Here is a 144,179-nt window from a genome sequence, read left to right on the forward strand (position 1 = left end):
TTGACTAACATATCCCAAATGCTACCAATGGGACATGAACAGTATATGCTAGGTTGTATGAGCTGTGAACTAGTGGAGAAACTTGCCCTGAGATGCTTTTTGGCAGTAATATAGTGTCGCAAGTACAGCATAGCGTATTCTGTATAACCGATTTATTTTAACAAGGACTATCGGAGCTGTCGTGCAATATAGAGATATGTAATGTGCTGTCACTTACTCAAGTGTTACTAGTGGGTGTGGTGGGTGTAGCTGTGAGATGCCAGAATTTATTGTCAAGTCAAGCGGAGATGACAGGGGCCAAATTCAGCATCTGTTGTGTTAACGTTTCTAAACATCATGCTCTGTCGAGCCTTTCACCACCTGTCCCCGCCCCAAGCTGTCAAAGCAACATGAAAAGTCAAAGCCTTGTTTGCTATGTTGATAAGTAACCACTGGATGCATTCTTTGGTAATCCCAGTGATTTGGTAGTAAAGTACATGCTATCAAAATGTCACCGCAAGCAAAGATTGTTTTCTCCCCAACTTTAATAAATAATACTGTTTTATGTTGATGTATTGTCAACACAATACACGATGGCATGGCATTTTGGAATGGATGTCAGCATAGTGATGTAAACAGTACCAAAGTACTGACAAACTTCATAACAAGTGATAGCATGCTTAGCTTGTGGAGATATGGAGAGGGAGAAACAGAGAGTAAAACAATATCTCATCCTTTGTAGGAAAACAGTTTACAAATCCTGACAAACCCCACACAGCTCACAGAGGTCAACATGATGCCCATATGCTGATAAATAACCTGCCTTGAATCTGTTTGCTGTGATGAAAAATACTCATTCTTTATGTGACCTGACACTGGTATTCATTAATGATAGACTTATTTCTTGTTTGGCAGAGAAGTGGAGGTAATGCCTCTGGCCTTGATAACTGATGCATGAGAAACCCTCTTAAACACGCTGAGCTGCAAAACGCTGCATAATGTAACACATTTTTACATTTACATTTTAGCCATTCAGCTTATTCAGAACAACTTACAGTACAGTGAGTATGGTATACCATATTGAGATAATTTTATTGGGAATACCGGACTTTCAAGGCTTGATGGATAAACTGATAGGTTTCATTCCAAAATGCTGTATGTGTATTTTTGGAAAACTTATTACGTGAAAGCCATCGCTCAATATTTCAAATGTATAGGTATCTCTGTCTTTGTAGAAATCAGCTCTGACAACATGCAGCGGAGGAACGGCTGGAAGGACTGAGGTGTTGAAAAGCAAAACATTGTAAGTAAGTTGCAGATTTGTAATTTTAAGGATTAAATTAATAGTCCTTTACTTTAGATAGAGGTGCCATCATTTAATTTAATCCATCAAATCCCTTGAGACAGCATGGACAAAAGCCCTTAGGAGATTCCCTCACACAGAGAAAAGAATAGTCCTTCAAGGGAACAGGAAAGGAGCCTGAGGAGTATAGACCTAGGCATTCAGTAACACATCCATGTTTTATTACCAGTGATGTAGCAGTTAATAAAAATATGACTAAACTTTGAAGTCTGGTTGGTGAGCATCCATACGCTCTTTCCCAGTGATGCTCCATTTTATATTCATCCAGTTACAAACGGGCACAGCTGGGAGTATCACCACAGTCTCCCACTCAGCAGCAATGGTAGTTGGTGGTTTAAGGTAAATTTCATCCTCGAATACTTGTATACTGTCATATATCATCAGTCTTTGATGTTCAGTATATTCAGTTAGAGCCACAACATTATTTATCCCAACAGGAAATTAAAAGGGCAGGCATTAGAGCATGAATGCAGGGGGTAATTTTACTTAAAACAGTACAACGGGAGTTGTTTGTGATAAAGTGATGTAAATTCATCTTTTTGATCTTCCTGCCAGCCATCAACCTGCTTTGTCTTTTTTCTTGAAAAGTCTTCTTGCTCAAGGGCTCCTCGGCAGGAATTGTGTTGGGGGAAAAGGTTGCCAGTGAAGTGCTTTCACTGCACAGTGCAGTTACATGCAGCACGAGTGTCAGTTGCATTGCTTTCTCTCAGTAAGTATAGCACAATTGTGAATACATTTAGATACTGTATATGCTTGTGTCACACTGACACTCAGTGTTGTCTAAATATTTGTTTATAGCATGACATGGAATTATAAAAAGACTAAGACCATGTAATGTTATATACACAAACACAAACCACGAGAGGTTACAACTCCAGTTTGTGTGGGCGAAGCACTGTGGGAATTTAGGTAAACTAAAGTAGAATGGACAGGAGCAGCTGAGCGAAGATGGGTTTGTGTCGATGTTCTCTATCCTCTCATAGACTTCTGTAGTCTGGAGACATGGTGGCCAATTTGTTCCACCTCACAGGCCTAACTATTAGTACTCCTGGAATGAACCAAGTACATTGTTTATTGTGAGCTGTACACTGCAAAAAATACCCGTCAGAATCACTGATTTCTTCTTGTAGTGAGTTCTATTGAGAGAAGTCCTGATTTTATTTAAAAGAAATGAAAAACGATGGATTAAGATACCAGCATTGTGGCAACATATTTGAACTGGTTTCCAGTGCAAGTCAACCTGATGGCATTGTCTTGATATCAGTGGAGTAATCTGCCTCTTTTCAAGACACTCTGACTTGTTTCAAGACATTTTTTGAGACAAATGAAACTGTACTGACAAGTGTAATTGTGTAAAATTGCACATTTTTCCCTTTGCATTAAGAAAAATAATAATGCAACTCTCAGTATAAGATTTAATCATTCTTAAAGACATTCAAGATATTTTTCCACTGCACTGTATGTCAAATGGCAGGGCAATGACCACTTCGTCCAGTGACAGAAAACTGTGGCATTCTTCTCCAGATCTTGTCTGGTTAGGCTTTGAATGGGTCATCCGGAACGGTAGTTCATTAACGTTGCTTTAATTGGAGGCTTATTCGCCTGTGACAGGGTTTGGAAACATTGGGGTTAAAGGCAAATTCCTGAGCAGCATCGCCATCCTCCCACCATTGAGGATGGTCAGTGAGGAAAACAATGAGTACTGGGAGCGGGAGGACCAGTTCCCCTGGAGATAGATAGATTTTTAAAAAATCAGATAGATATACAGAGACAGAGGTATACATAGTATCTTGATATGGATGAGTACCTAGATACATGGACACATACATACATTAATAGGCATATTGAAACACTGATACATTTCTCAGTATTTACAGTCTGTGTTGGCTTTATAATGAAGTCATACAGCCAGCGCCTTTTGCAGCCAAGGAATGTAATGAACTGCATATGTCACAAAGTATGGTATGGTGTAAACCAGTGAACCATGCATAGCTCTATTTTCTTCTCTCAAATTAGTCAAATAGGCATGCTAAGTGCCGCCAAGGCTTTCAGTCCATGGACATAAAACATGTGTATGTTATAGATTTTGCCCTTCACCAAAATGTTTGCACCCTCTAGTATATAGACAGTTCTTAGTATATAATCATTAGGACCTCATTCTCAATTTAGGGTACCCCCTTTGTTTCTATGCACTAACCATGTCTTGTTTACCAGAAGGTTTAAAAATCCTCAACAAGGCAGTTGCATCAAGCCCTGGCTAGGCTTGCTGCAACTGCCTGCCAGAAAGGATAAGGCACATCCCATCACCTTTTCCATTAAGACTGAGCAAATACCATAGCAATACAATCGTGCCCATTGTCTCAAATTAGTTGTGGAAAATGTCTGAAAGTTCAGTCATTGGTTTCAAGAACTTAAATTCAATGTGTGGGGACCACTAACAACTGCACTCTTGTTGACCAAGTTCAAGCTGGACGTCAGAGCAGAATTACATGGCCAAGCTGTCATCCTAAGACAACCTGAAATACATCCTAGGCTCCAGGAATGCTGTGGGAGACACACAAACCTGTGACTCCTTCACCTCTTCCATCAGTGAGTGGCTGCTTCAGGAACCCAACAGCAGTTTAATCCAAAGAGCAGATGGCACAGGGGATCGAGTATTTAGCATCATCAGGTAGTACAGCAAAACCAGCCATCCTCAAACACCCAATGATGTTGTAGCTTGTCCATAGTCAAGGCTGCTGTGTTGTTCATAGTGATTGTGAGAACAGGGCTACCTGAGAATCACAGGAATTCAGTCACACTTGCACACTTGTATTTACAATGTGGCCATGTGCATAAATGCATCAGTCTGAGGAATAAATTGTCGTCCTCAGTGTAACTAGATTCCCTTTATTCTCAGTTTCTCTGCATTTTCCATGCAACCCTAACCCTAACCAGGTGCAAATTGCAGTTATCCATGGCACCAAAATTGCAGTGCACCATCGCACTGAGATAACATACTCACTATTGCACCTCTCCTCCCACCATAGCACACTGTGTGCCACCAAAATACCAAGTCCACCCAGGCGAGGAGAAACCATCTCTGTACTTAACCAAAATGCACTAGTAACTGGCTGTGCTCTTTACAAAAAATAGGGCCTGTTTCCTTCACTTACCTTGCATGAGCTAAATGACTACTAACTTCAGGATCCCATCAGTTCCATGGTTCTGCAATTCACTGTCAGCAAGAGGCATCCCTCCAGACCAGAGCAGCCAGGTATTGACAGTGAGACCCCGGTCTTGTTTAAGCACTGGGAAAACCTCAGAGTTAAGGATGGTGTCCTGTACCAGGGGATGAAGAAGTCTATGAGCAAAATGGAAGAGGCTTTCAATGGTGCTGCCAGCAATTGTGAGGAACTGAGCCTTGGAAGGAGTTCACAGACTGGTGGGACACCAAGGCCATATCACAACTCTCCACTAGCAAGGTAATGGCTGCTCAAGACTGTCATATGAGTGACATGTGAAGGAGTATGTCTGGTGCAAGTTATGCACTTGCTAAGACCCCAGGGCCTCCTGCATGGACCCCATCAGAGGGTATAAAGACCTCAACTCCCATGGAACTCATCTGTATTGACCTCTGGTCAGCAGATGACAAGACCAAGAGCTCTGTTGACATACTTGTTGTGACTGATTACTTTGCAAAGATGGCCCATGCCTGCCCATTCAAGAAGCAGACAGATTGCCAGAAACCTGTGAGATTTTGTGCTCTGTGTCTGTGGTTGCCTTGAGAGTATTCATTCAGACTAGAGGAGCAGCTTTGAGAGTGAAATGGTGTCTCAGCTGCTGCAGCTGATCAAAGTTGCTGGATGTCATACCATTACCTACCACTCCACAGGCAATGTTGAGATGGAACATTTTGACTGAACCTTCAGCAATATGTTGAGAGCCCCTCTACATATTGTCAAACAAGAATGGGTTCAAATGATCCGGACTCTAATCTTTTCCTGTAGACCATTCAAACTGGCTGTGATTCATTCTATCTAATGTTTCACCATGTCTGCTGGCTTCTAGGCAAAATGGTGTTTAAGTTTCATCCTAACAATCCTTTACTGGCAAATTACAGCACTCCGGGGCTCTCCTTTCAAACCTATCTGAGGCTGCCAGAATTGCGTGGCAGCACACTGCCAAAGAACAAGAACACCAGACCAGTCAATACAAGAAAGTCAAGGGTGTCTCTCTGCATGCCAGGGATCGAGTGCTACTCTTTAACAAGGGAGAGCTGTTGGGAAAAATACTGGCTGACAAGTGTCAGCCTACAGTGAATACTGTAATTGAGAGCGACCCAAGAACTCACATCTGCAGGATCAGGGATGTGTTGACCCACAGGGAAGTTTGAACAATTCCTCTGATGTTGATACTCTAAGTGCCTCCATGGAGATTGATGAGCTCAGTCTTGGGAAAGAGTCCTGTGTGGAATGGATTTCCTTTTGTATGAATCCTAACTGACCCTGACCATGATGCTAATGGAGAGACTGTATTAGAGAAGCTTGATTTACATCTCACAGATGTGCCAGGTACCTGCTGAGATGCCTTGGATGGGATGGATACATGCTTCCCCTAGTCTACATACTGACACAGGTTCCATGCCAGTCGGTTTTCTTGGTGGCTCTGAATGGACTCAAACTATTTCACCCATCAGCTCTGACTTACCTCACACATCTGACCAACCACAGGTCACCTCACAGTCAGAGTTATCTAAACCTAACTTAGACAAGATTATTGTCCAGTGTAGAGTGCTCACCAGGGCAGGGAGGGTAGTCAAGTCAGTCAGCAGGCTTACTGAAACCATAGTCTAGAAAAGTCTTGTATAGCTGCTACAAGTGGACAGACGCGATGAGGAGACCCCCTCTCTGCCCACAATCACAGCAGCCCAGGTGTGTGGAGAGCTGAGGAGGCTTCGCCCCAGCAAAGCTGCAGGTCCAGATGGAGTATCCCCACGACTGCTGAAGGCCTGCGCATCAGAGCTGGGAGACCCTCTGCAGCACATCTTCAATCTGAGCCTGGAGCAGGGGAGGGTCCCACTGTGGTGGAAAACATCATGCATTGTCCCAGTCCCAAAGAAGCCACGTCCTGCAGAGCTGAACGACTTCAGGCCGGTCACCCTGACGTCACATGTGATGAAGACCATGGAGCGGCTGCTGCTACACCATCTGAGACCACAGGTGAGCCATGCCCTCGACCCTCTGCAGTTTGCGTATCAGGAGAAGGTGGGAGTGGAGGACGCCATCATCTACATGCTACACCGATCCCTCTCTCACCTAGACAGGGGCCGTGGTGCTGTGAGAATTACATTTCTGGATTTCTCCAGCGCCTTCAATACCATCCAGCCCCAGCTGCTTGGTCACAAACTGACTGTCATGGGAGTAGGCTCACACCTGACGGCATGGATCATGGACTATCTGACAGGCAGACCTCAGTATGTGCAACTGGGGGACTGCAGGTCAGACACTGTGATCAGCAGCACAGGAGCGCCGCAGGGGACTGTGCTCTCTCCAGTCCTGTTCACCCTGTACACGTCGGACTTCCAGTACAACTCGGAGTCCTGCCACGTGCAGAAGTTCGCGGACGACACGGCCATCGTGGGATGTATCAGCGGAGGACAGGAGGAGGAGTACAGGAAACTCATCCAGGACTTCGTAGCATGGTGCGGTTCCAACCACCTCCACCTGAACACCTCCAAGACAAAAGAAATGGTGGTGGACTTCAGGAGGATCAGGCCTCACCCGGAGCCCGTAAGCATCAACGGTGCCTGTGTGGAAATGGTGCAGACCTACAAATACCTGGGAGTGCAGCTGGATGACAGACTGGACTGGACGGCCAACACGGAGGCTCTGTGCAGGAAAGGACAGAGCCGACTGTACTTCCTCAGGAGGCTGGCGTCCTTCAACATCTGCAAAAAACTGCTGCTGATGTTCTACCAGTCTGTTGTGGCGAGCGCCCTCTTCTATGCGGTGGTGTGCTGGGGAGGCAGCATCAAGAAGAGGGACGCCTCACGACTGGACAAACTGGTGAGGAAAGCGGGCTCTGTTGTGGGCACACAACTTGAGAGCCTGACATCTGTGGCAGAGCAACGGGCGCTGAGCAGGCTCCTGTCAATCATGGACAATCCACTGCATCCACTGCACAGCACCATCACCAGGCAGAGGAGCAGCTTCAGTGACAGGCTGCTGTCACTGTCCTGCTCCACCGACAGACTGAGGAAATCATTCCTCCCCCACGCCATGCGGCTTTTTAACTCCACCTGGAGGAAATAACTCTTACTGTATGCACATTCTTCCTTCTACTCAGCACCTTAACTACCACCCCTGCAACATGCAAAGACTGGAGGGGAAGGGCTCAAGTCTGACAGTTCCTGAGTCCCAATACCGGGCGTCGGGTTCTATCACTTGGTCTCATGGTCTCGCACCAACCCTGAACCTCTGTCGGAGCGTGTTGTTCCTCAGGTGTAGGTTATCTCTGCTGTTTAAACTGTTTAAACTGTTCATATTTCTATTTTTTATATATTCCTTGTTTATAGTGTATATATTGCTTGCTGCTATTTATCATCTGTTTATACTGTGAATTTGGACATTGCCCACATCTATGCACATTGTATACATCGATGCACACTGGTTTTATTGTTTTTTATCATCTATTTATCATCTGGGTGCTATTTATTTATTTATCATCTGTTTATACTGTAAATTTGCATATTGCCCTCATCTATGCACATTGTATACATCGATGCACACTGGTTTTATTGGGTTTTTTTTGCACATTGTTCTTTTGCACATTGGTACTTAAATCTTTAGATCTCGAGGGTCATCTTTTATTCTTTATTTTTGATTTACTTATTCTTTATTTTTGATTTACTTAATCTTGTACTCTGTGGATACTGCTGAAAACTGTGAATTTCCTTCGGGATGAATAAAGTATCTATCTATCTATCTATCTATCTATTACCACTGTACAAGGCTTATACTGTATCTGAGGAAGCTTTGGAGTCACCTTTTTATGTGTTAATATGTGTTTTGATATGTGTAATGTAGGCTGCACCTTTTTGTTCTTGAAAGTTTGGAGGCCTGATCAACATTCCTGATACCTTTTAATTTGTTTGATGGGTAGTTTTTAAAAGAACACAATGAAATCATTCCCTTCATTATTCTTAATACATCTCCTTCCTGTGTGTTATTTGGGATTTCTGTGTGTTCATATGTTGACTCCCTCAGTGTAGCTACGTAGGCATGTGAGTCCTGGTCAAAGTTACTTCCTGTTGCTGATGAGGTAGGCTGCAATGTTGGTTGATATTTTACATGGCTAAACTGAGTTTTAAATTGTTTTTAATTTTCAGTTATTGTGAGACTTATTTATTTATTTATTTATTTTTAAATTGTATTATTTTATGCTGAGATACTAAAAGTCAGTGGCCATGTAGTTTCCAACCTGTCAAGCTATATTAGCTGTATAAGCTGAGTCTGCTCTGGTGATATAGTGTTACAACCCCACCCTCCTCCCACACACACACACACACACACACACACAAATAAATATAAATAAAATGAAGCACAAAAATTCCAGTATTTACAGTAACATTGTACTTTCTTACATTCCATTTAGTCATACTTACTGTGTGATTCATGTCATCTTATTTTATTCTATTTGATAATGTGGCCAGAAAAAGTTAATTGCTTGTTTGATTGATAGGCAAAAGTGATACACAGCCAACAGTTACAATTTCTGCTGCTGAGGAGGCAGTCCTTGTCTGCATGATACACACACAGAGCTAATATGTGGTATGGTTAACATTACCCCAGGGACAGTTTCATGTTGATTTCTAATACAAGGTGCATTTTGTTGTTGTTGTTTTGGATGACATCTCTATAGTTGTCCACTACAGAAACATATTTCTATGGGAAACAAATAATCACTGCTGGAACTTTGGCACTTAGCAACAATGGAAGCCCACAGATTTTGATTAGTTTGACAAGGAGCTGGCTGGCAATTGTCTGACAAACTATGGGAGCCTCATTAAGCATGCAAATTGTTCACCAATAAAAGCTTTCAAAACCTCAATTCGTGCCACACTATGTGCACCAGAAAGTAGATTGGAATTCTAAGACTATTCGATTCTGGTGAGCCTACTCTATCTATCTATCTATCTATCTATCTATCTATCTATCTATCTATCTATGTACACAGCATAGCCAGCGCAGAGAAAGAGAAAGAGAAAGTAGGAGGGGGTAGAGAGAGAGAGAGAGAGAGAGAGAGAGAGAGAGAGAGAGAGAGAGAGAGAGAGAGAGAGAGAGAGAGAGAGAGAGAGAGAGAGAGAGAGAGAGAGAGAGGAGTTGCAGCAGGGGGCGCAGCCGAGGTTGTTTTCTGTCCGTGTGTCCTTTCCAACTTTCTGTGTTTTTGTGTGTGAGCGCGGAGCACACAGCGCCGTGGAGCCACCAGGATGACCGCTGTCCGGACTCTCCATCGCGCTGCGACTTAACTGGAAACTCCGTGTGCGCATTTACTGCCGTGCCAACGAGGCTCTGGGGAGAGATCCACACATTCCCACCTGGAGTAATTTTGCAACTATGAGGATACCTGCGTTTCTGGATGAATCCGAGTAGACACTGTGTTGTAGAAAACTCCGGTGAGAAAACACACTGGAAAATAGCAAGTATTAATATTACATCATATCCTACGACATCAGTGGCCTAAAGGTGAGTAAGGCATGACGATAACGCAGGTCTTTCAATGATTATTATAATTCGGTGCGACAGCAACAAGAACAACACCAATGAGAATAATAATAATAACAACAATAATAATAATAATAATAGTTAACGTGTGGTAAAACAACGTAGTAGTAACATTTTGCTTGCTGATTTTTTTTTTTATCTTTCATCAGCCTAAAAGGTAAAATAGTCACTCCCTATAGGCTATTCAGTGTTCACTTTGTGGCTTTTCCATGTTTTTGACAAGGACTGGGTGCTAAACTAATCTGTCTTGATTTGTGCTATGCTCTTGACCCTCTTAGGGAGATTCGTTTAGAGGGGCAAAGTGTGGGTGAATTATAGGGTCGCGGTGTGGGGTGAAAGTGTTTCCCTAACTGGACCTGAGACCTGAGAGCCAGAGGGGGTTATAGTTTGTCAGCAGGGGAGCGTCGCTCGTTAGGAGCCAGGGCTCAGAGGTCAACTCACATGGCCAAGTGGGCAGCAGTCATTTACTTTTTTCCCTGACTCAGTGTCTCATGGTTAGTCAGACATGGTGATAAAATGGCAAATACAGAGGTGGCAGAATTACTACTGATTGATTGATTGATATTCTGTATTGCCATTACTGTACTTACCTGAAAGTTAGTGATCATGAAACAATGAACCATCAATAAAAACAAAAATTAATTATTTCTATAAAAACACTGATTTTTTTGGTTTTCATCTATTAAAAGTCTGTATTTTCATAAAATCCACATTGATGTATTATGGAATACTCCCTTTTCTCCTAAAACCTCATGTAATACCAATTTATGTCAAGCTGAAAAAAATGGTTAAACTGAGTTTTGACGACTTTGCACTCTTTGTTATATCCCCTGTCAGCCATGCTGATACCACTGGAGTGTGGTTGTACAAACAGCAATTGTGTTTAAAATGTCACTATACCACCCAGGTGTGTGTTAATACAAACATCTCTCCTTTCCCAGAGGCATCCAGTTTTCCTGGAGCTATGAGGGAAGCCTGTGTCTGGACTTTCAGGTATAAGATCAGAGCCATTGGTCAAATTAATGCCATCTAATGCCATGTGAACATATGATTTCTGCATTTTAATGCATTGCTGATTTTTTTTTTTTTTAATTACTTAGATTAAAATCTTTTTTTGTCTGACTCTTTCTATCCTTTGATCCAGTAACTTCATACAAAAAATTTAATAAAATTACACTGCCACCTCTTAACTCAAAAATGCGACATTTGCATAAAACTAGCAATACTATAATGGGGTCTGTCTGTTGTCTGCAGAGTGTCAGTGCTGCTCCTGCTTTGGTCAAATCCCCTGGATTGCCAGCATGCAACAGACCACAGGAAGGTGAGCTGTATAGTGGGAGAGAGGGTGCTGGTGCTGGGGGGACAAATTGAATCTGTGTTCTAACACGTGTGGTCTGTTTGACATTTGTGAGCTCATAACGGTGGACCTCCCGCGAATGTTTGCTAGCAAATGTTTTTTTTTCTGCTGTCTGTTTCAGCCCAGTGGTTGGTACAGGCTGGTGGAATGCAGATTTCCATAGATGGCATGCATAATCGTGTCTTAGTGTCTTGCTAGTGTAGGCAGATACCACCCTAAGTTCAAGCAATATCCTATCTGTCTTGTCCACTCTGGTCTGCTCTATAGGGTATCCAGCTACACCAGTACTGCTCAGCTATAGAGCAGTGCAGTCTAGCATCACAGTATGTATAAACATGCAATCAAGCAGTGGGAGTGCCCTGGTGGAACCTGACCTGGATGTTAATCTATTGACTCAAGAGTCATGACATGAGCAGGAGTGAAAAATTCTGTTGATCACAGTGGGATAGAATGAGTTTATGCTACCTGTCAGCAGACCACCCCTTGAACCTCAGGACAATGATGGAAGAAACTTAGAGGTGGGCTGAAGAGGCAGAGACAGGAACGATGAGCCAAGATTTATAACACAACTTGTAGATTAAGCTGACAGTCAGGTCAGACATCCAGTGGGGGGCATTCTGCCTGTGGGAGAGTTGGTGTGGGTTTGCCCCATGTGTTTCCACCAGAAGTCCAGCTGTGTGACCTATGACTGACCCTGGGGATGACAGTGGCATTGAGTTACAAAGGCTGAAGCAGGATAGGGGAGGTGGGGGGTCTGAGTTCTCTCTGAATAGCTGCACGCTGGTGATTGACAGGAGAGGAGCTGGCTGCCAGCTCTCCCTACTGCTTCTGTATTCTCTTTCTATCCAGTAAAAGTCAAAGGCAGCTGAGCTTTTACTACAGCCATGTGTTTGCCCAGAGAGGTCGCCGTGAATGAAGACAAAGTGCTCCTTAAAGAGCAGGATTTCCATGCGGCTCCGCGGGTAAAGCTGGCTTGGCACAGGGCTGATCCTGGCTGGGTCCTCAAACAGAGAGCGCAGTGATTGCCGCTAATACGTCCCTGGCAAAGTTGCACAGAGGGATAGAGTCAACAGTGGGAAATGCAGGTAGCCAATAGAGGATAGGCCATTAACAGACACCCATTAATCAGCCAAATCAGGGCTTTATAACCATGAACAGAAGTCTGTTTCATAAACAGTGAGGAGGGGAAGGATAGTCATGTTGATGAGATGAGGTCACTGACTTGAGGCTTTTCATGAGGCCATGATCTGGGTAGTTCAAGGCATTGCTGATGGACCTTTTCCATACATCCTTGGCATTCCCATTGTCTGTGTGGCATTCCCCAATTTCTGTGCGTGCTGTGGTGTAGCTAATTGTGGATGTCGGGTCTCCATGCAGGTTCCCCAGAGGGCAGAGCCTCAACAGGAGTTCAAGACAGCTCATGGTGGAGTTCAGGGCTCCTGGGGCGCCTGGGGGCCCTGGTCGACCTGTTCGCGGACCTGTGGAGGAGGGGTACAAGAGCAGACCAGACCCTGCCTGCCTGTCTACAATCCATCCCAACACCCCTCCAGAAGACCTGGAGCTCATCCCCAACACTCGGGACATGTCGTGTCAGCACTGCGGCCTACCGTTCCTCTGCATCATGGCACAGTAGTGCCCCCCAACTCAAATGACAGCAGCCGTGGAGAGCTACAGAATCCACACAGGGAGAGGGAAGTTTGGCCCGGTGGACGCAGGTACTCTATCAATCCAGGCAGGGTGATGGGTATGGCTCAGGACTGTGAAACAAATTGGAAAAGCGTTGAAATCACAATAGTGACATCTGGAAGATTAAACTTTTTCTCCCAGAAATGCTTTGCTTACATTCATAGATAGTGCACATTCACTTATGGGAGCTGCCCAGAATTACCACGCTTCTTCTCTTGACCTGTTCCAAGAGAACTGTTGGAGTTTGGTGCTTTGCTCAGTGGCATCTTGGCAGAGAGCATTACTTATTCGCTCACTACTCCTCCAAGAAGCTTCCTCACTTCTAATGTGATAAAGTGTTCACTGGCATTTAAACCTCTGTGGGTGATTCACATCTTAACACCATGTGAGCGTCATTGATGGCTGTTAAGGTCACATGACAGTCACGTGACAATCGTTAGAGTCACTTGAATGGAGGTGTAAACTGGTGTGAATGATGGACAATATTGTGTTTGGCTGATAAGTGGTTTTGCAGTCCCTTCTCTGTTAAGGATTGGCTGTTGAAGATGATCATAGATGGCTTCCTTTATTCCCCTTTTTAACCTTATTTTCAAAATGTCTCAACTGAGTTTTCCATCACATAATTATCGATATACCATGAGGTGGATGACTGAAATCCTTTATCGATGTATTTCCTCACTCACAGGAATATCTAGTCACCAGCCTGCCTCCTTAACTGCTGCCCTCCAAAAGGCAGGTTTTTGTGCAGAAGGAAAGGAGTGCAGCCAGCTCTCTAAACAAGTTACTTTGGTGCTGTGTAGGCTCCCTGACCTACAGATAAATTAGTCAGAGAAAATGCCATTTTATTTACATTGAGCAGTCTGTATGCAATAAAATATAAATTCCCCACTACACACATAAAAAGTAGGCATTTAAAATCATGCTATCAAAGCTGTGTCTATATCAATTGCAGTACATATTGCTACCATAATATTAACTGAAAAATGTATAATTTTTTCAGCATTGCAGTGCTAGACTTTGTTGGCATCTACATGCCCTTAAAGAGCCTGCACGGCTGTGCTGCATGCTGAGCAGCCTGTTCTAAAAGTGACTCTTTGGAGCCTGTGCTAAGGTCCATTTGACTGCCCTCCAGTGGAAAGCTGGTCTTTTATGGATGGAGTCAATGGCTCGGCTTGTGCTTGGCAGCTTTGTGACCTCCTTCCTGTGTGCTTCAGCCTAAAAAGCCTTAAAACAAATAGCATTGACAGTTGAGTAATGGGGGTTGTTTGGATTGGAATCCAAGGAGCCAAATAACAACAAAAGCTTCCAGCTTTCTGCTACTGGGATCCAAATGCTTCTCAGAAGTCCTTGTAAAGGAGATCTAATTTGGATGGAGTGCATTGACAATTTCCTCAGTCAAAGATGACATTTGGCTAGAACTTCAAGTAAAACAAGAGATGGTTGTTAGAGATCAAAATGTACTGGCTGATCTTCTTTGTGTCATCTGTGTTTAGTTTTAATTTTTTGAAAGAGTGGCAGGTCCAGTACCCATTCTCCTAGTTGATATGAATTTTTTTTGTGGGAGACACAGTGGAGAATATCTTCGTGGGATTCAGCCCTGTGCTAGCAGGGGCACACATATGTCTTGAGATGTAAGTCTTATCTATTACACTTAGTTTGAGCATTCATTTTCTTGTGCTTTCAGGAGGGTCAGTCATATCACCCCAGGGAAGTATGGCTATGGGAGGATGCCGTTTGTTGCTCCACTGCAGACAGATACAGGCCAGGGGTCTGGCACCGCTCATCCTCACAGACAGAGGCGCTCCCCAGTGGCTGAAGGCTACCAGCCCACTGCTAGAGGCCATGGCGGTCACAGGTCAAGCAACTGGGACCCCTCTAATAACCTCCATCACTACAGCAGACTTTACCAGCAGCCCAGGGCACCACAACTCAAAGCAAACACAGTGTGGGCTTCTCTTTACCAGCCTGGATCAGGTGTTCAGGTCCAACCACAGCCCCAGCAGGAGCAACACTTAGGCAACCACGCCTCTGGACCAGAGCAGCACCCAGAAAGACCCTACAACCCCCTGCCTACCTCCTCCTGTCCAGGAGAGCATGTCCACTACAAGATCTGCAACAATAATGTAAGGCCATCTTCACTTAACTTCTTGGCTCAGCAGAGATACATTGAGGAAGGGCTAAGTGTCAAAAATACTTTAGAAGAGTCCACACCTCTCCCGTGTTTGTAGATTCCCATCGAAGCCGAGATGAGAAACACACACCTGAATTGGTGAGGTGCTGATTTACAGAATAGACATGAGAAGAAGGAGAGGGAGGCTGCACACTCTTAAAACAGATGCACAAATATGTATTTTTATAGCCCTTAAGAGTGACTGGTAGTAGTACTAATGAATTAGCTTTAACTTTGCTAAGAGCATCATACTGATTAGCAAACATATCAGGTTGATGCTGTTCTGAATTGGATATTGTCCCTTCAGTGTCACCTGCTTCTGAAATGACAGAGAATTTTTTTAAGCCAACACCTTCAGGTGTGGCAGTCAGTAAAACCAGCAGTGAAACCTTCTTTACTCTGTCTCATGGGGCTGCTAACCCACCTAAAATAATTTAATTTTAATGGGTTTCAGTGTGAGTTTTCATTTTCTATGGTCTGCTGTTACAAAGGCTTATCCACCCTGCCTAGAATGTAATTCTGGAAACATCCTATACTTTGAATAGTTAAATTTAAGGATATTGAATACTGGAGCAAAATATTTGCTATTGGCAGAATCAGTACAAAAATATTGGTATTGGCCTTCAAAAATCTAAATTGTTCAAACCCTTAAGTACCCAGAAGACTGTTGTGTTTCTGTGCTCAGGTTATCAAATCCATGCTGTGGTGTGTATATAGGTTCCTGTATAATAAATTCAAATAGTCTTTGTTTCAGGATTTTGTCTCATGTGTGCGATAACACAGATATTCAAGTCAAGTAAAGCAGACTCAGGGCTTGTTTGGACAGAGGAAGATATGAGTAGATGTCAAAGAGGTTGAGTTTTACTGGCCAACCTTCATAAATACTGGAATTCAATTGCTTTTGGCAAGAATGTGGTCTTGCCTGGACTACACCACGAAGTTAAAGTCAGTGGTTACAGAGCATGACATTACGAAATGTGAGCTTGCTATGGTTACAAAATGCTTTACCTGTTGTAGTCAGTCTTTTATTGAGTCTGTGTGTGTGTGTGTGTGTGTGTGTGTGTGTGTGTGTGTGTGTGTCTGGTCCATCCTCAGGCCTGTCCTCCGTCCAGCAGACACATCAGGGCTGTTCAGTGCTCTTCCTACAACAACCGACCCTTCATGGGCAGACTGTACGAATGGGAGCCTTTCAATGAGGGTAGGAACTCATCAGCCTCTATCAGTCCCTAATTACAGTTGTATTTATTTATTTATTTTTAATGATTTTTTTTTTTTTTTTACAATAATTAAAACAGGTTCCCTGATAATACATCTCACACAACGTTACATACACAAATTGATTGATTGATTGATTGATTGATTGACTGATTGATTTCGGTCAATTAAAGCAACAGAAAAAAAAGAAAGTATCAGCAACAATGCACAAGTAATCAAAACAAGGACTGACCGAAAAGGTGTAGGCTGAAGCAGAGCTTATAAGGCCTACCTTTATCACAAATAAACCATTTACACACAATATGAGCTAATCCAAACATAACTACTACCTAAGTAGTCAACCAATGATGCAGCTTTCAGTCAACAAATAAAAACTTAACTAAGCTAATTGGTAAATTTTTAGTCAACCAAAACATCAGACGCAAAAAGGACAAGACCAAAAAAGGCAGCATGGCATATAGTATGGCAAATAGTATTGGTATAAGAAAATAAGTGGAAGTACAAAGACATAAGACAGGTTATATACTTTCACATTCACCTCAAATTATCCAATTAAATATTTACAGTATGTGTACTTTGGTAGGTACAATATAACAGAGGAAAATCCTTCCACAAAATGTCCCTCTGGTGTTGTAGTCTCAATGTAAAGTTTTCCGTACAGTTCATGGCCTTAAGCCTTTTGGGTCCAAGGTGGGTGGGTGAAGCCAGTTTGTTGTACTTGTTTTATGGCCTATGAATGCAAAAGCATAAGCATATATTATTTGTTTTCCCTCAACCCCCTTAGAGATACTTTGCTTAGAATCAACTCATATGGTTCAAAGGGTCTGTCTTTTTTACTTTCTCCCAATAAACTTGTAATTTAGCACAGTCCCAAAAAATGTGAGAAAAGTCTTCTCCATATCAAGCCACATCCTCTCCAGCAGAGGGAATTAGATTTATTGTCATAGTTGGATATTACTATTGGTGTTATAAAAATATCGAATCCTCAGTTTCCAACCAAATTCTTTCCAAGTTGTGCTACTTAAGCATTTATGCCAAGACATCCGGGACTACTCCCACTCCTCATCTTCAGTTATGGTGTTGAGCTCCAATTCCCATTTATTTTTTACGTCTTATGTATTGTCTGTTGAATTCATGCGATTCAGTCTATACAAACAAGAGTGTATTTGATTCTCAACCGTCTCAGTCCAGTACTGTTCAAAACTGGTTGGTATTTATTTAATTTTGTCCCATTCCTTGTGTGTCACCAAATAATGTCTTATCTGATAAAATCTATACTTGTTCATTAGATGCAACAGCATACCGAGCCTGAAGTTGAGCAAATGTCCTGAGAGTCGTTCCTTCAAACAACTGGTTTACTGTCGTCAGGCCTTTCTCCCCCCACTTAATAAAACCATGATCCAGTTTGGCAGGCAATAAATCGCAAATAGAAGCTATTTTAGTTGATAAAGATATAAGTAGATTACATTTTTTTCTTATCTTCTCCCACACCTTTAAAGTATAATTTACCCATTCATTCTGTAACTTAGGTTTCCGCCATTCCTTTGCCTTTTGAAATGGGAGAACAGAAGTTGATACATTAATTACAGAGCCTTGTTCTATGTGCACCCATTTTGTAGCCACATCCAAGCTAATCCATGAGACCAGTGCTCTCACTTGTGCTGCTCAAAAGTAACTTTTGACATGAGGCAAGGCTAAGCTGCCCTTTTCTCTGAGAGCAGAGAACGTTGAGTCTCACTCTGGACCTTTTATTTTGCCATATGAATTGATAGACAAATCCAAGTCCAGAAATTTAAATGAAGATACTGGGACAGTTACAGGAAGGGAGCGAAAGAGAAAAAGCAGCCGTGGCAGTATTTTCATCCTGATAGTTTCCACCCTGCCTACTAAAGACAGGAGAAGCATCTCCCACCTCTCCAAATCCCTTTTGACCTGAGAAATTAGTTTATTACTATTTTAATTTTAGTACAGCTGAGAGGAGAATCATTGTGACCCTAAGTATCTAAAGCCTTCTTTTGACCATCTGAATTTTACACAGGCCAACTTCCTGTGATCATCATTACTTCAGATTTCACTTTGTTCACTGTATAGTGAGAAACTTCTCCATAGTTCCTCAAACACTGCATGAGAGCAGGTATAGATGATACTATATTACCGATGAAAAAAAAAGTCACCTGCAAACTGTTTTGAAATTTGGTGTAGTAGCCACCCACCTAAATCTAGATATGGGCCCTTTGTTTAAAGTATTCATCCACCTAATAAAGGTTGATTTGAATCCCATTTAAATCCCATTTTTCCCATGTGATGATTTCTCTGCATCGAGGCTGAGAAGCCCCAATGGGTAGCTTTGCACAGTTTTTAATTGTACTTTGGCTGATATTGTAACATAATTATCCAGTATAAAACATTGCATAGTTGGCAATAAAAGAATAATACAGTACCTGTAAATAAATTCTAATGAGATGAAAAAGTCCAACATCAACTAAAAGATGTTTTAAACAAATAAAACTAGGAAATATGATGAGAATAAAATAGGTGCAAACAGCATGTCTGTAAATTTTGCTTAAGAAGAAGTGAAAAAGGCATCATCATCTTTGGCCTTCAGGAACATCATACGGGTCCTGCTCATAATGGATTAAAACATCCGACATCAGGATGTAACAGTCAGAACTTTTTATCTTATTTTCCTGGTGTGTTATTTCTTCAGCTACTTGTCTCATGAACTGAGGTGGTATGATGTAATGACTGAACAGTGTCGCTGATGAATGCTCACACACACACGCAGTCAGTGACCTTACGCACCTGAAGTATCTAGGCAACAGTCAAAACACCTCACAAAGTGTCATTTCTATGAGAACCCTGATTGAAATAACAGCTGGTTCTCCAAATTAATATCCTGTCAAACATATGGGTATTTTAAGGTCTTGTCTTTGTGCTGAGGACATGAGGCTTATTTGACACCTGTCTTGAACAGTGCTTGTACATCTGTTTAAGAAATACCTGCCTTTTGGGCTCACAGCATATCTAATTCACAAAGCATCTGAACAAAATGAAAAGAACAGGGATTAGGATCACTGGAGTTGCTTAAAGTTGTTTTAAAAAAAAAGTTTAAAAAGTTGCTCAAAATCAAAGAGCCCAACTTATTTGAAACAGACTTGGGTCAATTAGCATTTTGCAAATACATTTTATGGTTTGTTATATCCTACTTTGATGCCAGATGGGCATAGTGTGACCAATGGGACATTACTGTGTCTACCAGAGAGTTTATACACAGTGTATTATTTTCAAATTAATAAAACTCACATAAACTCCACCCCTCTGGGCAGTCCAAGTACTATGTTGCCTGCAATTTTAAAACAACAATCTTTCAACCTCTCAACAAAAGCACTAAATATTATTCCTGCATAATGAAATGTTGTTTTATCTCATTAACTGCTTAAAGTGTGTAAATGAACTCATCATTCACATTTGTCAGGATAAAGCATTGTGTGAAGGCACAAACTGACCTGTCTAGTGTTTGAAATTTTGACATGGTGATATAACATTGCCCTCTGTGATGTACTATTTTCAATATTTCTACTCTTAGGATGTAGGAAATAACTTTGCAGGACTGCCTGTAATATTTTAAACTTTCCCTTTTCAACTGACTTGTCAGTTGAATATTTGAGGGTCTGTACTTGAATATTATTTTGTGTACATGTCTTTCATGCTTCATTCTGTGTTCACTTACCTGTTGGGACTTAACTCTTCTTCAAATTGACTTTCCTATAGTTGTCAAATATTGAATGTTGAATTGTAATCAATGCAAACTCCTCGCACAGCCACAGGTCGTCAGGTGCTAGAAGGCAGCAGGAACTTGAAGGCAGCAGGAACTTGCAGGAACTTCAGGTTCACCTATGGTGAACCTGAAGACGCTGAGGCGAAACGTGTTGTTCCCTCTAAATAAAGTGTTTAAGTAAAGTCTGCGTCAGTGTGCGGAGGATCTGTTTGTCTTAGTTATTGAATGTTGAATGTCAATGTGCAGACTGATGCATTTTGTATAGCGATATTGAGACACAAATGTGAAGAATATAGTCTTTTATATTTTGTCCAGTCCATCATATATTTTTCACTTTCACTTTACAGTGTCAACATGTCCTTTTGTCTGGCATTTCTGTCAGAATGTACTCTGAAACTCTAAAAAAAAAAATCTTCTTTCAGTTCCCGGGGACCAGCACTGTGAGCTCAACTGCCGGGCCATAGGATTCAGGTTCTACGTGCGACAGGCGGACAGGGTGATCGATGGGACGCCATGTGGACAAAACGATACTTCTGTCTGTGTGGCGGGAAAGTGTACAGTAGGCCACTTTTTAATCCTTTTCTTAGTCGGTGAAGTGTTGGTTTGCTGTGTTTATCTGCAGTGCCCTGCTTCACACTCATACAGTTACACACCTGGGAGCTGCCCAGCTCACCCAGTCTTGTTGTTGGCCACTGCACAGCTCCACTGAGGCAGTCTGGGAGTTTGGTGAAAGACGAATCAATCTGCATACATTAGTCCTTCCTGTTCCCACTCCAGATTTTGATGGCTGCTGTGGGGATTTGAACCACAATCCCACCGATGAGTGCACAAAACACTAGGACTCCTGCCCTAAAATTCAGGGTCTCTTTCAGTTTGTGCTTTCTTGTACCCATTCGAGCCACCGAAGTATGATTGTAAAACATACGCAAAGGGTAGGCAAAGATCCTGCAGGTTTACTGGGTAACTTACTCCACAAGATCAAACGAGAAAACCCTGAGTTATTGTAAGAAAGTTTGCATCACATCTGTGCTGTAGTTCATGTGTGACATCACACACACACACTCCAACTCAAAACGTAAGAACATCTCTCACCATTTCTGTCCTTAAAAAGTTAAATCTCTCCCAGACAACTTCTGAGGAAAGTTCTCCACATATAGACATAAGGACAGATTTGATATTCACCTTGAGTTTGGCACCTTTGTTTCATCCCCTTGCCTCAGTTCTCACAAGACTTCTCTCTTTTTTTTTTTTTTTTTACCTGCCTCCTCCCCTCTCCCTGACATAACTTAAGGGGATTTAACTGTCAAAATTAAACCAGGGATCACAGCTTTCAAATCTCAAGCCAGATGTTGAATATCTATAGGCTATTTTTCACAGTATTGTGAAGATCACCTGAAACTAATTTTGGTGACACATCATTGTCACTTGATAGTGAGCTGAGTACAGTCTGGGTGACATATCACATGTAATGATGCCTGTCAACAGGAGAGGGCAGCAGAACATAAGAGTGCACTCCTCCTTTGAGGGAGTGAAGTGGAGGTCAGGAGGAAGTGTTTAATCTCTTGGCCCAAAGTAGGAGATCTGGAATTTCAATGAAGGACATTTTTGTACTTCTGACCTCGAATTTAATATATATCACCAAAACACACCTGTGAGCACACAGAGTTGGGGAGACATAAGTCCCTGTGTGGGCCTGTAATGTGCTTATGACTGGCTATGCATTCAGTGTGCTGGATTCACTTTAGCATTCTTTTGATCAGGGTTTAACTCTAAGAAATATGTTGGGGTTTTCAGCATGACTTAAAAGTCGTGATTCTGAATGAACTCTGGCCAAAAATATGCTCTTCAAGGAGCTCATTTCTCCAGCCTTCCTCTGTCACAGTTGGTCACGCTGACCCTTCTCTGGTAACCCCATTTATTTCCCATGCACTGTAATCCAGCAGCAATCTTTGCCATACTAAGATTTAATCAAGATAGAAAGCCCTCTGATCTTTCATTTTAGTCTTGATGTGATTCCCACTTGTAATAAGGACGGCATGATGTTTCATGGGGGCAGGCCTGAATGATTACGGCTACTGCAACAATCCTAAACTTTGTTTTAGATTTTGTTACCCTGACCATTAATCACAATTATGGATTTTCAACATGTTGAGGAAATATTTTTTTTTGCTGCATTTTTGGCACCTTGTATCGATATCTTCACTATCATCAAATAAAGCAGACATTGTAGAGTTAATTAATTATCCCATTGTTGCTGAGATTTGAATTTTCTATGTATATAAATGGTGGAAGCTGAAATTGTTTTTCCCACCACAAATTTTGTTGTCTGATTATTTAGGGATTCAAACTCATCAGTGAGTTTTCAGGGAGGGGAGTTTCATTTACCCAGCTCTCAATCCAGCTAATCCAGGATTTGAACCAGCAACCATCCAGCTACAAGCTGGCTGGTAGCAACCGATATTTTGAAATCACTTCAATAACGTATTAACTTGTCAAAAAGTAATGAAGTGGTGCTCACAGGTTGGCAAGAGTGTAACAAAACCTGCCAACATATTAGATACTATAAATAACAGCAAATTACTATGTTAACCAGGAGTTGTGACTTTATAAGGGGTGTAGCATACCTTTAAGTGATAAAAGTGTCATAAAGTGTCATTAAATAAAAGTGTAATTAAGTGTCATAAAGGTAGCACTAACATTATAATGGCTCATAAAATTAGGAATAAGGTAACAGCTTGACTTGTCAGTTCATATTATTTTTACATCATTAGTTAAACTTATTTTACTGTCATTTTGAAGTAATAATGGCCAGTTAGTTTAATAATCTGATGCTGTAACGTTATCCAGAAATTTGGCATCATAATTGTCAAATAATTCAGAGGGATGTTTTGTCTGTTGACAAGCTGTTGTATTTTCTATGATACTGTTATTACATTATGATGCTGCCTGGCCTCTGTAACCTGAAGGCTGGAGGCTCTCTGTGGCCGGTGACCATGTGGAGGCAGTGGGCTGTTCTGATGTGGCTCCGCTGGTCTCTCGCTCCACCTAGTGGTCAACCATCTGCTGTGGTCAGTGGTCTGAGGAAGGAGTGATACGGCTTCACAAAGTCTGCTCTCTGTGATATCTGTGTGTGCGAGAAAGAGAGGGAGGGAGAAAGTGTTTGTGTATGTTTGTGTGTGTGTGTGTGTGTGTGTGTGTGTGTGCCTAGCTGGGCACAGCTGACAGTGTGGTGGGTTTCCACTAGTCATGGAATTCCTGGAATACCATGTGATTTTGAGAGGTGTGTTTCATAGACAAAACCTTGGATTTTTGTCAGCTGTTTGGAGCACTATGGGAAGCGACTGTTGTGGAAAACAGACTGCTTACATTTGTACAACTTATTCTTCAGCTTGAACAAACCAAGATATAATATGCTCTACATCATGAAAGCACTACACCATATTTATGGAAAGCCATGGAAAAGTCATGGATTTTTACCTCCAAGCCACAGTGGGAACCAACAGTGGGAGTGTAATCTGCTAATAGAGGGTCCCAGTGCGTGGGTGGCTGTGTTATAGAAATATATTGCGCTGTACTGTGTGTTTCTCTGGTGACCACATCTGATTTAAAAAAAAAAAAAAGTTTTCATGTGACCCAAACTATTTTTAGGGCTGTTTTGCAGACCAGTGATACAGTTAATGATATAGTGATACAGTTAGTTCTTCTATTTCATTGTCTTTTTTTCTGGAAGTATGTTACATTGGCAGTCGGATATTGGTCCATTGCTCCAGAGGCATATAGGGAAATTACTGATAAACTGATAATTCAAACTCTGAGAGAATCCAACAAGTCAGGGCCTATCCTGCCATAGCAGTGAGATGCTGTTGTAAATTCTTCTGGAAGACCAAAGCCCATTGGTGACATAGCCAAAGAAACAGCTGTACCTGCTGCCTTGGCCATCTGTCTTCAAGAAAAATCATTCTTTTGGCTGAAGGCTAAGTCTTTTTTGTGCTTTTTTATAGTTGATTCATTCGTTGTGCATTCTGTTCCCAATTAGATATTCATTTGAAAATGTGACACTGACTCTTGCACAGTGATCACCAAATAAACATATTATTGTACGTTTCTGAGGGTAGTTGGTAATGTAACACCTTGGATAGACTAACTGATAACCCTTTAAAAAAGCTGGATCTGCAATACCTACCTTGACGTGAGCTCCTCATATTTTTTGTGAATTCTGCAGTTTGTTGGTGATGATTTTACAGCACAGAAAAAGATATTGCATTGGGCCTGCAGTGTTTTTTGGTCCAGACTTGTTCTGTCACATGGACAAGCTCTACAGTTCAGCAGCTGCGTGTGTGAGTGTGTGTGTTTGTGTGTGTCTGTGTGAAGCTGCAGTGAGGACTCAAAATGTGAAGTTATGCTAGAAGAAGTCGAAAGCCCCATGCAAATGGAATATATTAAGCAGGAGTATTTATTTATTTTATGAATATGGCATTACAACGTACCAACACTTTTATGAACACACACACACACACACACACACACACACACACACACACACACACACACATATTATGTACTTTTGACTTTAGTGCACAGTGGAGAGTCACAGGGTGACAGGCAAGAGAGAAGTGGGAACTGGGTTTAAATTTATAACATTAAATATAAACTGTATGATATGCACCTCAGGTGGCTGCGCCATCATGGCCCATAATTATATTTTCAGTCCGCAGTGTATCATAGTTCAGTGGTTCTCAGACTTTTGGTGGTAGTAGATGATGGCGGTAATTGGTTCTTCTGTCCCAGAGCCCTGCTGGTTTTCATTTTAGCCAACACATCAATGACTGATTTACTCCGGGGAAACCAGCTCATCCACAGCGCCGCTGTGTTTCCCTTTGTGACTTTACTTTATTCCTGATGCCTGGAGACAGTTTCTTCTGACTTTTGCTTTGCCTCTTGTCATGGTTCTCTGATGTAAACTGTGGTGCTAAACTAATTTTTGGATACTTTACCATGATAAAAAAAAAAAAAAGATCAAAACATTAGGACTGTGTTGATTTGTATTTTATAGGAAAATGTAGCTAAATTATACTGTTACTTTAATTTTCCATTTTCTCCACCAGTGCAGACAGTGTGCCTGCTGTGGTGATGCACCGCGGCTGATCACAGAGGAAACTCTGGCTCTTACTGGACATTAGTGGACAGTTTGTGTGGTCCATGATATGTCTCCCTAATACCTCTCATGCTGCATGAATAACAGCCTAGTTCTTTCCATTTGACCTTTGACCTGAGCCTGCCTCGCATGCCTCCATCTCGTATTTCTGATTCTGACTCACTGACACCCTTAAATTGGCATGTTAGGGAATCGCATATCCATTAAGTTTTACAGCTCCAAACCTACTGTGAAATTCAGAGTTTGGTCTGACTAAATGGTTGGATATGTCACCAAAGAGCATGTTCACAAACTATGTGAATGTTCACAGAAGCTTTTATGTGTTTTCCTACATCCAATAGTGTGTCAGCTTGTAGTCATGGTCACAGTAAAGAGTGTCCTTGCACGAACTATGGCTTTCATATTTTAGTGTTTAACAGTATGTGTGCTATGGTAAGAAGGTCCCTTGTTAAGGTTTCTAAATTTCAGTTGTCTTGTTTAGTTTGAGCTCTTGTGCGTTCTTGTGTCCTTTCGAGCCACCAAATTAAGATTCTAAAACAAGGACGAAGGCTAGATAAAGATCCTGCAGATGTGCATGGTAACTTACTCCACAAGATCAAATGAGAAACCCCTAGATTCATTGCGAGAAAAGTTTGCATCACATTGGTGCTATAGTTCATGTGTGACGTGTGAAGAGTTGCCATAGCAGTCAGTAAAATTAACTTACCATGCTTTGTACAAATTATCAGCTTGTGTTTATAGACAATTAGACTGCTTGTTTATTTTCATTGTATAACTGTATTAAAAATCCAGCAGTGATGAACTCAGTAGGAGACTGAGGGTTGAATTCACAAGGTGCATTTGCAGCTGTTAAACCATTGTCCAGACACAAAGAAAAAAATGTGTGATTCACACATCACCGGCAGTAGGTGGAAAGTGCTACCAAGGGTCATAATTGCCACTCAGAACTGAGGTGACCCTCTGAAACATGATGATAATGGAGGTTAAAAAGTGAAGTGATGTGATGTGCCCACTTTCTGCTCACTATAGCAGCTGTGACTCTAGACATCACCAGTAACCCAAGTGAGCTGAACATTGGATATTTCAAAGGAGAGTGTCATTGTTTCTGTAATCCCTGATGAAATTACTCACCTGTACAGGTCATGGAGTTACTGACCTATTTGATGAAATCCAGGGCCAGATTGAGCCTGACACTCAAACATCCCAGACAATACCTGCAGTTGTTAAACTGCTGTCAACACTTTAGGTTCTTGCATCTGGTTTTTCCAAACACCTGCTGCCTGTGCTTCTGAGGAATGGAAGCCATCTATCAGCGGGACAGTTACAGATGTTTTGCAAGCTGTTGTCAGGGAGCATTTCTGTGATTATATCCAAAGATATTCGTCTTTTGGACAAACATTTGTCTTGTTGCTCATTTCAAACAGCACTAATTGTGTGGGTGTGTCTGCATGATTACTTGATTTGCACAGTTTCTCTAGTGAATTGGACATCAAAACAGCACTGTGCTGAAGTGCAAAAATGATGCTATCAGATGTCACTCTTAAGTCTTGAATTGAAGTGAATTAACCCCTGACTGCTTCTGTTTTTTGCAGTAGACCCACTGAAACATGATTCCTTATTATTATTCTTAATTAATAAAAGAAAAAAGGGGAAGTGCTGTGTATCTCTGTCACAGGCAGAGATACACAGAACAGATTTTTTAAGTGATCAGTAACATTATCCCAGTAATTTGCTTCAGCACTGTGGCTTTTATGTAATAGGTAGCACCTCATGTGATTTCATCCTCATTCACTCACCTTGCTGCCCGAGTTGCTGTCTAACAAAAACTGTCCTCTATATTGCCACCCTTGTACCTGTCCCAAATTGCCCAAGAAGGGATCATGAGATGATTTGGTTATGTGGATGCTAGCTTTCAGAACATAACATCACAAAGCTTTTTGTCCCTGTGTCTCAAATCAAGTCAAGTAAAGTTTATTCCTGTAGCCCTTTATGACAAGCCTGTCTCAAAGGGCTCTACATTCCCATTCATATGCCATACGACATCACTATATACTATATACCTCTAGGTCATCGAAATTTCCATCACTGTTCATGAATGATGATGGAAATTTGTTGTGTATTGTGTGGAAAAAGGATGTGGAAAGTCTCCAAGTTATTTCTCTTTTTTCCAGGTAAATGTTCAGTTTGTGCACGCCTAGTTAAATGACCTGTGAATGTTCTTTCACTCTCCTTTGGTGCCTGTGTTTTCTCACAGGCAGACAGACTACATCCTGAATGTAAGAGAGCTTTGCAAGCCCAAACACTTGCTCACTGTTCAGGACGCTTAGCTCTCTCTGTGTGCACCGGGCCTTTGCGTTCCTCCGCAAATTGTCCTGCTTCATCTGCACTGCAGAGAATCCCAAGAAGCAGATTTAAAACTGCTGAGTAGGACTGTACTGTTGATTGGATAGCTCAGCACACAGCTGGTGGAATAAATGGGCTTGGACGTGCAGTCTGCAGTGTATTGCTTCTTAGACAAATTATCTAAACAGAACTGGCTGTTATCTGTTTGTCAACATTAAATGGGAAGTAAGCTGTTTTCTGTCACCGTGGCCTCACCTTCTTCTAGACTGTGATGAATGTGTGTTGACGCCATAGGGATGATCACAGAGATACAGACAGATCTGTCGAAAAGTTCCTTAAAGCTTTGTCTCGCTTATATCCTCATTTTGTCTATTTTTTGGCACCGCTGTGTATCAGCGCAGATGAGAAATTAAAACTAACTTTGGCAGGTATCCAGACACTTCACAGAGCTCTTGTCCTACTCTAAAGATCTTTTTTTTTTGTTCTAGGTAAAATACTGAGAGTGTTTTTCTATGCTGCACAGTAGCTGAGGGATGCAAATAGTAGATGTTCTTTTGCCTTCTGTACTACAGGAAAAACACAGCTGTACTGTAAATACTGTGTATCAAGACCTTTTGATATTTTCCTTTATTGGCCTCATTCTTATGAAAAGAAGGTGGTTCAAAGTAGACCTGGAACAAATAGAATTCACCCTCAAGTGTTTGTTTTAATCCAAAAGGATTAGCAAGTGGGTGGCGTTTACTGCATCAGGTAAGCGGTCAATCACTAAAAAGCATACTATTGAGTTTCAAACATCTCTCTTTGATTATTTAAGTTATGTGTCCCTAATTGTATTGTCCTCTATAGCAAACCCTGTCCATCAATACCTACATGATAACACAAACAAACAAAAACATTTGCCTCCATGGTTTGAGTCGAGCCTGGAATCTGTTGCATGTTATAGCTCTTTGTCTTCCTGTCTTTGTTGTCTAGTGTATTTTTAATCTTTCTAATAAATTAGAAATTAGATTGGAATGTCTTAATTATTTTATATCAAGAGGTTTTTTGAGAAGGAAATGAAAAGAAAAAAAAAAAAAAAACACTAATGCTCTGAAATTATTCCACTATGGATAATAACTGCATTTATTATTGATTAAGTCTTCACCATAAATGTCACTGGACTGATGTGTAAAGGCTAAGGTTCCTTTGGCTGGGTCACTTGTAGGTTGTCTTTTGTCGTTCATAAGTGGAAAAACTGAAAAACCCAGCTCTGAGGCACAGAAACCCTTTGAATGTGGTTACTCATTTAAGATGAACAGTGAAAGAAAGCTCCCTTTATGGCGGGAATTCCATTGAGCTGCAGCTTCTCTCCCTTTATGCCAAGGAAGTGCATTTGAGAAGGGTGTGTGTATTTTTAAAGGGCGATCACTGACCACACACTTCTCTGCTGGCAGTGGAGGGCCCAGAACAGGGTGAAATCTATCTAGCCGGGACTTGTACTATTCTAGACCTGGTAGTTTGCGGGGCTACTCTTATTACTCATGGATAATGATGATATAATACTTCATTCAACTCTGTCATTAAAATGGCAATTAAAGCAGAAATCCCAAACTTCAGAATCTACTGTTGCTCACACTTTTCCAACATATTAAGGCGCTCCAAAATCTTCTTTTGCTTTACTTGCTAGTGATTTCCCAGGCTTAACTGGTTTAGACTTATCTGATCCTTTGTTTTAAGTTTGTTCACATCACTTTATTACACATTTCCCAAGTGTAACATGCATAGAATGAGTCCAGTTCCAGTTGAAGCATTTACACTTTCATTTGAAGTGCACTAATGCACAGTCAATGACTGGACACCCTATTTTTTTCCCCTTGTTTCTTCAGCATTGTATTAGCTGTTCACCTCCTTTCATCACACCAGCTGCTTGCCGGTGGTCTGGCCCAAAGCAGCAGCACATGTGTGACAGAACAGCTTGTCTTTGTGTGCAACTGTAAGGATCTCCTCAGGCTGGACAAAAGACTTTCTGTCATGTATGGGAGAATTTCATGTCAAACTGCATTCAAATATCAGGCAGTTTAATGTCGCTTTTCTTGTTCACAAACACGCATACCTCGTTGAATGCAACTTCCAGGTAAGGCTTTTTCTGAATCACTAAGAACCGCTGGTAAATTGGCATTCTGTCATCCACCGAGCAGTGTGCTTGTTTTAAAAACACACTGCACCTCTTAATATTGATTTGCAGTGCTCAGTACTGCTCCCCTCAGTGTACGTTGGTGGAGGAGTCTGATGAAATAACTGGCAAACTGGTTATGAAAGTTGAAATCTTATTGAAGCAAGTGCCACTCGGTGGATGATGCATCTGTCAAATTTAGTAGTGGACCTAACCATTTTCTACAAGGTTTGAATTCATGGATTGAGTGTAAGCAATGCAGTACTGAGCTGTCAGACTTGTGCTGAGGGCTCAGCCATTGGCTTCCTCCCTGACTGGCCTTCAGTGCTCAGTGCCAAATTCAGGCCCAAACTTATCAAACAACAGCCAAGCTTCTCCTCACTCCTCTTCTCTGACAGCTGCATTTGTTTTATACATTCCCCGGCATGATGGACTGGCAGATTTGTTAAAAGGAGGATGAGTGCACTGATACAGTGTACAGTCTGCCTAGCACAGACTGGCGGAGATGCCTCAGCTCTGCCTCTCTCATGAAAAGGCCCAGATGTAGGCTCACAGTGTGTTCACTAACATTCCCCACTGCAGATGATTATAGACTCATGTCAACAGTCCTCGGTGACATCTAAGAAATATGTTGGAATGATATTATGAAAAAAGGCATTTTTAATTCTTCTCTAGCAATCCATGAAGTTAAATTTATTCCAGTGCTGCGTTAATTGTGAGTTGCACAAGATACAGTAAGCATGTCAGATAAATGTCAAAAATGTAAATATAGAGTGGTAGTCATTGTACAACTCCCCCTTCATGCCTCTATCCTTCCAGGTTTGGTAGTGCAGAAAACTCTTTCTCACTGCAACTTGAATTTTAACAATTCTTCATTTAAAAAAATACACTGTAGACGTCAAATATTATACCGAGTCAAGTCTGCTCAACATGCTTCAAGACCCCTATCAAAAATGTGTGCACCACATTCTGTGTGCATGCTCGATATTAGACTTTGGCTTAGATCACATGACAACTCTACATGACTGTTTTCAGAAAGCTCTGTGTTCCCTTTCCACACAGCAATGCTTGGCCGAAGTTTTCAGATTTACACACTTTGTGGGTTTTCTCCGATGGAAAACACTGACTTAGTGTTGATGGAAGGCCAATCAGAGGACATAATACACATTTTAAAATTTACCCAACTTAGTGTGGACATAGTGGACTTAGTGAGGCAGATGCTTGTTGTTGCAGGGGCCTCCAGCTGAAGGACAGTTTAGAAAGGTGGTGGTTTTTACGTTAAGATAACGAGGAGATGACAACTGGATGTTTTAGTTTCTGTTGAACTCCCTGGTTCTTGATGGGCCCTGCACTCAGAGGTTCACTCTGGCCCACATCAGGCCTTGTCGATTCTGGCTCACCTGTCTAGCCCTGGTAGGCTTGAGTGCACTGGATTTGGAGGCCCACATTTGTTCTGCTCTGCCACTCCTGTGCTGGGTTGCAGCCTACCACTCATAAAGTCTTTCTTCAGGAGACAGGGGAGTGTTTAACCTTCTGAGTGGGGCCACTTTGCTTCCTTCATGCTGTGAGAAAGCAAAGTGTCTCCTTTCAATGGGACATCCATTTGATGTGTTTCCAGCATACTGTTGGTTCCACCCTCCTGTCTCCTGTCTTTTACATTTGGTCTGCTAATTTCCTTTGAATAAAGATTGTGTTTTCCTGTGGCAATCCCCGAGGTCCTCTTTCAAACGTTCTTTCTCTCTTACTCTTGTTTGCTGCTATAGGCAAAAAAAAAAAAAAATCAATAAGTTATTGTAGTGTGTACATGTGTAGTGTTTAAAATAAAGTTGCATCATAATATACTCTACCACTCAATTTGAATACATACTGCATATATTGTGATTTAGGTCAAACTGAGGGCACACATATTTTGACTAATCACGTGGGTGCTTGTGTTTGACAGCTGCTGCTGCGCACTGAGCAGCATGGCAGCAGTGTGGTCTTCTCAGTGTCTGTGTTGATGGAAATGATGGCAGTCCACACTGCTCTGAAATGGGTCTGTCTAGCATCCCATGTCTCCACAGATTGACACCTCCACATTTGTTCCCTGTGGCTGCAGAAAAGCTGACATATAACTTTTTTCAACAGCAGGAGGCATCAGTTCCTGTGATGCTGAGCTACTAAAGAAGAGCTCTTCCCGTTTATGTAAATGTGTTGCTGTATTTTATACAGCAATTGATATTTTATTTCTTGACACATGCATCTGAGAAACATACATGTATCCATTTCACCAGAAGGGTCAGAATACTGTAGGAAACACCTTGAAGCGGATACAAATTGTGTGTCCGTTCAGCTGGGATGGATGCTATTAAGAGGATCACACACCTGTGACCTTCCAGTCATGGGACATTATAAACATCAGGCCACTCTGCCGCTCTGCTTGTTTACCTCTAGGGACTAGTAGCAGACTGGAGCACAACACACTGAGTATTCAGCTCTTTGTCGTAGAGTTTCCATTTCCTGACAGTATTTTGGCAGTTTAGCGCAGTAGCTGAGCCAGCACTCTCAGTGATGGTGTCAGCAAAGAAAAAAGGAAACGTTTGCACAGTGAGATCTATGCAGTTTCCTATTTATTGCTGAGTTTTTGGACTAAATGACCATCAAAGAACACCTCCATCAGTTCCAGTATACTTGGAAAAAAGTTGTTCATACCAAAAGCTCAGCAATAAATAGAAAAATTGCATGGTTTAGACATTTTTTGTACACATGCACTTTGAATCAGTATTGATGTTACAACAAGTTAGAAACAAGTTAGAAGTGTATGAACACTAACACGTCTAGGCCTTGACAGTGCACTTAAAACCACACACACACACACACACACACACACACACACACATAGTCACAAGTTTTCATGAGTCTGACCACTGACTATATAACATATGACATTTGGTTGATGCATTGGCCATTCAAGACCATCAGAGCATACATCGTATTTATTAGCACTGACCAAAGTGCAGACAACCCCTGCAGGGATTGTGCTATGTTGTATTCACTGAGTTATACTAGGAACATTATATCTATTGCCTCTTTTCCACCAAAACGTTTCTGTGAGTTCCTGGTTCTTGTACCTGGGTTCCAGGTCCAAAGCGAGCACCCTAAACTTTGTTTCCACCCTGAGAACAGAGAACTTTATGCAAATGAAATGAGAGGTGTCTAATTATTCTGCGTATGACTCACAATAACAAAACAGTAAACCTCAGTCAGTTTTGGAGATGTGCAGAGGTTGAAAGTTAGATTTAGGACACTTGAAAACCAAAAGCAGAAAGGAGGAATCTGCCTTTCTTTAATAAGATTTACAGAGTACATCATTAAGTACTTTAGGGAATCGGACTGGTGGATGGGCAGGGAGACAGATAGATGGACAAATGGATGATTAGATGGATGGATGGTGGTGACTGAGGGTAGCTGTTGGTATGTATGGTGAGCTGGGCGGCTGACATACAACAGGTTGAATTATGCAGTAAGCTCCAGTTCCCTGTCATTGGGACAGATTTATGAGGGGATACTATATGGCTACAAGGTTGTATTTTTAGCACTCAGTGGTCACGCAGGTCTTCCTCGGACAGACGGTTGTTGACAGTGATTGGCTGCTATCTGGGTGGCTGTCAGTTGAAGATGGTTGAGCACATTTTACACCTCAGTGGTTTGCTTGGAATGCCAGAGGTCTGGGGTTCTCGATGTGTGGTCACCACTCAGTGGGCGCCTGGAATTTACGGTCATTTGAGAGTAAGATAAGAGAAGAAAGACAAGGTGTGAGCGTGTGTGTGTGTGTGTGTGTGTGTGTGTGTGTGTGTGTTTATGTGTGTGCTCCAGCATTCACACTTGCACATGTGCTTATAAATGCGTGTGTTTGGGAGTATGTGTGAAAAGGTTAAAGAGCTTGTACACCGGCCACTTACCATATCCATCACCATATCTGATGTGATGTGTATACATACTGTCAGTAGGACATGCCTATTTCTAAAAATGTGTTCATGTGTGTTTGTGTGTGAGCACGTGTTTGCATGTGAGTATACTTGTGTACTGTATACACAGTATACTGTGTGTGTGTTTGTAACTGTATGTGTCTGTGACTAAGCGAGTGTGTCAGTGCTGTAGGTGGCCTGCTGCGCAGGGTCGAGCCCCATCGTAAATTAGACTCTTATCTGATGGCTTCTAACAGCTTCATCAACAAAAGGCTGTTAGCAGGTGTATAAAGAAAGCCAAACACACTGACTAAAATGAGATAACATGGAGCTTATCTGGTCTGTTTCTAACTTTCTCAGTCAGTTGTTAGCCAGTCACAGTCCCAAGTCTCCCAATAGTCACTTGTAAGCAGTGTTCGGGAAGTTTCTTAAAGAAAGTAATTAAGTTTCTCATTACTTTATACAAATTGTAATCACAGTACTTTACTAATTTCTCTCTCTAAAAAGTGTCAGACTTACTTGGAATTGAGTTCAGTTTATGAAGTTACATTATCCAAAGTGGTGAGTAGTTTCAGTGTTTTACTGTGTGGCTGTTTAAAATGACAAAGAGAAGACAGACTGGCCGGGACAAACCTCCGCCAGGCTCACCTCGGCTCATGTATTATTTTCTCCCTGCTGAGAATCCATGCCTTTCAAAATCTAACAACTTGATCAGAAGGAGACGGAGGATTTTCGTGGTGTCTGGATGGGTCTTGGATGATCTCCCTGACAATCTGCCCACCTCTGTCACCGCTCTCTCCTCAGTAGTTTTTACTGATCCAACCTGCTGCACTGGACAAAATGAATGAGACCAGGCAAGAGGGATTCTGATCACTTGTTTGATGTAATTTTTGACATGTTAAATTTGCCATAATGTGCCCAAGTTAGGGAAGTAACATGATTTTTTTTTATTAGAAAAGTAATTGTAATTTGATCACTGAAAATTCAAATGCAGTTAAAAAGTTACTGCATTACCGAGACAAGTAATCTAATTAACACATTACTTCCAACACTGCTTGTGAGGCATGTGGTTCAGAGCTTCTATCACACTTTGTGTCTGACATCAACTTGCACACAATGTCATCATGCTCTCTGATGAAAGAGGAGGCTGTCATGGAATGTGCAGTCTATTATTCTACTTGCACGAAAACATACATCAAGAGGAAAGACAAAGATAGTGAGCGACCAGGGGAACTTGGCCTGTTTGTGGACAAGGTTTTCAGCTGCATAATAATAGCTGGCCATGGCTGAACTTTTCGCAGTCAATTACCAGCAGCAGCCAATCAGATTTACATGCTCCCTGGCATGGTTTGGTTCTTTGTATAATAGCTCTGCCTCACTGGGAGAAAATGGGTTAGGTTGACTATACCCATTCAAAGCTACACAATTTTGTCTCCACTTTTATTTGAAAGACGACTAGAATAAACATATCAGAAACATTTGCAGAACAGTTGCATTCAGTGTTAGGGTTCATGGGAATTGAAGATACAAAAAAGGAAACAGGTGTGCCTGTCCCTCACTGAATTTCAGCCTGGCTGCTCTGCCACAAAAAATATACTAAAGTGTGTTGTTTCCCCAAGACAAATTAGGAAAATGTGGCACTCCAACAATAACAGATGACCTTTTTTTAGAACTGTTAGAGTGCCACCTTTTTTTTCCTAATTATGCTTGATAATATATATATATATATATATATATATATGTATTAATAGCATTTACCAGCTACAGACATGCATAGTGTTATAAAAGACAATGCAAAGCAGCAAAAATACACCACCCACAGTAGGTCAGAACAGAGTGAACCGTCAACCAAACTGCAGTCACAGTGTGAATGCTTTGTGAGCTGCATGCAACATGAAAGCCCAAACAAAGCTCTCCTATAGCCTGAGGGGTTTTTGTGTGGGCTAACCATTAGCAGCCTCTCTGGTCATAATGCCAGCCCTGAGGCATGCAGTGGTGATGTATGCCAGTGGTCTTCACCCATGTGCCACTGACAGCCTTGTGTATGCGGGCTTTCATTCCACAGCAGCAGATTTCACTAATTAGCACATCTTTTGCAAGAGACAGGGAATTAATTGCTGACATCAGCTTCGGTTGGAATGTAAACTGTCATACACACGGCTCAGGATGGCACTTGCTTAGAGACCGATGGTGTACGGTAACTGCTCTATTCCTATTCCACGGGATGACTCTGTCATTCACTGTCAGCTGGCGTTATGAGCCAAGCAGGCCAAAGACAAATAGCGACAGCAGCTCCCCCCAGCCCCACCTTGCCCCTCCCTTCCCCTCCCCAGCCCCAATCCCCTTCCCACCTGCTTTATTCATTAACCCGGCCCTCCTCCTCTCCACTCCTGCCTTCCTCAGTCAAATACATTGCTCGAAGGAAACAATCATGGGACCTACATGCCTGGCCTTGCTGGCTAATATCTATCCCAGATGCACAAAAATCATGCCCCCCCCTCCCTTCAATAACTTGCTTAACTCTTACTGATCTAGTTGAGTCAACATCGTAGTGCAGACTGAATGAAAATGTAAGGAAATGTCAGATAATAAGCTTTGAAACAGAAAGAGATCTTGCACATGACTGTACATGTCACGCTCGTGCCTGCTCAAAAGTCTTGCATCCTCCAGCCCCAGTTTGAGCATGTATAGAGTAAGGTACTGACACTGCCATAAGGGGTCTCATCCCCTTTTTTAGTACAATGGATGAAGCAGGGAACTGCTCATGAGCTTGGGATTAAAGTGTTCACCAAATGGTGCATGTCAAGAGAGGCAGGCAATTTGACAGTGAATAAGAATGGGAGCTGTATATGGCTTTTGTCTGAGTGTCTGTCTGCCAGACCCTGACTGTGCACAGTAACGTTGAGCCCACCTGCTGTAGAGCACGACTCAGATGTGTGTGGGTTGGAGACAGGAGGAATCAGGCGCCTGGAACTGAGGTTGCTGCAGAGCTGACCCACATGTTGAAGGAAACAAAGACCCCAGGGCGTAGTGGAGACTCAGTCTGGCCCCACCCGACCTCTAGGCGCTATTTGTCCATAATGAGATCTGTCCAGATCAGAGGCCGATCAGGGGAGCAGCAGATGATGCCTGTAACTTGCCTGTAAATGATGGGCTGTTGAAAAGAGCTGTTCCCCTCCTACACATCTGCAGCTGGGCTGTGTGGAGTGCGGAAATTGTTGCCACTTACTGTCTATACTGTTTCTAGGTATCTGTCTGTGTTTCTCAATATGTGTGTGTGTGTGTATGCGTGTGTATGGGTGTGGTGGGGGAATCAGGCAGGGGGTAATCATGACAACAAAACAGACTTAATAAGCCACTGACAATTTCAGTGCACTTTGTCTTGTGTCCTAAACATGCTTGGCTTAATCTTTTGAGACAAGCATATACTGCTGCTGGGATCAACCCAGTCAGGTTGGAATTATTTGTGTGTGTGTGTGTGTGTGTGTGTGAGAGAGAGAGAGAGAGAGAGAGAGAGAGAGAGAGAGAGAGAGAGGAGCGAGAGAGAGAGAGAGAGGGAGAGAGAGAGAGAGAGAGAGAGAGGAGCGAGAGAGAGAGAGAGAGGGAGAGAGAGAGAGAGAGAGAGAGAGAGAGCGTGTCAGTGAGGAGACATGCCAGCAGAAGCCAAGCCCAGTGCAGGTGTGGAGACGTTTTGTTTCTTGCTACTTTCTCTGCACTCAGTGCCTCTGCTTGCTCTGTGAAACAGCTTCACAGAAAACTCCATGTGATTTATTTAGTATGGTACCAACATGCATACTATTACCAAGCAAATATTTGGCTAACCACTCAGCTGACTTGTTAAATGTGTAACTGCACGCATAAATCTGAAGTCCCCAGCCTCATAGGTGGTAGCTGTTAATTTTACTGAAGGGAAGTTAGCTGTTTTGGGTTTTAAAAAAAGTTTTATATTCCCAGTTAGCAGTGTCAAGGCACCTGTGGTCCAAGGGAAGCCTGTGTGTTTAATACTGGTTGGTGAACACAGGCTACAATCACAGCAGATATTATTTAGGTGTTTTATTTTTTTCTCCCTTCCTCCCTCCACTTAAAAAAGAACAAAAAAAAAGTAAACATACAGTGCAGTCTAGCAGTCTGACGCCACTGCCAACAGTTTGTTTTCATCATTTATCAAAGACTAATATAAATATCGTGTTCATCTGATATGCCTTATTCAAAAATATTGTTTAGACAAATCTAAATTTTAGAAATGTTCATATGAAGCTAACTATATCTAAATAACTTGTTCACATAACATATGGTTTTCCCAAATTGTTGTCACACCATTTATTTCATTCAAATATTAACATGTACATGCTCCCAATGCACACTGTTTTTGTTTGTGGTATTATCAGTACTGCCAGTGTTGGTAGAAACTTTGAGAGTGGAAATCCATTGAAAAATATTTTCCAGTTCATCACAATGCCAAAAAAGCTCAGAGAGGCAGTTTGTGGCTAAATAGTTTTCTTGAATGATGAAAAAACTATCCCAGTACCACAGTGCAAGAGGAAGTGCAGCACACACTGGAGACATTTTCACAAAATAACTTGTTTTCATCCAAAGTCAGACCAGGCAGACGTAAAGTGAGCTCACCATGTGAACATCAGAGCTAACATCTTCATGAAATAGAACAGCATCAGCATGCATGATACAAAGCTATGTGTGCAAACAATGTGCCCACTTTAAAACAGTTAAAGAACGACCCTGAGTCGTAGTTTCTGAAGCACTTACTTCTCCACTTCTCCAAAACAAGCCCATGTGTGGAACAATGCTGAAATTTCATGATGAATGAAACAAAGTTTGAACTTTATGGTTGTAATCAGAGAGGCTAATGTAACTATAACTTAAGCTTACACTTCAGCACAGTGATGCAAATATTCAGCTGTGGGGATAAATGTCACAATGCCATAATACATGAGGGGTGCACAACAACACACATTTGTTTTTCTTTGACTTTGCGCATTCAGTTCTCAACTTTGTTTTGTTGCCATACAGCTAAACTGCACTCTTTATCACATCTCAAGGGAAACGTATTTGTGTTGTGGATTATGTTTATTTCTGACGTATCACAGACATGTTTCTAATCTAACATACTCTATCTTGTCTATCATGTTAGGCAGCATTTTAGCCAGTTGCATTATTTTAGTCACCAAAAGTACTTTTTTACGGTTAGGGAAAGGTTAGGTTTGGGTATAAAAAACACTTGGTTATTGTAAAGTAGAGTATGTGAACACCTCTGTTGCTTTGCAGTGGACTCAAACTCAGGTCGTCAGGTTAAAAGAGTTCAGATTAAGGGATCCCAAACGTTCTTGTGATACCCAGCAAACAATCGTTATCCGCAACAAAATAAGTTCCTCTCGAAAACACAATTGAGAATGCAGTTTAGTTGTATGAGAACATAATTTTTAGGAGACAGGGCTCCTCTTTCGCCAGCTGGTTTCCAAAATCGTGGATGTAGTGGGGCTCCGCTTCCCATATTCCTAGCACATGCCACTATATTGGTTAGAATCCAAAGTACTGCTTTAAAGTTGTGTGAGAGAGAATTGATTTTCCACCAGAACAATGACCCCAAACATGCACTGAAGACATGCCAGGCCTACTTGAAGTACAAGGAAAAGGCTTTCCCTCTGCAGATACCAGACCTCAACCCCACTGGACAACTTAGGGATCAGGCCAAGTATATTGTAACATCACAAGATACTCTGCTTAGTAAGAGTGCTGGAATAATGTGAATTTTGCCTTTTACTAAATACTATCAAGCTTTTTTAGATGAGTGTATATTATATGATGATGTTAATATTTTATTGAACAATTATATATTCTTGCTTGAGAAGTATCATTTCCTGGAAATTAAAGGAAAGCCTCGGTAGCATTGTTCTTCTTAGTGTGCCTGTTTTTGCAGGGTTTGAACAGGGCCATGCATGGTTCAGTGGTTTACACAATACTTTTTGACAAATACATCTCATTATAGCCATTGTTTGCATAGGCGCTGGATGTATAATGGCTTCATTATGTAACCAGCATGGTCTGTAAATATTTTGAAAGGTGTCACACACACTCTCCTCACTCCATCTTTCCTTGTATTCCCACCATACACGCATGGGTCCTTGGAGCATCCGAGAAGACATCTTTTAATGCACACAGTAGACTTTTCAGCATACGCCTGTTGCGGTCTCCAAGTGCGGCTTCAAATTGGGAAGGTTTTCAATTATCTCATGGTTATTCCAGGCCCACGGTTGCAGGGCTGTCTTTGTGCGCAAACAGGTCCAGCCGCAGTGCCCCTGATGTGCTCAGCCTGGCCATATAATTTTATGAGAAAACCAACTGTCAGATACGAGGATGAAGAGTGTGCTTCTTACCTCAGTGTGTCCTGGTGAATTAGAGTTTAATGTCGTGGAAACAATGGTGGCGCAATAGGAAAACCATATGAGTTGAGTCCTTTTTGGCTCTAGCAGTTGTGCTTCCAGCTTTGCGACGTGGCTTGTAATTAAGTGCTTGAGGGTGCTCATGGAAGAAAAATTGCAAAGGGATCGTATTGTTTCAGAGTTGTGGTTTCTGCACATTGAGAATGTGAAAATATGTTTTTCAGTGGGAGCTATTTCAGCATCACAGTGTTCATGAGACCTGAGTGTTACTATTTTGCTCCCTTTTCTGGATTGTGTTGTAAATTATGGTAAAATTATTGTAAATGATTCTTCTGGGATGCTTTTGAAATACCCTTCAATTCCCTACTAGATGCCCATGCCCACCTGCATATTATTTCCGTACTTTCTAAATCTGTTGGTTTTGCTTATACACTCATTTTAGCTCTGCCAGAATTTCCTTCCTACTCGTACTTTCTCTTTGTCATGGTGAAACTATTCCCCAAAACTTCCTCTCTGACTTCCAAATCACTGTCAGCAGTTGTTGCCACACTCTCCTCTCTCCCTCTTTTCCTTCCCACCCTCTCTGTCCTCTTACTCATTTTGTACCTCACACACTCCCTCCTCTAAAAAAGCCCCAGCACCCCTAACTCCCCTAGCTGCGCCTCCCCCAGCTCAGTTTACAAGGGTAGCTTGTAGAGATCAGCTCCGTAGTGAGAGGTTTCTTTGGCATTCTCAGTGCTACAGAGGCAAAGGAGCAGCAGCAAGGAGCAGCCACTGTTCTTGTGTGGAAGTTTGAATGACTGAATGTGCTGTCTCTCTGGCCACATGAGAGAATGCTGTCAGGACTGGTTCTTCTGCTTCTCATCTGCCTCCACATGCGGGCCCAGGGGAAGCCGTGGTCACAGGTAGGACCCAGTTCACCTTCTTATGGTCCTGGAGGAACCTGACAGAGACCAGGCAGTCCCACTGATGCTACATGCTCCATGTATACAAGCAGTGAGATAGGAGTTGTTTGATGATGAAAGTTTTTTTTTTTTTTTTTTTTTTTTTTTTCCCTGTGGTGCCCCTTAGCACTGTAAATGAAGCCCTGTAGCTGTTGCACCATGTACTGTACCTCCTTGGACATTGTTGATATGTCTCTGCACCATTGCTACCAGGACAAATCCCTGTGCATTTTATTGTGCTTGGAGATCAAAATCCTCTGACTCATGTGTCTACAGCGAGTGACGGTAAATGCTAGTAAGGCTGTTCCTTTTTTTTTTTTTTTTTTTTACAACCATGCTTCAGTTTCTAGTGACTTGACTAGCACTGGACAGCATCACTCCATAACTTGGACTGTCAGTGGAGCCCCATGATCCTGTGGTCCAGCTACTCAGCGGAGGTATTTACAGTATGGACATTTTCACAGTGGCTCTGCTTGCTCTCTAGGCTGTTTATTTTTCCACAGCACATTCACAGGCTGCTTGTGGGATTAGCTTTCCCTCTGAGTGGAAGACTCAGTGAGTCAGGCCTGTCATGGGACTATAAAGATGTACTTGGAATACATCAGGAACTCATGTTAGGATAGACTGAGAGCCTGAATTAGCCTGTCGCTGCCTGTAGCTCGGCTCAGCTGGTTGCAGCTCATCAGCGTTTGCTGATGATTAATGGGGCTGGTCTGAGGTGCCTGAGGTTGTTACTGCAAGTTTGTGATGTGTGAAGGTGTGCACCCATTTTAATAAAATATCTCTGCACCTATTTTATATGACTCTCTATAGTATATGGCTGCCTAGTTGTTGTTGTTGTTGTTGTTGTTGTTGTTGTTTTTGAATAAATATCTGAGTGTGGCAGTTAAAAGGAAAATGGGGCTAATTAGAGGTGAGAGATATGTGGATGGGGTTATCAAGTGGGCTCCTTTTATCTCAAATATTGGATTGAATAATTGGATTGAAGTCAGTGGCACCTCCATAAAGCATGACAGTAAATTCTGGCATCCTATAAATCCACTCATACACCCATACAGACACTTACTCCCAACCCAGAGCAGTGCTCACCTGAACTGCACCTATAATAACCTGACATGCTGCCCTATGATTTAGATAACATCCACAACATTACACCTAGTGATGTGCAACCTCACCATCAGTGTCAACAGCAATAGACTAATGGGACGTCTGACCCTGCTGGCTTGACCTGCTATGCGAATGAATGTTTTATGTCTTGCCTATTTTATATGAATATTATGGGCTTACAATAACTGTCATCAGAAGTCTATTTAGGATTTTATTAGAATAACAACCTGTTGTATAGCAATGTAGCTGGCACCTATCCCAAAGTTATGCCATGACCACAACTAGCATGCCTCCTGTCAGGATAAGTCTCATAATGCTGGTGGCACTGTTCATTTTGACACTCCACAGACTGTTGCACTGATTACATTTACTATACGATGCCTAATGCCATTTAGTAGATGTTCTCATACAAAAGATCCTACAGTTCCACGAGTACTTATTTTTTTTAGCCTAGGTACCTCTAGTGGGAATCAAAGCTCTAAACCTAGCAGTGTTAATGCTGCCGGTGCTCACCAGAGACCGTGTTGCTCTGTGCCCAAAACAGTCCATCCAATTCAGAACAGTGATGTCAGGAGAAACTCTATGCGTTTTAATGGCAGTAGAATCAACATGCTCGGTGCTATTTCGGAGAGCTTTACAAGCACTGGTCTTTTATGGAGACGCTGTGCCCTTGGCCCCGGGCTGTGACAGCATTTTGAGGTGTGGATGAGGCCTCTCTTTACTGTTGGGATCAAGGGTCTCCACTCATGCCTGTGTCTCTCTGCTGTGCTGCCTGCCCATAAAAACCCACTCTTGCAGCTAGCTGAGTATAGATGTGAAGATTTTTTCTGCAAGATGACGTGCATAACATTTAACACCTAGTCCTGCAAAATTACTGATAGCACAACATCGGAGGACAAGGGGGATTTTAAGTTCTTAGTGGGAAAATTCAGAATGCCACAGATTTTATTCCTTCAGTGTAAATATTTAGTGGTTGGAATAGGCATATTTAAATGTTATTTAGGAATGATGAAGGGTCCGATAGCATCTCCATCTAATAGGACCTTGTTGATTTGCCATTGAGATTATCCAATGAGATTTAAGTGAGGGCATTAGCACCACCAGCTACCAGCTGAATGCGCAAAATTTAATGTGTGCTTTGTAAAGTTGTTTATGCTACCAAACACTTAAGCGGGTTGCAAAACATAGCTGTTTCTGTTTATTTGACTGGTGAAAGTGGCTTGTGAAATTATGAAACCTCCAACCGCTGTTGGTGGAAAAGGCTAGTTTTCTGCCTCGATCATCCCCTCATAGTTAAATCATCTCGCCTTGTTGTGCTTACTCACGTTGGTTTGACAGATGTTGTTATTGATTTCAGGAAATGCTGTGTTGCGGACAGAGGAAAGCTGAGTTATTACTATCCAGAAACACCAGAACCTTGTGTTCCTATTTGTGGTTACAAGCTATGGTTAGCCTTCTCGTCCATGATACCAGCGCCAGAAGTGAAGTATGAGGGAAAAGAACAAATTGAACACGTCTGCTAGGCCTCAGCTATACTTTAACTCACGTTTTCTGCATACATGTAGTAACACTGTTTGAGTATTTCCTCTGCAGGTCACCCACACAAAACATGTCTCAAATGGCACATGTTATGTTTCGTGTGTGACGGTCCATTTGAATACTTACTTATTTATTAAAATGCTTCATCAAGTTCACCTGCTTGAGAGGGATCAGATTTTTTTACAGTTCTTCAATGAAAACTTGAAACTTGAAAGCATCGCACACAAAAAGTGCGCTGTGTTCTATGACATATGGACTACGATAACATAAGTTGAGCAGAAAAATGCAAATGCTATAAATAACTGGATGCACAAATTATCAGAGACATCTTCCTGACGAGTTGCAGCCCCTTTTTGCGCAATCCACTTCTCAGTTGTCTCTAATCAAAAAAAAAGAAAAAGAAAAAAAATAATGCTTTCTAACTTGACTGCTTCTCTTGATTTTGATCTCCTCCTTTATGGTTTTATCGATTAAATAAGAAAATCCAAGAAGGGATTTTACCTGGATTCATCTCCTCAGTGCACTTTATGAAAAGAGTGTTCCTAGTATTTTGTGCATGTGGTGTTTATTGCACATATAGTAGCAAAAGGCAATCCATCAGGGAACCAAGCCCTTGGATCTGTAATTGGTTCAGTAAGTTTATTACAGAGAATGTCACACTGCTCCCAGTTTTGCTTCCACAAATGTGTTTTGACGGCGGACTGTGGTAAAGGCAGCGTTGTTTGCTCCTGCTCATTAAAACCAGTTGGGATCAAAACCAGTTAAAGATCCGCAGCATCCTAGCATGTGGGAGGCAGATGCTGGTAGCTGTGGCGACCGAAATGTACAGTGCATATGGACTAGAGGGGATGGATCATCATATGATACACTATGTGATGATGTGACCTCATTTTAGTACACACACTCACACACACACACTCACAAGCTAGCATGCATATAGGTCCATATAGACACTTACACACACGCACTCAGCAGCAGAAGCAGCAAGAGAAGAAAATACCACATGAGAAGCGTGCATAAACACAGCCTTGTAAACAGGTGGTGGACAAACACCACCATATGTACAGTACACAAACACACACACACACACACACACATCTTGTATACAGGAGTGTGCAAGATACACGCGCATACACACACTCAGGCAGGCAGGCACTTGGGCAAATGCACGCTTACACACTACACAAGCAGACAGATGCTCTCACACAAGTGGGTATACACACACACACACACACACAGTCACATTGGCTGTATCTTAATGTCTGTTGAACAGGCCATTCCTGTGGATTAGTGAGATCAGCAGACTTCCCTCACTGAATTAGCGATTGTCTTCTTGAACCATAATACTGGAACAGGATCCTGTTTTTAGTACATTGACATTATATGAACAGGACTTGAGTACAGGGCTTGTAATTGTGGATTGTTAGTATAATGGACTTTGCTATCAGCATGCTGTTCACAAGACTACACTAACCAGTCTAGTCTAGTGAACAGCATGAACTGATGAAGCCACTTGGATAAGGGGTGAAATGTCTTCTATGACATATAACTAAGTCCAGTTGACCTGATTCAATTTCCTTGAGATACCAGCAAGTACCACACTTGCTGTAACTGTGACTACTGCTGTAATACTACAGCTACTACTATAACTCTTCCTTCTCCTTTTCCAAGTATTATGATTACTAGTACTATTTACTACTAGCCACTTGCACTATTTATAGTGAACCTACTTCCTTTTACAGGAGTGCCTCCGTCTGTAGTTTTGCAGAGGAAAGGAAGCAGAGGAAAATAATATGAAATTAATGTAGTGGAACAACTGACTTATAGCGAAGGTTGGCCACAGTCAAGGCATACAGATGGCGCCGTCACCTCCAAACCTGGGTGAAATATTATTAGTTTTGGCTCATTTAGGTGCCATTCAGGGGTGAGGAAGCAAAACAGTGAGTGGCAGAAAGTTTAGACAGTCACAGGAAACTATTGAAAAATCGTTCTAGCAGATTTCTTGGTGACACAATGTAACACAGTTTGTTCTCATTTGTCAGCCCGCCCAATGACTATTTAACCCAGGTTTGTTCCCATCCTGACACTGAGTCACAGGCCTCAGAGACAGAGCGTTTGTTCATCGATGACAACCTAATTTGATAAGCAAACAAGTCCTGATCAGAAATTATGTGGGGAGGTGAAAGGACCTGCAGTCATAGGGTGTATCAGTGGTTCCACTTTGGAAATATTTCTCATCTTTTGTCTGCTAGAATGCACATGGTAATCCATTAAATAGAGGCTTCCTTAAGTTTCACCACCAATAAGATGAATCCAAAATAAGAGAACGAGAGTAATATGTGGAAAGTCATTTCAGGTTTTCCTGAAATGTCTGCTAAACTGTCTGGTAAACTGATTTTTATCCCATTTATTAAACAGAGCATATTACGGTGATGCAAGAAAATCCCAAAAAGATCAGAAACTGTATGATATAATCTGTTTCCAACCTTGCCAGACAAACTACCTTTGGACAGCATGTTTTATTGGGCTTGATTTTTCTGGCATTTTAGGAGACTAAAGCACAGCAAGTTTAATTTGTTCCAGCTGATGAGGCGTAACATGTTGCATTTCTCTTGATTTAAAATGTTTTGACTGACAATAATTTTTCAGCGGCACCACTGAAAATATGGAGCAGTGTGTTGTGTCTGTGAGAGGATCTGTGAGCACATCGCTCCCTCTTAGGAGCAATGTGCCAAGATCTCTGTTTACTAGACAATGATTTCTATCTATCTATCTATCTATCTATCTATCTATCTATCTATATCTGTCTGTCTGTCTGTCTGTCTGTCTGTCTGTCTGTCTGCCTGCCTGCCTGTCTGTCTGTCTATCTGTCTGTCTATCTGTCTATCTATATATCAGATGTGAGATCTGAGTAATATCATTTCCACACTGAGACCATCATGCCTTGAGGTCACCTCCACTATAAATTCTTCTGCTTTGGGATGATGTTGCCTCAGCATTCTCAACCTGGAAACCCAGTCATGGTGATATTATATTTCCAGATGAGCTGGTGTGTCACAGCTGGCCAAGTCTTGATAACAGCAATGGCAGATTTCCCAAAGAGCTCTACCAGCTTTACTACATGCAAAGTGTTGAAGACATTCCCGCAATGTTCACCAAACAATCCCCTTTTAGCTGGTCCTCATAAATGTGTTTTAAAATGGTGCGCTACTTTAATCTCAGAGTGCATTTTTATAGTTGGAACATGAAAGATATCCAAAAGATATCTCATGAACAGTTGTGCTCCTGCAGGCTTTCTCTAGAGCAGGTTGTACAAGTCTGTCAGTATGCCTAACAAATAACATGTCATTTCTTGTGTCTTATTTATTCAGTTTCTTCCTGATAGTATCATTCAGCTTCACTATTGCAGTTCTATAGCCCAGTTCTATAGTGTGAAAATGTTGTATTGGTATTTTGTATTGTTTTTTTTTCTTGGTTTGATTTTTTTTATTCAGGAAATATGATATTGAGAGGAAAACAACAAAGGTTCTGGTGGGATTTGAGCCTCAGACTGCAGGGATGCCTATGGATCAGGACAGAGTTAAAGGATCGTACCAGTGATTCTGCCTGTTTTGCATAATATCTACAAAATGTATAAACTTCACACTTACGCTAATCTTTTCCCAAAGCGAGCAGTCATATTTGGAACTCTGATGTTTTCCTCCCTTTTATCCAGCCATTGCTTTCCATTCATTCCACTGAGATATAAAATTGAAGCTAAGGAGACTTCAAACTTTCTTCACACCAGTATTCTATTACCTTAATAAAGTCATCCCCATTAGTTTCCGTAAAGGCAGCAGCACGGCTGTATTTTAATGACTTCAAATTGTGCAGGGTGAACTGGTCCCTCTGCTGGGAATGGTCTGTGAGTAAACTCTGGCTCTACACCCTGAAGTATCAATTCCTTGGTTCCTTCCTTGGCCACAGAAGCACAACAGTATACGGTATGTGTTTCAACCAAAAATTCGTATTTACAAATCAAGGGATTTTGGTTATATGTTGTGAAATCTTTAGTACCCTGTATGATTTGCAAAATGGTTTGTTGCAATATAAAATGTGGAGAGATTTTATTAAACTGGCCCAACATTAAAAAAATCACTAGTATGGTCCTGTAACCACTGTACCATATCTAGGTAAATGAAACATCTTATTCATAATCTTTTCCATTATATTGTTTTTTTGCAGCCTTCGGACAATCATGTGATCTGTTCTGGGCAAGGCTGTCAGGCTTGTGAGGCTTAAGAGTCATAACTGTAACTGAACGTGTCATCAAAAGCTTCTGGGACACAAATTGCCTCATGGAGAGCGCTGAGGTCACTTAGACAAGTTTCCAGCTGATGCTTTGGTTGTTCACGCTGACTTCTTACATTCTGCTGCCGTTGAAATCCTCTTTATGTCTGCCAGCCTGGCCTTGGCACTGATCAGCCTGCATTGCAACCTACCGTGGGAACCCTGGTCTGGACAGAGCCAGGTGGGACATGGGAGAGAGGTGCTATGTCACAAAACCTCCTGCCCAGGCAGAGCTGGTCTAGTCAAAGCCACAATATGGCGTCCTAAATTGAAGCAAAGTCATGCTACTACTAACTTTGTTTATATAGTGATTTACTGGATTTACTGTGAATTATTGTCTAAGGTTGGGAGTGACAGTATGTGGCCAGTAAACATGAGATTTCCATATATTTTGAGGCTTAAAGATGTAACCTGGGTTTTAATCCAGCCCAGGCCCTTTGCTGCATGTCATTCCCTTTTTCTACCGTGTCTTTCCTGTCTCTCTCCACTGTGACTGTGTAATAAAGCAGAAATGCCCAAAAAAGATGATGTTTATGAAATTGATCAAATCCAGGCTAGTAGTTTGAGTTATGATGGGCTCTCAAGGTTAAATGGCAAGTTTGCTATTTTGGCAACAAGGCCAAAATAGGAAACTAGGCTATTTCCAGACATTGGCATCATCCTCAGATGTGGAGATCATCATTTCACCAGTTGCTTCTGTATTGAGCCTGATATCCATGTTCTGCAGGCTCCCGCTCGGCTGCAATAGTGATCAATGGAGCAATCGTAAATGGGTTTGAAAAACTAAGATAATGTTGCTTTTCCGAAACAGTAAGATCGGTGTAGACTCTTACTGGCATTTTGTCAATAGGTATGAGCTTTGACAGTAGTATTCTTTTGGGACTTTTTTTGCTGCTTCTGTAAAAGACTCACAGAATTTGAAAGGTAGATGTTGGTTTGTGAAATGTAGTTCTGTTCCAAACAGAGCAGTTGTGTTGATTTAATGATGAGTTTGCGAACTCTTTTTTCAGGAGGACATTCTGAGAGTATACATCAGGCTTCCCTTGTCGGAAAACCAACATTAGAGGGCATACCAAGCATCAAGGCCGAGTCCTTACTGCAGTGGCCTGGGCCCTTTGCTGCATGTCATCCCCTCTCTCTGCCCTGCCTTTCCTGTCTCTTTCTACTGTTACTATCAAATAAAGCAAAAGTGCCAAAAATAATCTTAAAAAAAGAAAAGAAAGGGAACTTTATCTTATTTTTTCAAATCCATGTTCAGTTGTCCCATTAAGCGGGACTCTGCAGCACATCAATAACAGGATCAATACTGAAGCGACTGGTGAAATGATGCTTTCTACATCTGAAGATAATGCCAGATAATCTGTAAATAGGGCCTAGGCTCCAAAGTCGTGAACTTGCCCTTCAGTGAAATGCATTACTGTGATACATATACACAAAATTTATACAATAAAATGATTTGTGGCAAGAAAGATTAAGTTTGGACTCAAGCCATGTCCAACAAATGCTGTGCATGGTTTATGTCTTGGTGTGTAGTTTGTCTGTATGGCTGCCTGAAACAGCTGCCCTGTACATCTGGATGCTGCTGATACAGTGTTTCTGTCTGGTCCAGCAGCCTGCATCTGCTCCTGTCTGTCACCCTGTCTGTCTTGGACTTGATCTCTCTGTTAGTAGTGGATCATTCTGTCTCAACACCCTAAAGCCAAAAATGGCCTGGGAATGGACCTTCCTATGTAAAAAAAAAAAAACAAAAAAACTCAGGATTTTTTTGGACACTGTCTGACAAAAAAATCACAATGAGATAATGATACATACACACACAAATACATATACACATAAACACATTCTGTTCAACCACAAAGTTCTGCTTTGAGAAGTCCCAGTGTCAAGTAGAGCTTGTTTTTCCACCAAATCTTGAACTTAATAGACTATACTAGACGGGGGATGGATTTAAAAGACAGTATGCTATATCCAACATTCCTATTAATTTAAGCATGAAGTCATTCTGACCACTCAAGTTTTATTCATATTTGCATTCTTCATGTGGACTCACAAATCAGGCCCCCCACCTAGTTAAAAGTGCTATTATTGCAAAGCAGCTGCATGTAATGCCAATGCTGTCAGGAAGGGATTTAGTGACAGAGTGCCCGTGCAACTGTATATTTTGACATCATGCATGTTTAGTGTTAGGCAACGGTGAACTCGTCTGATATATCCCATCTTTTCCCGCCCACCTCTCTGGTATTGGTTTCGACAGTCACTCACTGCTTGTAAATCTTTATTTCAGAGAAGAGACGCCTTTGTGCACACACTGCTAAAACAGCAAAACTGGGAATATTGTTTACAGCCACTCACTAATAGAAGATCAAGGGGTCTGAGCAAATCCACAGTTATTTCTTCTTTATGGCGTAAAGTATTGAAAAAAAGGGGTCTATACAAGAATCCAGTTGCTGAAAGATTCTGTATTCATTATGTGACTTTTTAATACATTGATTTCACTGTGCCATACTGGACCTTTTTTGTCAGTGTCTCCAATATAGATTCCTGTACATTTACTATTCTTAGCATTTAAAGTGATTCATAAAAGCAATTTAGTGCTTACACCCCCCCCCCCCCCATGTTTATTTTCTTTATTCAGACAGTAAGAAAGCTGAGAAGGAAAGACGGGTGAGGACAAAGTGCTGCTGGCATTTGACCTCTAGGCTAGTGGGGCTAAACATGTAGTTTTATTAATGAGGAACTTTAACCATTTAACCATCTCTGAGGGCTTTAGTGTCTGCTAATGTTTTTTGGGAGTAGAAGAAATCCACAGCGACAAGTGCCTTTGGCAATATTTGTGCGAGTTCAGTTTTGTTACTTCATTTGACAAGTTCAATCTAGCTGCATTTTGTGGGAAAATACCATCAGGATTTACTTTAAGATTAATGTTGTTTTCAGTGTTCCCCAGTTGACTGGGAGTCGACTCTACCGTCCTGACACATCTAACCATTTCCAGATGAAGGTGGGCTTTAGTGACATTTTAAAAATCCCATTATAGTTCTGCTGAAAACAGGGTATTTTCCCCTCACCAGATGGCACAAGCCACCCACAGAGAAAAAGTGAAAAAATGTAGACTCTGACTAAATTAACTATTAAAAAATACATGGATGCCTTGAAAGTCAGAAGCAAGACCAAAGCTCCAAACCCTCCTCATTCATCATCTACGCTGACATTTCTCTTCAAGTTCCTCTGGGAAGAGTTGCTAAGAGTCTCGCCAAGCTGTGGCTATGTTCATGTGTCCTAACACCAACGACACCTCGTTTTGACGGGTTCACAGTAAAGGTCACATTTATCAGGGACAGCCAGGAGGGCAGATGTGACTGTTTGGGGGATTATTCAGGGACGGATTAGGACGTTGGTGTTTTGTGCAGCACGCTACTGCGAAGCTGAAAAGTTTGTCTTGACAGTTTGGTGATTTAAATGGTGCAACTGTCCAAATCACTACATATCAAGTAGTCCCTTAACTCTCTAATGCTTCCTGCCCTGTAGGTGCTGGAGCCTCTTGGCTCTTCCCATATCAGAAGAATGAAAATCCTGTGCACTTTTCCCTGAGGTCCACAGTCATTTGATATTATGTTGATGATTCACATTTCTGTTAATGACTTACACTACCATTCTCCACTCCCTACACTAATATTTTTTATTCAGATATTTTCCAGCCAAATGACCATAGATAACCTCTCAGCTTGTCAAGTAATGTTTATGAGAGGAACATTTTACGTTTTCTCAGGCAAATGCTGACTTCACTAGCAGCAATAATTGTGTTGTTTTAGGTCAAAAGGATTTATGGCGAAAGAGGAGACGCAAACTGACAGGCTTCCTCCACTGCCATGAGCAGCAAGCTTTTTTGCCTATGTTCTGTGGTGGATTTACTGTTGTTACTCAAAATATTATCGTGTTAAACGTGTTTAACCATGCATTAAAATGCATGTACTAACATTATGCCAGCAATGCGTAGAGATGTGTAGTTATCTTGATTGGCCAATAAAGCAAAACCATGAAGCCGTGGAACATCTTGCTTTGACTGAGAGAGTGATGCCTCCCTGAATGTGCCTGTATTGTGTTATGTTTTGTGATTTTATCCAGGCTTTATCCAACCTCATGCTGTCCTGTAGCATAATTCCACATTGGCTAGAGAGGCATTTGCCAGTTTTGTCTTTTTTTTTTCAGCCCTCTTAGTTTGCTGTTCCTTTCTCTCATCACTTATTTCCTGTGTAGAAGAAGGCGCTCCATGTTTGCTTTGGCCGCGACAGAGTTTTGGCCTGATACAGAGTGAGCTGCTATGGGTGTATGAGAGCCAGACTCTTCTCTCCTGAGTCCACCCCAACTGCCTCAGTCCACCCTTGCCTATCTTGTCCTGTCTTTCCTCTATTACTCTCTGTATCTGTCTACCTCTTCCTCTATTACCCTCTGTATCACTCCTTCTATTACTCTCTCTCCATTTCTTTCCAGTTACTCCCTCTATTTCTCCTACTATTCCCCTCTCCTTTCCTTTGCACCCTGTCACCCACCTTCCCTCTCTCCATCTCTCCCTTTTTTGTTTGTTCATCTCTGCCTTCTTCGATTTCCTTATCCCTGTCTTCCTCTTTGAATCTTCCCTACTTTCTGTCTCTCTGTTTATCTCTCACTCTCTCCATCACTTTCTCTTTCCCCTGGCCTGCAGCTGGCTTACTGCTGCTCTAGTACAGCTAAGCTCATGGAGATAACCACAATCTGCAGCAAAACCCATTTTTATGACTGTCTACACTTCTCATGCATTTGTTTATGTAATGTATCTTTAGAGTTGCGTTTGGCACCTCAGAGCCACATGTACAGCTCAGTAGCTGTGCGTTGGCTCCTCAGTAAAAGGAGCTGCTGTATTTGAATTAGCACATTTTTATGAATGTTGGGACCCAGGGCACACATTAGCTATGAGGGAAATATGTTTGCGTTACAAGACAGTACAGGTATAATAACTCAACGGGGATCAGGAGAGATTCACATGAACGCTGCGCGTAGACCCTGTGAAGTCACGTCTCTACGGGAGAGCTGCAAACTGACTGGAAAGCCTGGAGATTGGCCGCCGTCCAATCACAGAGGAGCTTTGTGTCATTAATTCTGGATGACTTTTCCCCCCATGCCCACTGTGCTGGTTGCATCATTGGTTCGGTAGCTCCATTAGGGACTTGCCCTTGCATTGCAATTGCTTTGGCCTGGTGCGGTTGAATGTACGGTAGCTCTCTGGGAGCTTTTGGCCACGTTTTGGCCCCCACACCACGTATTTGCACCGCATATTGCTGTTACGGCTGGTTTGATTGGATTTATGAATTGCTGATTTGACTGTCCTATCCTGGTCATGTCCAAGATTCCTGTAATTTTTGTCATGACACATACAACTTTGGCAGGAAACTATAACATCATGCAATAATGTCATGATTGTGCCACCTAGAAAGGACAAGATTACCGGTTAAATGAATATTGTACAACAATATGGTAGTTAATTATGTGGCGTTCCTTTAACAGGCTCAACATGGCTGATATATATGTTAATCTATAAGTTAAGACCTAATTAACAGCTTTCATCTGGAGCGCACCTGAAGCGCACACTCATGTACTGCAGCTACAGTTGCTCTGTATTCGACTGTTTATCACAATACTTCCTCATTTGGCCTCCATGTTCTTCTGTTTCCGGCAGAGTGTCGGCTGCGATGAGTACCTCGGATCAGGCAAGGTGATGGACAAATGTGGTGTGTGTGGAGGTGACAACACAGCCTGCAAGCTGGTTTCCGGACTGTTTCAACACAGCCTGTCCAAGGTCGGCTACCACAAGATAGTCGAGATCCCGGAGGGAGCAACCAAGATCAACGTGACTGAGATGGTGAAGAGCAGGAACTACCTCGGTAAGAGCAACTTTTGTCACTGTCTTAGGTTGCTGATTGTTGCCGGCTGCAGAGGAGCAGTGGGCAGCCATCAGCAACAGTTAGAGACATTAAGTCAGTGTCAAACAGCATGCAATGAAGAGCCGAGACACTACAGGTTTTCATTCCAACTCATGCATATACAAAGTGATTATTTGGAGTCTACATCAGGTGATTTCACTAGATACTTAAATTACTTAGCATAGAATTTGGTCGGAATAAAAACCTGTAGACCCTTAATGGCAGCTTTGCAGTTAGGGGCATTAAAGGGTGACGGTGCCTTGAGTCTCTGCTCTACCTTGCCTACTCCACTGGTTTGAAAAGTAAAGTGTTTTTGGTGGAGACAACAGTGGTGGAGAAGGAGGTCAAGGGGTCAGGAGCGGCTGTCAAATCAATCTGATTACATAGAAGCAAACAAAAGTACAACAGAGCAAATCATCCAGTGGCATTCACAGACTTATGATTTTTAATTCCAGGAAAAAACAACTGTTAATTAGGCTTCAAAAACTTTTGCAGTTCAATATGTGCACTTATTTGTAGGGGTAAAGCTGACTGTCTTGTATCTTTAACCACACCAAGATAACAGGTAACACCTCAAAAAGTATGTTATAGTGTTTCCTTAAAGTCATCTGATCTTATTTCCTCCTTCAAGGCTCTAACACAGCCAAACCCCGAAAAACAATTTGACACGAGAGCACTGTTGTCAGATTTCTTCAAATTAGTGTCAAAGTGGGAGGATGTTAACTTTAGGTTTTACACCTGGGATGCCAGGAAAATTTTATGAACGGCAGTTAATTGTAAGATAGTCAGATAGTTAACCCTCAGATACAGCAATGGTTCTCAGTGGGTCCAGACTTCTGCTGGTATTCTATAGCTGCCTTCCAAAGTCTAGGCTGCAACCGAGGGAGGCGGTATTTCACGTCACTTTGTATCCTTCTAATACCGCTGAGAAATGCAGCCTTCATCTGGGAGTTTTCCAAGGATGTGAAGATGTATCCTCCCTAACCCCACGTATCTTTACAATACTGTGTGTACATCAGGAGCAAACGACTATTTGAAAAAAAAAAAAAAAGCTTGGCAAGACAGAAAACACTGCTGCTGCTCCTGTGGAATTTATCCTTAAAGCGACATGGAAGTTTAGTTACACCTTTGCATGTATATGCTCTTGAACTCAATGTAAGTCTATATTCTGACACTCGAGTTCATCAGGAGTTCAGTTTTTTTCTCCCCATTCATGTACATTGTGTTCACAAAACAGTTCTCAAAACAGTCAAGTTACAAACATGACTCAAAGAGTATCACATAAGGAAACAGAGGTCATTCCTTTTTTTTATGCTGACTGCTGATTTTTCAAACTATAGCTGTTTGAATAAGAAATTTGAGCTGGTGATCTTGAGAACCCAGACTGAACTGGATCCACTTCAGTGTGCCTTTAATGTAAGTTAAAGTGCATTCTTATGCCACATTAGTCTATTCCTCCTCCATCTTTTCAAAGTCCTTAAACAGGCCACAGCACAAGAGCCTCTTGTACATCGCACACTGCAGGACAGCGTGATGTCAACACTGACATTTCTGGTGACATGCATGACGAGCACGTTTGGTCTTGGTCGACCGTTTCAAAGGAGAAACCATCATAGCCTTCGTAGTGCAACATTATGAAGGACCCATCCTTCCATGGCTGCAGACGAGACTTTGAGAAGCATCTTATGTGTTTCCTACCATTTAACTGGAGTTAATTGCATTGACCCGGCATCCCAGGTATAACTAGTCTCTAATGAGATGGACAGAGCAAAAATTGAAACCCGATGAGGTAGAGTGCCCGCGGTACTCCAGTTGCCAAAGACCAAGAATGAGAACCACCAATCTGGAGCAGAGATCTAACAAGAATGTCTAGAAATGAGATAATACAATATATCACGATGCAAAATAACAAAAAAATAATAATACTTTGTCATTTGGGTTTCTTTTTTTCTTTTATTTTTTCTTGTTTCTTTTGTTAATTTGTTTTTTGGGTTGAGAACTCTTCCAGTTTCTAAGCCTTTTCAGCCCTTGCATCTGGAAGAGTGGTGGAGCCATGAAACAGTTACACTTACTTACTGCCCCTTTAAAGATTTTCAAATACTAAACGGGTCTGAAGTTTTCAGTGTTTGCTGTTTGGAATACTTTCATCTTGTCACCATCAATTTACCAGATGCCTCCCACTCTTACAGTTGCCATTAATTTCCTGCCAGATTAACAGTCACCATCAGAGGATTTCAGGTCCACACAGTTTGCAGTCCAAGTTTGCAGTCATCACTCACTGCCTGCCAGATTCCTCATAGCTCTGCCTCCATCCCGGCCCCCAAAACACTTGTTGGATAAATAGAAGTCGAAATCCACCAAGTTTCATTATGTTTAAGATTATGACACCACTTAAAAAATAACTGAATCTGAAAATCACGGAAAATGTTATTAAAGTCTAAATTGATGAAACGTCTTACTGGGGTATCCATTTTTTGCTCTTTTAACATTTGATGCGTTTAGTCTCCAAGTTGCAGCTGTAAGCTCAGCCACAGACCGCAGCAGGCAGCAGCTGCTTGTAAAATTGATTGGATTTGTCTAATTAAAAGGCAAATCAACCAGTGGGGAGGCCACTTTTCCGGATTCCTCCTACATGTATACTACCCGCTACCACAGTGGTACAAGCTTTCCTAGTGGAGCCCCTCAGTGAAACACACTACATAGATAATTGGTGTCTTTTTAGACGCACAACAGTGCGACACAGTAGTGGGGTATTTTCAGAAGTTACTGCTGGAATGTGAGACATTGTTTTAATGAGAGCCATGCCACAGCTCAGCAGTTGTTTTGGGAGAAGGAGCGAATGGCCTTTCTCTCATGCCTCCCTGCTCCTGACCGCTCCCCTCGGGAAAAGTGCGTAAACAAGCTTTCATTAGAGGATCTTACCCCTCCCGCCTTGCCATCCTTTTTAATTAAGGTGAGGAATTTCATCACTCCCCAAAAAAGAAGGAACAGTAAAAGGATGCTGCCCCCCTCCTTCTGTGGCCGTCTTTTAAGTCCAAACTGCTCAGCTTATTTATTTATTTATTTATTATTTGACCCGACTGTTCATTTACACACAAACACACAATGTAAAGCCATACACGTACCCACACTTTCCCATACACAATGTCAGTCTCTCTCTCTCTGTCTCTCTCTCTCTCTGTCTCTCTCTCTCTCTCTCTCTCTCTCTCTCTCTCTCACATACACACACACTCACACACTCATACACACACACTGGACAATACTTCCCCAGTAAGTGAGTAAGCGAAAATGTATGCATGGACAATGGCTCCTTTCACTCAGTGAGTGAACTGTATATTGAAGTTTTTTGAGGAACTGTGAATCAAGGTGACATCCATGGGATAAAACCGAGAATTTATTCAAAATTCTGCCATTTAAAAAAAAAAAAAAAAAAAAAAAAAAAACAACAAGAAAACAAATACAGAGTGCTTGCTGGCATGAAAATGAAACATGTTAGGGTTTGCTGTTAAAGGTAGGAGTCTTAAAAACTTTGCTTACACAATGAAATATTTTTGAGGACAGAATCATTGGTGCTTTTGAAATATGGGCCGCCAAATTCTAGGTATCAACATTTTCCGAAAAGGGATTCATATCCTTTAAATGAAACCAGCAAAGAGGAGACAAAGACAGGAGTCATTCACTGTATCCTTACTGTCGCCCTGTTGTTCCCTCAAAAGGCCTCTGTTCTATGCTGTGCATCTCTAATGTACTTTTAGTTGTCCAAACACTCTTCTACAAGCCTGTCTAATGTTTCACTTCTAATGCTTTTCTAATGGCCTCTCGTCCTTAATCCATGGAATCAGCGGAACACATCTTGAGAGATTTCGTTACAGGATTTACATGAAAGATTTGCCAGCACAAACAGGTTGTCACGTTTATAAAAGACGTTACTTTGAAACTACACGTGAGAACATTTGCCCATGTAGCTATACCTCTAAGCTATACCTCACACCTTTTCCCCCCACCCTACATTTCTCGTTACGCCTAAGAGTTTCACATTAAACAGCAATTCAATGAGGAACACTGGCATTATTAAAATAAAACTGTGGTTGTGTAAGTGGTTTCAGTTTTATTTGTGGAACAAGTTCTGCTCCCTGTATGAATCATGAGCAGCATGTTACAGATTCAGCAGCGAGAGTAATCAAACCCCTGCCGACTGCAGAATAGACACATATCATTGAGACATGGACTGTTCAATAGATAAGCCTACAGGCACTTTCTAGTATATTGATTAATAAGAAGGCAGACGGCAGGAAACTGGGGTTGTGGAGGGAGAAAGCAGCGCAAACTAACAGCAGCATGTTTCTGGTAGGAACCACAGGAATGAATAAAGAGCTGTTTTTAAGCACTCAACATGATTGGTGTTTGTTTGGATAGGCTGACAATCAGCTGATGTGGTGAACACTTTTTTGACTTGCATGTGCTGCCTGAATTAATGTGGTGCTTCTGGGATGTTCTCTCTGTCTCTTCCAGCTCTCCGAAGCCGATCAGGGCGCTCCATCATCAACGGAAACTGGGCTATTGATCGGCCAGGAAAGTACGAGGCAGCGGGAACCATGTTCACCTACCGCCGACCCAATGAAATCACTAGCACAGCCGGGGAGTCCTTCCTCGCTGAAGGGCCCACCAATGAGATCCTGGATGTTTATGTAACTAAACAGCTTGATCTTCTGGATAACCAGTGCATGACTAGTGACTCTCCTTCTGTCAAACTGTTTACCGTATATAATTTTGAATTGCAAGACCAGAGTTATTCACACGTGTTGTACAACCATTTTGGAAAAGTGGAAATTTGTTTACCACTCCCCTATCTCCAAATTAGAAATTGTCCAGTGTGGAAGTTACCTTTTACCCTTTATTCATGATAAATTCATATGAAGTGTAGGCCTGAATCAATTAAATTTGAGGTTGTAAACTGTGACTCAAGTCAGCAGATCAATTCAGTACATTTAGATAAAATTTTATACCCATTAATAAACATGTATAATAATGTAATACTATCCCTTTCTTCAAAAATGTGAAAAAATGTCAATTTATTCTATTAAAAAAACTTTTGACGAAAAAGCTGCACTTAATAATATTGGGTTAGATCACCACATTTTTTTTCTTTTTTCTGGAAGAAATGTAAATGAATCAATTGAAAGCATTTCAATCGATTGAGGCAACAGTGATTTATTTGAATTATTTCTTTTAGCAAATTGATTCAGCTGAATCAGCAGAATTTGTAATTAATGCATCAGTGCAGTGAATGAATCATTACACCCCTAATATGAAGAAACTTACTGACTACCATTACATTACATTTTTCTCAATTTTTGGGGGATGATACCTTTCAGATCAGTTAAAGGATCAGTTTGAGTTTCCTGAAATCTGTTTCCTCTCCTCCAGTCAGAGGGAATTTGGCAACAGTGACTATAAACTACCGCTTCATTTTATAAAGTGAATCTTCTGTTGCACCATATTACTGTTGAATGGTGGGTTTTGCACTGAAAGATGATTGATGGATTTTGACCTTGTAGACTTGAATTGATCTGTAGCTGTGGAGATTGTGCTGCATCTCGGGTACGGTGCACTGGATGGATCAATGCAAAAATGTAACCTCGACATTGCCTGTGACTGGAATAAAGGGAATAGACTTCAAAACAACTTGAACCTATCCTTGAAAAGGGAAACAGTATTATTTTAGGGTTGCTGATTGAGTCGCATACTTTCCTTCAGATGATCTACCAGCAGCCTAACCCTGGTGTTCATTACGAGTACATTCTCCCTGCTGAGAAACCAGTCAGCCCTCAGCAGCCGAACCACAGGCCAGATGGTAAGTCAGACCCGCTGTTCGTCCACTCCATTCATCTTCCTATCTATTATCATGTCCTTTGGTTCATATTTCTATCTGTCTGTCCCTTCATCCATCCATGCGTATGTACATCCACCCACCACACTGATTACCATATCTCTGACACTTTAAACTCTCCTGTTCATGCCTTAGGGAACACGGTGATTGGGCAGGGAGGCTTCGACCATCACAGCAACACCCACCCGGAGGGCTATGACCCAGCTGCAGGGGGCCAGTACCCTCCTCGTCTCCCCGACAACCAGGTACCTGCAGTGCAGCCCCCCAGACGCCAGAGAGAGTACAACTGGAAACTGGCAGGTGCTACTGAGTGCAGCGCCTCGTGTGGCAAAGGTCAGACATTACAGTTTGTATGACTGCTCACATTGACATTGTAGGCATTTAGCTTACCATGACATCCAGAGCCACTTGAAATCAGTGCAACAGAGTACAGGAAGCTTAAAGACTGCCAAAATTACACGCAACTATTGTAAGGAATGCAATTATGCCTGAATAACATAACATTAAATTAATAGGTTGTGGATAAAACAGTGGTATTCAACTTCTTCCAGCTCAGGAGCCACATTGTCAGAAAAAAAAAAATCTACAAGGACCGCAATACTAAATCATCCCTTTCCTCCATCAAACTGTCCAACTATATATATTTCAGACAGTGCACACTAATTATATGTTATTAAGGAATGAAAAGCATGATGTATAGTGCAATTACTGCAATTTATTATTATTACCAACCACAAATGTAATTTTGAAAGTTTCCAGATCCTCTTAACTTCCATTCTTTTTATTTTCATTTTAATTGCAGTTTAATTAAGTGCCGATCACAAAGTGCTCAACAGCAGCACACGGCCAACTGCTATCAGTATGTTTAATATCTTTTTCATCAGTTAGTGTATAATTTTGAAGGATACTTCAGTTGCCCTGTCACTCATGTTGGTGTAGAAGTAGTTTATCTGAGTAGTGTGCTTCTCTTTGAGTCTTCTCAGCTTTTTGGCCCTCAGCTCTTCTCCTTTAGGGAAGTCGGTAGTGAACTTTGAGTGTTTTGTTTTGTGATGCTGCTGCTAATTGGACCTTTTAAATTGTGAAATGACATTATGAAAAAGTAGACAATGCATTCTTGGGTACAAAGAAAAACTCAATTTCTTTACATGTTTGATATTACTCCTCAAGTTTGTGTTTTTAGCTTTATGCTAAACTGCCTTCCCACTATCACTTGGAGTTTGCACTTGCAGTTCTCACACTGAAGAGAGAGCATGAGACCTGACATAAATTCCAATTACTTGTTCAAAAGTTTGACGGATCAGGATGCCAAAGATTGACATGACTTATGGCAAATGAGGTATTCAATTCTGCTGACAGTGTGCGCTTAGACCAAATTTATTGGAGCACCGTTACATTGAGATTTCACTTAAATGTAAACTTTAATCTCTGCTTAGACTGACAGTTCACATTCTTACCCATGGAGTTGTACTTGTTGCTCCATGCAAGTATAATACATCCACCAAGTTTGAGCCATTAAATCTTTCCCTATCACAAGAACGAGAGCTTCGCCAGGAGTGCACATGACTGAAGTAGATGTAGACTATAGATAAAGACTGGTACTGGACAAAAACAAAACCAAACACTTCACAGCAGAATCAATACATTGGCCTGTCCCATTTTATTCAAGAATATTCGAAAGACCAGCTCTTACTTACTGACCAAGAAAGTTTACTTAACCTTTTTATGGCCTCCATTCACGCACACACACACACACACACACACACACACACACACACACACACACACACACACACACACACACACACACACACACTCATTATAGTATTTACATGCATGCATTACTTGTGATTAGTTTGTGTTCTTTTGTGCGTCGCATATTTTGTTATAGCTAGATCAAAACAAATCAAGTAATATTCAACCAGAGCTGCTCGGTAGAGCACAGGTGTTTGCCAACCAATTCTTCAAGTTGCAAAGCTGTAGCCTGAACTAGAAAATGTGCAGCTGTAGTAGTTTGTTTGTTTACCATTTCTCATCTGGGTTTGACTTACTCACAGAGCTTGACAGTCACACTTGAAAGTTAAAGTCAGTATAAGTTATGGTTTTAATTACTGAATCCACAGAGCCAGAGGAAGCTGTTGCCAGAGACCTGCAGCTGGTGGGACGGGGTTACACTAGGTGCTAAATTACGTTTGACTCCACTGTATGATTTTATAGTATTAAATATTGTTTAAATATCTATCTTTAATACTCATCATCAATGATACTAACACCTAGATATATCAGTTTTGATAACATTTGCTCTTTTCTTAAATAGACCAGGTGAATCCAGTTGAAAATAATGATCATTATTGATTTGACCTTTTAAGGGGAGGAAAGCAGTTTAAAGGAGGATTTTTAAGCCTTGAGAAAACTGACATGGATTGTGTAAAAGGGTTTGTAACTCCATATTAGAGAGATGTTGCTTTTTTTGTGCATGTTTGATAGTAACAGTATAGTAGTCGTGCCACTTGTAGATAAAAAGAAAAAAAAAAAACGAAAAAAAACAACTTCAGTTTGAACTCTTAAAAGAGAAAAGTTTACCCACGGGCCAACATGTAACAAAAGTCAGGACGCCATCCAGATATTTCAAAACACATTTTGGAAACACTGCATAATCTCCATAGTGAAGGGCTGGTATTCTATTATGCTAACCGCAAAAGTTGTTTACCTTTCATTTCCCACAATCCTTTGTTTAGAAAGTCAGACACAAAACAAAACATAACCACTGTTGTTATAGTATTAGAGAGCTAAGCAAACATACTATTTACAAAGCTGCTATCAAAACATAAAAGACGGCTCCAGCTGTGACGAATGTCTTCAGTGTTTGCTTACATCTCACAAAGTGATGCATGCGATTTTGTTGCCTATAGAGGATTCAGCGGCAGGCATGACAGATTCAGTGCATCACTATGCGTCTTTTTTGTGTTTTTCAGGTTTCAGATACTCCATATTCCACTGTGTCCACCGGCTGACTCACGACCAAGTGTCAGACGCTTTGTGTGACAGCAGCAGCAGACCGAGTCCCCAGGAGGAGCCATGCAACCTCCAGCCCTGCCCGGCTTTGTGAGGGATCCCACTCTGACATTCTCACACTTACATGTGCACTGCTTTCTCCGGCTCTCTTAGGAAATGTGACATAAACAGTGACATAAAAGCTGGAAGAAAGAAGGAATGACATGACAAATGCACCATTACTTGCCGACCCACCAGGAAGATTTTACCTTTCTGTTATTTAATTGCATTCTCTTAAATTACAACTGCAAACCACATTTTATTTCCAAATCTTAAAAAAAAAAATCCTTCTTAAACTGCTCCTTTCTCTCATTGTTGATGTGGATTTCAAAAGTCAAATCAATGAGGGATCCTACCTTTGTGCATTCATTGTGCACAGAAAGCTTCATCGATGATTCACGTGTTTGAATTTGTTTCCTATACCACTGTGTAATGCATCCCTAAAAATGAAAGACTTAATGCCTCTTAACTTTTTTTGAAGAGGTTTAGTGAAAACGATAAAATATGTCGCTCTGAGTTTGAAAGTTGACCAAAAATGGTGTTAATCTTGCTATAAATGCAGCACAGGAACGCTTCTAGTCCCTTGCCAAGGAGCAGTAATTCAAATTGTCACTCAAAGGCAATTAAGAATCATAGATTTACAAAGAATAGATTTTTCATTGTCATGAGCATCAGATGTTGGCATGTAGCCTCACCGCTTTGGAAACCAGACAGGAATCCTGGGTGCTCAGGGCGTTGAGGGATTAGATGAGCAAACTGAATGATGTCAACACAAGGGGATGCCAAACCGTCTTCGCTTAGTAGACAAACATTTTACAGAACCAGTGAGCATTTGTGGCTATATATTCTCATATGTGCTTCAAAGGTTTGACTTGTGTATGGAAGAAAAACATTATGAAACACTCTGAACTGATTACCAGTCAAAGATTTAGGCCCTCATTTATCAACAATGAGTAGAAAAGGTTCTGATTTTTTTTTTTTTTCCAGAAACAAAATTAAGAATGTATGCACATACAAGAAAGTTGACATTTATCAAATATGTGTGCACACATCTGTAAGAAATCTGCCTTGATAAATATCACAGTTCCTTAACCACCATTATGCTGTGCACAACTAGTCATTAGCATAAAGATACAAGCCTAACTGGCTGTGCAGGGTAACAATCTTCCCCTTAATGCTGCAGGAAATGTCAGCGATGTCAACCTTACACTGAACCCTGCTCAGGTGAAGAAATAAACACTCAGGCTGAAAAATACAGCTTCAGCAGTGGCTGTCAGCTACAGCAAACTGTTTCATCTACATGCCAAGCAGCAGCAGAAATAAATAACAGAGAGAATGAGACCAGCCTGTCAAATGTGGACCAGCTTGTTTAGACCAACCACTGGTTTCTAAGTAGTGATAAATAAATATCGTTTGAATTAATCTCAGCCTAGAATGTCAAAATATTATCGAAACCACACTAATAAAAGCCATCCCTCTGCTCCTACCTGAGGGTTAGGTGGAGAGCAGTGGACCAGTAAAATAGGCCTGGAAAACAAAATCTTCTGAGTAGAAAGTGTGCCTTGCAATGCACAATGCTCCAAATCCTGCTTCAAAGTCAGATGAGCCATTTAGCACACACCACATCCAGTGTTATTGCATGCGCTTTTACTCTCAGTGACTGTAGCCTAGTATTTTTGTATAAAAAATGTTGCTGTTTGCTCGGAAAAGGCCATATGTATGGTTTACACACATATTCCTACGATGTCAATAAATAAAGGCAACAGGCTTTTTGAAAAAAATGTGTGAATACTAAATTTACAGATAAAAACTAAACTCAGATAACCTTAAAATGCATGTAATACTCATGACTAGCTGCCACATACTGTCTGCTTATATTTAAAGCTCAGACAGTAAACTGTGAAGTAGATGACGTATTCAGTCAAACAAATTACAGTGTAAACAAAGTCAGTTATAGGATGCAATTACTGCAATTATACAATAAGTTATACAATAAGTAAAGTTTAGGTCAAAAACATCCACTCTTCCATGGCACAGGACTGAACATCACTGGTTTTGAGAGAATATAGCTCCCTGTGGCATTTATTTTGGTATGGCAAGAGTCATACATGTCTTCCAAACCTCTTTTTAGGTTTTACACTGGACCCCCCGATAGCTTAGGTATGTGATCTACGCTCTGTCGAAATCATCCTAACATTCAGTTTTTGTGTTTTTCTCATGAGCAGCTGGGACATTGGAGAGTGGTCAGAATGCAGCAAGACCTGTGGGCTCGGCATGCAGCATCGGCAGGTCCTATGTCGCCAGGTTTATGCCAATCGTACCCTCAACGTTCACACCAGCCGCTGCCGACACCTGGAGCGACCCGAAACGGCCAGCACCTGCCAGCTGAAGATCTGCAGTGAGTGGCAGATCCGCACAGAGTGGACCCCTGTGAGTGGCACTGTCATTCATAAAACCTGTTTAGCCCAGAAAAAGGAAGGAACCATGATATGAAGATATTTTTGCTTGTGTTCAGTATTCAGTTATTTACATATCGCACTTGAACACTGACAAATAGATTCAAGGTAGTGAGATTAAAACTGTTTAAACAATCACTTACACAATCACTTTTTTTCTTGGTAGCATCTATTCCTATCTATTCCTCATTTTGCTGAGGAATGCCTGGAAGTTACTCAACAGCACTCACAGTAATTCTTAGTTCTGCACCTTCCAAAAAGCATCACACACACTGGACAAGCCAACAAACACAGAGCACAGCTCTTACAGGTGCTCATCACGTGGGTCTAATATGTTAGCTTCTCTTGCGGCAAACCCCTCTTTCCGGCGCCACTTACCTCTAACACAGTACAGTATTGTAACCATCTGGCCTGTGTCCCCCTAGTGCTCTGTGCCATGTGGGCTGGGTCAGAGGTCACGGGAGGTGCGATGTGTCAGCAATGTGGGCGACTTTGTTCCTGATGAGGAGTGCAACATGAATCTCCGGCCTAGCGATGTGGAGAACTGTGACATGGGGCCCTGTGCCAAGAGCTGGTTCTACACTGAGTGGGGCAACACGGTAAGTATTAGGCCCAATATCAATGACTAGAGATTTTTTTTTTTCTTCCTAGGATCTCACATTTTTTGGACACACAACTTCCATTCATTTCTAATACAGTGGTAGTCATTGTAGATATCCCTCCTCCACATATTTATCCTTCACCTATCCTTCATTGACAATGGACACAGTTCTTTCTTGAATGTTTCTCAGTAGGAACATATTAGTATATTTTCATATCAAAGTCTTTCAACCAAATAGTTACTATATCATTCCTTACACCTTCTCACTGCTGAAAAGACTGGATGAAAAAATGAAAATGAAAAAAAAAAAAAAAGGATTCTTAAGTCTTGAAAACAACAGAGACATGGATTGGTCAAAAGTCAGCTCAATATTATAATGTTTTCCATCAAACTCACACCAGCTGCCAAATAGATTGTTCTGACTCTTCACATGTATTTGACATTAATGTTTACTATATGGATCAGGCTGTTTAAAACAGTATTTTAACATTTTTCTAATGGGTCAGTTAATAAAGGAGGACAGTGAGTTCTTTAGTCGACTGATGAGCCAAAACGAGACAAAGGCAAAGTGCATTTACTCAGCGAGATGTCATCGGCCAAATAAATCACCAAAGAATCTCTCTCTTTTTAAAGATGAAATGAGAACCTAATTTGTGTGCTTCCTCTGCAGTGCTCTGCTGAATGTGGGATGGGTGTACGGACACGAGGAGTCCTCTGCTTGACCAATCACATCAGCAGCCTTCCTCTGGAGGGGTGTGGCCACGAGCGGCCAGCAGATTCACAGGTCTGCAACAACGGTCCATGTGAGAGCCGCATCGAGTGGTTCACAGGCCCCTGGAGCCAGGTAAGAGGACGATGAGAGGTCAAACTGGGCTTAAATATAAGTTGTCTAGAGTAGCTAAATAGCTGGGATTTCACAGTGATATGTTACAGATGTTTTTTCTTTCTTCTCTCCATTATGCAATGTCTCATTACATCCATATGGTCTGTGCTATTCTTGCATGTATCTCAGTGTTCTGCAGAGTGTGGCAATGGCAGCAAGCAGAGGTCAGTGGTGTGTCTGATGAAATCGGATGAGGGATACACCGTGATGCCACCGTATGAGTGCTCCTCCCTTGAGCGGCCTCTCAGCCAGCAGAGTTGCAACCTCAAGGCCTGTGGGGCAAAGTGGTACCACACAGATTGGAGTGCTGTGAGTAAGATATTGGACTTCTGTCTAGGTGCCCTTGAGCAAGGCAATTCCTATTGTTACAACCCAAACTGTCTAGGTGTGTAATGGAAGCAGCATAAAAGACCAGTCACCAACTAGAAAATTATATATTTAATAATGAAACAAATGTAGCACCAAAGTAAGTATGTATACAGGTAGGCACATAGTAATCCAACAACAACCAATGGATCAGGCAAACAAACACCCATTTGGGGAACAAGCAACCCTCTAAACCCTCTAGAGCACAAAAAAGGTGAAGCAAAATGTGGGATGTGCAGGCTTTTATAGTGAAGCAGCTGACTTGATTGGACACGCAGGAACCAATCTGGCCAAAATATACAACCCCTACTCTTCCTCTACTTTCCCCCAACATTGATCAAACCAGCATGGCACCAGAAGTTGAGGGCCCACACTAGTTACATGATAAATGAATAAAAATTCCTTTGTTATCAAAATTTGATTGTTTTATCGACTTATGCGATTAACTGACTTATTGTTTCAACACTAATGTTAAGTAGAAATGTAATATGAATGGAAGAGTGAAAAAGAATGAATTACAGCTTTAAGATGGTGTGAAAATGTCTGATTATTTATTTTGATCATGTTACTTTCTGACTCCCCTACCTCTAGTGTTCGAAAACATGTGAAGGAGGTTTTCGTGTGCGGGAGGTGCGCTGCCTCTCTGACGAGATGCTGTCCAGTGATGGCTGCGAGGAGCACCTGAGACCATCAGAGAAGGAAGAATGCAACCCTGAGCCATGCATACCTCAGATAGGTTAGTCTTTCCTTAAAATGTTATCTGGTAAACCACTGCATTGGACGGTGTAGTGTATCATTCTGACAGGATGGCGCCGCCCTTGTCAATGTGCTTGTGTCAGCCAGGAAAGACTGTATCATCATTAGGGAAAGAATGGTAATTTTTCATGGACTAGCTCTCTAATTGGGGCGGAGAGAGGCTAAAGGTCAGAGAAGCAGACTTGATTCTGAAGTTGCCAGGTTTTCATGCCTGTTTTAGCTGGGGAAATCTTGGCATCTGGAGTGCTTTCCACTCCCTCAACAACTACTGTCAAACTGCCCTTGAGGAAGGCACTGACCTCAAAAGTGTTCCAAACGAGCTGCATAGTGGCCAGTACAATTAGCACAGAAAAACATTAAATTTGTATTGGAGTGCCAGGAGACAGGGCAACATGGAAACACTAGGGCTAAGTGGGAAAACATCTTTTTTTATTATTATTTTGGGTGAACTGTTTCTTTAAATAAGGATCATCTAGTGTTGCTGGAACAGTACAGTGTGGCATATAACCCCGTGTTCATTTTGTTGTTGTTTTTGTTTCAGATGAGAACTGCAGAGACAAGTACTTTAACTGCAACGTGGTGGTCCAGGCTCGCCTCTGCGTGTATGATTACTACAAGACCACGTGCTGCGCTTCCTGTTCACGAGTGGCCCACAGACAGTCAATTCATCGGGGTCGCAGCTAGCAGTCTCTACCAGTCCCTTGAGCCCCTGTGGGGCCAGACTCAGTACCTGCAGCAGCCACTCTGTTCCTGGGCCAGCCAGGGGAGCGGACTGCCTGGAACTTGCCCTAAATGGACACTTGGTTCTCTGAGTGCCTATAGGATGCAAAATGAAGAAAGGACTCTTCTCTTGGGTTTGTTCGGAGATAGCTATCGGACAAAAGAAAAGTGGGGGACAAGTATTCAGCCGCTGACCAGAGCCCTGATGGGGTGAGAGACGCAGGTGACAGAGAAACCCAGGAACATGTACAATAAAAAGTTGTTTATTTTGTGTATGTTTCATTGGAAACAGTTAACAGCTGCCATTCACCTTACGGTAACTGTGAAATGACAGTGAACTGCTACTGCGTCTGAGCTGCCATGATGCCCCTCATGGATAACCTGATGTGTAAAGGAGAGCACCATTAAAAGTTTACTTTCTTGTGTATAATGTATAGACTGTGCACACCGTAATAAGTTTCTTTACACAATCTACAGATTGATAACATGATTATCCACATGTAGTATGAAGTTTTCCTTGATTCCAATTCACCTATAACCTGCAGTACAACATACTATTTAAGTCCCATCTCCATAGTTGACCAAAGACACTTCCAGTCATAAAAATGAAGACTGTCCACAAGTGCTGTCCTTTTTTTTTTTCCTTCCAACAACTTGTTGCTGTACATCAACCTTCCATATCGCTAAAGGAGTATCTTTCTGTATCCTGTGTTATGCAGCACTACCACTGAATTCTTTGATCTTAATGATTTTCTAAGCAGGGGGAAAGCATATTGAATCCCATGTTGATTTTTTCCCTGCTTAGACAGCCATGAGAAAGTCTGATCAGTGCCACAGGTTTTACATGAATCAGATTTTGTGTGTAAATGCAGCGTATGTAATATGTATGTATATATGTATGTATGAATGAATGTCTAAGTTGTTTTTCTGAAGGCTGCTCAGACAGTCCTTGCAGTGACTGAATAGAGAAAGCCCTCTTTATTTATTTGTGTGGGTCCCCAGGGAGGGCGCCAGTTTATCGGCCATCGCTGGCCCCTTTTGGCTGCAGGGATAAAGTGTTTGCTGCCTCTCCACCAATCACAACCTCAAAAAAGGAATCTAGCCATTCCACAGCCCAGGGGATGGTGTAAGCAGATGGCCAGAATCCTCATGTATATTTTGCAGAGAAAAGGTAAAAACAAACCACATATTTTGTTCCATGGGAAATGAATGTTCTGAAATGCCCAGTTATGAATGGATTGTATGCCTGGATCCCTAAAATATTGTAGTGGTTATTAATCTTCAATAGCTTTTATAAATTCCATCCACAAGCACTATAAACTTACCTCTGATCCAGAAGTACTGTATGCGTATCAATGTTAAAGGCATCATGACTCAAGTATGCAAAGAATTTGCTCCTTAAGGGAATGTACCATTCTGAATGGGTCAACATGATGGTTTTACTCTTGATTATCCCAAGTACAATCCTAGAAAGAAGAGTAGGATTATACCACAATCCAGCAGTATTCAGCATTCTGATGCAAATGCAGTGTACCGTCTGTACTCACATTACTTCAAAATTCAAATATCCAATGGTTAACTGTCATGAGGAATGGTTTTTGAGATTGTATGGACAAATAAATCTACTAATTATGTTTGTACACTTTATAGCCTACGATTACTTTTTTTCTACTTTGAATCCTAAATTGATGCGGTATTACATGAACATCGGGCAGTATTGGCTCCATGCAATGACATCATCTCTGGTTCATGCAGTGTGGATAGTCATCCATCTAGAGGTCAAAGGCAGTACTACAACACACAGGTTAAGAAGTTTAGCTTGTTAGAGTATCTGTGCTGTGAGTCACCTGTCAAGTCCTTGTGACTTGACAGGTGACTAGCTGGTTTGAAGAAACTAGTTTTGGGTTGCAATGTAATTATTTGGTTCAAAAGTATAAAACTTGGCACACCAATCAAACAAATCCCAACAAACAGAAGTGTTTGTGTGGTGTGTCATGGCTGCTGGGATTTGTTTGATCAGCATGTTGCTGACAGTTAATGTTCAGGAACATTCTCAGACAACACAGAGCGTTCTCTGTTGTTTGAGAGTGTCTGATTGGTTTGCCATGGGCAGAAAGATTCAGCTGCCATACTAATGGAGAATAGATGCATTAAGGGGGGCTCTCTCTAAGTAAAAAAATATAAAACAAAAAACAATCTGCTACTCATAATTACAAATTCAAGATTTTATTCAATTCTGTTTGACAGTATTTTTGTGAATTCTTCATAAATACAAAGAATAAAGCATTTATTTAAAAAATTAAAGTAATTTACCAAGAGGCACAAAAATTGTTGACTGTTAACACTGTTTTTAAGCAGGAAGAAGTCACTCTTAATCAGTTATTAAAGTGGTGGTTGCAACTGAGGAACATGCATCACTGATGTAAAACTGTTTTGTGTTCTCCTGAGAATTAAAGAGACACCAAACCATCCTTAGCTCATCATTGGTATGTGTTGCTTCTACTGCCCAAAGTGATTGTGGATTTGTTGTATGAGAGCAAGAGATATGAGAATGAGATATGACAAAGCCTAAAATCATTTCAATTTCACTTGAGAATATTGTTTCTTCTGCTGCATTCCCGATATCACAGCATATGGATTGGAGTTCGCAGAAATGGCATTCAGAATTTCTCACTGCTGACGACGGGACTGAAGGGTTTGGCAGAGTCGGCCATGAAAGCCTCGATCTCCTCAACAGTGCGAGGGACACAGGTCAGCAGCTCCACACCGTCCGCCGTCACTGCAATGTCATCTTCGATGCGTACCTGCACACAGCAGCGACATGTTGGTGTTTCAAAGAAAGGCAGGACAGACAGTAAACATGGATTAGAGACAGCAAGGTAACAGGAAGTGCACCAGGGTCAGTTCAGTCAACTCAAAAGAGATTTCATTTGCGCTTATTTTTTTAATGGGATGGTCATTTCACCCCTGTCATGGCAAAGGTCTAATTATATGAATTTTTGGAAAATTCACTGAACTGAATGTATGAAATGTGAACTGAACCAACCCTTAACTGTGCAGAGAAACAGACTTAATGAATTTCTGTGCAGTAACAAGGTTCCCACTGTGATCCAGACGTAAAACACTATTTTTCCATTAATGCCTCTGGATTTAATGTTTTCAGCTCAGAACAGTTTCATAGGTTAAACAGTCTAGTTTTCACTCAACTTGGGCTACTGTAATACAAAGAATGTGTGAAACAAGTCGTGAAATGCATTGTGGTATATTCCCGTTGAGTTACTCAACTCTAAAATTCTTTTTTGTACAGCTGAGATTCATATACTATAGTTGTAACTATAGTTGTTATAGTTACATGACTCCAAAGGTGCCTAATCACACCAATGTTACAGTCTGTAGAAAGCTGTCTTTGACATCCAAATGATATCTAAAATACATTATCATTATCGTAGTAGGCCAAGGCCACAGGTCTGTGTTCAACATGAGCACAAAGGAAGCAACAGACCAAAAAAGATCTTGTTACATCTCTCTTTGAAGAAGTTTATGAAGAATTCATTATCAACATATCCAAGAAACTCATTCTTAAGCTTACCAACAAAAAGCTTATTTTAAATATAGCTCTTTCAATACTGACAAGTCGACTAATCATTCTAGTAACCCACTGAGGAGTCAGTGTTGAAAATATGGAGTTCTGCACGTCCCTCATTCCCTCTGTTCCCAAAAGAGATGATCAAATTTCCTGACTTTCCCTGTCTGGAATGCACCTCTCAAATTCCCAGAAATTCCATGATCAATGAGAGCCCTGATTTACAGTGTGCTGCCTCAGCCAAGTAGGGACAAAAGTCAGTGTTAATGGCAACAAATGATTGTAGTGAGACAGGAAAAACTGTAATATATTGATGTGATACTTTTCTATACACTTCAAAGTCATCAATGCAAGGCCATCTTAATGACTGTTGATCTAATTAAATTCTTGAAAGTGGCACAAACACTATGGAACGGTGCTTGAATTCAAGTGAGGCCTTGATTGTCATACTGTTATCAATTTGTCCCTTTACTTGAAAGTATAATTCATTTCACATGTTGTTGCTGAAAGGGATCACAATCCAGCACAGCCTCGACTGAATCACGAGATTTAGCCTGTTGCAAAACATAAGTGAATCACAATGTTGTCATGTGTCACAAGTTAATGTTGTATTGGCAGTGTTTGTGGACTTTATTCTTTACGCATACTCTAGCTCTTCCAAACAAATATGGACAAATAAGGGTGGACAAACAACAGTGTCCCAGCCGACTGACCCCTCCAAAGCTGCGGAAGCGAGCCAGCTCTTGGTTGTTGATGAAGCAGCTCTGGGCATCGTTGGCGAGTGCCTGGTCCAGCAGGTGGTTGATGAAATATATGCCGGGCTCCACGGTGAGGACCATCCGCTCCTGCACCAGACGGCCCATCCGGAGACTCCTGAGCCCAGGTTCATTAACACGGTCCACGCCCTGAACAAACAACAACACAGTCAAGTAAAACCACAGCTACTGTGCTAAGTCCTGTATTTTGACATTAATAGAGGTTTGCTGATATCATTGTATGCATACTAGCTTATTATTAAAATACTGCATATTAACCAGTCAGTTTCATGATATGATGGAGCTTTCTCCCTGATCACAGTTACATAAACCAGTGATGAAATTTGATTTTATTTATTAATTTAAAGGTTCAACACTGATTTTTGTGCACAGTTAAAGGTAGCAGTGCTGCCAGTTTCCCCTACCACTGAATAAAACCTTAAAAGGCTGCTAAAGAATTCATTAGAGTGGCTTTCACTTTTGGCTTGGACTTTTAGTATTTGATGATTCAGACGCTGTGGAGCATTTTAAATCCAGGTCAATTTTTTACATATGAGGATGATCAAATCTTAAGACTCTGAATATCAGCATGAAAATATAAGCTACAAATACCGATTTCAGACCCCAAATACTTCTATTACATTCTATTTAGAAAAACCGTTATAGGTCCAACTCTTTCTATTAAAATGCATGACAGGAGAATTAGCCTGTCTTCAAGACTGCAGGGCTGCCCTCCACCTTCCATCATAACCTGAAAACTTCTCGCTGCAGGGAACATTTCACCTTCCCTGCCTTATCCTCATCTTGACCCCTTTTTGCTTGGCTCCTCTGTACCGAGGGCTTCTCTATTATTGATGATCCATCAATATTCTAGGGATACAGCGATGTGTTTACTTCTTTGACTATCCACACTGTTTTGACCGATGCATCCCTTACTGCTTGGTGCTTGTAATGTGCAATTTTTGAAAAATGGCACGCCATGTCAATGCCTACGAGACGCACATGACAACTTTGATCACACTGTGTCGATTAAATGGGCTGAAATTATTTTTATTTGGAGGGAGCAGGGTGACATAGTAAGCAGGATAACCATCTCACCAATACGATAGCAAGCATTTATGCTGCTGGGATCACAATTAAAACCTGTTAAGTGAGGGCAATAATTCAATGATTTTTTTTCCTTCATACCGTGATCAAATAATGACACTGAGCTGCTGTGTTACCTATATATAGCTTAGAAATCTCACAAAATGAGATGCAAAACAGATTAGTGAATATTAATTTGAAAACTAGGTTTATCATGTCTCATATGACCGCACAATCTAGTATGTTGAACATCGATTTGATCATTAAGCATGGGATCGAGCATATGTTAGCAGATGTTGTTTTTAAGATAAATTCAAAATGTTCTTATGATTATCTGGATATTTATTCTGTTCACACCCTCCTGTACCCTGTATTCCATGATGTTTAAGATGTGAGGAGCAGAGCTGACCTCGGGGTAGCCTCCCACGTCGTGCACGTCGATGCCCAGTAGGTGTCCCAGGCCATGGGGCATGAAGACGGAGCCCAGGTGGACCTTCATCATGTCCTCCACGTTCCCTTTCAGGATGCCAATCTTCACCAGCTCCTCCAGGTGAACCCGGTCAGCCAGGCGGTGCATGTTGGTCCACTTCACACCTTAATACAACCAGCCTCATTTATAAAACATCTTTGACCTAAGCCTCAACGATCATTAAAAAAAAAAAAAAAAAAAAAAAAAAGGCGAGTAGGCGAGTGATGAGGCAAGTAGAAACTCATGTAGCTTGTGGCATAAGACATCAGCGTTTTGGATTGAGAAGGATTAGCGCACAATATAATATAGCTGATTAATTCAGGGTGCCTGCATGCTTCACCGAGTTATATTTAAGACTTAACTAATCGTTGTTTTTAATGGCACAGTAAAATTCAAGAAACTGATTTTGAAAAGGGAAAACTGTAATGCTTATCAAAATATTATGTATGACCAGATTTATTAGAGTATATCTGCCTTAGAGAGTACATGTAAAAATTATAGGCTATATTCTTAAAACTTATTCTTAAAACTTCTTAAAACTTAATTCAGTTTCAACAAAATATGAGTTGACTGTCAACTGTCAAAATTAGCCCCAACAGACAAGTAACATGTAATCAACCAAATGTTAGTTGACTGTATGGGGCATCAACAAAGGACTTCATCAACTGAGTATCTACTGACTATCAGCTTGGATAAAAAAACAATCCTACATGTGAAACTGTTTCATAAGTCAATGGCTTTTCTGTCCTTTAACCCTAACCTGAGATTTCTGGGTGCCCAAATTTACCCTCGAGTTAACAGAGGTTGTTTTCAGGATACCAAGCCTCCTATTTACATTCAGCTGCACTTGGACGTTGCTGACATACAGATAACCTGATGAGAATATACAGGGTGTCCACAAAGTCTCTTTACAATTTAAAAAATCTCTTACAAAAGCAACTTACGAGATATATTAATCAGATTTGTTCTATGTACTCAGTCGTTATCAAAATTTTTAATCACATTGGACATCAACGACCTGATGCAAAAGATCACTGATGCCATTAACACCATTACTGAGGCTATGATACAGCGAACATGGCAAGAAATCGAGAACCGTCTTGATGTGCTTCATGCAACTAATGGTGCCCATATAGAGGTGCATTAAATGAGGCAAAAAAAAAAAAAAACTTAAATAGCTACTCCTCATTTTGTAATAATTTCCACAGATTTGTCTATTCATTTGCTTTTGTAATAAATTTGTTAAATTGTAAAGAGACTTTATGGACACCCTGTACATTAATAGGAGTAAACATTTAAATATCAGATTAACATGAAACCGTGTACTGCCATGAAAAGCCAAACAGATCTACCCACACAGAGCTATAAAATGATGCTCAGTCCACTTCTGTACCAGTGATAGGTTGCAAATATGTTTCTGTTAAGTTTCCATTTGCTCTTTGGCTTTGTGAATCAGTACAGGGTTGTGTTGTGTGCACTACAGTATACCTGGTTTGATGGCAGCCATGACAGCTCGAGAGGACTTGAGCACAGCCTCATAGATGGCCCTCTGGTCTGGGGTGAACTTGCCATTGGCTGGGAAGGAGCAGGTGATGTCTGAGCTGTAGCAGTAGTACTCTCCACCCATGTCAAATAGACTGTAAGAGACAAAATGGATCAGAATGAATCAAGTCAAATTTATTTATAGTGTTTTGAGAAAAACAAACCCAAAAATGAAACATGTTTGTAACAGTAACAGTATCTTTCATGATACAGTGGAACACAACATACAGTTCGCCATTTAGTGGATACATTTCTCTAACATGCCTTATACTGTAGATATGAATGCAGTGACTGTGTGTGTGTGTGTGTGTGTGTGTGTGTGTCTTGAAGGTGATCTCCACCAACGTCTCAAGAGAAACATCACATTTTTTATTATTCTACTTCTTATAAGGAATTGCCCAAAATGTGCCCTGAAGTGTGAGTAAAACTTTTTAGACTGTTTTGACTTTCAAAGGTTCAGGTGCTGGGGGTATTCTAGTTTCCCAAAGGCCACTTAAAATATATATGAGCAGAGAGACAGCGAAATGCACCAGGTTCAAACCCAAACGGCTGAAACCTGAAAACTTACCACATGTCTCCATCTACAATGGTCTTGTCATTGGGAGCTCCGGCATGGCCATAGTGGAGAATGGAGGAGTTGCTGCCCCTATTATTGAACAATGATGATATATTAATTAAAAAAAAAAAAAAAAAGTGTGACATATAAAACCTGTAAATATGGAGAGATGAGCGCAGGTAATGAAATCTATGAAAACCTGAACCTTGTCATTCAAACAAATTTGGACTGAATAACATATTTCAGGACTATGTCAAAGGGAAAGTTCAATCTAAGGTCAATCAAACATATTCCAATCTTGACTGTACATAATACTTAGGGGTTTCCTGGCTCTAGAAACATGTAACCTTTTGACCTTCCAGTGAGAGGCTGGTATGATGATCAGGCTCTAATTTACCGAGCAAAAAAATATCCTCTGTATTCTGACCACTAATGTGCGGAAGTACTGGGTTTTAAAAAAAACACCTGGATACAAAAGATCTGAGCGTAATAAGCAGCAGCATCTCGGTTTTTGACTCGTAATGTTGCCACTAAACGGCACAACAGAGAGGATGTGGATCTTCTCCTACTGTTTTAGCAGATATGTTGAGGCTTGTGGACACACAGCAACAAGACACCCGCAGGATGTCAGAGTGCCAATTCCCCTGCATCCCCAACTCTATCTCTAAAACCAGCTGTGGGTCTTGATGATACAGTTGAACTGCTGAGCTTTAAACTCAAATCCTCGAGGGCACTGGATTGACACAGTGGCTTGTGGGATGCCCTGGAAAGTAGCGACATCTAGGACTTGCAGAACTGAGGCTTGAAGAAACTGGAAGGACACAAATCAATACATTTTTGGCTGAGATGTACATTTGTAAGGGATATGGAGGGGTCATCAAACTGAGAGAGTTTGGTTGCATATACTGTCCATGTACTGTAAAGTAGAAGTGGAAAGTCACGTTTAAGCTCCTTAGTTGGCCTTTTCAAGCGTGCCTTAGAATGTGTGGCACAGCAAAGATAATTCATAATTCACTTCATTGTGACATACTTGTTAAATTTCACATGTTAAGATCTGACAAGTTAATTTTGTATTCAGACGTTCATTTTGATGCATAATAAAAATCCATAATGCTGCTTCTCCACTGTTGAAGAGACTTTGTTTGGCTCCAAGTTCTGCTCCAAGGGGGGAATGCTAAACCAAGTTCTGCCTTCACATGAGCTGCTTTTTCTTTTGAGGTCATCAAAGAACGGAATAAACTCCCAGTCGGTTTGAAAAACTTTTACAGATTTCCTTGTTTTATCCCATGATGTTAATTTGTGTGTGTGTGTGTGGGTGTGTGTGTGTGAGAGAGAGAGACAGAGAGAGAGAGAGAGAGAGAGAGTGTTTTAATAATCAATCTTGCCAGCATTAATTTGACATTCTGAACATCTGTGTTTTTAAAATGTTGGATAAATCTATGCTGTATTTTTATGGTTATATTCTGTTCTGTATTTATATGTGTGAAACGGGTTATTGTTTGTGTGTGTGTGTGTGTGTGTGTGTGAGTTGTCAGAAGGTTGTTGGTACATTTGTTGTGGACAGCTATGGGGGTTTTATTGTGCTTTGTATTGTTTATGTTTGCCTGCCCAGGGACTGCAGATGGAAAGTCACAAACAGCTCCAGTCAATCTGGTACAAAGCGTCTCTTGTAATTGTTTGAGATTAATGCATTTTGTAGACATTCCCTGACAAAAATAAACTGGAATAAACTAAACTGAATAAACTAAATTCCCAGGTCGGTGGTTTTCAAAGTGGGGTCCTGGGAGCGCCAGGGGTCCTTAAGAGCCTTCTAGGGGGTCCTCAGCTAAATGAGAAATTGTTTACTTAACTATAATTTATTTCATTAGAAAATTATAAATAAATAAATGCATAAATAAATAAATACATAAATTAAAAAAAAAAAAAAAAAAAAGAAGAAAGGATTATTTTCACATTATCTGTTAACTGCTTTGAATCTGTCAGTGCTCAAGCATGGCATTCAAACAATTTAATACTTCACACAAACCAAATTATCTTTACATAGCGAGGGCAAACTCACTTCAAATGGGGGTCTGTGCCTTTATGTGAGTCAACCCGGGGGTCCGTAAACAGCAAAAAATTGAAAACCCATGTCCTAGATTCACAACATTTCAAGCAACTTATGGTGAGAAGTGGACTTGTCAGAGCCACAGCACCTCGATAAAAATGTGAGAATATTCAAGTGACCCTGAAACGATCCTGTATCTGTACGATATAAAAGTACGAGGTGAGGACGTGAGAGCTGAGGAGAAAAAGAGGAACGACTTTTTTACAACATGACACTTAAGCTACTCACAGGGAACAAATGCAGATAAAATCTTTCTCAGGCAGCTTGTCCATGTCAAGGGAAACATACAGATTTTATATAAATATGTCTAATCCTTCTAATGTTGTAGACAGAGCATCTGAGAAAAGAGTGTGAGGTGATATAACCACTACTAACACTATTTCATACTAATTCCCCTTTCCGTAATGTAGGTATAATAATCAATATCAGAATCAATATCAATGTGTACTTCTACATTACATTTCTTCACAGAATTGCCTTAACTTTTCTCTGCTCTATCTTTTTTGTTACCTTAAGTACACAGGGAAAGCTTTCAGCAATGCCTTTCCAAGACAGTATAAATTTACAGAGGGAAAACTACTACTAATTCAGAAGTCTTCTTTCTCTTTCCCTGTTCTTTCCCTGTTATTTTTCCCATCCAGTCTAGATATGAACTGGTGAAACACCCTATTTTCCCTTCCAAAGATTAATAAATCTACAATGCCTTACGTTCCACAGATACAGGTGTACGAGGTGTGACGCATCCCTCCTTGGCTGTAGCAGTGGTGCTGGAACAGACTGCAGGGGAGAAAACACACCTTCAAAGACAGATCCCAGGGAGAGAGAGGAAACTAAACAATTTCAATACAGCAGCGATCAGAGAACGCGGTAATTAGCTGAAGGACTTGCACTGCCCTCCTCCTGACCTCATGCTTTTTAAGAATTCATTTAGCACTCGCTCTTTAATCATCACACAGACGAGCACATCAAACACTTCCATGGATCTCGACAGCATCAGAACAGAGTCTGGGGTGACGAGCCGACAATCCCTGGCTGTTTTCACACAACAGAGGCGGCTGGACATGAATTACAGCCGCTCTGATGGAGTATTAAAAGGGAAGGGGAAGATAAAAATAGCAGCAAATAACCTTTTTACATTCTGAAACATAATGTCACAAGCTAAATAAACAAACAAACACACAAATAAATAAAAATCTTGCAAACCTAAAGAGCTTAATATGATTTCATCTATATGTTTTTTCCCCTGTTCTTCTGGAACCAGAGTCTATGATTGCAGATGTACATTTTTAAAATTTAGCTAATGTCCTTATCCGGCCCAATTTACTTTGAGTGCTACTGTAGAATAAGCTTTACTACCAAAATCTAAATTACAACCAATTATTAGAGGTAACTGATGTATTGGCCTGAAAACAGATGTGAAAAAATATTCCTTTAAGGAAAAACACGGAATTGCTTGGAAAATTAAACAAGAAGAATCTGAGCTAAAAAGAAGGGGGGCGGATCTGGTGGTTAATTTTAACTTTCTCTGTTGTCATACAAGACACTGAAGCAACAGTTTACATTTTCTGATTCACCAAAAGGACAAAAGAGCCACAGTTAAATTTGGAATCTGGACTGGATTTTATTTTCATGACAACCCAATGTCGATAACTGAATGTTGATAATTAAACTGTCTGGGATTTATTTCCACAGCATTTCATGAACTCTAAAGTGGTGGTTATCTAATATACACATTATTGCACATTAGATGCACACTTCACCATATAAACCACACAATGCTTGGACTCACGTAGCATAACTACAAGTGATAACTTTGGAGTTTTTATTCCACCTAGCATGCACCGATGCATGACGTGTCTCTTTGTTCTCTCCTCTGAAGCAGCAGGGTGCAATCTAAACTGCTGATTCACTGTGAAAGCTGTTTTACCTGCTGCTCATTTAACATGTCAAAGTCAAGGCTCTAATAGGCACACTAATCCAGTAATGATATTTTGCCAACACACTTATTTAGTCAACGGAAAGCAGTGGCTACATCAGCAGGAGGTCTACTCAAGGGAAAGAAAGTAAAGGAGCCGAGTTTATTTTTGTAGTCCCGGTGAGGCTACAGTGTCTTCTTTTTATGAGTCTATCTGAATGAAAAGAAGACAAAAGGGCAAATTCTAAAACTGATAAGGAATTATTATTTTATGAGGCTAGGTAATGTGCAGATAGCACAGCACACAGCTGACTCGCTTAATGTCACATCATAAATCTAACTAGTTTGTTCCTGCTCTTTAAAACAAGTAATGTGGGTTCAAACTGTGTGATGTCAATCACACTGTAGGCTGCACTTATAAAGGCAGGTGGGGAGTTAATGCTGAATGCATGTAAGCACTGCGTATTATATGCCTTATACCAGATGTGTCAGCACTCTGATATACTAAGTTGCTGTGCCACCAAGACAAATTCTTCCACATGCACTGGATTTTGTGAATGTAGTGATCCTGATTCGGGAAAAACATGAACATATATATATATATATATATATATATATATATCTATATCTATATCTATATCTATATCTATATATCTATATATAGAGAGAGAGAGAGAGAGAGAGAGAGAGAGAGAGAGAGAGAGAGAGATCTATATAGATCTATATAGAGATATAGATCTATATAGATAGATAGATCTACAGTACAGGCCAAAAGTTTGAACACACCTTCTCATTCAATGCGTTTTCTTTATTTTCATGACTATTTACATTGTAGATTCTAACTGAAGGAATCAAAACTATGAATGAACACATGTGGAGTTATGTACTTAACAAAAAAAGGTGAAATAACTGAAAACATGATTTATATTCTAGTTTCTTCAAAATAGCCACCCTTTGCTCTGATTACTGCTTTGCACACTCTTGGCATTCTCTCCATGAGCTTCAAGAGGTAGTCACCTGAAATGGTTTTCCAACAGTCTTGAAGGAGTTCCCAGAGGTGTTTAGCACTTGTTGGCCCCTTTGCCTTCACTCTGCGGTCCAGCTCACCCCAAACCATCTGGATTGGGTTCAGGTCCGGTGACTATGGAGGCCAGGTCATCTGCCGCAGCACTCCATCACTCTCCTTCTTGGTCAAATAGCCCTTACACAGCCTGGAGGTGTGTTTGGGCTCATTGTCCTGTTGAAAAATAAATGATGGTCCAACTAAACGCAAACCGGATGGGATGGCATGTCGCTGCAGGATGCTGTGGTAGCCATGCTGGTTCAGTGTGCCTTCAATTTTGAATAAATCCCCAACAGTGTCACCAGCAAAACACCCCCACACCATCACACCTCCTCCTCCATGCTTCACAGTGGGAACCAGGCATGTGGAATCCATCCGTTCACCTTTTCTGCGTCTCACAAAGACACAGCGGTTGGAACCAAAGATGTCAAATTTGGACTCATCAGATCAAAGCACAGATTCCCACTGGTCTAATGTCCATTCCTTGTGTTTCTTGGCCCAAACAAATCTCTTCTGCTTGTTGCCTCTCCTTAGCAGTGGTTTCCTAGCAGCTATTTGACCATGAAGGCCTGATTCGCGCAGCCTCCTCTTAACAGTTGTTCTAGAGATGGGTCTGCAGCTAGAACTCTGTGTGGCATTTATCTGCTCTCTGATCTGAGCTGCTGTTAACTTGCGATTTCTGAGGCTGGTGACTCGAATGAACTTGTCCTCAGAAGCAGAGGTGACTCTTGGTCTTCCTTTCCTGGGTCGGTCCTCATGTGAGCCAGTTTCGTTGTAGCGCTTGATGGTTTTTGCGACTCCACTTGGGGACACATTTAAAGTTTTTGCAATTTTCCGGACTGACTGACCTTCATTTCTTAAAGTAATGATGGCCACTCGTTTTTCTTTAGTTAGCTGATTGGTTCTTGCCATAATATGAATTTTAACAGTTGTCCAATAGGGCTGTCGGCTGTGTAGTAACCTGACTTCTGCACAACACAACTGATGGTCTCAACCCCATTGATAAAGCAAGAAATTCCACTAATTAACCCTGATAAGGCACACCTGTGAAGTGAAAACCATTTCAGGTGACTACCTCTTGAAGCTCATCGAGAGAATGCCAAGAGTGTGCAAAGCAGTAATCAGAGCAAAGGGTGGCTATTTTGAAGAAACTAGAATATAAAACCTGTTTTCAGTTATTTCACCTTTTTTTGTTAAGTACATAACTCCACATGTGTTCATTCATAGTTCTGATTCCTTCAGTGAGAATCTACAATGTAAATAGTCATGAAAATAAAGAAAACGCATTGAATGAGAAGGTGTGTCCAAACTTTTGGCCTGTACTGTATATAGATCTATCTATCTATCTATCTATCTATCTATCTATATATATATAGATCTATATAGATCTATATCTATATAGATCTATAGATATAGATCTATATAGATCTACCGTATTTCACCAATTAATCGCACGGCCGCAAATAGCCGCCGGGTTCTTATAATCGCCTGGGGTCTGCACCCATTTTGCGCATTAAACGCCCACCCGAATAACCGCCGGGGCGATTATTTGCATTATATGTAGGTAACCCAAAATAAGGCTATTCACCTTATTTTTGCAATAGTAAACAGTTAGCTGCAGACTAACAGTGCAGCACTTCCGTTTTCTGTCAAAATAAGAGCGCTAGCTAACGTTAGAACAAAAGGGTGTACCGTAATCTTAAATCAACCGACTGAAAATATATTGGACAGCAGCTGTCATCACGATAATGTCCTGGTGCAAACATAAATAAAGGCCTGTATAGGCCTGTATAAAGGCCTGTAAATAAAGGCCTGTATAGGCCTGTAAAGGCCTATATATATATATATATATATATATATATATATATATATATATATATATATATACACATATACACACACACACACACATATGTACTACTCAAAAGTGGCCCCAAGATACTGTGAAAATGGACCACTTACCTCTCCATTTCATATTCCTTCTGTCCAGGTCTCACATGCTTCATAACCTAGAGTGAAAAAAGGAATAAAGTTTTTCATTTTATCCGATGAGCTTGAGGGCCTGCAGAAAACCACCAGGCCTAACTTTTATGATTCCCTTAAAGTAATACTTCACTTTGGAAGAACATTTACAATTTTTAGTGTGTACACTTCAGCAAGTCATGACTAGTAAACCAACAACAACAACAAAAACAAACCAAAGCAAATGCAGCCCCCTAAATCATCACTTTTTTACATTTCATTTTGAAAACAGAGTCTGGGAATCATACTTTTAACGCTGGATAAAGCTAAATTCAATGGCCTCAAACCACAATACAATCTAGAACCTCTAGAACCTCACATTGATGGCATCAGAAACACTTAAATGGCATGAATATTGTTTTATACTTTAGCTGTTGTTTAATTTTCTGCACTGACCTTTCCATGTGATTTAAATGACTGATCAAAGTGATCATTTAATTGTGACTATTGTGAAGCTGTGAAGCTACCCTGCAGTATCCAGTGTTTACTGTGTTGGCCTGGCCAACTGAATTTCCCTCAGGATGATTACGCTCGAATCATTCAGAATATGCTAAATTTAAGGATTTGAGTAACACAGCTCATCCCCTTTGTAGATAGACTGTCTAGCCCTGAAGGAGCTTACCATTTTGTGGGCTTCACTGGAAATCCTGTTAGTGTAGCGCAGGACCTCCAGCTCCATATCTGTCTTAATCAAGCGGCTGTAGGAAAGACAGCAACAAGGAGTGAGAGAGAACAGCTCTCCCTGATCGTTACATCAGCTACTAATCCTCCCAGGTTGACATTTATTCATGTACAGGGCATGACATCCAGGCCCAACAATATACACAATTCATATTGCTATCACAATACAAGGGAATCTGTAATATCTATGTTCTGATTGCTGCAATATGGGCATTTTTAAAATTCATCTTCCAATTTGCACTATCAATATGTGATGTACAGAGAAAAACAAGTGTTTGGCAACCTATCATTTGTCATTCAAATGAAAACAGTACAGAAATCTGATTAGCCTGATTAGACTTTGTCACAAGTCCAAACTGTTGTTACAGTATAATAACAATCTACTGTTACAGAGCTGCTGAAAATGTTTCAACAAAATTCAAAGGTAATGTGGGCACAAATACAAAACTTAACTTTCAAAAATCATATTGGAATTGATATCTGAATTGCAGTGTCTGCCATAACAGTCATATTGACATTACAGTATATTTGCCTACACTGTGCTTCCCCTTGCAGCTCAGGGACTATACTGAGAGCCTGTTTCTGTGCTCTGACTTGTGGGAAGGAAAGAGTAAAGTTTCAGCTGTCGCAAAGTTTGAGGGCATACATGGAAAGAAGAAATGAGCAAAAGACCACTTCTGCAGGTGGAACCATAATTTATGCCACCCCACCTGAACGTGCAGTGTGCAACTATACAATTAATGTGTACTTGCAAGTGATATGCATGACCTACTGTCTAACATATCATATGTCCTACCTGCACTGTTCCTTATATAAATATGCATATGCTGCACTATATGTGGAAGTTTATTATCGCTGCACCATGTGTTGGTATGCTCCATGTTTTTATGTGATATTCTATTGAACCCTGAAGGACAAATTCATCTTTTCACTTCCACAGGGCAGCCAAACAGCAGCATCAGCTGCAGAGAAGAACCCCTGCAGCTGGGAGCGATTTAATGTCTTGCTCAGGGACACTTCAGCAGGACCGATGCTTGCTGTCAAATCCGTCTGAACCCAAGTCTTCCAGTTGAAGGACAGTGTAAATCACGATGCCATCTTATTGCCTCTGTTCTTACCCTGCTGTCAATATGTGTAGCTGTAAGAAAAATGCCTGTACATACATCTCACTATGTAAATACAGTCATTCTGACTCACAGATGATGAACATCTCTGCTCTATTTCCTCTAGGAATATAATACGTTCAGTGTCAGAAAAAAAACAGACTATTGACTGAGTGTATACAGTTCACTAGCAAAGAATCAGGACAAATGATTTCTTTAAATAAAGTGTATTTGGCTGTTGATCGCCGCTGTTTCTTCATTTTGCCCCCTACTCTCTTAGATAAGCAGATGCAGCACCTCAGGTGGCTGGATGCGAAACAAACACTGGAGAGTAATGAGGATTTTTACAAAAATAGAACCCGAGAAATAACACGAGGCTAGTGGTAACCAATGGTAACCCTGGTGGAAGCCCTGTTGATGCGCCACAATACCCATTAAAGAAAGCTATACAAGCCCAGGAGGGAGGGAGGGGGAGCAGAGGGGTTCAATCAAGTCTTTCTCCCCAGGAGGTGTGCCTGAAAAGCATTCTTCCTTATTTCAGAAAATGTCAATTCATCTGGAGGGTACAAACTCTAATGCCAAGGACAGCCAGACAAGCACGAAGACCATTAATGCCGTGCAGACTGGTTTATAGCTCTGTCTAAGAGGGGAAAAGCAACCCAAAGAAAAGCCACAGACACACAATTACCTGGCTGGGCTGCTGTGACTGCCTACATTAGTAAGTTACACGCTGACTGAAGAAACCTTTATGTAAATAAGAGGGTAACTAGAGTCATTATTTTCATCCTGAATGGGCTTCATTCTCCTAAACAGTATAAAACTGATGCAAAGGTTTTAAAAATTACTTACCATTCCACAATAACTGGGTACAAAAGAGTGTTGTTTACTTGGAAGCTGGAACAATTACAAAAAAATATACAAGTTAAATATATATAGGAGACATTTTGTAAATTAAATATATACAGTTTGAAGCAGTGGGTATAGTACCTTTGAAAACACAGTGATAGCAACATGGGATTTAAGGGCAGTGGGAAGGGAAACTCCAAAGCAAAACAATATTTATCCCAAATAGTGCTGCATAAAAAATGTGATACTGGCAATTTAGTATATCTAAGCAGTGTGCATGCTGATCCACATCCTAATTCTTGAAGCATATCAGGCATAAATGACCTCAATATGCTGCAATCCATCCCATCCAAATAATGTTTTAGAATGATAATAGGATAGAGGAAGGCAGTTTCATTTTCTAGCTCTCCCAATTTAAGGCATAGGTACTGACGCTCGGTTTGATGTGGGTGTTGAATGAAATGAATAGGCTGAATGAAGTGAATAGGTGGATTCACTTGTCAATGGAATGTCCCTTCAGGGCATTTATATTCCTGCACATGAGGTGGTTGTGACAAGACAGCAATCATAGCAACTGAGAAAGAGGCCCGTAAAACTTGCTTTTTTTTAAAAAAAAAAAAAAAAAAAAGTTGAGGTAAGAGTATAGAATAGATCAAAGCCTGGGTAAGCTGAGATATACTGTACAGCTAAAAAAAAAAAAAAAAAAGAACAAAGACTAACATTAAGAACAGCAGAGGAAAATGTAATATTGCTATGAATTGGTAACTAAAAATCAAGAGTTGCATATTTTGTTTAATCAAATCACCTCTAGAATTAGGTTAGTCACCAACAATGTGCCTGCTGCATCTTTGGTAATAAAACAAAAAACTTCCCACCACCTCCCAAATCAAAGCACTATTACATTAACGCATAACTGATGCCAATTTAACCTTACATACCGGCTAATTCCTTCAAAGGAGGCTTCACGGCTGATGCTCCCGCTATCAGTATTTTGTCCTCGCTGGACACAAAAAAATCATACAGAAAAAGAGGTGAGCCAATAGGTTTTTGTATTTTTCATATTTTTGAGAGGTGAAACATTCAGAAAGGGGACGCTTTTTACATGTATTCACTGTTCGATCCCAAATTTTATCTGTGGCACGGTGGAAAAGCATCTCAAGACAATATTTATTCCATCATGTGACACTACAATTCATTAATACGGTAGGCTGGCAGTTCCTTCAGGCTAAATGAGGCAAGGTATTGCATGTTTTACTGACTGTTTTACAGCAAAATCCTCCCACACCACACTCAAAGGATTTCTCTGGTCAGCCATCTGATATAAAAACAATAAAGGTGTTTCACTAGCTGCAGCCAGGAGGCATCCTCCCTCCTATCGATACACTGGGCTAGCCCTACACTGGATAAGACCATTTTACAGTAAATGCAAGGAAGCAGGCAGCGTACCAGTGTGAGGAGAACAGCAGGTGTCAGGCTGGACAGGACATCAACAATCTGTAGGGGTACATAAAGGCAGTATTTAGAGGTGTGAGACATACAGCGGAGCATGTTTTCTTCTGCTATTGTGCTGCAGACAGGAAGGACACTGTCATCGGCGCTGTTGTGGCTATACGGCTCCCCTGGCACTATGCAGCATATAAATGACAAAGCTCAAGCGACTTCATTGCACCTCTGTCAACAGCTTAATTGTCAGGCAACACACCCCTAACTCAATGTTCACAGACCCTGTGATGATATTTGAACACTGTTATTGTTATTGTCCCTAAAATTGGCTTAATAAATCATTCATCATATCATCTCTGTTATGTTTATGCCTAAAATGAAGTTAAATCCAAGCTGATGCACAATTCTGAAGTGACTGCTGTGACTGAAGTGGTCAGATTTTGAAGTGGCTGCTTATTCTACCTTACGTTTTGTTTGAAGAAACTGCTCAAGTGTTTACTCTAGTTGTGGAAAACTACTATTAACCTTCGGTTTAGTCATGGCAAACAATGATTTAGCTACGACAATATCTTCAAACTGTTACAAAAGGAGCCTAACCAACTCAATTATCTACGGAATTGAATTAATTTTTTTTTTCCATTCTTAAGTTGTGAGGCAGCTTGCGATATAAGGGCCCATAGTATGTGACAGTGGAGAAGAGAAAAGAAAAAGAGGTCCTCTCTCTTGAAATATCTGCAAAATCCTGGGATTAAACAGAACTATGTAGGTACTCAAAGTAAGACTGGCATCAAAACAGAGTGCGAGTTTTTATGCACACACACACACACACACACACACACACACACACACACAAACAAACAAACAAACGAACAAAGCAGTAACCCTAATGGAAGCTATTTTAAAATTCCAAATCATTTGAAGGTGCACAAGGTAGATTTAGTACATGCTTTGTTAAAATCTCATCACTCCAAAATTAAAGATTTGAAGCAACAATTATCCATGAAGACACACAACACCAGAGTCAGCTACTAACTATCAAGGCATCAGTAAATTTACAGAAATAAGAGAGCAAATGATACGGGATCATCTGAATGCAAACTTTCTTTCACTATATTACAGTCTGAGTATACTCTGGGTCAAAATCCATTTTCATTCCATGTGGCTTTTAAAATTACATTTCAAAACATTTCCATTTGTCAGCATGCAACCCTCCAGAGTTGTTCAGAAAGCAGTCAACCCTCCAATATTAGCTGCCCTGAGGATGTGCTGTCACAGCCGCTAATCATGATTGTTTCTCCTCACCTCTCTATATGGGTAATTACAAGTAGTGTGAACAGAACTGCAATGTTTAAACTAGGCTGCTACAATTAACGTAAGAGAGCAAGAGCTAGCCATGCGCCCCCAAAGACGCTAATTTTGATGGTTGATCCACTCATGAACTCCCTCGGAGGTGTGTACACTGATGAAATGTAAATGCTCTATCAAAGTGAATTATCATTTTCATGCTCCGTGTGCTTTGAGTAAGACTAGCAGAGACTACCACGCATTTTCTCAGGTGGATGTACTGTAGCTCCCATGGACTGTTTCATAACACCGATGAGTCTGAAACGTCATCCAGCAGAAATGTTTGGTCTGCTCTGCTGCTTTCACATTTGCTTATGGAAGTGTGCACACACTCAACAGCATATGCCTGATACATCCAAACACATGTGAACACACACACTGAAACAAACACATACAGTTTCATGTCAGCTTTTGCTCTGTATAACACATAACACATCTATTTGTTTAGAAGTGTTTTATAACTGACTTGACATTTTTCGTTGAGCATATGAAGAGAAGGTAATGATGCAGGGTTAACTCCTTCACTAAAAATGGACACAATGACAACCACGAGTACGTCCTAGCACCGACCTGGTATTGCTCGTACCGTCTGGCACCACTGGTTTCATTTCTCGCCCAGAGGTTCAAATCAAAGAATGACGACTTTCACCTTTAAAAAGTCTACGAAGGCACTAATGTCATTCCCTTTAACTTCATGGCTCAGTGACTTAACATCACAGTTCAGTTACTGCACAGGGAAAAGGTCATGCAACACACACGGACGTGAAGACTTGCGTCAACACAGGCAGACTTACATCACAGGTGTAGTGCACCTCATCGACAGCATACCTCTCCTTGAAGTGCTGCTTGGGATAGATCCTGTCGACAAAACCAGAGGGAGAATTGCAGTATGGCCAAAGCTTTTGAACCGAAGTGCTTCTAGCAGACAAAAGACTTTGTGATCACAAACTAAGTCAGCATTACCCACTGTCTATTTCTACAGACATAAAAGGGTGGTCATAAACATGTTGCCGTTTTCGGAGAGAGTGATAGAACTGAAATATTTAGGACAAACATCAGAGGAAAACAAAGGCAAAACAAGTGAAGATCCTTGCACATGAAACTGCTGAGCAAGTGATGCCTGACAGACAGTGGTGCTGAAGTTTGGACAGCATGGATGGGAAACTGTGTATCACGGCGGGCTGAGTCTGTTTTCGTCATACTTGCCAACCCTCCTGATTTTCCTGGGACGCTCTAGATTTTCATACACGATTTCATCTAGTTTCCCTCTGTGCTACCAGACTTTAGTTTCTCCTGATTTTCTCCCAAGCTATCTCCCAAACTTCACAATCAATGCATTTGCTATATTTGTCACAAACAATAACACGAAAAATCACAGACCTAGGCTATACTATCACTGTTGTTTCCAAATGGCCGATAAAATATGCACCAAAAATGCAGTCTCCATGGTTACCTTACTGGCATACCATTAAGCCGACTGCGTCTATTTTGTCTCCAACTCAGATGATTCAATATATTGTATGATTTGGACAAAATCAGATTTAGCTCACATTAAAGGTCTTGGTGAACTACAGATAACAGCATGGGATGTAGACAGGTCTTTATATTAGCAGAAAGCAACTTTATTTTTTTTACCATCTGCTCCCCATTAACACATGCATAGGCAACATATGATAATTTGGAAATTTTAATTAGTTGTAGTCATGTCTGCAATAAATTCTTTCCTTTTTCATTGTTGTAAAAGGCCTACACAGTAAAATAATACACTATTTTCTGAAAAAAAATAAGCTGCAGTATTTGTATTGTATTATAGTTATGTGCTTAAAAAGTCACGAGAATGCAAGCAATAAGGTTGGTGAATCCCTCTTGCTTTGAAAAATCTCCCTATTTATGGACCCTGAAGGTTGGCAAGTATCCTCTTCATTCCAAGCAGACTTCAGCAGCTGATTTCACTGATGAACTCACCTTGAACTAGGGAGGAGGAACTAATCAGCGAAATTACTGATAACGTGCAAAGAAAAGCTGCAGCCTCTTGGCCCTTCATGACACATGACTGCCTCTTCCTGCTGTAGGTTATGGCTGTCATGCACTGAAACTGTAAAGCTGACACCTTTCACCTTGCATAAACAGGACTCTTGCATCCAAGCAGCGAGTGAATATGAATAATTCAATTGTTATTTACCCTTTGCATTAAAAACATGTTTAATGTATTCAAATCGTGCAAGAGTTAGTGCAAGAGTTAGATTGCCCTTTCTAGTGCACAAGTCAGAATGTCTATTTTCTCTGACAATTAATGCAAACTTATTAATCTCATGTTTTTTTAAGCATGAACTCGCAAGCATTTGGCAGCTGCAACACTGCACGCACCATTTCTTTTAATTCACAGCCTATCCTTACAAATTAGCATAGTGCAGGCATCAGCCAGTCCTCCATATTTCATATACACAGTTACTGATAGCAACCACATATGAAAATTATTCTTCTCCATGTTCAATCCATATTATTTAAAGTCTTTCCGAAAGAGGACTTCTACCTACAAACAAATAAATAACAGCTACAACTCATGACAGCACTTAGAGTACTTCTGCTCACACGTCTTGGATGTGGATCGATAAAAAATCATAAATGCTCTGGTGTCAGTGTGGCCAAATGTGTTTTTGACTACCTCCTGAGGTGGTTTGGGTAATAAGATTAATGTCACTCTTAAAATTGTCTTCGATGTATTTACACCATGATGTTTACACAGTGTAGTTTCTCCAAAATACAGTCCATAAACCCACAATAGATGGTAATCCACGGTGTAAAGGGATTCTAACTGTACAGCACACGGCTCAGTCAACCCTTTCCTAAAGCTAGCTATGCACCAGCTGGCGGTGATCGTGGCCATGTACAAAGCTCTTTGGAGATCAGCGTGACTCACTCTCCCATCCAAGTAGCGTAGCTCTCAGGCAGTTTGGGAACAAAAAGGATGGATTTCCCTGAGTCCACATCGATGGCTGCGAAGCAGTCTGACTCGGTCACTCCAAAAGCCCAGTGGAAGAAAGACTCCTACAGAATCAAAACACCAGCTGCGGCATCAGTGTGGGTGTTCAAATGCACAGAGATATTTCACATTTACAACGGCCAAGATAAGTTTACATCTAGACACCTGCGTATGTTTGTTTCAGCTTTCTGTTTTCTTCAACATAGTTTCAGAGGTTTCTTGAGAGAAATATGGTAAAACTTGATTGAGATATTCCAATGTTCAATCTAGAGCTGAACAATTAATTAAAATATAAAAACTGCAATATAGCCAAGTGCAGGCCATTTTCTCCACTCAGGCCATGATGTGAGGCTTCTACCAAACAATGGGCTGCTGATGTTAGTGTACTACAGTTATCAATGATGGATGAATGTACTGTTGCATGGTGAGGATGCTGAAATTCTTTCATAGTAGGACTGAACGACTGATTGAAAAATTATCGAAATCACAGTATGGCCAAGTGCAATATCCAAATTGCAGGAGCTGCATTTTTGATGAAGGTAAAATATGTGACAAAACATTGTAAATTAAATATAGTGGTGCCACAGAGACATTCTGGCCTAAAATGGTATTTTCCAGATGTAAGAAAATATATGTTTTGTACATACCCCAGCAAAAACAAAACAAAACAAAACAAAACAAAAAAATCATACTATTGTGATTTTACTAGGTTTTTCTGTGAAAATTAAAAATCTGATACAAAAATGATCATTCCTGGGCTAAGAGTGACTAACACAATAAAATTATCATTCCTGGGCCAAGAGTGACTAACGTAATAAAATGCCATCACCACAGCCTTGGGGACCATAAGACTAAACTTGTGAATGGAAATTGCATACAGTCATGCATGATTAATTTAAGTTTGCGCACCATAGTTTTGATCCAGTCTCTCAAAACAGGCCATATAAAATTTACCATAAAAGAACTCCTCAAGCACACTTATTTTACATTTTTAGACTACGAATGGAAGACCACACGACATTAAATGCAGCTGCCACCCACCCAGCTCCCTCGAGTCGAGTCATATCCTACCTGTCTGAAAAGGATGTCAGTATCCGTGCAGTACCTCTGCTTCTGCTCTCCTCCCTGCAGGACAACCACTGACTTCGACACAATTCCTTCTTTGGCCTTCAGCCCCTGGCACAGCCGCCGCCGATTCTCAGCAAACAGGGCTGCAGACACCCTCAGGGTATCCTTACCCAGCCAGTACACAGGTCTGAAAGGAGAGGGAGATGGGTATTCACAGCTATAGAGTGATCTTGTGGTTGTAGAGACTGACTCCTAATTGGAGGACCTGCACTCAAGCCCTAGTGTCAGTAAATGCAGCTGAAGTCTGTGAATCCCTAAAAGCTTTGAGTGTGCGGTTCTGTAGCTGACCTCTGACTTCCCTGGGCTGGGATAAAAGAGAATTCACCAATGGGAATCAAAGATTCACATGAGCAGAATACATTTGAAGGAATGGGCTGAAGCACTTAAAGCATTTTATACAGGATGGTGACAAAGGAAAACACAACATGAGGTGACTTAGTAAGGTGTTAGGACACCACGAGTCATCAGAACAGCTTCAGGGCTCCTTGGCTCCTAGGGATGGAGCTCCATTCTCCCAAAATAAATTCCCTCATTTGGTGTTCTGACGATGGTGATGGAGAGTGCCGTCTAACACGTCATTCCAACATCTCCCATAGGCTTTCATTTAGGCTAAGATCTGGTGAGTGTGAAGGCCAAATCAAATGATTGGCATCATTTTCATCATCAAACCATTTAGTGAGCCCTTGTGCACTATGAAAGGGGACACTGTCATCCTAGAAGAGACCAATCCCATTGGGATAGAAATGTTTCATCATTTAGATAAAGGTGATCACTCAGAATAACTTTGGATTGATTTGGAGTGAGCATTCCCTCTAAGGGGACAAGTTGACCCAAACCATGTCAGGAAAATGCGCCCCACAGCATGACAATGAACTGACAAATGTGACCATGTGTCCTTGTAATGGAGGGGGCTATGCACTGCAGCTCTTCTATAATAAACAAAGTACATTCACCGGTGCAGGATCTTTTAGAAGAATGGCGCTCCATCCCTCCAGTTCCAGAGACTTGGAGAATCTATGTCAAGGTGCATCGAAGCTGTTCAAATCCTCCTTGTCAATTACAACCCAAATGTTACATCAAGTGTGAAGGAGGATTATAATTTACTTTCTCAATGTAAAATCTGACCAAATAATCATCCTCTGAGAGATGTCGTTTGATGATTTGCAGGTTAAGAAGCTAAGCCTGCAGCAGCATGAGATATAAACCAGCCTAACCCTGACCCAACATGACTTCATGAACATAAGACAGTGCTCAGACAGACAATTTAACAGATAGATCTTAAACTTTGACTGGTGACAGCACCGATTAGATAACACACTTGGCAAATCTAACAATCTGGACTGTACAAAGGTTAACCTCACATAACCTCAGAGTATTTTTTACAGCTCAGCACCTGACACTGCCGATGGCAAAGGTACACGGCTCACTCAACAAGTGTCTAGTTAGTTAGTTTAGATGAACATTTTGGGTTTGTATACTGTGTTAGCTGATAACTCTGTTACTACGTGCTCTGTGTCAGATCTGGCACTGTGTGCAGTTTAGTATGAGATTTTAGACAGCACCAAGAACGAATGTGTAACATTAAGCATGTACATGTACTGTTGCTCTACTTTAAGGCACTCACATAATGCATCCCTGAGCAGCTAAAATTGTTAAAGCACCTGTTCATAACAAGGTAACTGTAATAAACACACAACAGTTTCATAATCTAGGCTGTGTCTTAAAGCAAATGTGTGAAAATTGTGAATGTATACACTTACCAAATCCTGGTACATTAACACACATATTACAAAAGAGTTGTCGGAAATTTTAAAATTTCCCAGGGGAAGTACAGTAAATATTTCCGAGTGGGTGGAAAACGCTAATCTCAGCACTTAGAAACAAAAACAGTCATCCCTGGACGTGGAAAGGAATAATAATAATTAAAAAAAAAAAAAAAAAAAAAAAAAAAAAAACTGTAGACAAAAGCTAAACTGAAAACAGTAGGCTACATTTTCTGATTGAACTCTTTCTAATTCTTTCCAATTCCTGAATAATCTAATACAATCCAATACAACTGATCAGCCATAAAGTTCACTTTTATGACACATTCAGTTCTATGTTTGGCATTGAGCTCATAGTTAGTGGTGCTGTTGTACTGGAATGCATTTTATTGAGAGCTGTTTCTAATATTCTGTCCCCATCATGTATAGAAATAGGGAGGACAAAAAAAAAAAAAAAAAAAAAATAGAAACACTTCTCAGTATAATGTAGTCAAGTACAAGACCTATGCAAACAACCTCTCCATAATGTCAACCAAAACTGAACATTACAAACTTTCTTAAAGGGTAGAATTTATGGCAGAGCTGTTTCATTAGACTGTACAGGTGGACCTAATAAAGTGAGTGCACATACTCCAATGATGTGCTTATTTTCATAACTTAACACAACCTGAGAAAGCAGAGGTGGCTCACTTTGACTGACCCACTTGACCTTCCTGTTGGAGACGCACTGAAGCAACAATGTGGGGCACAGTTTGCAGAACAACAGGAAGGCATGTCATCTAGTTCAGATGGCACTGTTATTACTGTCAGACACAAAATGGTATGAAACCAAATATAATAGTGCTCTGCAAGGTTTTTGGCATGCCCAGCCCAACATCACACATAATGCCACGTTACTCCATCGCTAGTGTGAGCAGTAAGTGTGCACTTAGAGTTAAATCAACCACTAGAAAAGGATGTTTGCGAGAGGTTAGAGAAGCTGACTTAATGCATAAAGGTCCATTAAACATTTATTAAACATTCCACCATACCCATGTTTGGGGGAAAGTTATTATCCAAAGCTTTAGATATATCAAAAGTGCATATCCTTACTAACCTGAACTTTTTAAAGTTGGAACGGGCCTCTAACTGAGACAATATAGAGGTAACGTTAATGTAAGCCAAGTTATTACATTATATCCACCACTGAGACATAAACACCTGCCTGTCAGCTGCTATTTCCCTTATTATAGGGTTAAATGACAGCTACATTGTGAAAGACGTGGCGATGAAAGATAACTTTTACTCTATTTTACAATGAGCAGTTTAAATTGGTCTGACCCAGACTGAGTGCTGCTGCAGCCGCTGAAGCAGCAGTGATTTAAAGAAATAACAATGTCCACTAAATGAGACAGTTCGTGTTACGGAAAAAACAAAATCAACTCACTCCGGTCCCGCAGCCATGACGATCCAGTCCAACCTGTCACGTGCTCACACGAGTCACGTGGTTTTGTAGCGCTGGGAGCTGACGTGACAGTGGTGCTTTCACGTCCTTCTTGAACGTGGTAAACAGGAACTCCCTGCTTCACGACACGTACGCAGATCATAGAGTGAGTCACTGTAAGCGACTGTACTGTATCCACGTTACAAAAATGGTATGACATTACATGTAAAATAATGATGTAAAGCAAATTTGATTTTATTCATTAAAATGAAAGTGAATAATCAGCATACACTGATATTCAAACGCTTGAAATCACTGAGAACTTACAACTCAACTTACATTGATCAAACAATACACCCAAGACATTAATAATGTTACATTATTGTTTCAAGTGGCTTTTTTTAAATTCATCATTTAGGTTACATATGATTGCAAAGCCCTTTTTCCGTAGCCATTTTTGCAGCATACTAACAATACTCTGCACCTCAACCTCATAATGTGCTAATTTGACATAATAGAAAAAAAAAGAAGAAGAAAAAAACACTCCTAAGTGCACTTTCACTTCTCTGTCTGTGGAATTTTCCTTTGAGCTTTTGGTCAGCAGACTCTGGTCTGTCTTTCGAGAAAATAAACCCAACGTTTAGAAAAAAATTATTGGAATGCTAGCAAAACAATCTCAGGAAATGAATAATATATTTCAGTATTTTTTAAGAATTTGTCTTCATTTAGCAAAATGGTGTATCACTGTGTTGTGTGTTGTGTTATATCATTACAGTGTTGTGCTGTACTTGATAAATGATTGTTTTGTGATCACACTGCATCATGCACCATAACTCATACCAATAGGATCCTTACCCAAGTAGTTTCTTTGATTAGCAATAGAATTTCCATTTCCGTGTGCCAGCTAGGAGCTAACATGTTTCCACAAAAGTTAAAACAGCACTCAAACTACAGATGAGAGCCATACTTTTCAGCAGTCCTTCACCATGTTGATCTGCACATTCTCTCCTGGGTCACTCCCAATGGTTACTCTATAAAACCCAGTCAGGTCCTTTATTCTAACTGGCAGCAAGACCCTGTCCAGCTGTAGTGTGTCTGCCTCTGATTTCCAAACTCTGCTTTAGGCTTTCATGAGAGGGTGTGTGACTGGCCTTTCTTCTTTGAACTCTACATCACAGAAGGAATGCAACAACATCTATGGTAAGGAACAGTGGTAGACAGTACATTTACCTGAGTACTGTGCTTGTGTACTGTACTTAAGTAAAGACAAATATTGTACTTTGACTCCGCTGTATTTCTATGAATGTTGTTGTTACTTTTCACTTTGAAGCATAGTTTTGAAGTCAGCTGTTGATTTTCTTTCTTTTCTCAAATGTATTTGGCCACATGCTGTGTTCCTCACAGGAGAGAAAACAATCACAGTACCCACTTTCAACGGGGTTTGATGTAAACACAGAAATAAGTCATCCAGTTCTGTGGAACAAGTGCAAGAAAGACATCCTCTTTCAAAGCAAAACACAGCTGTTCCATTCTGTTAGTAAAGATTAATCCAACAGTTGCACTGTAAAAACAACACAGTGATGTGTTGATACCAGAACGAAAATGTAGTTTTGAATCTGTAAGTACTCATGTCAAGTAAAAATTTAACATAGAAACCTTCATTTGTAGTGAAGTTGTAATGAATGTTTGACCAGGAGTATACTTTACTTTGACTCAAGTAATGGGGTAATGGACTCTGTCCACCATTGGAAAGGATTTTTTTTTCATTGAACTCTGATCATCGCATTGATGCAGATATGCCATGTGATGGCATGCCCAAACATGTGCCACAGGTAGCAAGATACTGCAAGAAACTGGCCAGCTGCATGTTTGTATATACCCCTGAACATAAGTCAGAACTGCTTATTGTTGTTTGTTTGTGTGTTCATTTATTTTACCCCTGAAATGAATTTTAAAATTATTTGGGTTGTCTGGAGCATTTAGCTCCTGGTAATGTCTCTCACGGCAAAGTGGTGAGGGGACCAGAGCAAATCAGAGGCCCTGATAGAGTGCTGTCACAGAGACACAGAGACAGGGAGAGGGTGGGAGGGGGTGCCCTTCCTGGAGCCAAGCCTCGGAGGGAGCGTGTGGATGCTTGGTGATCAGACCTACCATCAGGTTCAGTCCAAAAAGTCAGCGTGAGGCCACCATGGGCCCATGTCATAAACAGCCCTGATTGGCTACATCAGGTGCCCTTTTCAGGTTGAATAACCATGAAAAAGTCCCTAATAGCTAACTTAAGGGTTAACTAAATGACACTAACACTAAATGTGGAGCTTCATGTCAGAAGGGCCATATACACAGTCTGTAAAAACTATCTGAATTATTGTTGTGACAATGTGTATTGAAAATGTGTTCTGTATTTACAGCTGTATACTTGTGATTTATATATTGTATTGAGCTGTCAAAGTCGGCTCTGAGAATGATGAGGGACATGTAAAACCATGTAGGCTTACAAGTCAAGTACATAAATAAACGAATAAAAAAGCACATACTTTTAAAATATATCAAAGGTTACTGTTATATTCAATAGATTTACTTGCAGAAATCATCCAGGTCTCAACTGTCTGTTTGTTAAATTTGCATTTACATTGAATTAGTATCTAATGCTTTTCTGTGTAATTCAATTAAAAAGGGGAACAGTGGAATTAAGAAGCATGTCTTTGTAGGTTGACACAGGGGACATGCTTTCAGTTCTTTAAAAAAAAATAATGATTTGTCATTGTGCTGAGGAAGCAAAATTGTCTGTTGTCATGAATATAAAACAGCCCACAATAAGAGAATTAAAACCAGTGGTATAATCTAAAGGAAACAGACATGTTTCTGAACATAAGTCAGAACTGCTTACTGTTGTTTGTTTGTGTGTTTGTTTCTTTTACCCCTGAAAAGAATTTTAAAATTATTTGTTTTCTCTTTGTCAGTACACTTATTCTTTAAATCACACTATCAGCTTTAAACAGGCTGCAAGGACCCAGAGGTCATAAAACTTAAACACATAAAACTCAACACATAAACGACAGCATAAGGCTTCAAAAATTAACAAACCACTAGCAAAACAAAAAACAACAAAAACTGCATGGTTTGCTCAAACAGCTGTTATATTTCTTAGTGGCTTTTTGGCTTTCACCAAGGGCTCAGCAAAAGCACTTAAAACTTCCAGTAAAATTATTCAGGTATACTTTTTTTCTCCCAACGAGCAGGACCCTGACGCTTAAGTGCAATGATACAAAGAGGCTCTTATTCATATTTAAAGCATGCTGTTATAATACACTGAAAACAAGCGAGATCTTCCCCAGAATACATAAAAATCTTTGGAGAGATCCTGAGTGTAAAGGCCATCAGTTTAAGTTGATTTTGATTTTACCATGGTTTGATTATGCTACAAAGTGGAGCAATAGCAGATATAGCCACACTAATGCACTGCTGGGTGAAGGGAATACAGTAGATTTTTAGGAGATATACCTGTTGGTCAGATTACCCACTAAATAATGAGAACAGAACCGCAAATTCCTCCATGCCTACCTGTGATGTTGTTCACTTCAGTGTTTTATGCCACGACTGTAGCATGAAATAAGTTGACTTATAGAAAGCGAGTTTTGTTTCCCAAAGAAGGCTGACCAAGAGTATTTTTTTGTGCTTTTTTCCTACATTGCTTGTAGATTTGTAAGTTTTAAAAAAAGACAAAGAGAGAGAGAGAAATGTTACCTCTTAATATGGTTTAGTTCTTTATTTTTTGGAACTATTTGACATTAGTGATAATGTCTTAATCTGTTTTTCTGTGAGTTTTATCTGCACACCATCTCCTATCACCTACTACCTTCATCCCTGTAGAAACAGGGAAATTAGTCCCTGCTAGTTCAAAAAAGTATGTCAGTATGTTATTGTTATATCATATTTTATGCAATTTTTACTGACAACTCGTACACAAATCGGCCAGATACATCATTGGAAAGTAACAATGAATGCCTTTACTGCACTTTGTGTATACCAAAGTGTTAGCACCACGGTCCACTGGGGACACATGGATGATTTTGGTGTCTATGTTGTAATCAGTTTATTTGACAAAAGCTTGCTGCATTTCTTAATAAAGAGCTATTAACCCGCAGAGAGATGTTACAAATTTGCTGTAGGTGAGTTATCAGTGATCCATTCAGAAACAACAACAATAAAGCATGTAAATGGCAGAAGTCTCAAACTGTAATGTAAGCATTGTAAAGCAACGTGAACTGTATGAACTGTTGAGCTATACCTTCAGAGTAACATGTCTTAATATCCGCATTATGTGTGTCTCTCTCTTTACTGCATCTCTCTGCCTCACACACACACACACACTCTGCATTCTTACAATAAAAACAGTAGGGGGAGATGCAACTCTCTATTGACAGTACTCAGAGTAGTTAAGAAGCAATTGACAATTGTTTCTGCAGATAGCATACACAATGCCAATAACTGTAAACAACAAACAAGTTGAAGAACACAACATCCTGACTGTCAAGAGGTATAACAAATTAATGATATAGTATAAATGTATAATGATACATTGCATGTACCTCTTCCTCTATTATACAGTAGTTTTCACACTGAGTTGCTGATTTTTGTCATCAATATTTACAATCCCGTCAAAGAGGTTGCAAATAACCTTAAATGGTTAAATTTTCCACTTTATGAAGTTCAAGTTCAAGTTTATTTAGAGCCCAGTATCACTTTTTACAGTCTCAAAGGGCTTTTACATGTCCACATGTTTACAACAAACAGGGCAACATCCCCCTGACCTAATCCTCATAGTGGGCAATAGGCCAGAGAGCAGTTACAAACATTACAGCCATGAAGCAAATGCAAGAAATCAGGAGTAGACAATATGGCAACAGAAGCAGCAGGAGACCTCGGCCAAGGCAGCAGACAGACACAGAATGAAGACCAGCCACAGAGCAGCCGTGCCAGCCAGGACGAGGGGGATTGCAGTGACAAGGAGGATAACACAGGGGAAGACAAGGAGGGGCAACCTAGGAGGAAGACAGCCACACTTACACAGGGCATGTAACTCATGCCCCATGTAACACACACACTGCAGAAGGGGAAGAACACTATTGGGTCCAAGACAAAGAACCAAGTACATGAATGTATTAATGGAGCTAAGCTAGTGGCTGTGGGAGGCGCAGGAGTCAGCAGGGGGAGCAGGACCAGGTACAGCAGAGTGAGCAGGACCAGGACCAGCGGGATCCGGGAACAGAATCAGAGTGCCGGCCTAAAGATGGTAGCCACATCCATGCAGCAGACACAGACACAACCACTCACACACACAGAGGAGAATGGGTTAGTAACACAGAAAACATCACAGGCATAGCTGAAGATAGAGATGAAAGAGAAGAGGAGAGAGACTGGGGGGAGCATCTAAACCGGGAGAAACTAAACTAAACTAAGACAGGAGAGACTGAGCCTCCCTCAAAGCTCAAATCAGAATTATATTTTCCTTAGCTTGGAGAAAACAAATATGTCTTAAATTTGGTTTTAAAAGTAACGAATAGAGTAATAAAGTTTGCCTCCTAGTACTAGAGGCATGCAGACCAGAGTACAGAACATTGCAGTAATTGAGGCAAGATGTGACAAATGCATGAACAGTTTCTGCATCAGCCATACTCAGGATAGGCCTAATTTTAAGAATGTTGCAGAGGTAATAAAAAACAGTTTTAGTGGTGTTGTTGATGTGAGTGGCCAGCGAGAGATGGAGTCAAAAATCACACCAAGGTTTTTAGCTGTAGAGTTTTGAGAGATGAGGCAGTTGTCAAAGTTTAGGATAAGATCACTAAAAAGATAGGGGGACCAATGAGCAGCATATCGGTCTTGCCAGCGTTAAGCATCAGGAAATCTGAGGACATCCAAGCTTTAATTTCACACAAACATGCCTCACAGTTAGCCAGTGCACAGTGGTCACTGTGCTTGATAGGGATGAAAATCTGAGTATTGTCAGCGTAACACTGGAAACTAATGATATCACCCAGAGGGAGCATGTAGATGGAGAATAGGAGTGGGCCAAGGACCGGCCCCTGAGGAACACCATAGTTAAGCTCCCAGTACTCAGAGGTCATATTGTTGTCATGGACACACTGCAGGCTTTGAATACCAATCTGAAGCATCTGGTGGGTGAGGTTTCCTCTAGTGGATAAATAATAATAACAATAATAGTAGTAATTCCAATAATAACAAACATCATTTACCACAGTTGCAGATACTGTTTGGACAAGGTGTGAATTCTTTAAAAGTTCCCTTGGACTTGCATTTTGCTGAGAAATGGAGAAATGAACACTGGATTATTTAGATATAATTAATAAAAAATTCACATTTTACACCACCCTTTAAACCACTGTGGGCTTACTCACTACTTATTTTTGTTTACATTTGCAGCTTTCCATCCAAATGCCATAGGGTAAACAGCACATTCACCCTCATTTAAAGTCAAAACCAGAAGCTAAGCACAGTGCTTTTCCAAGTTACAGCACATAAGCAGAAGTTACGCTCACACTATTTGAACTGTCACATGTTAATATTCTTCTATTACAATCATCTGTATACTTCAATACCATCTGTATATTTCATATTTATTACCATCTGTATATTTCACATTTCATATCTCATATTCTTAGGTTAGTCTTTATTGTATATTTTTAGTCTTTATTGTCTTTATTGTATACATTTAGTCTTTATCGTCTTTATTGTATATACTTCTGCATCTTCTCCGTTTGGAATCAATAAAGTAAATCTAACTATCGATCTATCTATCTATCTATCTATCTATCTATTCAACTTAATCAATTTTGTATCATCTGAGTTTCACAGATGAGTCAGTGTTGATGTTTAACTTAATATGAGCCTATCCATGATAAATACACAAATAACCAAATATGCATCTGTTGTGTTAGGGTTAGATACTAAATTGAATATGAATCATCTTACATTGTCATGCATGTATCACAGCGATGTCTCTCCAGTATTAGCCATAGTTTTGTTGTTCCTCCACAATAGCAATCTAGCAGAAAGGAAGTGTCTCAACTCGCACTACAAAGTGAAGCTCTGGGACACCAAGCATCAAGACACCACATTTACTGCCGAGTGAGTGCCAAGTCCACTGCATCCTAAATTTTATCTCAATTGCCAGCTGTAAGTTGTGATGATACAGCTGAACTGCTGAGCTTTGAACTCAAAATCCTTGGGGGCTTTGGACATTTGCAGGAGAGGTGTCTTCAAAGACACTGGGACTTTCAGTGCAAAAAAGGACAAGATGCATACATGTGTGGGCCAGCTGTAAAGTGGAGTGGAGTTTTTTGGGCAGGGACAAACACTAAGACAAAATTAGCAAAACTTAACATATCAGTGTGCAAGGAGATGTTGGTGAGACATGGGTTTGTGCCTGGATGGTTGCTGGTTTGAGTCCTCTTCCTCCTTGTTTAAAGCATTTAACTCATATTGTACAAGACTGTAGTTGTGCAGAGCAGCTTTCCTGGTGTGACCTTTCCTCCATGTGTAGCTGCTACCAGGTCAGTTTCTTCTTTACAAACACCAATCCATGGGAGACAAACTTACTCCAACAAACTTGCTTCACTCAGTTAGACAGATAGTGGACTATAGTGATGGCCACATTGAAGTTCAGGTTAGTTAGACTGTTCAGCCAAGCAAAAGACGGTTCAATTAAAACACAAACATCTTCCTGCAGGACACAGGAAATGTATTCTGCTGAGTGGATTCTTGCTGTAATACCACCTAGTGTGTTTGTTGCTGGGTGACGTCCTTAATTGTCACTAGGCCAAGAACCACCAATATAGTCAAAAACCATTTACTTTATTTCCTCAAAATGATTTTGCTTTTATGACGCTGACATAAAGTTATTCTTTCAGTGATGTCGGGAGAGTGCTTTCAGTGGACTGCAAATAAGACATAAAGTAAACAGCACTTTTTTGTATTTTTTGGTGCCATAATGTCTCTTTTATTGTCATCTTTGTGTGGTGTCTGCCCTGCCAAGATGCCACCTCATGCCACAGACTAGAGGATATGGTTGGAAAATGGGTACTTATGTTGCTTGTGATCTCATCAGGCAGCTTGTTGTTACTCTTTTCCTCTTGTCCTATGCTCCACCAACCCACACATGCCCCAAGAGTATAGTATAAATCAAGATTGTGAAGATTTATGGTAATTGATTCAGTTTTATTTCCCAAAGAAAGGTGGGCAAACTGAGGTCAGGTGGAATTACCTGCCATTACATCACCGGATTTGTCCACATCAACAATAGAACTATACAACTGGATAACAGAACGCATGCTATTTGTGTGTGTGTGTGTGTGTGTGAAGAATATCTTGGTCCACAGATGAAGATTAATACAGTTAATTAAGAATGAAAATAAATTAATTTAAACTACTTCTGATTTTATAATGCTTCATGAGGTTAGACCTTGCAATTATTTGTAGATGCACACATTGCCATGGTTGTTTACATCTCACAAATTTCATAAGGACATGATAACTGTTTCTCGGATAATAGCATAGCATAAATAAAATCCCCAGCAATTTTCACAGGGGAGAGAGGAAATGCTGAAAAACAGGCTTAACATTCACTGTGGCCAGAATTATCCTCCAGGGAAATCAGCGGAAAATAGCAGCATAAAGAGCAACAATTTAATTTCCCTATAAATCAATAATACAGTAACATATCAGAGCTACATGAGAGTTAATAATTGCACACACTGAGAAAGCTTTCACTGGACCACAGGGCAAGGCTAGCTGAAGATGTTAGGCCAGAGACACACTGCCTGAGCAGTGCGTGTGCGCAGTGGAACCTCTTGCTTTTCATTTCGGCGGCCATATTAACAGATTAGAGCAGCCACACAGTATGCGTAAGTAGCACGTCTAAGGTACGGCTCGAGCCTCGCTGAAACAACGCATCATCTGGAGTTACAGCGTGGAGTCTCTTTTCTCAGCATGAGGTCCGTGGTTCTCATCAAAAATAGACAGGGATAATGATCTGCTGATAGTCTGAGTGACATATCTGTAGAATGTGTCACTCACATGACAAAAAAATATATTTATATTTTAACTATTTTAGGAACTTCATGGAGAGAGTGTTGCATACATGTGTGCTATATACAGGGCCGCCCCTATCTAAATCCAGAGCACGTGCTGTGCGTAGGGCCTCATGTTGTGCTAGAGGCCTCATGCACAAATGCTGCACATATATGCACGCTGCAGTGTCCCATATGCATAAAGTCAAGTCAGCTGAGGGCAGGTTAAGGTTACTATTGTTGAAAGACACAAGGGTGACTGCTAGGTTTTTTGCTAGGGTGGAGGTTTTTTTTAAGGAAAATCTTTGGTTGATTTTTTTTTTTTGTGTGTTATTATTAACTGATCTAACTGACCTAATTTATTTTTTTTATTTTAGATGTTGTTTGTTCTTATTAAAAAAGATTGTTACATTAAATGGCATTTTGTTATGCACTGATTTGGTACTTATACACTTGGCAGGTGGATGGGAGTGCAACCCGGGAGGGGGAGGGGGTAAAAACAAAATTTGCTTAAGGCCCCAATTTGGCCAGGGGTAGCTCTTACTATGTAGTACTGTATGGTCATAGCAGAAACACCTTGTATGCTATAATTATATTGTGTTAATAATTTAATAGAGTACTGTAAAACTACTGCCCTCTCTCTCTCTCTCTCTCTCTCCCTCTCTCTCTCGGCTTTTCGGACTGCTCATCATAGCCAATGAACCAAATCTTGTAGTGACTTGGAACCAACATCCACCTGTGGGTTTTCAGGGGTACTGAACACACCAGCCTTGGCCTCGTGTTGCTATGACTTTCTTTTCTGGAGATATGCAAAAAAAAAAAAAAAAAAAAAATACAATGGCCATTATCAAAGGCAAACTTGATGTAAAAAGATAGGACTGTCAGTAGCAGCGCCACAGCAGTGAACACCACACCACAGTTCAGCAAGGCAGCTGTCACACACAGGTAGAGCGAGTTTGAGATAGTAAATAGTGTTATCTATGAGTTGTAACTGCTCTAAGACAAAGTTTTTTTAAGGTCATATGAAATTAGATATGAGGTTTATGAAGACAGCGTTGGAGATCACAGAAAATGCTGATCACGTCAGAGGTCTCAGAGGTCTTCATCATCTGAAACACTTTCACAGGCCTCTTCCTGGCTTGAATGATTAACTATTGCTCTCATCATCGCACAAGCAAGAACATCAAACACTTTCTTCCACAAGAGATGAATTCTGAATGGATACTGTATGTAGAGCAATATGTACTGTACTGTACTGTACTGTGTGGTCCTGCATGTTACTGTGAAACTTGTCTGCCCACTAGTAGCTAAAAAAAAATTCAACTTCATTGTTCTTGCCAGTATAAGTGAGTCTTATTCTAAGCAACAAAACTAGTTGGTATTAGAGAACCAGTTATGAGGATTTGTAACACAAGGATGATATGAGTGACCCATAAGCCAAGGCTAATCATTTTTTAATATTTTCATTGTTAACATCTGAAAGGCACACACAGAAGGAACAAGATAACTGCAGATCTGAAAATAAAGTAAAGCCCTCTAATGTACCTTCATGAAAACACTGATTGCTATTTGAACAACACACAAAGAAGTTTGAGCTAACAACAGAATAGAAATTGTAGTTAAGGTGCCCTCGGTAGGGGGTCTGTTTGACGCAGAGTTAGCTTCATTAGTCACTCCCGACAGAGATGAGAAGTAATTACGGCAACACCTTCCACTCCAGAAAAGACAATTGTTCTGACAATCAGATATCCAAATGAAACAGAGGTTGGTGGTGTACTTCGATGTGAAGTGAATGGAGCTTAGCGTATGCTTTGCATCTATGAGGACCCTTGTTCAATCTCCAACAATTTATTTTTAAAGATGACAGTTTGACTCGGTGTCGGCCCTGTATTGGAAGGTCACAGGTTTGATCCTTGCAATAGCTGGGCTGTCTATCCCTGTCCAAGTGTCCCTCCTGGCCACTGTGCTTTGGCCCGTCTGGTGAAATGTGTACAGGTATTTGTCTTGTTGAGACATCTGTGTGCACCTGAACTGTTCCACTCCAAGAAGAACCATCTGCTGAGATGTCAGATCTGTCATTTGAGCCTTGAAAAGGTTAAAGCAGGGATTCCCAAACTTTGTGATGCTGGGACGCATATGTAGAAGAGCTATTTGTCCCACCAAATAGTTGTGAAATAAAATAAAGCTGCCAAAAAGCCACTTACAGGCTCTCAATGCTCTTACCAATCATGAACTCCATACTTATTCCATATTTAGTTGTAAAATATTACTCTTACATTCCATAAGAGCAAATCAATAAAATGTATTGCTATTTGTTTAACATGCCATTTCAGTGTCTAAGGAATCCCGTGTTACAACATGTCAACTTTTCCAGACACAGAACACATTGAGAGGCTTCATCACAACAGGGTCCTTGAAAAGTGACAAAACCATAATCAATATATGAATCGATTGATTATACCTTCTGTGTGGCCTATCTTTTGTTTGATCCATATGGTATATCTTTTGTATGATCCATATTGTTTTCAGGCGGTACCTTGGTTGCTCTTGGCTTTAAAAGTGTGTCCGTGTTTTCAGATAGCTAAGCTGGCAGCTACCATTCTCCCCACTTTTGCAAGGTATCATGGTGAGAGGTGCTTTAGGGAGGCTGGTGGATGTAGAAATGATGCCTACATTGCATGATTCAAAAAGTTCTGTCCTCTCTTATTAAAAAAAGAAATGCATGCATGCAGCCTTATCACGATCCACGTGTTTCCCCACTGGCATGCACCAGGGGGTCAGGAGCAATAAAGTTTGAAAATGACTGGGTAAAAAATAGAGCCAGTATTTTTCAACCCAGGCTGTGTTAAAATGTTGATACCCATCATTTATAACCATACATAGCATGACCTCACCGCTGGCTTTAGTGAAAAGAAACTTGCCACTCTGCAGCAGCTTCTTTCAAGTCTCTAACAGAGTCCATCATCGGCCTCAAGAACCATTATAAATGTCCTTTTTGAAAACAGGAAACTCACCGAACAGTCAAATAAAAGAAATGACCTGGCAAAATATAGATTTACACGTTTTGTATTAGAGTTCAGTTCTATTTCACAACCTACGAGAAACTTCAGGCTGTGACAGCTGCTGCCGTGCTATTTCCAGATGGATGCAGTCTGGTTGCATGATGGGAGACCTCTTCTGTGGCTACCACTGTAACAGTCTGAATCAATCTTGCTTTGGCAGTTGGAATTGATCCATGGAGGCGCACATGTGTTTGCCCTAAGGTCAGTGTGCTTTCACGTTAATATGCATGCACACACAATTCAACCATATATGTCCAGATAACGTGAGCCAACTTTTAAGAATAGTGTTTACAGCTGATGACCTTGTGTTTTGAGATTATACAGTGGAATTTTAAAAGGTTTCATAAGCCTAAGGTGGATACATTTTTTATTTAAAACCACATTGACGGCCATATAGTTGGACATAAATAATTGTTATAACTCAGTGAGCTGACCCTGGGTACTTGCCACTCACAGCTGGCATACATACTAGGGTTGTCCCGATCCGATCATGTGATCGGAAATCGGGGCCGATCACATGACTGAAGACTCGATCGGGACTCGGACGTTACGTCCAGATCAGGTATCGGATAAATAATATATATACATATGTATATTTATTGTTATTATTTTTAATCACATTTTCAATATATGGGCTATTAGTGATAAAAAATAAATGAGAATAAAATACCAACGTTTACAGGCCGGGTCTGTCTGTGACAGACACCACTGACCAGCGCATGCGCGGAACACGGCAGCACGCAGCAGTTTGTTTTGAAGCTGAGGTGCATGATATCAGAGAAACTCTAATACAGTAGACGGGCTCTGGTGATATGCTGCTACTATCACGGACGGAATCGCGGAATTAGCCAAATAAAGCGGAAACCGACTCCAAAAGGCAGATAAACTTTCCAGCTACAGCAGCGCACTGACATAGATTGTGAAACAAAGCGAAGAGGTGCCACTCCGCTGTATTTTTCGCTGGCTAACAGCAGCACACTGGCTTAGCTTGTCTATTCAGAGAAGAGGTATCACTTTGGCTTATTTTTCGATCTATGTTATCACATGCATACTGCTGCTCATTCATTGGTAGCTGAATTGTTAGGTCTGTTTGATAAGCAATTTACATTGTTAAAACAAATAATAATTTAACATATTGTTACAGCAAAAAGTACTCTGTCAACCCTCAGGTGAAATAATTACTGATACATCCTCCTGTCATTTTTGTTCAATCATTAATAACATATCATTTCCTGGTTTTATAGAAGTATCGGATCGGGACTCGGTATCGGCAGATACTCAAAATCAAATGACTCGGACTCGGACTCGGGGGCAAAAAAACGTGATCGGGACATCCCTAATACATACATATACAAACACATTGACATATCCCCCCACCGACCAACCCACACTCACACACAGACACACACACACACACACACACACACACACTGTCACACACACTGTGAACGTCACAGCTAACTTAAAAAGTCTAGAATTTGGCAAAAAACCTGCTCACTGTCCTTGCTTCAGTACAAGACTTCCATCCTTCAAACTCAGACGATTCGTCCTCTTGCTTCCCCGTGGGTGCTATGCTGGTGGCACACATATGATGTGCCAATTCCTTTCCCTCTGCCGAGACGCCAGAGCGAGAGATGAATGTTCCAGCAGGGCTGGCTCCGCTTGTTTCCATCTTGTTAATATCCCTCTGAGAGGCCTGCTCTAGCCAGGAGACTCACTAGAGGGTTCGCTCTGGAGAGTTGAACAAGATAAACATGGCTATAGAAGGCAGTGGGACCTTCAGAGCTACGTAAATAACCTTGCATGAGGTAGAGGACAAACTGGGCTCTTCTGCTGCCGCCTGGTCAACTGTCACCACACTACTGATTAATGCTATAGCCCTGCTCTGCTGTACTCTCTTGCCACATTTTCACATAGAGAGAAATTAATTGTCTTAATTTAGATGTTTTTAGCTATCGCAGTTGACTCAGAAAATGCTCACATATGGCAGTGATACCATGGGGAACTAGCTGCAGGGGTAGGGGGTGGTGTATACATTAACACCTAGAAGGTGGCCAGTACCAACAGATTTCTATTGTTCAAGACCAAATAGGACTGAACATTCTCAAAAAAGATCCACATACTCAAGCGTATACACCCTGGAGTTTAGGTTAATCAAATCATTTCAGGCTTTTAAAACACTTTGAAAGCCAAATTCCTTCTATGTGTTGCATGTTGACTAATTACTGGGTCACGGAACATGGTGGGTCTGTGTAAGTTTTGGCAACCTCTTAAAAAGACTTCATCAAAGTCCTTAAAGTCCCCTTCCAGCCATTTATTAAACCCCTAAAAAATAATCTCTACTCATCAATATTACTATAAATATGCCAATATTCTCTGCCCACCCCCTGCCTGCTCACATACTGGCTCATAATCAGAGCTTTGTTCACAGAACACAGAAGTCCTGTCCCACAACATTTACCATATTTAAAAACCTAACAATAAAAAAATATATATTTTTCTCACTACATCTTAGTTACACTAACATTGTTCATGTGAAGTGTTTTGTAAAATAAAACACTGGTGTGGGAAAGCCAAATCTAGCTGGCCCAAGGTACGTCTGAATTAGATTTGATCTCTTAGCTCTTAACATTCTTGCTGATTTAATCTTCCACTTGAATAAAAAGGGTTGTAGATGTGTACACATACAATTGTGAAACCCATTCAAAAAGGGGGATTATTGATGTATAATTATTATTATTACGATTAGCAGTAGTAATAGTCGTAGCAGTAATACCACTGTTGGCCATGCTGAGCACATCAGAGAGAGTGGCTGTGACACATCGGTACTGTGCCTGTTGAGCAAAGGAAGAACATGTCTCATTCTCCAGATTTTCCCAGTGAGAACTGAAACTGTTGCCCTTCTGGTCCCATTTCTGGTTCAGGTTTCCCCAGTTACTAGGCCTCTGGACCTCTGGGGGCTAAGAATAATTATTTCTCTTTTTAGTCCCATGGCACTACTTCACAACACTAACACTGTTCCAAGGTAAGAATGTGATGTAGGCAAGGAAAATCTTTGAGGATAAAAAATTTCTCCAGTTGGCATCAATTTGTAAACAGTACGTTGTTCTCTGTCATGCATGTCTCCCACAGAGGAATAAATTGGTGAATGTTTTGATTGAGCAGGATCATTAGTATGATCCATGTTTTGCTACAGAGGGAATACTGATCCATTTCAGAGCTGCAATCTGCCTGGTAGTGCTGTCAGCATCCAGTTGAAAGGATGATTGTGTTTATCATTAATAACATGGACATAGTAGAGAGTTAAACCTTTTTTTTTTTAATTACATGGTCTTTTGCATTAACACCTGCCACCACAACTGGGTGCTATCCAGTACAACCACAGACTTCTACCACTGGCCATGGGGAAGCTTCACTGGAGACATTGAGGGTGCCTTGGTCAAATTGTTGAGGGAGGGAAAAGGGATTTTAATTCAGTGACCCCTCTCAGATTTTCCCAACATGGATGCATTCAGAGTAGAAACTTTAACATTATCTCTGACCTCTATGCTACTGCCACGACCAATTTCATCTACTAAGTAGAGTTTGTTCCCCTTCCAGCATAACGTACAGTTAATCTCAATTTGTATAAATCCATACTAGGATACCAGTGGATTACAAAACCTCTGAACAAGAATAGATTGTCACCTTAGCATATTGTACTATCAAGTATGAGATTGATATAAGTTACATCAAAATAGGCTCTATTCAAAAATATAATATATAATCACTAATTTTATATTAAAATATAAATGTATGTATGTATGTATGTATACACATATATAATTTCTCTTTTCAGCAGTTGTCCACCTTGTAGACATAGCAATTATAGTTTCTAGTCACTTTTTATTATTTACCAGTTTGTAACTGTTCAAAAATTAGCATGGAGCAATCTGACCTAAATACAGCATCTTCCTTTGAAGAGCAGTGTCAAAATGGCACATGAGAGAATATGGGAATATAGAAGTTAGTCCTTTTGGAAAATAGTATGTTCCAGAGAGAAGCTTTTAGTTTAATAGCAGAATTACCTCTACTGAGTGCAAAAACAGCAAATAGAATGCAGACTGTATTTGAAATACACCAAGCAGGATAATGCTTATATTCTTTGTATCCCCTGACTGTACATACAACCCCAACTCTGTGACATTTAACCTTGACCTTTGTGCTTGTAGACACTCTGTCAGACCAAAGTAATTACCCTGTACAGCAAACCTATTTCCGGTGTGTAATTGCCATAAATAACATCATCCCGTAAGTGACTTGAGGAAGAAGATGACACTGCTTACACTGACTAACACTGAGGTGTGAATGCATGTAAATATAAAAACAGAACACATACTCAGCAAATTCTTCCTGGTTAATGGGTAAAAAATGAATAAAACTGCTATTTGATGCTATTTGGATTCCAAATGTATTAAAAAACACAAGAGTAATGAAAATATGACAGATTGTGGAGAAAAGAGATTAGATTAGTGTAGGCAGAGCCAAATCCAGATCAAAGCCCTGTCCCTCAGCAGGTTAAGCAACAACAGCCACATCCATAACCCATGGCAGCTGTTTATGATTGGAGAGTATTTGGTTTATGGGACAGCACACATATTTTATCTGGATTTATCCTTGTAAAATTTAAAAACTGGATTGCTCTAAAGCCACTCAGTTCAAATCATTTCTAAATCATTACAATTATTATGCAACTTCTTTCCAGTGGAGATCAGCCATGTCAGTACGTCCCCAGCTTTTAGCAGATCAGTCATTATTACCATGGCATCCTCAAATGTCCTTGAGGTTTAACACAGCAGGAGCAGAAAGAATGAAAACCATCTCTTTTCATTTCCAAACAACACAAACGCTTCTCTTGCTAGACAGACAGTTAATCAAAATCAAAGTACAAGGACTTGCTGATGTGGTGTCTGTTTCAACAGTTAGCTGAAATAGGTAGTGCATGTGACTAATGACCCCTACACTGTCCACAATTTGGTGTGTTTGCTGTGAGAGGCAGGTGAATTTGGCTGGGAGATATGCCCTAGGGAAAGAGATGAGGATTTTACCTGTTATTCAATGTGACATTTATTTTCCAATCAAATCAGAACACACTTCCGTGGAAAATACATCAGGCACTGACATGATGTGACATATCTACTGCAGGACAACACTTCCATTTTAATCTACTAAAGACCACGAAAGCCATGCAGCCCTGCATCTTTTTCAACTTCAAATTTGAGAAGAGCATGCTCTGTTTACATAATTTTAATTGACAATATGGATAGGATCACAGACATCTGAATTTCTGAAAGTATTGCTGATTCTGATTCTGAAAGTAGACTGCCATATGGGGGCTAGACTAGTGAACCCAGATGCAGAGCACAGAGAGGCATTTGGACTGAAGTAAAAAGTATTTTATTTTAGGGAAAGGGGAGTTGGAATGATGATCTGGGCTGAACTGAGCAGAAAAGGAGACTGGGTCATGGTTCCAAGCTGAGCTGGAGAGCTGAGCTCTGCTGAACTGAGGCAGAGGGGCTGAGCGGAGTGGAGATTCGAGCGAGCCAGAGCTGAGAAGAGGTTGTGCTGTGGGAAATCCAGAGCTGTGGCGCAGGGCTGTGATGAGACAGGGGGTTGAAGACAGGGGCTGGAGTCAAGAAGAAGGAGATTAAAACGAGGGAAAGGTCACAGGGTCATATTATGCCATATTATTGGGGTACAACACTTGCGTAGTAAAATCTGGTCTGCACTTGTGGAAAGGCTCAATAGATGGCATGCAATCATAGGATGCCAAGGCTACTCGCTTGGAGCCAAGGTTATTAGAAGAAAGCTGAGACATGGTCTCTGACCCCATGGGAGTGATGAGATATGACAAATGCACACTGTTACTGGAACTGCAATGTTGGAGAGTTACAGGAGACGGCACTAGAAATAAGGGGATGTATCTGCTCAGACGTTCTTTTCTTCAGTGGAATCAGTGGAATTTAGGGGTTAGCCATCATGCACAGTTTGTTTTCTTTACTCCAAATCATGGTGGAAAAGGTTAGTTTGTTGCATTTTTTAGGCTCACATTGCAAAGGCACAAGCACAGTCAGGTCTTTTAAACCAAAGAGGGTCAAAAGAAATCCTATTCCAGTGCTGCTGGTTTTCCTATCAGGTAAGAACATGTGAAGAAATATCTTAATATAAGCATCAGTGCAGACTGCAGTTTTCCCTCTGTTCATTTTTTTAATGCTCCACACTTCTATAACTGAGGGCTATCAGATGTCAACATCTGTCTTCTTATTTCAAAACCTTGAGTTTTGGGGTCATTGTCATTGTTTAGTTTTGGGGTAATTGTTTTGGGTTATCTACTAATGTCTAACAAATTGCACCACAGTTCTGTTGGAAGAGGACCAAGGCCTGCATTTTCAGATGGTCTTGCTACTGGTGAACTAAGTAAACTGTTGTGCTTGTTTTAAATGTGCTCTAAGTGATATAGGAAGTCATATTGCACTTTGATCTTCACAACCAGATGCAAAAGTGGTCAGGCTGGTGTGAATTTTACAGCATGGAGTTTGAATGCTGTCCAGATGAATAAAATTCAGTCTTTAGAATTAGATCTTAAAAAGCGCACATGCCAAAATGAGAAGTGTAATCATAACACGCGTATTCCAGCAAAGCTGGAATGGGCAGGCCCGCTGTCTGAATAAACAACCTGATGGAGCAGCTACATGAGACAACATATGCGCAAACACACACACACCCCTTCCCTATGTCTTTCTCAGTCGTCTGCTTCTCTGTTCTGTCTTCACCCTCTTGCTGACGTCAATGGAAACAAGAGAACCAGCAAGCCATTCAAAAGGCAGTGTCAGAAAACGACAAAACAAATGAGGTGGGGTGGGGGTGGTCAGGTGCGATAATTCATTTACAGATTCATCAAGGTGATGAGACATGGCTTGGTGGGAAAGTGTTAGAAATTACTAATTGTGATAGAATGATACAAAGCTAATAGGAAGTACTATGAGTAATACTGTAAAAAGTATAAAAACATTTGCCAGGCAGGGACTCTATTCTTTGCTCAAGAATGTTTGTATTATTTGTATGTAAATGATGCATTTTGATATGACATACTGCTCATGCATAATGAATAGTAACTTGACTTGCATACTGTCGCGTGCTTGAGGTCCCAACATCACTAAGGCTGGAAACATTTCCAGGGCATATATTGTTTCAGCGTTGACCTTGACATTTTTTCACATGCTTATATTTTAAGGTTTTTTTTTTTTTTTTTTTTTTTTTCAGAAATGAAAAATAAATGGATACTAAGAAACACTATGTTAAATTCAACATTCATAGCAAATCATTGCATATCTGATGCGAATTGGCTGCAGTGTGTAGAGAGGCCGAGAAAATAGTTCCAGTTCATAAATACTCATTAGGTGAAGATGGTAAGAGTTAGGGGAGACTGGCAGATTAATGAGAATAAAGGAGCCTGTGTGTCCACCACTGACATCAGTTGATAATAGGCTTAACCCTGCAGAACGAGCTCCACTGATAGAAGCTGTGGAACATAAGTGCTGTTTACCCACTGGAAGGGAATGGGGGTAGAAGTTAATTGTGAATAGGCTGGGCTTTATTCATACTGCAGTGGTCCATGTGCTCAGCGGTGTGCTGCAGCAGCTTCAGCAGTGAGACTCCAACACAGCAAAATAACCAAGTCTTCTGCTGAACATGACGTAACATAAAATATTGGTATAATTACACCAAATATGCCTCTATAACACAAAGATTCCATGTGTCCAAAGACACTTTTGTCACTGCATGCATGCGTGTAAAAACACTCGGCTCCCTGGATTTGGGTTGATGGATGTAAACATCATAACTGTGGTAGATTAACTTCGGTAAGGCCATAATCCAACTAGAATGTCTGGTAGTTCATGACCGTGTGGGTGTATCCCCCAGAAGAGTTTAGGGAGCTTTCAGCCAAAATAGTTTTCAGCAAAGCAGTTTTTACTGTTGCTATGGTAACATAAATCAACCCGCGTCAATACCAAATATTGAAAGAATTGATCAGTAAATGTAGTGTCATGACTGATGCGTGACAGTTGCAAATTCCTTGTATCTGTTGTATACACTACAACAACCCTACTGAGATTCTTGATTACTCAGATATTAGTTTATGTGTTACTGTAGCATGGAGACATCTGGCTCCTTTCATTTTCAGTTTTTGCCATCTGCACAAACTCATTTTGAAATCACCCTAAAAAACTGTACTTGCATTACAAGCAGTATTTACTTCTCTTACTCTTTTATTTGTCCTGACAGTGACCCATAAAAGCAGCAGAAAAAGCTTAAATTCCTTGATTAGCACAGTTGCTAGCAACCTTTACAATCCAGTGAAAGGTTCAAAGCCGTAGCACCCAGGCAGGACAACTTAATCTGAGCACAAAAAGACAAAGCAGCCGCTGCTCATGAATGTTACATGGCCAATGTTAGAGACAGAAGTTGCTCTCCAAGCAAAAGGGGAGTTTTTTTTTATGTCACTAAAGGTGAAAACGACAGAGCAACAAAGGTGACATTAGTATTCCCAGCAGAGTCAGTGACAAAAGATTTGTCAATATGTGCTTCAAACTAACAAGAAAAAGAAGGCAAAGTAAGTTCTCTTTTTCATGATCCTGTTGGATACAGCCAGTGCGACTGCATGTTTGAAGATGTCATCTTATTTCCACACCAGTGTAGTCTTCAAAGTCTGTCAAAATCCAGTGGTCATTTTTGTCTGGCTACAGTGACAGTATGAGGATTCAGTGGAGGCGATAATGAGTGTGAAGCCGAAAGAACATTTCTAAGGCCCTTTGAACAACATGACAGAGGAAAGAAATTCATGTCTTTTTTTCTCTTTTCTAATTTGAAATTAGGTAGTACATTTGAAATCAGCCCTAGAGATTCATATTTATAGAGAAAAAAAATAAGCCTGACTTTGTAAATCTTTTCCCCCAAAATTTGATGAGTTCACTGTCTGTACAGATATGCTGAGGTGTACACAAATGCATATACCCTATGCAATGATCTTATGCAACATGTTTTTTTTTTTTGTTTTTTTTAAACTGCTGCAGTTATAAAAAACTAATTATAAAGCAGCTAAATGCTAAATTTGAGGGCATCTCAAAGTGAAAAAGCAACTATCTTATCTGTGGGGTGAAGTCAGTGGAATATGTTGTAGTTAATATGAAATGAGTGTGGGGGTGGAAACCCCGCAGCAACACAGCCAAGCATGAAAAACATTCATCTATTTCATTAATCCTCAAAGACCAGCACACAACACCATGTGTGATTAACACTGCACTTAACCAATACTTATACTGAACTTACAAGTGTATGCAAACAGTAATAGGGTATAGCCTGACAACTCTGTCATTAGTATTCATGAATACATTGCAAATGTCATTTAACTTTTCCTGAGGAACATTATTTTTTTATTTATTTATTTTATTTTTCAGCTTTGCAGCAGGCAAAGAGAGCTGAAATGACTTTGAAACACATCCTCCTCCTTCAAGCCTTTTGGGTTGATCACAACACTCCACCAGAGCTTGTTTCTGGAAGGCAGCTCACTCAAAAGGAGACGATGGGGAGTGATGCTGGTGGTTTCTGACTGGGAATCAGCAGGGGGAGGAAATTTGTGCAGCCTATCTTATCTTGCTTCCCACTCTCATCATTACTGGGCTCCACTGCTGATGATACTCAGTGCCCAGCAATGCAATGCCCCACTGATCAACCATTTGCATGCCCTTGCTGGCTGCAAACCTATATAGTAAGTGCCCTGGCATGCCACAAATCAAAAGAAAGCCATGACTTGTTATCTCCTTGCAGCTTTTCCCAGCCTTTGCAGAGGAGCCATATCTCTAGCTTTGAAGTCAGAGCCACTGGCAATGTCTCAAGCACTGCTGCCATCAAGTGAGCGCCTCTTCATTAAATCCTCGAGCTGCTTCTAATTACAGGCAGTATCAGGAGGCCCTCAGTGCTGGGCACTGGGGCAGAGAACAATGTGCATGACACAAATGCCAAACACCACAGGGGGAGACTAGGGACACAAAGTCTGCAGATGAGAGAAACTGCCCACATCTCACTGGCACTCCCAGCAGAACTTATCATATCCATTTCAAGACTAAACCTTGAGCAACAGTGTCGTAACAGTCATCAACACACTTCTCACCAGAGTAAAGTTCAGTCCATCAGACATTAACTAAATGATGTTTGTCTATTCAGGACCGCTAGGTGAGTCAATATGCATACTTCAGTTAACAGTTCACCCAAAAATGACAATTTTGCCATTAACTGCTCACACACATGTCAGTTGAAACAGTGGTGAAGTTACTATGTCTATATCACAAACAGTGTGTTAGACGATGCTGTTCCATGCTGTCCAAAACAGCTGAGGTGAATGGAGACTCTGAGTTCCTGAAAGGGCAAAAAATGATCAAGGAATTACTTTGAGTGCATGTAAGATTTCTGAAATGACACAGTTGCCCTTGAAAAGTACAATATTTGCATCACCATGCCCTAGAATTTTTCCACTTGTTCTGCACCAAGCTGATTGCTTCTACTTTAGCCTGTTGCTTCCAAATGCTGGTGGGTATTGTGCTTGCACTCAGCTTTCAACTTATCAACTGTATCGGCTAAGTGTGTTTAGCCATACAAGGGATTTGACTGGTGTACAGTAGCTTCTAGTACTTACATGTATCACTCAAAAACAGAAGAAAAAGGCAATTAAAAAAGAAAAAACAAAAGAAATAAATATGAATAATAAATACAACACTGGTATGTTTTCACAACAAGGTATGCCACAACTATGCAGAGTGTTATTATGGCTGAATAATTTATGACCAATATGCAGCAGGTCTATATGTATTTACAGTTTTACATTTATATTGTACACTAAATAACAATATTAAAAATTCTCCTCTTCATTCCACGGTAGCAGATAAAGGTAACTCTGTAAAACCCTGTCTCTATTTTTGGCTCAACAAAGTTGCCAGTTCAAAATAATTTTCAGCTGCAGTTTTAATGAACTTAGATATGTAAGCCAAATGCTGTCACGCATGGCACCTAAAATTAGTGTGGGAATGTCACATTGTATTTGGTGTCATGTAAAATTCAACATTCCTGTATTCTACATTTTATTGGGTTGTTCCAGTGTCTCCTGCCCATAATAACAATATTTCTGACCACAATTGAAGGCAACATGTACTTGTTAGTGTTGTGACAGTTGGTGCAGAGAAAGCAATGAAAAGCTTGGCAATAATGAGGTAAATATTGGACTTTTGGACCCACAATGCAATCGTTTGGCTTTGGAGCCCTTGGATTATGCTGTATGGAGTAATTTTTTGGTAATTGTTTTGTGTGTGTGTGTGTGTGTGTGTGTGTGTGTGTGTGTGTGTGTGTGTGTGTGTGTGCTGCATTTTGAAGCTCTAAAGAAACAGCCTGTTCATTCCAGTTATTTTGGAAAAAGCTGAAATAGAGCTGCACCGGCTCACTTTCTGTGTTATATTGACACACAAACTTCAGCATGAGGGTAGGTGTATGATGACAAAATTTTCATTTTTGAGTGAACTATTCCGTTTAATTGATGCAACCAAGGGCTTTTTTTTGTTTTGTTAGCTGATATTTCTAAGTCTGGCAGAGTAAATGTCTCCCTGTAAGTTAGCAGAGCTGCAGAACAGGATTGTGGGGTGGATTTCAGCAGACTCTTTCATCCTGAAACTCTCAGTTCTCTTGTCACCTACACTCCTAGCTGCTCTATTTATAACACGTAACCATAACAACTGGTCCTTTTTCTTCGACAAACTAAGAGAATTCCTGTCACCAGGTGTCTTTGTGCCTCAGAGAAAAATCATCTTATGTTTCCAGCATGCCAAACTTTTATCAGTGTCATAAAAGCAGGAATTACTTTCACAACATGTTAATGGATACAACCGTAGCTATTAGCACGGATTTACATTATAATCTTACATTTTAATAGACAAAACATTCCAATCAAGACATTTCCTTTCATCCCTAGGGATAAATCTGGAGCTCTCTGCCCCTGCATGATGAATAAATTGTCAGTGTTAAGGGGTGACTGGCAGAGATGAGTGAGACTGTGAAGAAGAGCAGAGGCACTGTCTTGTGAAAAGTTTCATCTACTTTGCATCATTTCTGTAAACTTAGAAGAACTGGGAGAGAGTTTTCATGCTTAGATCTGAAATGCCTCCTTTAGTCAAGGTTTTGATGGAAAACTTAAAAGAGAACAAGTCTGACGCATGTCTGAGAATTTGATTAACAAACAGGAACACAGTGATTTATGGGCCGAGGATCCTAACATAACATTTGACAGATGCTTGTATCGCTTTTTGTTTAAGCGTCTCAGTCTTGCACACACCCCTAACACACTCTGACATGAGACAACAAAGCAGGCTGTGCTGAAGTCAGTCTCTGAAGTCACTCCGAGTCACACTGTATACAGCTTGGGAGTAGTCACGCAGAAACACCAAATGCTGGCGGTTCACCCTCTTAGGAACCGGGGCTAACAGGCATTTAGTTGACGAGGAGAAAAGACATTGTTTGACATCGCACTGCTTCCACCATCCCAGATCCTTTAGTGAGAACTAATTGCTCCCTGAGGGACCAATCCTGTGGTCACACCTAAATGAACCTGACCCATGTGCATTCATGGGTAGGGGTGAGATCGTCTGCTTCACTGTCTAACCGTCCAATCTCACAGCCTCCCTCATCACAGAGCTACGATTGACTGAACATTGTGGGGTGTATGTGTGTGTATGTGTGTGTTTGTGTGTGTGTCCTGATGGGGCAGGCAGCATTAATCCCCTAACTGAGACTGGGAACCAAAATTTTTTTATTTCCCGACCAACAGGACTGATGGAGAATAAACAAACAACTCAATTTCTCTCATGTTGTAACAGCGGGGGGGAGGGATTAAAAATGATTATCGAAATCTTATTATTTCTGAATTTGCTCTGACCTTGTTTATAATGTAATCTGGAACGCCTTAAAAGATTATGATGAGATGAGTCACATTCTAGTGCTCAAAAGAAGGAACATAGTGGTCTGCAGAGGGGGCAGTGAGAATGTTATCCTCAAAATAACTATCCAATCCCTTTCAATGGCACCTCAAGGTTGCACGGTCCCAAGCTGTCATTCCAATCTTAACATGACATTCAAAATATTTGGACACTGAGCTGAAATTTAGCCGTGTCTTTTCTCCCTCAAGGTCATTCTCTTACATGCAGTATAACAGAATAGCACAAAAAAAGAAAAAACGTTTATGACCTTAGTCGTACCTAAATGAGGTTAAAAGAGGAACGATCTGCATAACTGATGGATGATGCCCCATGCTGAAAAGCTGCATCTATATCAGACAGTTAAGATTGAATTGTGTGTTCTGACTTTGTGGGTGATCAGTGAAATTAAATGCAAATATTTGAATCACAATTTTGAATCAATTTTCAATTTAAATTTAATTGAAAAAAGATAGAAAAAGAAAAAGCAAACAGTTACATAATTGCCGTTACATTGTATGGAATAGTATGGAACTCAATTAGTTCCATGCTGTTCTACTGGCAAGGAACTAATTGACTGTTTCTCCTTTACTAACGTTGTTTATGTAATTGGATTTAAGGCTGAAATATATACAGCCCCAAATCTGAGCTTTTGATGCTGGACAGATAATTTTATTGTCTTTTGAAGCTGCATATGTGAACGTATAGTATGTTACTTACCACTACATGGTATCTGATATAACTATGCATTGTGCTTGAACTTCAAGGGACAACTAAATTACCGCCATTGCGTTAAATTCAGTGTTTCTGTGGTACCTGAGCTAAAGGGAAATTGGGTAACAGTGGCATTTTGTTCTCTTATAAAGCTCTTTGTTTGCTTGCTCAAGGTAAAATACCCTCCACTTTAAATGTATTGGCTTAAGATGGAGTAGCCTCTAAAAGTCTTCTTTTTCTTTTCCATTTTCCCTCACTGCTCTCAGAGTTACCACAACAATAAGCACAGGGGGGTACTCAGGCAGCATTACTCAGTTTGAACATGCTGAAAATCAATTCAACACAGTTTCAGTTGTAGAAGCCAGAAAAAGTCTGGTTCATTTCCTCTGAGAATATCCTCTGTGAGCCCATGAAAAGATTAAGCAACTTAAACGAAAGTTGAAGCAGGTCTCCATAACTTATGGTAAGTGTACTAACTCACAGGCTAATACGTTTATCCGAAGCATGTGATTGTACTGTTTTTTTTTACTGTGCTTTGCTGTTAAAAACACTGAATCTGAGCTGAAGAGGCTTCTGATGAAAAATTGAATATTTCTGTAAGAAAAGGGGCAACTTCTCCATGAGCTTCACAAACCATCTGCTGGTTCCTGTGAATGTGGATGTGATGTAAAACATCATACAAATCAATAAAAGATTCACAGTATATCTTCCACCGTCTTTGACATGCATGTGAGGTCTGGCTGTTCTTGCACCATATGTCTTAGTATGTACTGAACTCTAACATGTTCATGTTTCTCTGCACCAATACTACAAAAAAAAAAAAAAAAAAAAAAAAAATCTTATGATACTTGCAGTAAAAGAACTCTGATTCTGAGTAAGAATGCATAACTCAGTTTGTTGCTTTTTGAGATAATTTTGAGGCGTGTAGCTGAGGCTTGAACCACTTATATATTATATGATCATAGTTTTTGTTATTTATAATATATAACACAAATAATAATACTAGTAATAATGTACTGTCTTCTCACAGCACAAAGGTCCTGGGTTCAAATCCTGGCTGGGGCAGGGCCTTTCTGAGTGGAGTTTGCATATTGTACCGGTGTTTACATGTGTTTTCTGCGAGTGCTCTGGTTTCCCCAACCATCAAAAAACAAAACAAAACAAAACAAACAAAAAAAAACAAACAAAAAACAAAACAAAACACAGATGCTAGGTTAATTCTTCTGTCAGTTACCTTGACCAAGGCGCTGCGTGCTGCATGTTGGCTGCCCCAGAAAGAATTTCCCTACAGGGACCAATAAAGGTTAGCCCTAACTCTTAACACTTAATATAATATATATGTAGCAGTTTTTGCTGTAGATCAGCATTTTAACACAAAAAGTCAGGTCAAAGTGGTACAGATGTACTGATAAATGGGGATCTAGGGGACCAAAGCCCCACTCAGACAAATTAGTTTCCTGTGTTTTAGTTTTACTAACACAGGAAGCCTGCAATTTCATGGGATTAGAATGTCTGTAATTTCTTACAGAGATGGGAATGGCTACCTGAAGCTGTCAATGCAGTCACCCATCTGAGCAGACAGTATACATAAACCACACAAACGAAGCCTGAGCATTCATTAGCTTCAAAATTTCTGTGAAAACAGGTTTCCTTTTAAGGCAGGATTAAATTTATCAGAGGACCTCTGAGTTTGGCAAACAACAGCAGGTCACCTACTTTGCTTTGTAATAATCACTCAGGCTGTTCATAAAAAAACAGACATGGTGGAATCTAACAGGACTACAATCATTGAGGATGTATGTGATGCACAAAATTAACTGTATCCTCCTGAAAAATGTATCCTGTCCGAGAAGGGCTTTAATGTGCTTTTGAAATTAAGAAAATGAATAAATAAATAAATAAATGAATACATAGGCTACATAAATAATGAATATAATATCTTTATTCATATAGCGCGTTTCCTTGATTGTTGTCAAGTTCACAGTCTGACTTGACTGACACATGGTTACAAAGTCCCTGCTGGGGAAGATAGGTTCGCAAGGTTGGTAATAATCTGTAGTCTGGGACCAAACCATGTGGTGCTTTAAATAGATCAGCAAGATCTCCAAATCAATTCTTAAACTAACTGATAGCTGGTGAAAGCATACTTGGATTTAATAAATATAATCTCTCTGTCTAGCACCAGTTAAAATCCTTGCTCCAGCTTCCTGGATGAGCTGAAGATTTGAAATAGACTTGTGACTGAGATATCATTACAGTGAATCACAATAATCCAAGTGAGATGAGACAGACATACATTACCTTATTCAAGTCAGCAGAGGCCGACATGGCGGCTCAGAGGTATGTGGTTGGCTGGCATTGGCACATAGCGAACGTTAGCTGACATCAGATAACAATGAACAAAAAACAAACAGCTGCAGAAAAATGGTGGCTGAAATAAAACACTTTGAGTGCCTGAACAATCAGCATTCCTCAATGCTGCAAAATTCCTGTAGCTTTGGAAAGTTCTACCCCCCATTTAGGGGGGTAAAATAATGATATAATAATAATGACAATAATAATAATAATAATAATAATAATAATAATAATAATAATAATAATAATAATCATAATAATCATCATCATCATCATCATTGCAGTGGAAACAAAGTGAGTTACTCAAAAAGTTCCTACCCCCTGGGGAAAGTTCCTGCAGCGGAAACGTGGCTCTAGTTAGGAATAAGCAGGACAGCAGGAAAATGGATGGATGGATGGATGGATGGATGGATGGAAGGCAGCCAAGTGTAGGAATGTTTTTCCATTGGAAATATAAACCTCTCAGGTGCACACAGCACAACTGCACTTCTCTTTTAACCTGCTCAACACATATGAGGTTGCTGTCAGTGTCAAAAAAATCCCCCAAGTTTTCTATAGCCAGAGGTTTTATACTTGAGGCTAAGTTTTGTAGTTTACTTTGAGTCATATTTGAGTGAGTGGGAGACCAGGAGAGTATGTCTTCCAGCATATCTAACACTGAATATTTCTGTTTCCAAGATTCACTTCTCCGTGGTGTCACTATAGCAGCTGGTATATATAAAACATGTATGTGAGGGTTGATTCTCCAGTCAGTGCCCTTGACCAAGGCGCTGTCTTAGAAGTGGAGTTGGTCCTTGGGAGCAGCACAGTCCTAAGAGTTAGGATGGGTGAAATGTAGAGGACAAATTTCTCCACAGGGATCAATAAAGAATAGCTTAACCTAACTTATATGATGCATTAAGTTATGCTGCCTGTGTGAATCATTTTATAAAAGCTAGTACAATTTCCTGCTGGCTAAAGGATAACTATATTAACCCAGGAAGACATGCAATACACGTCTCAGAAAGTTAGAATGCTTACACCAACTGTTCATTCAAATGATGCTGTTGCCATGGTCACACGTTGGCTTTCTGAATCTCATGCACCATGTCAACACCGATTGCCATGACAACATTATGAGGCATACTATGGCAGCCATTGCAAGTGTAGCGATTTCATGGCCATTCAAGAGTGCAGGGGTGAATGGGCATGACTGGTCTATGAATTGTAATTCTATTGCATGTATCATTGCATTTATTGTCATTCAACTTCACATTTGCAAGTAGAACAAATAGAGATGGATTATGTCACCATGGGCTTATGGGCAAGATGTCCCCCAATCATTATTCAGTCTTACACAATGTATGTCATTACATATGAGCTCATTCAGGAAACTCTATTATATGCAAAATTAAATACAGCACCCATGGCAATACCAGCAGAATATGGAATCATCACAAAATAATAAAGCAGATACAAGAGCCTAATAAGGGTTTATAGCTCACTGCATAACAAACTTCACAGACGTTACGTCCTGAATTTAATGAGATACTGCAAACGTATCTGTACACAAAGACAGGACTGCCAAGAAGAATGCTTGGTGTATGGTCTGTGGCTTTGGACCACACACCCCAAATGCCCAGCTGGCAGTCTTTACATACACAGGCCCACTGTAGCAGGAAATAAGAGAGGGAAATGGCTAGTACTGCAGCACTGAATGGCTGGGATAAGAAAATGAGGAAGATACTTGATGCTCGATAACTGAAGTGGTTATCATAAAAGCCACAGAACACAGTGTCAGCACACGGAGCACATGCACAAAGAGGGTGGACAAACTGAAATGAATGAGGGGAACTGATATACAGTAACCAGGCAGCCCCTCAACACACACTCCAGGTGTGTGAGCTGTAGAATAACTGTACCTCTAGTCCAAGATCACAGACAGAACAATGGTCTAAAATGTTTGGATGGTCAACTATGAACAACATAGTAACATTACATGCGCTAAATATATTCTGCAAGCTGCAGGGTGAGTGGAAAACAACACTTCGTACACTAACACTTTAAACAGCCGGTTTCAGCTGGTGAAAAGCATTCACAATATTAATACACAAGCAGCAAATGCTACTTATTATGCTCTACCCGGGACAAACTGGCTGGGCAGAGATTGTTTTCCTGTTGTGTAGTCTTACTAGGAAATTTATTTAAGAAAACTTTATTGTGTATTACTTCATCAGTATTAAAAAAGCATTGGTAGTAAATTTATAAATGCATACTAATTAGGCAAGGGGTAGCGCATGACTATAAATTATGAATTGAGGGAGTGAGTAGGGTGAAATGGTTTTGTGAATTGTATGCTGATTTAGGATTTCGTTATGTTCTAGTTATGTTATTCTTATGGATGTGTTGAAATTATGAAATATATTTATGGTGTGAGTGTATGTAGGTATTTTCAGAGTAGGTTTTGTTGTACAACATTGCCGTTATAAGTTGGATTGTGTTATTAGGTAACTGTTTTGCTCTATGACTGTATATTTTTGCATTGTATACTGAGACTGTTTTTAGTAAGATGGTGTTTTAATGTTAAAAGCAATTTTTGCCATGAACCTGTCATTTGTATTTCACATTTTAAATCCAGGATAATCATGAAAAAGAGATGTCATTGAATGGAAGGGTTTTCACTATTGGGAATGTCTAAGAAGTATGCACACTCTGTGAAGATCAATAGTCAGTAAACATATTTAATGTCAGTGTTTATCTCATCAAACCTTAACAGATCGTGACAAATACATTGCCATGCAGCTGCAGTTACGTTTTGCAGAACTAGACTATATTGCCTTTCTATTCCTTTCTTGACAGGAAACTCAGGGCAAATTAAGATTTGAATGTTCTGGAAAATAATATAGCAGGTTGTGTAGCATGCAGGAATGATCTGTATAGAGGACTACATGCGGCACTGATGCAGAACGGATATACAGAAACGTCCACAATGTAAACACCGTCTCTTCCAATTTGTGGAGCATGCCGCATTCAAAACACAAACTAGCAGCAAGGACACCCTTCATGCGAGCAATGCAACTGGGGGCATCATGTTTTCAAAGTCATCGTTCAAACTGAGCTCAAATGAATAATTACTTTCAGAGTAATTACATTTCCACCATTGCTGACTGCTGAGACCCTCTGGCTGTGATCACTCAATGCAAGAAAACTCATTAATGAAATCACCAAACGCTTTCTAATCCTGACAGATTGAATCCCCATGGATAAAGAAATATCCTATCCCTGCCCTTTCCCCTCTCTCACAAAGCAAAAACAATATCCTGCATGGCTCAATAGGTACAGCATGACACCCACTCTGCTAGGTTTAGTGGTTTGATTCCCACCGGGGCCACTAATGCTTAAAATTATGAAACAATGCATTTTTGAAAAAGAATATATATTACGTACAAATTTTCATGATTTCAGTCTTTAAACCTACACCAGTCAAGCTTTTAATGTAAACATACACCAATCTTATCAGCCTTAATCACAAAATAGGAATGTAATAGAGAATCCCACCTAATTAAAGGACCACATCAGAGTTGAATGTTTGGCCCATTTGTTTACACACATTTTACATTTCAACTGACCATTCTGCAGATCATGCAGGCATCTCTGAATTCCTGGATTTTCAAATTTGAATTTTTGGTTGAAACTCCCTTAAACCTTATAGTTTTCTGCTTCTGTGGCTAACATTGCCATTCATCACAGAATTTTCCAGCAGAGAGACTGTTTCACTTTGCCCAATTTCAAGTCATCAAACACGACAGTGCTGATGCTTTTAGGAACACTAATGTGTATGACTTTAATACAGTGATGAAATACTGGTGTACAGAAAGTTTGAAGTTCAATTTCATTTCATAGTGAATGAATGGAAACCAATGACTGGGTAAAATGCAGGAAAAATGAAATCAGGGCTATAAATTGCAACCCCTTGCTTTGGGAATAGAGTCATGAAATATATACATTTTGTCGATATTACTCTAAACATGCAGAATCACCTGTTTGGTCATTTGAGACGATGTTGATTTATTCTAATTGATGGTAAGTACTTCTCCACACACTCTTTCCTAAACAGCAGTGAGCTCTAATCCAGGGAAAGATAAGTTGACATATGTTAGATCTTTTACCTCTCTCATCCCTCCATATTGGGGGGATGAAAGACTTCGCTGACATCATGTGACATGTTTTCAGTTCAAAGTTTTTGCTGCCATTTGGAGCCACTAGCATCTGAAGTTGCCTTGTGCAGCTTTAATAACATTTTCTTTAAAATGACCAGTGGTCATTCTCTGTGTTGTTTGTTGGGGTAAAAAACAATTGGCCTTGTGTACAGGTCAGTGGTTATTTTTGCCTCCTGGCCAGGAGCTACCGAGGTAGTCTATGCACTCGCTATAGAGGTTGAGTCTGATGCGTAAAAACCAGGTGTGTTGTATGGAAACTATGCCAAGCAGAGCATGTTGTGTGAGGATGCCCTGTGAGTGTTGGGTCAGTGGGTTTGTCCCTGTGTCACCTACTATCTTTCACAGTGGGCACACAGCAGCCTTGAATGACCTATCCGTAAAGCCCTGCAGTGCTTCCCTGTCCACAGCGCTTTCACTTCACCTGCACCAGCACTGCCACATCCTGTCTGCTTTCTAATTAGCACTTGGCAATTAGACCTCTCAAACGTCTGATACAATGTCTCACAGGCTGACTGAGACTTATGAGGGCACAAGAAGTCCCTACTGGTGGTACTCATTCCTGTTATAATCATCAGCCCTCGGGGTCGAACGCTGCACTGTGACTTGTGAGCTGAACCACATAAATAGACGCACATAGACTTTGGCATATCACGGGAACATGGCTAGAAAGAAAAGAAATAGATTGGATCACAGGTACAATCCTGTTTTATCATGCTCCGGTACACAAACAGGACAGGCCAGGGCTGGAATTTTTGAGAGTGACATCAGGAGAGGTCAGTGAGATTGTGAGATGAGACGTGTGGCACTGTATATCTGTGGTCAGTAGTTGCAGTTTTAACACAGCAGATGGCTCTAGATACACCACTGCTACAGATGAAAAGAAAAGACCCAGGCATCTCTGAATTTTTTTTTTTCTTTGGAAGCCGCCATTCAGTGGAGACAAAATCCAACACAAAATCTTATCTTGGCTTGGTTTGAGGGGCAGAAGAAATTCCAGCTGGCTGTGAGAGTGGTACTGTAGCTGTCTTATCAGTGCTGGTATAAATATAATGCAGCCAAGGGAACAAACACTGACACTGATAAGGAATGTAATGTTCCTTCCATTTCTTTGCTACAGAGAAAGTGTGGCACACACTGTGTTTGGTCATAGAATAATATATAATGTAATAGCACTTTCTGCCTCCAAACATAATTATAAACTACCTAACACTTTTTAGAGCCTTGTTGCAAAAATACAAAATGATAGACACTCCTCTTCAAAAAAGAGCCCCATTAACATGTCTCTCTTGTTAATATTTTATTTTAGACTGTTTGAAGAAGGGTATACTATTGGAGAATTCACTTCCAAAAGCCGATGTCTATATCAGGGATAAAAAGAAAAGCTAAACTTGCATTTGTTATTGAATTTTTCTGAAATACTGAGGACTGAAAGGGTATTAATAATTTTTTCAGCCGAGCACTTCAGTTTCCTTAAACATTTACCCAACTTGTTCAACTCTCAGTTACATTACATTATGTTACATTTCATGCATCTAGAGAGATTTAGAGTGACATGCTAGCAGGCCTAAGGTATGCTGAAATACAAGGGGCCTAACAGTATGGTCATATTATTCAGACATAGACACTAAAAATAAACACCATAGAGAAAAGGTAGAGCACTTTCTGTAAAAAAAAAAAAAAAGAGGAAAAAAAAAAGAAAGAAAAAAAGGAAAGAAAAAAATGAAAGGCCACTTCATTCTGGTTGATATCTGAGCATCCCTTCCAATGGCAATAGCTCTTTTAAATCAGGGGCTTTTAAGGCTACAAGTAAGCTTGAAGAGATGCAGGAAGATGAATGCACTTAGCCCTTGTCTCCTCTCCCTCCCTCATCCACTGAGACAGTGACTCGCAGTGAGCAGCTGACTGACAAGTGAGAGCAAAGTTATTCCGCTCCAGAGTTGACTCAGTTGGTCGGATATCGAGGTCCCAAAATTCAATTTGAAAGAAAACAGCAGAGCAACTGTGAAATCACTGTTGACAAGATTCTGACATATTATCTTACTCATTTATGTTCACCCAAATTGAGATTTAGCTTTGCTTGATTTGAACAAAATGCCCACTTATTAAATCTACCAATGGCAGTTTTTAAAAACTGTGAACTTTCATTCCAGTGCTCATTGTGAACATTTCTCCAGGCAAGAGAATTACATTGTGTGGGATGAACATTTGGGGCAGCATGTTCCTACAAATTACAGGCTACTGACATGTCCATCAAAAGTCATGTGTCCTGGTGAAGTGTACTTTAGCAAATTGCTCTGGATAAGCACTTGAGCGTAATGTCTAAAATGTAAAAATGACTACTTACTTTTCACCTCTAGAAGTCAACAAGGTGAACTGCCAAGCTCAGTGTTGAAGTACTAAACATATTGTGAGTGCTTAATCCATTCTGTTTACTTGCTGACAGAAATTAAAGTAAAATCTTGATGCTTTAATCTATTAGTATTTGATTGTAGCATTTCTTCACAGGGAACCATCAATACTAATGTTGTGTTTTTTATTCAAACTCCAATTCAAAGGACATGATGAGGTCGCAGGATAGAAACAAAGCAGATTGCATTTCCATTGTGAATCTCTTCATTTTAATTTCAAAGACTAAATAAACAAGAGTTTGTCTGGAGGACACTGGGGAACAGACATACATACAGTATGCATGTTTACAGTGTATCACAGCACACACTTACTGATATGCCTGGCTGAACCATTACAGATGCTCACATACAGTGCCACACTAAGACACATTCGGGACAATAGCCCACACAGTGTGTGTGCTAAAGTGTGTTCAGCATGTTATAGTGGTGTGACTTTGAGTGACATGGCATACAGTATGTTTGCAGATGTGGAGTTCAGTGTTATGAATGACCTGTAGTGCAAAAGATTCCAGTGCACCATTAGAGAGTTAAACTGAAGCAAAGCTGCGGGAGCAAAAATGAAGCATCACATTGGTTCAAGAAGAGCACAGTGGTCTGTAAGAATCACAGCGGATCAGCGAGCAGCTATTTCATGAATTCAACTGACTGTGTCTCGGGCTAATTGATGACCAGCTGATCATGCCAGCTGACTAGTTATCTAATCAAATTCATACATGTATTCAAAGTGGTCTTTATAAGCTCTTAGTTTTGCCTATTAGTGCAACTCCCTCCAGCACCCCAGCATCCTCCTGTTTGGCTGGCTATTTCACCTATGCCTACAGTATTGCTATGCTGTGATTATTATGATTTATTATGCTAGGGGATTAACTGCATTACCGTTTTCAAAACTTTTTTTTTTTTTTTTTTTTTTTAAATGGTTAATTCCTTTACGTAAGTGTTTGATCTGTGATTGTTGGAGAACATCTTGGGCTGACAAATGTAACTGTTCTCACTAACTGTGCGAATAGTAAAACTGAGAAAAAAGACTTCAAATTCAAGTTTGAGTTCAGTTTTATTTAGAGCCCAATATCAAAAATGACTGCAAGGATGATCTCCTATCCTGTGAAAAGTTGTGCTGGTACACAAGTGCATAGTCTTTCATTTAATGTAAGTCATAACTATAATTTTGTTCATATGGATTCTAGATACTAGAAGTGATCTTTGACCTTTAACACAAACAGAGCCTTAATCCTGGTTTGGCTTTGCAGAGGAAATTACTGCTTGACTAAAACCACCATGATGAATTTTTATGCACAATCTAGGGCGAGCACCTCAATGATGTGGAAAGGTCTGCTCAGCTGGCCATCTAACACAACCTGATCTCCATAGATGGCAGAATAAAAAGTGACCAGTCTTGGGAAAAACTTTAGATTTCAAAATTTGAGCCAGGGCATGGAACGAGGACATCCCATTACAGCTGCAGGGAGGTATGGAAGGGACGTGATCAGAGGCCTGAAAGAGGCTCAGGTGCTGAAAACAGAAATTTAATGACATCCCAAGAGAAGACATAGCCGAGGCAGGCTGACCCTGTCAAGTCAAAGCCAAGGCTAGTCACCTTGGCAGGGCATGGGACATGTAAATGGGCTTCTCCTTGTTCACTCATTCACATTTCAACAAACCAACATAATCTGCCTCATTAAAATGTTAGTGCGATTGGCAAATTGTGAGGATGAGCATGATGGTTGCGTATCTTTGCTTGGTCTCAGCTGTGCACAAATGTCAGATTCCACATTTGTTCCACCAGAGGGAAAAAAAATGAAATAAAGCAATATCAAACCAAACACACTGGTGACATGCAGCAGCGCTTTTATCATTGAGACATAACAGTTTTTTCTACAATGACAGATGGTATGGTCAGTGTGAAAACAATGGCGAAGGACACAACAACCAAGATGTCATGGAACGCTCCAGCCTCCATCTATTTTGACGTAGTGTGAGTGCAAGTAAGACGACCTCACATCGGCTTTCTGTTATAATGCACTACATCAACTTTACACAGTGTCTATCTGTGTTCCCTAGACCAAAGCCTGCACACCACCCTCTCATCAAGGCGGTCCAAGGGTCAAATGGTGATGTGGCCCGCCTCCTGTCAGATTTACTACATAAGGGAGGCCTTGAGACACATTCTTACATTTTCTCAATACCACACATGACAGCATAAAGCCTCTCCTGGGTTGTGCAATCTCCATCATCCCATCTGGCCTTGTGGATGCTCCTTGCTTCTGTGTCAATTAAACACAGCACAAAATTATGTCAGGCGGACAGTATATACAATCCATCTCACTGCAATCAGTTTGACCTGTGATTGTTTACTAAAAAGAAATAGAGTGTATCACCATTTTGTTTTACATCTTGGGTTTCACCTCTGGCTGTGGAGGTGAAACACACACAAGTCAAGCAGGCAGGACACAATAAAGCAGGTAATACAATAATATGATAATACAGACTCACCCTCATATCCAAAGTCACACTCTTCAGTGCATTTGCTCTGCACCTCCTGATACTGTACATACACACACACACACACACACACACACACACACATTCATGCACACTGACTACCTTCAGCTTGCATCAAGTACATACTTATGTGCTCGGTCTCAAATATGACATTTGCCAGGTGATGATGATTACAGCAGCAGACTGCAAAGCACACATCACCCGTGGCCAAGTGGCCAAACTACAAAACTACTACAAAAAAAGAAGAAAAAAAAAAGAGAATTAAGAGGAAGAAGAAAAAAAATAATAAAAATAAAAATAAAAAATAAGAAAAACATAGGTCTTAAGTCCAATACTAAATGTTGACAAAAGAAGACACAGTAAGTTGGACATCATTGTAGACAAGAAGGAAGAATCTACCAAAATGATTCATGATTTAAGTGTGTCAGGGACAGATCTGTCATCATCACTTTGTCAGCATGGCTTACGGAATAGTATGCCAAAATAATTTTTAACAACTTTGATTTATCCTCTTTTTATTTATTTATTTGTTTGTTTATTTAAATTTTTTTTTTCCACAAAAGAAGGAAAGAATACCAGCAGGAAGGGCCAGCTCAGGGCAGCAGTTTTTTTATTTTTATTTTTTTATTATTATTATTATTTATTTTTTTTTTAATTAATTATTATTATTATTTTACAGCCTGGACATTAAACACCTAAATTACACTGTGGCCTGTACACAAAAGGCATACAAAAATGCAAGACAGCATATGCGCACTGGGATAATTAAGATTCAGAAGTACAGACAGTCCAATGTTGAACTTAAATGTTGTCTTCTTTAATTTGTTGAATGTTTTTCGATTGCTCTGCTTTTCAAAATGGCATGTAATGGCCAATCTGAACACATCTGAAATGCATCCATTGAAGTGTAGCAAAAATATTTTTTATGTTGTTTCAAAAGCATTGAAAGTAGAAAAACAACATAAATGAAATACATTTGCAGTCCATTTTGTAAATGCATTTCAAATATATTTACTGAACTTTTCTGCAATAGATTTACAGTGTTTTTGTAGTAAATTAGGAATGCATTCTGAAACACATGAGAAAAACTCCCAAAATATATCAGAAATAAATGTCAAATTTATGTTTCATACATTGCATATATATTTGTCAAAACAGGCTGTATGAAGTGGCCAAATTTGACATATTTCAATTACATTTTGAAATGTATTTTCAAGTAGGTGTTGTAAATATATGTTAAATATATTTTCTTCCAGCTTACTTTCAAAAAGTTTATTCCATTGAATAGTCCTACTTTATTCCATTGGCTGCACATGGCCTACAAGTTGTTTTTTTCTCTCATTTGACTGTTGTCTTGCTCTGATCAAGCTATTGTTATTGTTGACTGCTGCACCAGACAAATCTGAATTCCTGACATGCAGTGCTGAACGGGTAGCCTGCATACAAGCCTTTTCAGACAGTTTTGCTGATGAATTTCTCAAAAATGAAACACAATTACACAGTCTAAAAGTCTCTTCAAACACTGCAAAACCTTACTCCCCATCAAAAGCCACAATGCCATGAGTTGTGATCAATCAAGTTGAAATATTGTAGATATGCATGACGTGCTATTTCCCACAATGCCAGTGGACAGGAGATTGGGTAGAAAAGTCAGTCATGTCTAATAAAACTCATTTGAAAAATGTGGAATTTTCTGTTCTCACTATTGTTCTTGGTTATTAATATGCAACAAAGTTGTGAAAAAGAAATTGAGCTGAGACAGGAACTTGTAAATAGTGCTGAGGTGAACATTTACGCTGTGGGAGGTGAGCTGGTTAGGAGGTTAGTGGCCACTCTTTCAGGAATAAAAAGTGAGGTCCGACCGAGTGGCCTGTGTGTGTGTGTGTGTGTGTGTGTGTGTGTGTGTGTGTGTGTGTGCGTGCATGTGCGTGTACGTGTACGTGAAATAGAAAAATCATACATGTCATCAATATGAAAGTGTGCATGTTTCATCAGCATGTCATATGAACTTTTGAATGGAATTTGAAGGAGTTTCTATTGTTTCTACTGTCCACAGTGGCGGACTTATTAACACAATGGAAGTCTGTGATTGTATTTTTTATTTTTTTTTTACCAGTAATTTCTATGCTAAGGAGAAGTTCCATATGTCATAGTGTCCACACACACACACACAGACACACACACACATACGTATGTATATGTATGTATATCTCCCTGCACTGGAGTTCAATTTGGGGTGAAATGACGTTTTCCTTCAATAAATCAGATGCAAGGAATTATTCTAATCATTAGAATAAACCCTTCCTTCATTTTGGCGCTCTCTGGCTGACACAACACTATATATTCATCGATTCTAAGGCACTAAATGATTTTTTCCCTGGTTTCCACCTTCAGTTGCACTTGCAATCTTTGTACACACAATGGAGAAAACCAAATTGTTCCTTTTTATGCAAGCAATGCCATTGGTGCCACTGCAAACCTTTAATAAATTGGGGGGACGGTGTGGAGTGGAGCTGTTGCAAAGTGATATGAGAAATATGAGAAATATCTGTGTGGAGGGTGTGGCAGGTCACAGCTTGGGTGAATGCTTGATTGTTGCTGTTGTTCTGCTAGTAGTGAGCTCTAGCCAGCACTGTGACAGCTGCGCAGCATTTGTGTTTGAGCAGGATACCTGCACTTTACCTGCTGACCTGCTAACACCAAGAAAACATTAACACCCAAATTTAGCCCACTTCATTAACATTTGCAAGGAAAACAACATGCAAATCCCGACTCGCATATTCACACAACATATTGAGACTCATGCACTTTGCGGTCATGCACTTATCCAGTCTAAGCTTGAGCTCCTCAGCACCACGGAGAGAGCCCTGCATATAACCAGCTACTCATTCCCATGTGCTGAAGGCGCGATTAGACCTCTGCAAATCAACATTTGGTGTATTATTGCCCCAAACTCTGCATGCCGGACATAATTAGACCAATATTACAACTGACAAAGGACCCATTTGACTTTATAAGCATTAAAAAAGGGTAATGGTAATCTAACTATGACGAAGTCCTTCAGTGTAAAAACGATCAACTAAGTTTTACGTTAAAGCTACTTAGAGCTTCAAATACATTTTCTCTGAATAAAATCAACTTAATTTTGTCATTTTTTCCACTGAGTCCTTTATGAAGTCTACCAACCTCTTTTTTCCATTTCAAAAATGATTATTTGGAGTGTTACACCATCTAACTGTCAACTTCAAATGCATTGTTCTAAGTAAGGTGTACACTGTTTTCTCCCCATTTTTCACCACTTTTACATGGCATCTTCTTAACTGTATTCACTCTGTATCGAAGGAGAAGTGGGGACGGAGTGGCATTGCTTCCTGGCGACACACGGAAGAATCTCATGTCCCTAATTTCCTCCACAACTTTCAAAATCTTCCTCTGAAATTACAAAATCTCACCTGTTTTTGGAGACCTACAGTAAAGTGTCCCATTAACAAGACACATCTATACTTAACAATTGTCATTTGATGATTTGTTGCATTGAATATTTGATAATCAGATCTAGTAACTGCCCGATCTACTGCTTTTATTGTTTAATGCAAATCACCACCTAGTCTCCTCCCAAGAAACACCTTTCTTGAATATGAAAATAAATATAAAACATTTACTGACTCTGAAATGGAGGTGTTGGTTGGTGAAGTTATGGGCAGAAAAAAAATCACTGGTTTTGGTGCAGTGGCTATACTCTGGTGTCTGTAATACTACTACTAGTAGTACTACTACTAGTACTACTACTACTACTACTACTACTACTACTAATAATAATAATAATAATAATAATAAATCTGAGCAAGTATGTGTATGTATATTCTTATAATAATTTTCATTGAAAATATTAACTAACCCTAATTAACAGACTACTGGAGTTTTGTTTCAAAATCAGTTTGTGTATCTGAAGAACCAGTGGTGCCATGGTTGAGTGATAAAACTGAATAAATAAATGCATAAATAAACAAATAAAGTATTCCAATTGGTCATTCACACTATTAACTAGAAAAGCAATACAAACAGGGATTGAGCCATGGCAGCTGGCGACAGGAGGCACCAGCGACACTGACGCACAGTGACAAAGCAACAGAGAGTGAGGCGAAAAACTTTAACATTCCTCATGAACTGAAGCATTTTCATTGATCCTTTATTTGCCCATGTAATCTCTGCTTAACCTCATAACTAGCTGGGGGGAAGTCCAGCTCAATGGCAGGAGGCTAACAGTTAGCATTTGGAGCATCCAGCCAGTATCCAGCACTACTGTCCTACATAACGGATAGGCGATAGTGAAAATGTTTTTTTTTTGTTTTGTTTTTTGTTTTGTTTTGTTTTGTTTTGTTTTTTCAAAAAAAATGGGTAAATTATCTCTTTAATTAGACTCATACAGGAGTAATTTTACATATACTTAAAGGACTGGTAAACTAAAATGTGTAACTTTTCAATCAAAATTGTCATCATTGGGTGTAGAGATGAAACCACAAGAATCTGAAGTCCTTTCTATGCAAGGAAAAGCTTAACTGTTGATTCTTCCTGAGTCTCGATCAGTTCTGTTGGAGAGGCAGGAAGGGAGTTGGTGTGTGTGTGTGCGTGCGTGTGTGTGTGAGTGTGTGTGTGATCCAATCAGAACACGAACTCAGTTTTTATTCCTCCTGTCCCTGTTTTCTCTCTTCAACTGAACCTGTTACTTTATATAATGGGTTCAACAAGGTAGCAGCAGTAACTGTTAGCTCATTAGCGTAGCACACTTTTTTTTTTTTTTTTTTTTTTTACTGTTTTTGCACCCTGGATATAAATCCACCACTTTAGAGAGGATTATTTTACCAATCTGACCTTGTATCAAAGGGGTGAGGGCTCGCAGAGCACAGATTTGGACTTTCTCCTGTGAGTGAACTCCTCAGCAGTGTTATCTATGAAACATTTACTAACATATCATTGCAGGAGTAGTGAGACTCGTAGTTATTTCCGTTCAAACAAGTGGAATATTTTCCTCTTTGCTGGACAGATGAGTCACAACAGTATCATTACCCTACAAGGACTGTATTACTGTAGAAAATGCATCTCCAAAACAACATTTTATTGCAGTTATTTACTTTTAGGAATACTCAATTCTTAGTGGATGAAGATAGTTCTAAATAACCCTAAATAAGAAAAACTACATTTTTAACTGGGTTTACCATCCCTGTAAGTAAATTAGGGAAACAGTACTTCTACTTGAGTAGGATGTTTAAGTACTCTTTCCACCCCTGCTCTTAATGGAGACATTTGCAGTGAAGCACTTTGCACATTTGCACTTTGGAAAAAATGGATCTATATCTCAAATAAGAAACCTCTTATCCTCATTTTGGATATTTTCCTAGCACTACATTAACTGAAGAGCCATTACTGACAAACTACTTTAATATCCATTACCTAACATACAGTATGAAAGAGGACTTAACTTGTGTAAGTATTACTATGTATTATTGCATGCGTTGCTATTCATGTAATGACAAAGTGTCAGAAACAGTATGTTTTAATTAAGCCGTTAGGGCATCCAAGTGTTACTGTGGATACTTATAATAAAATGTTTATCTTATCAATTAGGTTATAAGGGGGTGGATACTGTAAGATGGTAATGACATAATATGACTGTTGGAATTAATAACGATGATTCAACCCCTTCCCGCAGGCAAGCTGCATTTAACAAAGTGCTATCTGCTTCTTAGGCTCATTCAGATTTCCTCTGGATGTCATTCTTAGTCCTTGGAACTGTTTTCTTGCATAATGTCTTTTTTCTATTCAGCTAAATATGCATAGAGCTGTGTGTACGCCCCTGCCTTGACCCCAAACATTTTTGAAGGCTGCAGATTAATTTTTCTCACATTTGGAATCTATTGGTTTTCACTTCGGTGCTAACCCCAGGAGTCTTGCACTTCTCAGAGCAACCCTGCAGCAATAAAAGAGAAAGCCACGGCTGGAGAAGAGAGTGGAGATATAAGTCTTCATCATACCAGGGAGACAATGACACTTATGAAGACCTATGCCATTTAATATACATCAGCAGCTTTGTTGCAGAAAATGAGTGCAGAAAGCACAATCCAGTGCCTCAGGCAGCTCAAGGCTAGGCTAACCCAGGAGGCAAGAGGAGAAATCAGCCCTGTCTATCAAGGCCACCAATACAACTGGTGGACAGTTGAAATGTTTTATCCTGCTCCAAAAAAAAAAAAAAAAAAAAAACCTAGAAGAGTGCAGATCTCTATCAAAAGCATATCTCTGCTCCTCCTTCTCCAGTGCTTGGACTTTGGTGAAAATCTAGCTGAGTAGTTAGCACTCAAATACAGTATAATACGGGTTTTTGCAAAGATTTTGAATCACCACAACCATGAGAGATCCTTGATCATACAGTCATATCTGTGCACAAAAATGTTAGGCTGATAGGCCCAGTAGTATGCAGCATTTGCTGTGGTGAAAGATCATTTGCTCACTGGGAGAAGGGAAAATACAGAAGTGCTGCATATGTATGTTCTCTTCTCCAGTACTCGTTCTCAAAGGTTTTGAATCACAGAGAGGTCCTTGATCATGCAGTCATAACTGTGCGCAAAAATATTAGGCTGATAGGCCCAGCAGCATGCCAGGTGAATTGCAGACAGACACACACAACAAAACACAATACCCCCTTCAGGGTTAGGTCTCAAGGTTCTCAAGTTTTAAAAGACAATATTTAAACTATTTTTTTTCTCCATTAGTTTCTCCATCAATATATTTCACAGAAAAAGGAGATGCCCTTCATATTTTGAACAGTCAATGTAGATTTTCTTTTCATGTTAAAATGGAAGGGTTAAAAGCTACAGTCTTGTTGAATGTGATCTTTTGTGCGCTCAGTGTGTATGTGTCTGGCTTCTGGTGCAGTAGTGCAGTTTTTAAACCATGTATCAGTTTTTGCTCACTTGCCACTGCCCAATTACATAGTTTCTTTCCTGTTCATTATCAGTTTTAGAAAGGTGAGGAAAAAACTAATCAAACGTTTATATTTTCACTAAGCCCTTTTAAGTGATCAATTTAACAGTGACAAGCAATTATTTTCCATGGTTAAAGTGCATGCCATCAATCTGGATTGTCCAATTAGCCTATGCTCAGTTTCTACAGGCACATTTTGCTTGACCTCATCTGCATGACAGCTGTGAGCATCCTTTAAGAAACTTTTTAATACACAACTTTGCAACTGATCTAAGGAAGGTTTCAAAGTTCACCTCACACCTCATTTATACAATACTGATATGATGACTGATTGACTGATTAATACTTGATTCTAATGGACTCAGAGGTCGGAATTGTGTTTGGGAAGAATGGGATGAACAGGCCTAGTAACAAACCTACTGCATCGATGTATAGAACACATGCAATGTATTTAGAAACAACATGAAACTAACAAGAAGGTACTAGGGTACAGACCTCCGGCAAGGTCTGTACCCTGGAAATTATGGGCCTGTTTTGGTCTTAGCCCCGCCCTCGGTGCTGTTGTCATAGGGTGCACCTCTGTCGGTCAATCAGCGAGGAAAACTGGTCAGTGTCACCTTGACCCATGACCAACCTTCCCACTGGGTTTTGTGTTGTTATGTGGATGCATTTGGAAACTATGCCCCTTTGTTTGTGGTAAGCCCTGTTCGAAACAAAACACCTGGACAAAGAATGAATAGTGCAGCCAAAGGAAAAGAAATAGCCATCCTCTTCACCAAAAATGCAGCATCCTGAATTTTGCAAAAGAAATAAAAATGTGAGATTCAGGGGTAATGTAGGCTGGCATTATGTTAACGTTTCCTGAACTGACTACACATCTGCAAATCATTTTTGATTGAATAGCAGTAAGGTGAGATGTAACATGCCAGTAAACAAAATGCCAATAGCTATGATCCAGGCAGCGAAGAAAGCACCAAAAAACATTTTGCACTTACAAACACAAACAGACCTTATTTTCTAGTGTGTGTGTGTGTGTGTGTGTGTGTGTGTGTGTGTGTGTGTGTGTGTGTGTGTGTGTAGTGGAGGTCAAACCTATCTAAACTCAGTTTTCCTGCCCTTTTTTGTGCAGTAGAGTTTATACACTTGTTGAAGCTTTTCTAAAAAAGTAACTGACAATTGTTTGTACTGCAGGCTGTTTGCCTCATGATCACCAGCTGGAGATAATAATTTCTTCTCTTGTTTATTGAAGCTATTTATCAGAGTTTCAGGGCCAATACCACACTACAACCACACCACCTCTGACATTCCTACACCCTCTTAAACCTCATCTCTGTTTCATTCTCGTTATTCTGCACCCCTCCATCACATCCCCCCCTTTCTTTTCTACTCTTTCTCCTCTCCTTTCTCCTGTGGGCTCATGCTCAGGAGCTACAGCAGATTCCTATTCGAAGCTTCCCCAAAATGCAACCACTACATTCAAGCACTCTTCATTTCATGCATCATCTCACCCTCAATCAATAAACCTTTCAACACCTTTCCTTGATGGTGTTATCCTCACGAGTGAATCACTATATCATGTTTGTGTGTGCTGTATGTGTAGGTACAGTATGTGTGTCCACGCATGTCCTTTCATTGAGCTGCCTTCCACTGCTTTAAAATGTCAGGGAAAACAGTTGTTATCTTGTTAGCGAGATGTTCCTAACAGTCTATCTTTAGCCACTCTCTTCCAATTCTTTCTTGGTGATTCTTCAGCAGTGACGCCACCTCCGATGACTCACTGAGCAACAGACACCAGAGATTATTAATGTTTTTACAGAAATAGTTACACCGAAATATCAGCAGTGGTAACCCATGGTAACAGGGATGACGTCACCTGGTGTAATTGATCTACCCTACCGTGGTTTTCATTCCAAACTTCCAATTAAGCCAAGGCCACAACCCACTGTTTCAGGATATATTGGTTGCTAACATAATTTTCATTTATATAACACAAAAAGTGTTTTCAATTCATTTACTGCAGCCCATCCCTGAAAATGTAAGCAGGGATTTTTTCCCCTGAAGGAGATGTGCCTGAGTGGCGTCCCGGCTCATTTGAGAAATGTTACATCATCAGAATGCTTCAGCCCTTGAACTCTCTTTGGTAATCTTTGGTAATAAGCAAGGGGAGAAAAGAAATGGAAAGTTTGCAGAGGAGAAAAGCATGGCTATAATGAACTGGCTTCCTGCAGGGTAATAAAGGTCTGCATCTAATGCCAAGGGCAGCCAGGCAAGCACGAAGACCATTACAGCTGAGAGAGCTGGCTTACAGCTCTGTCTGGGAGGCCGAAAGCAGCTCAGAGATAGCTCCCATACCCACCCCCGTCTCCTTTTTTTTTTTTTTTTACTGCACACACAATTACTATGCCAGGTGTCGGCCAGTATTTGCTACCTGATTCAAAGAGTAAAGAGACACTAGAAATGCCTGTTTTTTATTTGTATTATTTTTTTTAGCACAAGTGGAGGCTCTTACTCTCTCAAGACACTTTTTATGCATTTGCAATGCTAACTAAAAGCACAGGAAAATTTGTATGACAAAATTTACATGCCATGTTGGGAAAATAGCTGCCCTCTAGAGACATACTTTTAACTTCCACTTCAGTAGCCAGTGTTAAACACGTTACAGAAAGCATGTAATGTAATTTCAACCCGTACCATTTCATAGAGAGTGAAACTAAATGCTTGAGGCCAAGTATTTTCTAAGTTGGTGTGTCATAAAACATGAAAAGAGCCTCAACTTCTAATTGCTGGAACCTTTTTAGCTGTTCAAGGGAAAGGGATGCAATCAAGAGTCATACTGAGATGTCTCTGCACAGAGTAAAATAATTTGCACAAAATGAGATACAGAAAGTCATTTGAAATGACATTGAGGGCTGAAGAGGAAAATTGTGGATGGCGATTTGTCAAGAACTTCCATTAACTCTGTTTTTAATTTGCTTGGTCTTTGATCACACACATAGTTACTGTACTGTTGCACTACATGGAAATTAGCACAAACAGGCTGCCCCCTAACCCAAAACTTACTTCATTGTACGGAGAAAGTGCTGTAACTTTGATTTATTATTTCCCCCTTG

General features: G+C 40.4%; 2 protein-coding genes across 2 annotated transcripts; one reads left to right on the forward strand and one right to left on the reverse strand.

The window, feature by feature from the left end:
* The first annotated feature begins 11,071 nt into the window (after nucleotides 1–11,071).
* Nucleotides 11,072–69,557, forward strand: thsd4 (thrombospondin type 1 domain containing 4). The gene is made up of 17 exons (XM_030045779.1): nucleotides 11,072–11,100; nucleotides 11,362–11,428; nucleotides 12,842–13,179; nucleotides 14,835–15,273; nucleotides 16,416–16,518; nucleotides 20,736–20,872; nucleotides 53,938–54,142; nucleotides 58,694–58,869; nucleotides 59,939–60,035; nucleotides 60,207–60,404; nucleotides 63,044–63,173; nucleotides 65,348–65,552; nucleotides 66,004–66,177; nucleotides 66,850–67,023; nucleotides 67,192–67,371; nucleotides 68,020–68,164; nucleotides 68,726–69,557. The coding sequence occupies exons 1-17, from the start codon at nucleotides 11,072–11,074 to the stop codon at nucleotides 68,866–68,868; spliced, it is 2,940 nt and encodes a 979-aa protein (XP_029901639.1). The 3' UTR covers nucleotides 68,869–69,557.
* Nucleotides 69,558–71,114: 1,557 nt separating this feature from the next.
* pepd (peptidase D) lies at nucleotides 71,115–96,791 on the reverse strand. Its single transcript, XM_030048172.1, has 15 exons — nucleotides 96,720–96,791; nucleotides 93,474–93,657; nucleotides 92,340–92,467; nucleotides 90,214–90,277; nucleotides 88,079–88,126; nucleotides 87,571–87,632; nucleotides 86,636–86,680; nucleotides 84,625–84,700; nucleotides 83,943–83,989; nucleotides 79,711–79,779; nucleotides 76,908–76,985; nucleotides 76,286–76,434; nucleotides 74,738–74,922; nucleotides 73,201–73,392; nucleotides 71,115–71,708 (listed from the first exon to the last, which is right to left on the reverse strand). Exons 1-15 carry the CDS (start codon nucleotides 96,734–96,736, stop codon nucleotides 71,565–71,567), a joined length of 1,488 nt encoding a protein of 495 aa, XP_029904032.1. The 5' UTR covers nucleotides 96,737–96,791; the 3' UTR covers nucleotides 71,115–71,564.
* Nucleotides 96,792–144,179: the final 47,388 nt, after the last annotated feature.

This window comes from Myripristis murdjan, chromosome 3 (genome assembly GCF_902150065.1).
Source record: "Myripristis murdjan chromosome 3, fMyrMur1.1, whole genome shotgun sequence".
NCBI lineage: Eukaryota > Metazoa > Chordata > Actinopteri > Holocentriformes > Holocentridae > Myripristis > Myripristis murdjan.

Excerpts from the sequence above, each read along its gene's own strand:
- thsd4 (XM_030045779.1), top strand. The coding sequence starts at position 11,072 with ATGAGGGAAGCCTGTGTCTGGACTTTCAG. Across the intron at positions 60,036-60,206 it reads GCCGAACCACAGGCCAGATG|GGAACACGGTGATTGGGCAG; the intron begins GTAAGTCAGACC and ends TTCATGCCTTAG. Across the intron at positions 67,372-68,019 it reads ACCACACAGATTGGAGTGCT|TGTTCGAAAACATGTGAAGG; the intron begins GTGAGTAAGATA and ends CCCTACCTCTAG.
- pepd (XM_030048172.1), bottom strand. Across the intron at positions 73,393-74,737 it reads ACGTGGGAGGCTACCCCGAG|GGCGTGGACCGTGTTAATGA; the intron begins GTCAGCTCTGCT and ends TTGTTTGTTCAG. Across the intron at positions 71,709-73,200 it reads GCTTCCGCAGCTTTGGAGGG|GTACGCATCGAAGATGACAT; the intron begins GTCAGTCGGCTG and ends TGCTGTGTGCAG.